The sequence below is a fragment of the Neodiprion lecontei genome, chromosome 3, assembly GCF_021901455.1.
Source record: "Neodiprion lecontei isolate iyNeoLeco1 chromosome 3, iyNeoLeco1.1, whole genome shotgun sequence".
Lineage (NCBI taxonomy): Eukaryota > Metazoa > Arthropoda > Insecta > Hymenoptera > Diprionidae > Neodiprion > Neodiprion lecontei.
Window position 1 is genome coordinate 3,960,868 of NC_060262.1, and position 126,156 is coordinate 4,087,023.

At 38.2% G+C, this 126,156-nt stretch overlaps 1 protein-coding gene and 1 long non-coding RNA gene across 10 annotated transcripts; one reads left to right on the forward strand and one right to left on the reverse strand.

Moving 5' to 3' along the window:
- The first annotated feature begins 3,548 nt into the window (after positions 1-3,548).
- On the forward strand, positions 3,549-103,100 carry LOC107227249 (mushroom body large-type Kenyon cell-specific protein 1). 9 transcript variants are annotated; one of them, XM_046733379.1, is made up of 10 exons: positions 3,549-3,852; positions 13,420-13,570; positions 56,751-57,696; positions 82,563-83,020; positions 84,405-84,731; positions 86,118-86,426; positions 88,687-88,766; positions 93,911-94,295; positions 98,759-98,999; positions 100,303-103,100. In XM_046733379.1, the coding sequence occupies exons 3-10, from the start codon at positions 57,603-57,605 to the stop codon at positions 102,519-102,521; spliced, it is 4,113 nt and encodes a 1,370-aa protein (XP_046589335.1). In that variant the 5' UTR covers positions 3,549-3,852; positions 13,420-13,570; positions 56,751-57,602; the 3' UTR covers positions 102,522-103,100. The 9 variants fall into 9 exon arrangements, with proteins under 9 accessions (XP_046589335.1, XP_046589333.1, XP_046589334.1 ...); XM_046733377.1 differs by lacking the exons at positions 3,549-3,852; positions 13,420-13,570 and adding exons at positions 29,103-29,177; positions 29,602-30,780; XM_046733378.1 differs by lacking the exons at positions 3,549-3,852; positions 13,420-13,570 and adding exons at positions 29,279-29,609; positions 30,627-30,780.
- LOC124293245 lies at positions 26,870-28,743 on the reverse strand. Its single transcript, XR_006903158.1, has 2 exons — positions 28,471-28,743; positions 26,870-27,028 (listed from the first exon to the last, which is right to left on the reverse strand). It is a non-coding gene; the product is annotated as an uncharacterized LOC124293245 (long non-coding RNA).
- Positions 103,101-126,156: the final 23,056 nt, after the last annotated feature.

The window sequence follows — 126,156 nt, forward strand, 5'->3', positions numbered from 1 at the left end:
GGCTGACGAGTCAATGGAAGCACCGTGTTTTTATCTCTGATTTCACTCGGTGCAAGCTGCGAGTTCCGAAGGATTCTGAGTTTTCTAACCAACTACCGAACGCCTTGGCGCAGAAGTGCGAGTTCTGCTGAAATGAAACTCGCTGAGCGCATTTTAACCGCGGAACATATTCATTGGTTCGTTATGGGAAATTAGGTTTGTGATTCTGAGCGTGCGATGAAAGCTCAATTAGAGAGAATATCCTGCTTTACTTTGAGAACTTTGCGCCTTTGATTCGAGACCAAGAAAAGCTCCATGTCTCTCGTATTGGTCCTTTAGATAAATTGACCAATTCGTCCGAAGCGTTTCCATGTTTTAAGAGCATCGTAAAACTGTCCGCGATATTTTGGTTTCCAATTTTGAGTATTTGGTTTTCGAAACTGAGAGCATGGATTCGACGGAGTTCAGCTTGAATACGTTTGAAATTCAACGAATTAAAATCAATTTTCAAACGTCGAGCTTCGCTATAAAATTCAGTCACTTCCTTGCAGAATTGAATTTCTCAGCTTCTGTTTGTCTGCAGTTAATAACTGTGGAAAAAGACTGGCAAAAACTTAAAACGAGTTTCAGAAAGCCCGAGGCTCGTTTGGCGCCACTGATTATTTACATTGCACCGGAGTTGATGATCAATTGAGTTTCTTAGGAAATATCATTTAAAATTGTACGTGACGCTTGCGAATCTTTATTTTCCGTATTCGTTGAAGTAAACTTAGAACCTGGTCAAGAGCACGTACGCAATTTATCAATTAGATTACGTGAATTTTGAAATAATCGCGGTGAGATTTTCTCTCTTTCCTCGTTGCGATGAGTGCTCCATAACTTTTTCCGCGTCAGTATTTGCTGTATCATTCACTCGTTCTGTTGAAACTATCACCGTATGTTATCACAAAAAGGTCAAGGAGAACGAACAACGATGCCCTGTTTAATTGGACGTGAGAAAATTCGTTTGGATCACGTGAAAAACGTCGGTCAAATTTTCAACTTCGAATCAAATGGTCGATCGATTATTAACGATTCAATCGATGTCTGCGAAAGGGATAAAAAAAAAAGTTTCTTCGATTTTCTACGAATTTTTATGAAAATCGGAATATTTCACAAAACTTTGCGCAAATAATAATAATCTTACGTTCAAAATTGTAATACGAAAATTTGTATTTTTTTTTTTTATATTCAGAAAAATATCCACAAGCTGCAACAATTTTTAACGAGAATTAACAATCCGTTACAAAAAACTAGGCACGTATTTACAATTTTGTAAAAAAAAAAAAAAAAACAAGTAATACGAAACGTTTCAATTTCCGTACAAATTTATAGTAGTAAAAATTTTCATCAGTCAATTATGTTTGCAGATGTTAAATCGAAGCTGAGTTAGATGATTGCTACTGTTTTAAATGATTTTTTTTTCCTCTATTAAAATTGAATGAAAAACTCTGCAGCCGATTGGAATGCATTTTTGGGCACCGCGAGATCAGGTGACGAGGTTAGGCGTTAGATATTTTTTTATCGCCTCAATTTGCGCGCACATTTTTCGGTACTGTGATAATTTTCGTTGTCCGCAAGGTCACCTCTTGTTTCATACGACGAAATTACACGCCCGGAAGTTCGCTGCTCTAACCTCCGTCATTAAAAATGACCACATACTACAATGATATGATAACTGAAGTTTAGCTCTTGGACACCGCGGTCAGACATTTGTACAAACGAGCGGAGGCAACCGCTTTTCCATCATCGCGACAGTGTTTTAGTGCTGAGCGCGTTACTTGGAAGAATACCAAACTGCGCGCAATTCATTTCGGGTAATTTGCGTTTTGTACACAGTAATTTTCATTCCAGATATTACCGAAACTGAAAATTTGTAATTTTTAATTTTTTTTTTTTTTCTTCATCACTCAGTAATGTATTAAAAAATTGTTGAGTCAACCCAAAAATCTCGAGTCAACCTGCCGATTGAGGGACATGTTTTTTCTAACCGTGAGAAGATCGCGTTGTTGATTGAAGAAAGATGCATTGAATGTAAAAATGATTGATCACTGGAACAGGTTGTTTTATTTTTTATTTATTTATTTTTTTTTTTTTGTAAAGGAAAGATCAGTGCTGTACATTTGTCGATGACGAAAGGTGAAAAAAGATGACAGAATTGTTTACGCATTTCGCACATTCGTCGCAAAAGATTCTGTGAATTGCGTGTAAATTTTGAACTTCGATTAAACGAATCGAAGCCGGAATCGCGATTATTTTCAATTCTACGGATAAAATCGTATCGAACGAAGAATAAATGGTAATTTTGTAGGTAATAATAAAATGACCGTTTCTGTTTTCATTTCGACCAGACGATTATTACCAACGCGAGACAATTGTTTTATCGAATGGATCGAACGGAATGCAATAATGTCTTTTACCGAGTCCCAGAAATTGAAAATACTTTATTATCAACACGACGTACACTCTCGACTTTTCACTCTAAAAGCATTGAAATCAACATGTTTTTCATCGATTACCAATTCACGAGTCTGTACAAAGCGTTGCTCGTGTGTAGGATTATCGATAAGACGTAGGGTAAATGCGACGTTAAAAATTTTCGTGTCATTTGTTTATTTTCACGTTATACGTGTTGTGTTGTTGTTGTTTTTCTATTTTTTCTTCTTCATCTTTTTTCGGCAAGTTTATTGCACACACCGCGCGTATCGAGGCTGCTATCGCACAAGAAATGTCTAGACGCGTCGTAGCCGGTATATTTCTGTTTGCACCGAGTGCACAACCTGCACCGGCAGAAGCGGCAGAGTAGCGGAATAACGAATTGAAAACTTATCTCTTTATTTTGTTTGTACTCGAGGTGAAATCGGCGATAAGAACCCGACGCGTTAGCCAGCCTTCGACGAGTTTAACGACGCGCCTCGCTTTTTGGCGGGAAAATGAAAATTAAACCGAGGCGGGAGATTTGAAATTTCTATTAATACTTTCACCATTCGCCCCCCCCCCCCCCCCCCTGCGTTACTGAACGAATATCTGCTTCCCGGATACGAATGAAACGAGCGCCTGGGAAGGTGGTTTCAACTGTTACCGGTTATGGTCAGTTGGTTTCCGGCAGAATTTCCCACTCCGTATCAGGTTCAAAATTCACGTACACAATTTCGAGAGATGGAGGGAGGCTCTTATCGGCGCCGAGGCTCGACGCCCGGCATCGTTTAAACTCCATTCATTCATCCGTTCATTCATTCGATGTTCGAAATCTCGACGGCCTCGACGCGCGTTTGGCTAATCCAAAAAACTTACTCACCGATAGACCGAGTCAATCCACGGCCAAGGAAAGAACGCGCGTTACAAGTTCGTGTTTTTGCAGCCAGACAACAGCCAGCCAGCCAGCCAGAGGAGACGCGGCCTTCGCATTGACCGATAGCAGCAGCCGTTTCGGTGCCTCTAACGCAACTCTTCGCAACGCGAATTATGATAATAAAAGCAACACATAGTGTGTAACGTGAGGCAGGTTAGGGGAGCATTCTTCTTGATCAGTCCGGAACAACATGTTGACCCAGACGGTTTAGAGCAGAGCTCCGACGATATTCTCTCTCGCTATTTGTATTTCGCGTGTACGTTTCCACCAATTCACGGCCGAGCTTTCTTCGATAAACCTTTTCGGTGTAGTTCTATCATCGCTCGGTTGGATTCGGTTCGATCTCGTGACTTTGTGTACTTTGGTTTGTGATCGACCTTCGACGCGTCGTTATATTTTATCGTCGTCGTTTGAAGGACTTTGTGAAGTGGTGTAGAAGAAGAAGGAAAACAAGACAATCAAAGAAAGACTCTGGAATTTTGGTAAGTGCTACGTGTATGTACCTGATCTAAGACCTCGAAGATTGTCGATTCACCAATTTGGGAATGCGGAACGAGTTGTTTGAGGATCGGAATTATAGCGCGGAGGGAGAAGCTTGATGTTTTTCTTGTTTGACTTTTCGTTGGTCATCCGCGAATTAATTTTGCGGAAAACAATGAGCGATGAAAAACATTAATCCTTGATTAATCCTTTTTTTAAGTTTCAATATCCTTGATTACAGTTTTCGGGCTAATGACGTTTGACGAAAAATAACCTTTAACTCTTGATTATCTTTACTACAGTTTTCAAGCTGTGATGTTACAATTTTTTATTAAATATGGAAAATTATTTGTGTAGTCAAATATTATTGACAATTTTCATTTCGAAAGAAATGGAATACTGTTTTAATTACGAAACTATGCTTTATTCTTTCATCTTCGACGTTTCGAATGATTTTTTCCAGTTTACAATTTTGCAACATGTAAGCGAGTTTTACTTGCTATTTATAAAATTGTGCAAGATGTTCAATTTTAATAATATCGGTTTAACATCGTGAAAAATCATAGATGATATTACGGAAAAAGTTATTACACAAAAATTTCATGGTTTTGAAAGAGATTTAAATTTTATAATTGAATCTTACTATAGACAGAAATAAACCAGAAATTTGGCATCAATTAAATTCGTTCGTATCGTCAAGATAAATTAATAATACGTAGTTAAATTTGACGCAAGTGACAGATCGTTTCCAAAAATTTGGAAAAACAAATCTGCCACATTCTATTCATAAAAATTTTTCACACATATGCGTGTGAAAATTTTCATTTATCCTGCTGTTTTTGCTTTTCTGCAAAAAGTTTGATTTTCGTTAGAAATATCCTGTGTCCTTGTATTGTTTCCGAATTCGCATTTGATATTTTCACCGATATCTGAATCCTGAATTTCATGTAATTCATACACAGCACTTTTCGATTCGCGGTAATTTGAAGAAAAAAAAATTTTTTTTTTTTTTCCTATTCTTCATCGTCTCAAGTAATGTTCAAAAATATTTTCGTAAAGACGATAATAAACCTGTCGGCGTACAGGCTGAAAATATTATTGCGCTTTATCGTTTTATTTTCACATCCGATCGTGTGAGACGAGTTAACAAATATCTGTGGCACCTCAATTATTTTAATTCGATTCTCCGTAATTAAAACTCGTGGATGTAAAAAAATTTTACAGATAAAGCACAGAGCCTGACAATAAAGTACACTGCGTCTGGAAATTGCGTCTCTGACATTATCCGGAGTCCGGTCAGCGGTCTCTGGCAGACCAATAAAATTATTAAACGCAATATCTCGTTAGTGCGCCTTTGAATTAAAATATGGGTAATGAGAGCGGAAAATAACAGTTTTCTGGCAGAATTGTTTATAAAAGTTGGCAGATATGATTGAAAAAAAAAAGATTTCAGCGAGAAAAACCACAATTATTTGCGCTAAATCGACTGTCTCTCTACTTTTCCGATAAAACTTACAAATATATAAAATTATTCCATCGCATAATTCGCAGTAGCTTTGCTTATTCCATTTGTTTTTAATTTTTCTTGTTCTTTAAACTTTCATCGCTTTTTCTAATTTTATACCGCTAAAATCTAGGATTTTTTTTTTTTTTTTTTTTTTGTTCTTCAACAATTCATAATCATTCCGAGACAATTTGTCTTACGTGGAAATTACAACACATATAAACACTCCTCTTGGTTTTCATGAGTAAAAAAAAAAAAAAAATTTGTTAAAATAAAAATCGATAAGTTATAAACAGAGATGAGGTTGGCTGATCGTCTTTTTTTTTTTATTTAATTTTATTTTTTTTACTCCACTTCGTTCATCAAATTCCTGAACGTCAGATGAAAATAATCTTGACGAGAAACCGAACAACTCGTATCCCCGTGTTAAGAAATCCTTTTAAATGTAAAAAAAAAAAAATTCCAATCTTTTATACTCGACCTATAAAATTTCTATCGCATGGGAGAAGAAGAACGCAAGTCACAGCTATCCACTATTATTTATTTATTTTTTTTGTTGAATCAAAAGGGATTCAATGTTTGAAATGTCGACGAGTTCTGATAAATTTTTCGATCGCAATCGGAGATGGTGGTTTTTATAAATTTGAAATAGTTGTCGCAACGAATATCATGTTTTTTCCTCACTAAAATTCCGATTTCACGGCATAGATATTATTGCGGGTAGATTTTCTTCACACTTGGTGGATAGATCCAGAATAAATAACAAAGAATATCGTCAACCGCAAATTGATGAAAATAATCAGAACGGGTTGTTTCCGCGGTTTGATATCGTAACGCAAACCGTTGCTGTGAGGCGTATCAATATTTGTTGCTTAACCCATAAACATTGTAAAAAGCAATTAGAGACAAAGCTTTAAGTGTTATTGTTATAATTTGTAACACCAGACGCCTGCGTTCATTTTACAAGATGCCTCTTTTAGGAATGTACATTTCGAAAGCGAGACGCTTATCGCGTTCACATCATTTAAACACGCAATAAGCGGAATCTGCGGAGCCGCAAAACTGTGGTTTCTAGCAACCTAATTGCCGAACATATAAAATAGCGTCGCAGCGTTAATTTTCTTTAGAACTTGTCGGGGTATTAATTTGAAACTGAAAAATATAATATTACCAAAATATTTGACTAAAAATCAGAGAAAACAAGCGGAAAGAGGGAGAAACTTTAGAAATTATCTAATTACCGAGGAAAAATAATTGTTAACGTAAAAAGTGGGAGAGAATTCGGATCAGTAAAATAAGGATCAAAGTGATGCGCAATTGTAAAAATTCGAAATTTCTTTTTCGGGAAAATTGAACCTTTTTATTTATCTAATGTTCAGAGTTTCGCGCCTGCTTAAACTCAAAACCGTAAATAATATTCCCTCGAATATAAATGACTTCATCATTTTTATACCTCTCGGCAAAATCGTAGCCTACACTGGTCTCAGTTTACTGCTGTAAGTTTGCCTCTCCGGAGAACGAAATACAACGAATAAAAAAATATTCAAATCTAAAAAAATATTTATTCCAATTTCCCTCATATGATAATTAATCGATGATTTAAACGAATAAAAGTGAAGAAAAATACTTTTCTCTTACAATGGAAGTTATTTTCTTATTCTATACCACAACGAGCAGAAGATATTTCAGTATCTTGTAAAAAGGAGGACAATGTTTATGATAAATTCTTTGACATTTGAACGTAATTTTCATTGAATTCGATTGTTTTATTATTATCATTATTATTTCTTTTTTTTCTCTTTATTTTAATTTTACTAGATTATTTCAAACGTACCTCTTACTGAATAAAGAGGAATTCTTGCTCATTATTCACACGATTCAGACTTTTTTTTCTCTGAGGAATCTAAACCATCAACAATTGAAATTAGTCAAACCATTTACTTTTAATCTGAAAGCAGACGATTAGTAGTTAGGAAATTGAAATGATAATCCTCTCGCATTGTTACAGTGAAGAGAAAAACAAAAAAAAAAAACAAAAAGAAAACAATAAAATACTAACATTTGATCAAATAGAATTGTACTGTTGAAAATTAAAAAAAAAAAACAAAAAAATTACCGCCTTTTAGCGTCAAGGAATAAGAATTGTATTGTGAACGAATTTTTGAATGTCACGTTAAATAGCAAGAGCGATAACAGATGATTTAGATTGAGATAATAAAAATTGAAATCAGACAACCCGTTGCTTGGGCCTTCAACTCGACGGCGAACGATTAGTGGTTATAAAATTGTGATAAGAGTGAATTCCTAACTACCGCACGTTGCGTCCTCTTTTAAAATTTGACGCGCATGCGTTAAAATTACAAAAGAGTGACTTTTTGCCAGGGCTGCCAACCGTAACGAACGTAATCTTAAAAATGTTGACAATTGTCGTTGGCAGTTGTATTCGAAACCGATAGTCGTTGAAATATTAGAGGTAACATAAATCGCGGCGAACTGTCGTGTGTAAATTTATGACGGTTGGTCACCCTGGCAGACAACCGCTCTCGGATTATGGCGCAAGCGCGTTAAATCTTAGCAGACGACGAATCGTCCGGTATTCAGTAAAGAGGGTACATTTATTAATTACATTAATCAAACTCGGCAAATCTTTCGCCTGAAAGACTAATTCGAAGAAATGCCGAATCGAATAAAATAATTCATCGCAACACGTTGTTAACTCATTATACCAGCCTCTGAACACCTCACATATTAACATACATTTACGCATATCGAGGAGTGACAACGAGTCTTGTGTTTTCGGCGGATAAATTTCGCTGACTCTACGCACTTCCTCCGAGAGAGGGAGAGAGAGAGAGAGAGGGAGAAAGAGGGAGAGCGAATTGAGCCTCGCTCGGTCATCGTTGCATGCAACTGCATTTCTGTACAGCTGGAACGGCCTCGTTCGGCGGCCATGTGACCCGGTGCATCGAGTCAGGCCTGACCTGGGCCAACCGTGGCGTGCAGTGCCGAATAACGAAACCGCAACCGGTTCCGCCGCCGCCGCCACCGTTTCTCCCTACCCCGCCATGACCGTGGCCCGGTGAAAAATGCACCGAGTGGCCCAGAGACCCAAACACAAAGGAGGGCCACGGCCAGCCAAAAATAATCCACGCCGCTTCGCCCCCTCCGACTCTCCCTCTCGATATTGCATCGCTCCGTCCTCCGAAGTCGGCGACGTTTCGCGGATTTTCATTTCTCTATTCTTTTCTTCCTTTCTTTCTGTTTTTTTTTTTTTTTCTTATTGCTCCCATTTTGTCAAAAATTTTGCACATAACATCTCGTCATACTTGTCGCTATTTTTTCCATTATATTTTATACCGGTGTTCCGATAAATCGATGTTAAATGACTGAAGACTTGTTGAGTAAAACGAGGAAATGGATTTGGCGTTTGATTGATAAAAAAAATATCGTATTGAAAATTATACGATTATATTGAATAGTTACTCGTGCCACATTATCTTAACACTTGAACCATGCTTCGATTATTATTTTAATGATACCCATTTTACTCACAAACAGAGTTTATATCAGCTCGGTTTCGTTGGCGGTATTTTTGATGAGAAATCTTTTTTTTTTTTTTTATACTCTATTGTGCTCCTTCTTATACTATATGTATGCGTGAAAAGTAAACGAATTGGAACAATGATTATGATCGTGAAATACAGGCTCGAGACGTGCGATTGAACTTTGTTCGGAAAAATATTCCCTCGAAATGAAGAAAATTAAAAATCTTTAGATTTGAATTGAAAAGGGTCAGTTGGTTTATACCGTGTTGAAATGATCGAGTTCTTTCGTCATTGTGGCAAACGCCATAACTTTGTTTTTCGTTCAACTTCGACGAATTATCTGCATCGTAGATTTTTTTCTATAGGCTTAGATGCACGAAAAATCTTCTGCAAATCGTTTTAGGAAAAGATTTTAAATAAGCCTGATATTTAATGATTGTTCTCAGGTCAGATGAGGTTTATTATACATCGAGTATAATTATTTACGACACTAACTCTGTGAAGAAAATTAAATTTATTGTCAAAAGAAAGAGCAATAACGATATGTTTCTGGCATTAGAAAAAATGTCCGAATGATTGAGCCATCGTTAAAAAACAAAATTTTCCGATTCTTGTGAATCGCAATTTTCACCAATTTTCAAATTCATCAAGCAGTATCGAAATGTTTTCAGGAGTTCAAAAAATTTTCGGACAATCAGGATTGGAGTATAGAAGGAAACAAATTTTTCACAAACGGCCTTTTTTTTGTGATCGGAATCATTCGGTACGAAGAGCAATCAATTTCTTCAGTCATCCGTGTGACATAAAATTTTTCAGACAAATTGAAAATAGCCTCTATCGAAAAATTCCGGTTTAAATCGTTCAGTAAATCTGTTTGAATATTACCTAACCTAAATCTGTTTGAATATTATTTCAAATATGATATTTTTTAATACCGTTTTTTGAGTTAATTATTTAATTAATGTAACAAATTCGCATGCTGCAAATATCCCAGCTATACCTACGTTATTGGGTTTAGTCTCAGGCCCATTGAATTGCGAACAGGCGTGCAACGTTTCTTTCTAAAATAAGTTTGCTTGTTAAATTCAATAAAAGAAGTCAAAAATAAACTTCCACTTCCTCTCTTCTTGCTCGCAGCCACTTTTCCGATACTTGCCGTTCAAGAAACTTGAAATTTTTCACCCTTGGCGACCTGCCCAAATAGGTCACGCATTTTAAACTTCGAATCAGCACTCACACTGATACTATTTCAGTTTCCGTGAATAATCGATTAAATTATCGTAATCACTTGTAGCTTGATCTTCGATTAGCTGTTGAAAATAAGTTTTCACTATGCAAAGGCTGGAATTGAAAGAAAATGTGACACATGTAACTATTTAGTGTAATTACAGTCGTCAATACTAAATTTTCTCATCACTGCCACATTCGATATGTTTGTTTAACAAGGTTTGAACATCCATTTATTGTTGTACCGACGTAAAATCATTCCAGTAGTTCGATGAAAATATGAGACGAGTGGCGATGGTTAATAAGAACAGTGAAACACGTAAAACAAGATTTCGGGTTACAGCTGCCAGACTCATGTTCATTTTTTACACAGAATTAATAGATTTGTTGGTTATGGTGAAAAATTAAAATATTTAAGAACCATTAAGTAACTTCAATTCGAGGTTTTCGGCGCAAGCACAAACTAGATATGAGTATTAGATTTCATTAAGTCATCATCATCATCATCATCATCATCATCATCATCATTATCATCATCATTATTATTTTTTCCTCATAATGATAAATTTCACGTCGTCATTGCGTGCAGACCGTCAGTGCCCCTCCCGGTTGGGGTGTCTGCAGTGTATTCGTATGCTCATTGGAAGATGGGCGAGGTAGCTGCAGCCCCAGCTTTCCGGTTAAGGTTTTTTCCCCTCCTGTGACCACAATTTGCCATATGCTCGGAGAGGAACACGGCGGCGCGCACGCCCTGCGGAGGGAGAGAAGAGAACGAAGGAGAGAGAAAGAGGAAGAGTGAGGGGGAGAGAGAAACAGAGAAAGAGAGAAAGAGAGAGAGAGAGAGAAGGACGAAGCTGGGCGATGGGGCCTCGCCACGTCAGCCCCAAATTTAACCACAATGGAATACATTGAACGATATTTGGCGAGTCCACAGGCATGGCTATGGACGCCCTACAGACGTGACGCCATGTGCAGACAAAGTGCACCGCAACGTCAGAGGCCAGAGCACTCGAATTATTCACCGGAAGCTCACTTTTTACCTTGTGCAATTTTCCTACTCGCGACTATTGACATTCAGGCACAATTGTGGAATTAATTGGGCAAGGTTCATAGCAAAAAAGATTCAATTCGGGTAGATTTCTTTCCAGTACTCACTAAAATCTTATGCGAGACTGCACAAGGTGCACAATGATCGCACGATTGAGTTTTGGACTCAACTGGAAGACCGATCAACAAGTTCTACGGAGCTTGAAGATGTTTGAGGAAACTTGGGCACGATACGTCAAGGACGGGGGAACTCGAATTATTCACCGGAAGTTCACAATCAGTTTTTTTATTGTGCAATTTTTCAACTCACGATTAATTCCGTTCAGCGTACAACCGTCGAATTAATCAGGCAACGTTTAGAGAGAAAAGACTCATTTTTTTATGCATTTCTTCACAGTGCTCACAGAAATATTGTGCGAGTTTGCACAAGGCGTACAATATTCACAAGTTTATGGAAATTCGGGCTGGATTCGACGCGACGACTGATCATAAAATGTTTGTAAGGACTTTGAGGAGTTCGAGGATACGGCTGACGTGTGATTTTTGTGATTCAAAATTTCGTTCAGTTCTCTTTGCAAAGATTGCACAATCAGGGTTGTTCGGTCCGTTCGATTTCTGGCCACACGCGAAATATGCATTAGCGTCCCTGCACAGCGGTGCACAGCGAGTCGATAGAGGTAATTATTATTAACCTCAACTAAGGAGCGTTCACACCAGACGAACGGATCGCTGGCCGAGAAGGTTCACCTTGCACAATTCGTTTGAATGAATTGCACAATGGCGATTCGCCGGCGAAGATTGGTCCGAGAAGGGAGGTAACGGAGATCGAATAAAGGTGAGATTCAAGACGTTGATTTTTCGGCTCGAGTTATTCAAAAGACTGTACTTGCAGAGTACGCGGGACTGCATGTCGGGTAACGCGGCGCTGCGTAAGGTACACCACAATTTTGTTCCCCCGTCGAGGGTTGGGCGCAGGGTAAGCGCTCGTTGCACGAAAGAGAAAATCAATAAACAACCCTTTTTAGGATACATTTGACTGGGCGAAAAGAGAAAAACGCGTGTCGAGAGCGTGCACGTTGAAACAGGCTGAACAGTTACGGATTTTTCTCCTCCTTCGTCGTCCTTGCCTTGATAGTTTTAGCCGCAATCACCGCTATCGCTGCATTTCCGGAGGAACTTGACATTGTCGCAGAATAAATGAAAAACATGGTAAAATGGGACCGCGTTTGATTCCCACAATGGTGAAATCTTGCCATTCATTTACGACGATGGACTGGTTCGGCTAACCGCTCCTATCAAAGTCTTAATTAGACGCACTCCACGGCAAGGACTCATCCGCTCGCAGGAGGCTTCAACCGACGTACGTGGTTACGTGTAACCCACACTGTTCCTTGTCTGCATACGCGCCCATCGACCCACACGCCAAACTTTTCCGCACATTCATCGCACGCACACTATTCACTCACGTAATGCAGCAGTACCCAGCAATCGGCCAAGTCCCGCTAACGTCCGCTCAGCCTTGCTGAATTCAGACCTCGGACAGATATCGCATACTGGGTGATCCAACTCTACCATTGCGCTAAGGGGCCGTTTTTACCCCTTGTTTAAGCCACCTTCGTTTTCGATTCCATTTTCTCATGTTTGCCGATCGATCAGTCCTGCTATGCTTGTCAGAAAAATCTGACACCTGGCGTGATTATGGTTGACGATACCAAAGAAGCATTCTTGAACCGCAACATCTATCCTCTCGAAGTCGTTGAGCTTGCAGTACTAGTTTCTCCGTCGAGTGTACTCGCAGAATTGTTACAAAGGTTAACTCGATGAGTCTTTAAAACGCAAAACTGTCGACTTATAAGGCGATAATACGGATTGGTTTGACTTTGCGCATTTCATTATTTTAAAAGTTAAAAACCGGACCGTATAACTGCGGCTACCGAGTTCAACCACATCATTCGTCATTTGGGTAAAACAGCTTTCTACAATGTCATTTCCGCTGTTACATACGTCCGTGAGATTAATTTTCTTTTCATTCGTTAATCACGATTCGTCATGATCTGACTTTACACCATAACTCGGCATTCCTTTAACCAGCAGAAATAAACTTCAGACGTGTAAAACGAACCGCGTCAATTTCATTGCATGAAAAGCGTTCGTTCGTTACAGGCAATGAATTACACGGAAGAGTCTCTGCTCGTTTTGGAAAAAGTAGCAGTCTTCTGTTTAACACACGTTGTTCATGATTTCAGGAATCGGTTAAAGATCTTGACAACCAATCGGAACATTACCAACGATCAAGTCACACTTTGGCTGGCATACCCGTCGACCGAAGTCTACGTACCGACATCTTTGGGAAGCTTGGAAATCACATCATCGCAGGACCATAATTATTCATCCTAGGTAAGTGGTGAAAACAGAATGTCCAAACGATAAGACGCCACCGCGTTAAGATGCCTCTTGGTGTTGCGCAACGTTGAAAAACGACCTGCCCTACATTCGAACGTCGGTCTCAAGTATCCGTAAAGCGAATTGGGGGGGGTTTACGGTTAGCCTGGACCACCCGGTACACATTCGCATCACGTACACACACCTCGCTTCGAAGTGTTGAAGAGGGGCACCAAGGGAGACCAAGGGGGGCAAGTCGTACATACGCTACCGGACTCTGTGGCTACCGGGTCCCCCGGTCTTCGTGTACACTGTGTACTTACACACGGGTCGATCAGGGTGTGCACGCGGCGTATGCACACGGCATCGCACATTGCGCTGGGTTTGTGCTCGCAAACTGCAGCGTCTGCGCCGCGCCGCCTCGCCCCAGTGCATTATGCATGTGCTGCACCTTCGTACGTGTGGCGAACATTGAGCACACGGATTCTGCGATGCATGTGCCAGTGGTACACACTCTCGTTTTCCGTCCTGGGCCACTTTCGCTCTCTGTCTATCTCGCGCGTGTTCGAGAGGGAAATTTGGCAGCAGCTGTTTTAAATTGAACCCAACTCGAGTAGTCGAGACCAGCACTGCGCCCGCTGCTCAAGCCGCGTTTTATAATTCTCTTCGTAATCCCGAATTCGATACCAATTTTCCCACTAGTTTACTGCAATCACTTTTTCATGACACCTGTACCGTAACTATGATTATCGACATAGTTTTTCTCGCTTTTACTCAATCGTGTTGTGACGTTTTACGATTGTGCAGTATTTTCGATCGAGCTTTGTAAAGGCTTTTCAATTTTCAGCATTGCGTCTTCAAGACTGACCAACTCGCTCTTTTTTCTTTCACATGTATACCCAGTAGAATTTCGTCGCAATTTTTTTCGCACCGTATATCTTGGAGTTAGAAAGCATTTACAATTGACACAGAGTATCTACCGCAAGAAACCTCGTGAATCCGTTCTACGAAAATCGGTCATCTTGATACGGCTATACAGAAAACGAACTTTTTAAAAACACGTTGACAATGATTATGTAATTGTGAGAGCCACTAGTTCGAGATAAGTTCTACGAAGTCTAGCTGTGCGATGATCTAAGAGAAACCACTTCCGTTGGTTAATACTACGCAACTGCTGTGCAAGGAATTACAAGAAAAGTACATAAATAAGTAGAAAAATCGAATCACGTGAAACCCTTCGGTTTCATCAAAATTTCTCTCATACCGTATCAATACCGCTACACTTTTGCTCAAGGATATAAAATGCGGTCTGCTTTGACCACAACTCCTCAATTGGCGCTCCCTTATCGTATATTTCCGGTAAATTCATTGCTTACTCATAAACGTACAATAAAAGAAACATAAAACAAAACAAGCTCGGAGAAATTGTAATTTCAAGTAATGAGAGGTTTCGAAAAGAATACCTTATACGGTATACATTTTTGATATTATGATAAAAATTGTTCTTACAAAGATCATATATATATATGAGCGAATCCGAGCTTTTCTTCGACCGCAAATCCTGACCGACAGTCGCGCCTTCCGCTTATTAAACAGGACTCACAACTTTACATAGAAATCTTAAATAGCCGAGAACTTTGATTCACAAGCTTTTGGGAATACAAGTCAGCCTTTGGAACAACTGTGAAAAATTTGTAAAACCCTCTTTAACCGTACGTCATCATTACATCCCGTTTGCTTGGACTTTGCCGGTTCATCGCGTGGTTTTTCTTTTCGTCTGTTTATTATTATTATTATTATTATTATTATTATTGTTGTTATTGTTATTATTATTATTATTATTTTGAACACGACGTTTGATCGCGTAATCGCATTGCAGAGGTAGTCTAACTATCCAAGTTCACGTTGACAGCGTTGCGTTAAATTTTCCAAAATAACACCAGAATTGCAAAGTTCAGTTTCGGTGGAAATGACGAAAGCTTACCTGGCACGGTTATTCGTTTACCTTTTACAAGTGCCTCATTTAACCGTGAGATGATTCTGAAACCAAGAAGGTCACAGTATTAAAAATCGGACGCGTCGTTCCGACACTGTGTGATAAAAACCCACGTCGAATTGCCTTTTCGTCATTGAGTCATGAGAGACCTTCAAATATATCAAGGCGAGTGCGATTACCGCCAAAATGCGTAATGGACGCATTTCGCGGTCCCTGATATGGCCTTTTGATTTGTGGAAGGCAATTCCCTCGGACGAAACGGAGTTTTCCGGTTTAATTTCGCGAAAAAATCGCATGCGGTGGTTTTTGCCGCCGTTTTTGGCTCTCCCAGTCTCCTTGCAATTTCGCGCGATTCCATTCCAGAACACAACAAGCCATGCAGATGCGCGAATTCGAATCTTGACGGACGTGCAATTCGTTTTGATTAACATTCTGGTGCAACGAACTAATTACGCTAATTACTGATTAGCCGTATCTTTCGCTTTCGCTTTGGCTTTTGCTTTCGCGTATAATGCATATATTATATATGCATTTATCCGCAACGTTCATTTGCCGCGAGTCCTTGGCTTCGCCGCAGCTTCCTTTCAAATGACATTCATCAACGCTCTCCGACTGCAGCCTGTTGATGAAAATCCCATTAGAAGGGAATTCGCGATATTTACTTGGAAACACATTCGGTGATCCCATTGGAATAGAACTCAACCAAACTATTAGGCAATTTTTAATCAAGCTCAACTTCTCACAGTCGTACCAAAAAATATGACTCGGTCTAAACCGATGACTACCAACGATCGTTTTTCATCAAACCCTGACATTTGTAACTGACCGATGATTCGCTCGCGATTTTCAGACCGCATTCAATGCCTCGTTCCACGATGACTGCTGAACGATTATTCCTGCACGGTGATGAGAAATTGCATGCATATATCGCGAAAATCTCTTGACACTTGAAAATGAACCGCGCACGCGCGAGTTTTATCGGCCGTTCTCGCAGGCTGGCCAACCCGAGTTTTCAGCCGTCAAACTGTTTCTGCCGGCGATGTGGTTGATACGATTTTTCGAGGTTAGAATCTCAGATAATCGAGTCAGTGACTCGGAAAGGTTTGGGAAGCATTTGTTATCGGGTCGGAAAGTTGATTCTTCAAAGAACGGTCGGAATTCAACGCTTGTGCTCTTTGAAAATTCAAACGTAGACATTTTGCGTAGGTTGGCCGGCCTGCATCGCGGACAAGAATATCGCTGCGGGAAGATTTCGCCGACCAATGAGATTTAACTATTTGGCGCATGCGCGGTTCATTTTTAATTCTCAAGATATCGTCCCGGTATATACCAGCGGAAAAAATTCGAAAAATCTTGCCCATTCTGGATCTCCGAATCAACGACAATCCACCCGCCTTGAGATGAGATATAAAAAATGGCGCGTGTCCAATTAGCAAAACTGCAGATTAACTCGTGAAACTTTGGCTCACCGACGAGGTTCCAACACAAACGCGTATCGCGCAACGTGTCGAGCTAGTTTACAGCAGGCGCGGTAGCCTGTTGAAAACGAGCTGTACATATATAAAATACATACTTACATATGTACCTAGCGTAGTTGGTTACACACAGACGCCTATGTACACCTGAATTAGGTATACAACGCTCTATGTTATACGTATAATATGTGTAGGTGTACATACGTATGTATGTACAACTGGTGCACAGGCGTGCGGCTGGTTTCGCACCTAGTTCAGTGTTTGCCAAACGCTCACGACGGCAAATATAATTCATTCCCATGTCACTGTTTATCATTCATAATATTTTGTTGCCTGTAATCAGCACGCCTGAAACTTTGCAACAGTCATCATTCACGATCGGTTGACGGATATTCGTTGTGCACGGGTGTCAACGATCTTTTCAATCGATTATACATATCGGATCCAATGAATTTGAATATCCGTTGTCAGAGATGCGATGCGTTGTTGGGTTGATTATTGTATTGATGTGTTACTGTAACCTCAAACGGGATTGAAAAAATTGTTTGAGAACGAACGTGGATATATTTTTTACGATCATCGATGATATTTTTTAAACTTTTGAGTCGCCGGAAATTTATAGGCTCGGTTTGACAATGACCGAGGTTTGGCTACCAATGGAATTCGGAACTGCGACACTTTGTCACCGAATGAGAACCACTGCACTGTCCGTATATCGGCCATCCTATGCGCAACAAGTAGAGGCTCGGATATTCCGTGTCCAAAATGCTGCTCCAGCATCCCGAATCGAGGTGTAGCTTCGGATTAGAGCAAAGCTGGATTAAACGGCTGATTTTACCTCCGGATAATTCGCAAAGCGTTTACCCTCGAACTCGTGTTACGGGAATCGCCGAAAATTATACTCCAAACCCCGAATAATCCCACCTTCTTGTTGTACGACACGTTCGTACAATGTTTATAAATAATTGCCATTTCATTAGCAAAAAAATTATAATTTATTATTTCTGCTTTAATAATTGTCGGATGAAAGAATTTTGCCTGGAATCTGAGTTGTTTCTTTTTTTAAATTATCGTTGTGTCGATGAAAGAAATTTTTTCGGTCGATTCTTGTGCCACAATTATCGTAATTTCAAAATTTAACGACAATATTTTTATTCTTACAATTTAAATTTTTATATTTCCCACGTCATTCTGACTATGCGAAAAATTTTTCCTCTGTAAATTCTTGTGCGATAATTATTGTGAATTTTTAGATTTGGATAATTCTTGAAACGATGTGAACAAAAATGTTTTCCGCAATTGAAATCATTTTGAGCATAATTTATCTTCTCACATTTCCTACATTCACAATTGAAAATAATTTCACATACCAGCACAGATATTTGTGCAAAGATAATTTCCCCAATGTCGTTAGAATACAATTACAATCATTTTTAACCCCTATAATTGAGAAATTTTCTTTTTCCGAATAAAACTAACCGATAATAATGATTAGTAAAATTTTCTATGCAACAATGAGCGCGAATTATCTCGCTCATAATATTGTGCTCGCTCTACACTTGTGCGTGTAGAAATTCATTTTCAAGCCGATAATAATCGGCCGGTGTAAAAACACGACGAGACTTGCCGAATCCTCGGAAAATAAATTATCCGCGCCTGCTGCGAATTCAGCATTGCGTTGTGTTAATTTTCACCATCGGCATACGCTTAAGTGACGTCACCTGGATACCACGGTAGAAGATAACGAGATACGGTCAAGGCCTGCGGCGAATCGTACGGATGCAACGAGGCCGGAGAACCATGCCGATGCACAAGGCAGAGATTCGCGGCTGTTGAATCTGCCCTTGCGAATTTTATCAGGTTCCTCCGAGCCTCGCGTCGGGTCGCGTTGTTCGGTTATTTCTTCTCTTCGCGAAGTCGACTTTGCAGCCCTAACCGAGATTTGAATTCTTCCGAAGCTACGTCGAAAGAGGAAAAAAAAAGAAAGAAAAAATAAAAAGAGAGAAGAAAACGTATTCAGACTCGATGCAGATATTATCTTGGGTCGTTTTTCTTTGATCAAGGCCATCCTTAGGACGTTTCACGGTCTCACGAATTGCATTCAAATTCGCTCAAGCTCATCGGAACCGATTCCGTTTTTTCCTTTTTGTCTTCCATTCTCTGTTCTTCTCGCATACGAGAAATTGAAAGCGAAGCGAGGAGATGGTAAAGATTTCGAAGTTCGAGTATTTTTTTGATTGTAACGTTTCGAGAAATACATCGATCGTGTAACGGAAATTCTTCAGATCGAATTATTCAAGCTCACTTTGACTTTGAAATTTTACTTTATTTCACAACAATCGATCTTTATCCACATAAACGATATCCATTGGCTACACTGAGAGAAATTTTCAGTTCCGGTTACCGCTCAGTCCTTAAATATTTTAATTTTTTTACCACAATCGAAAAAATATAGTTCTAGGTAGAAAATGAAAATTAGTTTTCTAGCCGTTACCGGAAAGTCTGGTATCCGTTACTGTTCTTTCTCATCACGATCACTTTTACTATATTAGTCAGATTTTAAGCCTTGACTGAAACGAAGAAAGAAAAATTCGCTAAAAAAATAAATAAAAAAACAAAACAATCAATTACAATCGGAAATCATGCAATCACTCTTTTGCCTCCGCTGACAAAAATCGTTTCCCTCAATATTAGTCCGAGGGATGGTTGAATAACCCAATTTACAAGTCTAGAGATGGAGCGAAGGCGCCTTGTGCACACAGAGAGGGAGAGAGAAAAAAAGAGAGACGGAAAGAGAGGGAGAGTGAGCAAGCGAGGCGCGGAGAGGAGAGTTTCAGTTGAATCTAACGCCTGGGAAGATTTCGTAAGCAGGCCCCGCCTCCTACTCCATCCGACCCATTCTAAACAAATGAATCACGCGCCAAAATGGCCGACTGACTGAATTTAGACGTCACGTGGTGCGAGTAACGAGACCCGTCCTACCACATGTACATTTCGTATATATTTATATACACGTATGCATGTAAGAACGTAACCAATCATGCCCGCGTGCACTCATCCGCATTGCATACGTTCCTTATCAATATTATCTACACATGTATACGTATGGATCGCTTATGCGCGCCTCTCTACAACGGGCATAACACGTATAGGTATACCGTGCACGTATACACATATGCGGAATTTGTATAAAAGAAACTGAAAAGGAGAGAAAAAAAGGCTACATTGATAACGCTTATAAATATATATATATGGAGCAGCGTGCAATCGATATTATACGGCAATTTCGTGATAAGATTTCCTTTTTGTTTGGTCGGTTGTCTTTCCTCTCATTTTTCTCTCCTCCCATTTTTTTTTTTTTTTTTTTTAATTTTTCTTGTATACGCAACTTCTTTATTATAGTCTCAAATCGCGTCGCCGGTTTTTTTTTTTTTTTCACAAAAACCGGAAATCAGGCATTCTCTTCGGTGTTGGAATCGAAAATTCTCAACGGGCATAAATATTTTTCAAAATTCCAAGTCACAGATGTAGGTGCAAAAATCTGTGCAAAAATTAACAAACTTTCCGATAGTGGAAACCAAACGTTTTTGGGTGACCAAATTTTCATCGGTGCGGTACGGAAAATTATTATTTACCTCAGGTTTGATATGTATATATCAATCGAACCGATTAACTGCATAAATTTTCGTCCCACGTGTCCGTAACGATCTGACATAATCAACAAAATCGAAATTTGCGAAAGGTGAGCAATTCGTAGTCGATTAAATTTCCCGGTCGATGGCGCGAACTTGCCGACGGGATTTGGAAAAAAACTTACGTTCCTTGTTCACATTTTACCTGTGAAGTAAAAAAGAAAAAAATGTGAAAAAATGAAAAAAAAAAAAAAAAAAAAAAATTTCGAAAAAGAATTCGCGGTCGCCAAATCGCGCACGAAAATTCAACATCCGTTAATACGTGTGGGTCGTAGTAGTTACAAGGTGCGCCAGGCAGCGAGAATATTATTCTCCTGCTGCACAATGCGTAAGTGTAAGGTAACTCGCAGTGACTGCGTCGAGTTATGGACAAGACTGCGGTGCAAAGAGCGCGCGAGTTACGTAAAGCGTATAAGAATTGCGCAATCGGCGGTCGCGGATTAGCGAATATTAAATTACAAAGGCGCTAAAATTTTAGCAACTGTTGTAACACATGCACGAGTATGGTATACGCGTATGTATGATAACATATGGATGTATGTTGAATACAACAACGTGTATACGTGTACATGTATATCTTTGTAATATATTGCAAGCTAGTTGCAGACATTCAAAAGTGCAAATTCACCGCTCATACAGTACCGGGCGTTTATTCGCGCCGAGAGAGAGAAAGAGAGAGAGAGAGAGAGAGAGAGATATTATCGATATACGTACATACGTGTATGTACATGTACGTAATGGATAAGCCTCCGAAGCACGGTTCTTTTGCTTCACTGTTCGGTAAGCGCGAAATCGCCATCTGTAGGGTTAATAAATTGCGGTCTGAGATAAAAATTTATATAATACCTACGTTATACTAGCTCAGCTCCGCTCGTTTATATTTTCAAGTGAAAAACTTTCGGCAAAGCTAACAGACATGTCGATGTATTTTTTGTTTTTCTTTTTAGAACTCATGGATAGCCTTAAAAGTCTTGAAAATAATTTTCCTCCATGATCTCCGTAAGAGTTTACGATCGTCAGCGTTCGCATTTAGGTGTAACTGTGCGAAAACGTAAGGACTTGGTGCACAAATATCGTTATATATTCTAAAACTGTTGATCCGATTGCAGCTTAGATATTATAGCCTGAAATTTAGAGCCAGAGGTGGAAGCTGTAAGCACAGAAAAAAATAGAAAATAATCAAAATCGATTCGGTAGTTTTCGAATTATAGACGAATACACGAAATGCGGACAAACACGAGAGACTTTGAGTTTCATACGCGTCAAGATGTTGAGATGTATGAAACTCGTATAACTCGTCACCCATCTCTCTCTCTATCTCTCACTATATATTATTTATATTTCTCTCTCTAGCTGCATTTAGTGATTAGGCCGCACTTATCACCGGCAACTGTAATTCTCGGTGCAAGATATACGTATTATATACATACATACATATACATACATATATACCGGAAGAATCTTTTGAAACTTGAAAATGAACCGCGCACGCGCGATTTTTATCAGCCGTTCGCGCAGGCTGGCCAACCCGAGTTTTCAGCCGTCAAACTGTTTCTGCCGGCGATGTGGTTGATACGAATTTTCGAGGTTAGAATCTCAAATAATCGAGTCAGTGACTCGGAAAGGTTTGGGAAGAATTTGTTATCGGGTCGAAAAGTTGATTCTTCGAAGAACGGTCGGAATTCAACGCTTGTGCTTTTTGAAAATTCAAACGTAGACATTTTGCGTAGGTTGGCCGGCCTGCATCGCGGACAAGAATATCGCTGCGGAAAGATTTCGCCGACCAATGAGATCGAATCGATCGGCGCATGCGCGGTTCATTTTCAAGTTTTAAAATATTGTCCCTGTTTATACGCGTACGTTGCGTGTGTGCAAACTGCACCTCGAATCCGCGGTCGCGTGGTCGTCGCCATATTTCGGTTCCGAGGGACGTCGTCGACGCATTAGAGTAGCTTAAAAGAGAAAGGCTGCGCAGCTCGCCGGTTGGATCTGCCTTCTATATATCCCCGATTCGAGCTAACGCCGAGCGAAGCGACGTCTCGCAGGCTCCACGAAATCCCGGCCGCGGACCGAATGGGATGAAAAATAATAACGGCGTGTAATAATTATTCGCCTATCGTTGAGGAGAAATGGCTGAGCGATCGGATGAAATGAAATCTGCATCGCGATTTTATATTTCAAATTCGATTCTAAATTTTTTGACATTTCTTCTTGCAATTGATTATATTACTCGATGGTGTTCGAAAAAGCTCTTTGCGAGCTGGCGTTTTAATTATAATCAAACTTTTTGAAATTTTTAAAATTCGTAGTCGATACAATTTTCACGTTCTCAAATTTGAGACGTACTGCAATTAAACGAGCTGCACAGTTTTCGTTATTTTAAAAATTTAGACGTCTACGTCTGTGAAGATATCCGTCACCGCACAATCATTTGATAAGACGCTACAAAAGCTGTTGTTTAACAAACCTTGTCGTTCTTTATATATATATATATAATATTTATATATATATAATATATGCAGATATAGGTATATATGTCCAAACTCTAAATTTATGTGAAAATTTTCGGCACAGCTTCGCAGCTGTGTTTGATTTTTCCTTCGAGTAGGATATATCTCACCTCGAACCTAGAGTACGAGATGAACACTCTCAAATAATACGCTTCTGCATCCTTGGAATACCACAAATGAATTTAATTTCAAGTTGGTACAGCACGACGACGTTGCATACGGTAGGTGAATATTGAATTCGCAAGTAGTGCTGCAGAAGTCGCTTCACATATATACCTATGCATATGTATATATATATGTGTGTGTGTGTGTACGCGACACGTATAATTATAGGTATAAAGTATCATCGAAAAGGATTGCGAAGCTAGGAAGTCACCCTGATACTTCTGCATCAGTATCTTGAATGTGCGTCAATATAATTATTTCACCTCCTATAATAATCACACGTATAATGTTGCTATGCGTTGCGTAACTAACGGAGATTGTCACAAAGCGGTTAAATAATTTCAACAGTACGACACAAACTCGCTATATATATACACAGGGAAATTATTATAAATTGTAAAAAAAAAAAAAAACAGACAAAGACATTGGTAAATTTTTCAGTCTTTGTATTTTCACCTAAATTACTCTGTAGAAATATTACGATGTGATTAATGTATTTTTTTTTTTTTTCTGGTCAGGAAATAACCTCGGGCAAAGATAAGTATATAAAAAATAAAAATAAAAAATCAGCCATCAATCCAGACCTTACCTATACATGTATATATTTTTATAAACAAAATGTCTATTCAAATACGAAGAGGCATCGTTTGCTCGAGTTGAAAACAATACAATATCCAAACGATGCGTAAATAAATACTTGTCGGAATTGAAGAGAAAGAGAGAAAGAGATGGAAACAATTTGCAGCGTATATATAAAGTGCATCACGTGGAAGGAATAACGAGGTAAAAAATCGAAGGTCTATGCATGCTCGCTTAAAGCGAAAGACCAGAATTATGCATCATGCTGGTATGTACAAGATTATAGCAGATTGTACATACATGTATACATACATATATATATATATATGCATGCATACATGCATACACGAGGTATGTGTAACGTGTTAAGCCGCGGTGGAATTTTTGTGCAAGCTATTAGCGTTTAAATTTCAAATCCCAGTGCCAACTGCAGCCTGCATTAAATTGTCTTCTATTAAAAGTGTCATGGCCGAACCTTCTCCCCCTTCCTCTCAATCCCCTTCCCGCCTTTCTTCTCCCCTTCCTCGCCGTCTCATCATCCCGTGTCCGATCGACACAGTCACTTACTACTCGGCCCGTTACTCGACACACACGAATGCTGCAGTCAAACGCGCGGCGGACATTCAAGCTCCAACTTTTCTCCGCTGGCTCTTAGCGAAACGACAAAGGCGAAACGCGCCGAAAAAGCTCACACCTCACCCACCACCACTCTAGTTACTTGCCTGTCGGACTCGAGACTTGATTGATATTACCTCGCCATTTGATCTAAATACTTTTAAAAGATCGATGAGAATCAACTGTACGCAGATTGGGGTAGAGCTTACATGGAGTCGAAGTAAAAATTCATTATAGAACGTGTAAGATCGGTTCCAAATGGTGAACAAAGTAATAATTCCTTAAATTTTTCACATTCTTATTTTATTCCCACGGTCTCCGTGTATCAAGCGGGAAGTTTCAAACTATATTTAAAAATAAGCTCGTTCGCTATATTTTATACTGAATTATATTTCAAGGTTATTTGTTGGCAAAAAATCCATATCCTCGAATATTCAGTGAGATTCACTCTTTTTTTCAGTGATAAAAGAAAAAAAATGATCGTTTTACCAATCGGATGTGATCTGAAAAAAAAAAAAAAAAATTGAAACAAAACACTAGCATTCATTAATCAGCACTGTAATGGAATAACCCACACGTCAGCACTACGTAATATCACATTCAGTGACGTATTTTTGTTTTTTTTTCACTTAATCTGATCACTTGTCATATTGAAATAAAAATTAATTAATGCAGCACACGTTTCTCATGGAATATCCCATTTATGATTTTTTATTTTTCACTGAAAAGAAGACGAATCTCACTGAATATTCAAGATTATGGATTTCATTGCCGACGAATCATTTTTTTTCACTATTTGGAACCAATTTATTTAACCGGCTCCATCATGAATTTTTTTTTTTTTGACCCCATATAAGGACCACCCCAATATAATATATATATATTATCGGTAAATTATTCTCGATAAATTGGATAATTCTTTTACACGAAAGAGTTGCAAGATTCATGTTAATCTTATCGGAATTGAGCCTTCAGACGTTGCGAAAATCTGTTAAATAAATAATAACACGCGGTGATACGATTTTGTTCTTATCACTATCTCTTTGATTGGATTTCAACACTTGTTTGCGCAAGTTTCCAAACTGATATGCAATATAGTTTTACAAGTGAAAATATTTCTCTCGGTATCGTAAGTCGAAACATTCCGCAGACGGAAACTGTACGGAATAGAGAAATCATGTCAAGTACGTGTGTAAAACGAGAAGGGAATGAATTATCGAGGAAATCGAAAAGCAAAAATTATGTGTGTCAACTACCCGCAGTCGTTAGACTTGCAACGGATATTTCCACCGCATTTTTCGATCACTTCTTTCTTATCAATTAGCCTAATCCCTGAGCCTCCGTACAAGCAATAAGCTAACAGGTGAAACCACAAATCAGGGATAAGAATCGGCGATCCTTCACCCCGCGGAGTGATGAAAAGCACAAAAAGCACAGCTGCTCGATGCGCGTTTACGAATTCAAAGCGGTTGGACTTAATCAATGCGGTTAAAAAAAAATAGTGAACCTGAATATCGGCCCGCAGGTTCAGGATCAACCGAGCAAAGAGCAGCTCGGGCGGGGATTTTGCTTGCCACAAACTCTCCTCCTCCAACAACCACCAGCAGCAGCAGCATCAGCACAGTTTGTATATAGAGCAGAGTCCCAGCTTCCGAAGCCGTCTGACCTTGACCGACAAACTCCACTGCACCGAGCGTTTGCACTCGGCACCGTCGCTCCTCCTGCTGCTGTTGCTGCCGCTGCTGCTTCTACCGCAGATGCAGAAGTGCATTAAACGCGCTGCGCTAACTCAGCGAGTTTGGTTGAGCTAAGCTTATTTTCACTTGCTGAAACGTCGTTCTCGCTTAATTCCACCCTGGTTTCCTGATCATTTCGGTCAATTTCTCGCACGGATTGATGATTTCTTGTTGTTTTTTTTTTTTTCTCTAAAATTCGTATTAGTAAGGTTACAACTAAACGATGATTCGACGAAAATTGTGCAAGTTGCAGCATTCCATTCAGCTCAGGTTCCCTGCTGAATGTGATGTAGTTTTCCGACCGTCGAGTGGTCAAGACAATTTCACGGTCTTTGCAGATGCGGTACGAATGGTAAAAAAAAAAAAAAAAAAAAAACAAATTCTCGGAAGAGAGGAAAGAAACGGGGATCAATGAAAACTGTTCAAGCAAAGAACGAAATGGCTTTATTTCTTCACTCAAGACTTTATTTTATCATCAGAATAATATTCGTTGCAAATACAGTCGAAAATGTGTCTCATGCAGTTCTTTTCCAAAATCTTCGGAACGAGATTCTGGAATCGATTAGATCGTGTGAAAAGCAATCAATCTTTTTTTTTTTTTTTGTCTACACTTATGACGTGAGTGCGTGGTTTTTTCGATGTTGATCACAGTTCGCGATGACGATTGAAAACGTTGAAATCGAAGTGACATCAAGCCTGCATCACCTATAACGAAGGTCGGCTTCAAGTCACTGTAAGATCAAGTCAGACTTTGCTGTGTTCTGAAATTTCATTCCGACGAAATCGCGGTTATGTTTATTGCGAGGACTCGAATTTGTCCACGGGAAAAGTAACAGAACTTCAATGTTGTTCGTAAGTTTGACTCTAAATCACGGAAGGAGAAATTTATTTCCGCAGGTTAAAAATGCACCTGGAATCAAGTATCCGATCCGTTTAGAGAGTCCGTTTAAATGGTTTTATAGTAAGTTGCGGAACGCTTTGCAGCTTTCAGAGAGGTATTATTACTCTCTTCGCTTCGCGGCAAAACCATAAAATACCGACAAAATTCACACCTACATAGTACAAAGCGTCGTGCTGCATTTTAGACAGCTAGAACGACTCGAGTGTGTGGGTATAATAAAGTACAGAGTGACGCGACTCTACGTCCTTCGACTTTTTGACACCGTCGTGTAGATCTCGTTGCACGCACGCATGCGGGGCTATAGAATTTCATGCAACTCTACGTTATGCATATACGAATACCTCACGTTTCAAATAAGTAAAATTATTCGCATCGTCAACGTGTACGAACCGTTCGTTTCCAATAAAATATAAAATAATTACTTCAATCTTTTTATGAAGTTTCGAGACTCCAAGAATCTGGGATTCAACAAGGCGACGTTACATTAAAAAAGAAGTCTAAAATCATGTACGTATAACGCATATTTATTTCGAATGTTCATTTCTAGTTCGTAATGTATAAAAACTCATCGTTAATTGTGGTGTGGTGATTGAATTGTTCACATCCCGGATCATTGGAAATAATTTTCCTTTATCATCATCCGCGTCGTAAGTACATTAAATATCGTTACGAACGATCAATTCGAGAAATTGACAACATCAAAATTTCATTGCTTCGAAAAAAAAAGAAAAAAATTACTCAAACAATACCCAATTGAGTGATTTAATAATAATAACAACAACAACAACAACAACAACAAAAATAATAATCGTGGGAAATTTGCGTTCCGGCAAAAATGCAGGCGGGTACAGTGAGAGGTGGTAAGGTATAGGAAAAAAAAAACAAAAAAAAACGTAGCGGAGTTAGAGGGAAGGGGAAATAAAGATATGTACACACACTGCGAAGAAAAACGAGGCAAAATTTCAAGGCAGAAGGTAGGTAGGTAGGTAGGTAGGTAGTCAGAGGTGTTCGTCGTTGTTCGAAAAGGCGGGGGAGTGGGGTTGGCGGTAGGGGGACGGGCAAGGGGTGGGGGCGGGGGGGGGGGGGGGGGGAGGGAAGAGAGCGGGTACATTGCACTTATCGGTCGCGTCTCCTCATCTGGCTCTCCGCTGGTATACCTACCTACACACACACGCACACACACACACACAATAGGTAAGATGTACCGTCGCGCGAGGCGCCTACTTTTGCGATGTTCTCTACCTACCGTACGTTCCGCGGTTTGAAAATTTCTGCAATTGCACCAAGTGCATATGTATGTAGAAGAGAAGGCAGGCAAGTAGTAAGAGAGGCGGCCGGCTAGCTGAAACGGGAGGGGGGTGGAGAGGGACAGAAGGATCAGAAGGAGAGAAAGAGAGAGAGAGAGAGAGAGAGCCTCTTGACGCACACACCGCCAGTGGACGCCGCCACTCTTCCATCGGCGTTAGTCCGTCCACGAACGGCTTACACTACTACTTTGCGCAGCGCTGAGGCTCTTGGCTTGCCTCGTTGAGCCGCAGCGCTGCGCTGCGCTGCGCTGCGCTGCGCTGTGCTGGCTGCTGGAGCTGCGCACGCACACACACACGTGCCCACCCGGTGAAAACGTACACGTGCAGCGCGGAGGGGAGGAAGCGCAGCGCGGCGGGGAGGGAAATAAGGGGCGTCTAGGGTGGGGCGAGGGGAAGGGGGGGGGGGGAGAGGAAGGTCTGTCGCAGCGATCATGCCTGCCCGGTTGCATCGCCGGGTGGCGCGGTGGTGGCGCGGTGCAACGACGATAGTGGGGTTGCAGGTTTGCGAGTGTGCCGCGCCGGTGGCGCGCTATCCAACTCGTGGTGAGAGATGCAGTTACGCTAGCGCAACGCGGCCGGTCGCAACTGACAACACTCGCCAGCTCTTGTCGCGGTGCACGCCGCCGCCCGCGCCTCTTCGGCAACCGTGAATTTATTACACGCGCACACATATATATGTATATATATACATATATATATATATATATATATATATATATATACACGCTGGTATATACCGTCTATATATATCTGTACATACATATACCTATGTATGTATACATGTATATATGTACACCGACCTACGCGAGTAAATATATTATGTGCGTGTGTATACGTATATAAATATTTTTACGCGACGCAAACAAATACGCAGACATATACATATATATATATATATATATAGTGCATATAGTGCATATATATATATATATATATGTTTATATGTATGTATATGTATATATGTATGCGTAAAGTTTAATAAACGAGTATATTAACAATAATAATTATTAAACATACAAGAACATACGATAATATCAACGTGTATGTGTATATGCATGTTAACTTGGCAGATGAGAAGGTAGAGAAGAAAAATAAAAAATTACCGTACACGGATTGCAATTTTCAATGTTGATAAAAATAAAAATGAACAACGAACAAGGAAGCGGATAAAAACAAAAATTAATGCAAGAAACAAGCTTTTCTTTTCTCACTTTCGTTCTGTAATACTTCAAGCACGGTAGTTGTACTGCGGGGAAAAGTATACGAATATGTAAAACGACTTGATAAAAGGAAGGAAAGAAAGAGATAATAAAATAAAAACTCCCGAGGGAGAGATTGAATCGACGCTGATAAAAAAAAAACCAAAAAAAAAAAAATACAAACAATCGTATTCGTTGCACAAGTTTTATAAGTGACGTTGTTAAAACACACGTACATCATATATACAACAGAGTAATCGGGGAAGAACGAGGGAGAGAAAGAGAGAGAGAGAGAGAGAGTGATCAGTCGTCGATGTAGGCAGTTCATACCTGGAAAAAGTTGTAACAAGTAAAAAAAGAGAAACGACAAAACAAAAATTTGAAAACAAAAAAAAGAACCAAAAAAAACACGAAACCAAATGAAATTGTTAAGAAAAGACCCGAAGAAATTCCGTTGAAAAGAAGATGTAACATATTTAAAACGACGTTGAAATGAAAGTTTGCGTAAAATAAAGAAAGAAAAAAAAAGGAAAAAATTGAGGTGTCGGTAGTTTTGTTTGTTTGTTTGTTTGTTTTATTTATTTATTTTTTTTTTGCCATCCCGTGGGGCGGAAACCGGAATCATTTCTTATATACTCTGGTAGGGGGTGCAAGGCGTTATATACTTCGGGGGTTGCGTGCGCGTCGGGGGTTTTGAAGTACTCTATCAGTTCTTACCGTTCGTTCGGGTTCTGTTAGATACGGGACAGTGTTTTTTACTTCCTGAGTATTAAAGTGAATTGCATAGGAATACATACGTCTGACGAATATGTTTATACGTACATGCATATACGTATATAAAACGTAAGCGATTAGTTTGTTACATCGAAATTTAGTGAGTTGAAATATTTGCGTAGATTCTGTGACGAGCGGAAAAATCATCCGGACAAGTGTAATTCGTAAATAATAAAACATGTTCGTGATCAGTTTCTTCAAGATGATTGATTAAAAGTTCCTCCTACAAGCAGCGCTGGAATCTCGAGATCGATCTACATTTTTGGCGGACAAACAGTGAGTAGTGAAAAAATATCTTATCGCGCATCGTCGATTAGCCGTAAAAATTGCCGTTCCGCACGTTTTCAGTATAAGTAATATGAAAAAAAAATAGAATTAAAAAAAAAAAAAAAAAAACCCACGCGACGACCTCAAGTTCTTTCCGATCCGTGGATAATTTTTTACCAAAATCTGAGATCCGATGTACGTATGTTTAGTAAAAATCCACTCGACGCGTCGAATTTTCAGCGGATCTGCAAGCTCGCGCGTCGGCTGGATCAAGCGTCGAAAATTCACTTTTGCGTTGGCACCTCGAGAGCATATAAAGTGACATTACAGAGCTGTAGTGCGATGCATCAGCATCGCGAGCACCAAAATGGCCGAAATAGCCGACACGCGCGGCGTGTTTTTCACGAAATGGTAGCCGAGGGATAGCAGATACGAATAATTGTTAATGTCGTTAAGTACGGTTTCTCAGCTGCTCCATTCTCGTACTCGTTGTCTCTTCACCGATCCCTTATCAATGTTTTGTCTACGTTGCAGCTCGTTGTGCCACCTCCCTCACTTTAAAATCTTGTTGTCAGTGAATTCTGTACAATTCTATTCGCGCAAAGTCAGGATCATTGCGGTTCGCCAAAACGACGACGCTCATCCGTCTTCAAAGACCTCTGAAAACGCGAAAAATTTCAACCTGTCTTAATCGGCTGATTCACTTGCGCTTTTTTGAAAATCCAATTTTACCGCCAATTGTGTAAGGGACGAACTTCGCGGGGTTTTTACCCAAGTTTTGAATGCCACGTGGGGGTCGCGCGTTACTGTGACGTCACGACCCTGCGCTCTGCGGAAACAGGTCGCCATCGTCGCGTCGTGCCTGTAAACATCATCGAATTCCAAAAATTTAAGCGAAGGGCTTTCGAATTCTGTGCTCGCTTTTAGTGCCCGTTCAACATCGCGAAAACCTTCTCAAAATTTTCGATACTCGTACAAATATTCACGCTTCACAAGTTCAAGGATGTTTCGTTTGCAGCTCTGCAGTTTGTACCGTGAAGTTCACTGAGATTTTAGTAACCGGGAAATAAGTTTCCCTTTTTTTCTTCTCATTTGAAAGCTGAATAACCGATCGGATAAACTGACTTCTATCGATGAACCGAGCCGAGATTTCGTCACAAAGAGTACTTCCGAATTTTTCTCATACTTTCTTTGTTCTCTTTTGGTTTGAGGAAACTTTGTGCGAGAGTCACGTATCAAGTTTTCTGTTCTCGTTCGCTTCTCCATCGTCATTTCAGTAAAAATTCTCAAATAAAAATAGCCAAGATGACAGTTGAAAGAACACAAAATTTTCTACGGTAAAGAGAGCAACTTGAAGTCGTGTCTGAAAATAGGTTTCAACTTATTTTTCAACTGCTTCGAAACTTTCGGTGACAAAAATACCTCAAATTAACCCCAGAACGATAATGTTATTTTTTTTTACCTGTTCCGGAAGGGGGGGGGGGGGGGGGAGGGGAGGAAGAAAACGCCCCAATCTTGTGAATTCCATATCTCGGGTACATCGTATCGTTGAGAGTTCTATAGGGTCTCGTTCTCTTCTTTTTTTAACAGAGAATCACGTGGGCTAAAAAATATTTTCCACGAGTTCCAAAAAAAGTGGACTACGATCAGTAGGCGAAATATAAAAACGTGAGATGTTCTCTTGCGGCGGGAAATTTACATTCGCCTGGTGTGTTTTAGGGTTAATTTTTTTTTTTTTTTTTTTATTTGCAAATTACGAATTAACAACGCGGTGATAACGAGAATAGCGAATTCGCGAATGATGGTGATGGTCGTCGGTTACTTTCACGGTGCATGGAGTTGATTCTACACTAGGGTTAAAAGAATTTGAATAGATCGCGGAACCACTGTGCAACAGCGAAGGAAGGCTGTGAACGAAGAGAGGAAAGAAGAGAGTTCGAGGTGCAGCCACCGCATGCATTATACGTGGACATGTCAGGCGCGTGTATCGAGATGGTTGCGTTACATGGGAAGAGTCGGCGAAGAGTCGTCTAGTGCTGATCTGAATCGGGGTCAAACCGAATTTTCTACTTTAACCTACTGGATATACGGCGTGAATTTAGCTTTCTAAAACCTCCATCCATATTAGAATTTAAACAGCGCTAACCGGCGCTCCGCACGGAAACAGACGCCTGATTCGAGCGTCTTGTCATTTACCGAAGAAGTCAGTCTTAGTCCTCGCCGAATGCTGTAGTTCCAACATGGGGAAGCAAAAGTATCGAAGATAATAACGAGGATCAGTTTTTGCGTCAACTTTCGGATCATGACAGACCGTCCAAAGCCACCGAACGTTTTTTGATTATCCGACAATCGGTTCGTGACAAAGTTCCGAATCATCAAAGCTCAGACGAACCATTAAATCGAATGTCGAAATTCCAAACGGCCAAGACTTGGAACTTTAACAACCTTCCTGTATACCCCGATGTGTTTACTGCACGTGTGAAGCTTATGGCAACATTCATGAAGTATCGACCATTCGGAATTTGGACGTGCGATGTGACGGTCTGAGACTGAGCTTCAATATTCGGAACTTTGACCTGCACCGAAGCCAAGAATCACCCAAAAGTGTCATTTTCTCGATGACCATGATAAGAACGGCTGTCTTTCCGAGCATTCTGCTCGACCCGACTCGCGTACACACCGAAGTCTTCATCCGCACGCGTGCATCGAGACCCCCATAGTCCGAGGCACCAAAGAGAAGTCTGTGCCAGCCACAGTCCGTGATTAATCCGTTGTGCGGTATGGCATTGTGTGGCATTACGTGCTTTCCAGCGTCTGTATAGCTCTTGACCTCCGATCTACCAGCATGTGCAACGCGTAACGGCAACGGCACCAGGCTCACATGAGCTTTCAGGGATGGACCGAGTCCACGTTATTCCAACCACGTACGGAAACAACGACTTGTTGCCGAAAATCTGCCGGGCTAGTTTGCTCTCGACATTGTTTCCACCGTTGGTCCCGATTCTTGTGCTCTTGTTGAACGTTTTAAAGCAATCCATGACCATCGGGCGATATTTCACATTTGCTTTATTGGGTTTTCAAAACCGTTTTGTTACGGGAACAGAAACGACGTCGGTGGCAACGAATTTTTGTTGATCAGTCGCTAATGGCAGTTGGTTAGTTTGTTCGTAGCATTGGGATATTTTAAAAATGTGGCAAACCACTTTGCTTCAAAATTTGATAGTTAATTATCTCGAAACTACACCCAGCTCAATTCATCGCGTTCATATATTTTCTAAGAAAAATATAATTTGCTTTGAAAAATACAGAGGGGGGGGGGGGGGAGTGAACCTTTCCACGCAGAGTTGTTTTCTTGTTATTTATCTGTGGTTAGAAGTGCTGACATTCGATCCTACATGATGTCAGTTATTAGAACACCGCGTACCGATTCGTTAGAAAAATTCTTTCCATTTTAAAATCCCCGTTGGAAGAACAACGCTGTTTGCACGTAGTGTTGTTTTCCCGATAACGAAATTATTTGAGGAGGAATTTTTTTATCTTTTTATTTTTATTTTTTTTTACGCCATAGCCGATGAGACGAGGAAGAATAATAAACACAATTTCTGCACGAAGTGTCGATCCTCTCTATCAACTCACGACTTTCAATCCAACACTACCGAACATGGTTGAGAAATTAATTTTTCCCCTTACATTCTGCAGTATCGAAAGTGCACAAAAAATTGCCTAGCGCATAATTTACGAGCCTGGATAAGACAAGCACTGCTAATAGCAACGCGGGAAAAGTAAGGAGGCAAGTAGCGAGCATGGAGTCTCGAACCACATCCAACCAAGGGAGTAAAGGTCAGTTTCACTGGAACCTCTAGTGTCGTACATTGGTTTGTAGGTGTATCTCACAACCAACCACACGCATACACAACGACTTATCGATCGTCATACCGAATTGGCAATCGTTCTTTTCCAACGTAGGTGCGGTTAACGTTCCCATTTACCATTCTTGCATAAAAATTCTCCTCTTCAGTCGTCACACCGAGCGTGTCGTTCGTTCTGATCGTTATCTCCCGGTTCACAGATTTTCAGACAAGTTGGTGTCGGATGATTTCACGAAAATCGTCGCGCGTGGTTCCCTAAGAAAATCGCATCCACCTAGCACAAAATTCAGCTTGCATATGGAGCAAATAACTGCAGCGTTGCGAGTAATACCGGGAGTATTTAACATCGGTGACATTCAAGATTCGTATGGACAAACGTCCCGGCGAGACCGTGTAAAGATAGAAAAGAGAAACGATAGAGAGAGAGAGAGTGAGAGAGGGAGAGAGAGAAGGGGGGGCGGGGGGCGGCTCATCCGGCACTGGGGGGCACCGGGGGCACGCTAGACAGTAGCTAACAAAATGGCCGACAGATTTAGAGTTATGTAACTCGTGTGCAGTCTGCAGGCTGGATATGTATATATATATATATATATATACAATTTTTACATATATATGCAGTGCCAAACATGAACGCTCGCTTATAACTCGACGTTGCCATTCGCAGGGTCAACCGAAAGGCGTCAGGCCTCGTAGTTCAATTGCGACGTTAAATTTTCACCACCTAGAAGCTTCGGAAGCTCTTGACTTTGCCGATAATTTGCGAGACCTGGACTAACTTGAGCTTTCGTCAGAGCTTCACCGTCTCGCACGGAGTTGTAAGAAAAATTTTTCACCTCGACTTTACGACGTCCAACGTCATTCGTTTTCTAAACCTCCAAATTGTTGAGGTTAATTGTAAAGCTACATTACTGACACCGTGATATATATATATACACACACATTATTCTGTGAGATATTTTACAACGAAATTTTTCTCATTGTATTTATTACAGTAGCGATCAAAGTTGAGATGATCGGCAGTGTGAAAAGGAGCCAGTAAATCGGGGGAAACAATCATTAAATACTCGTGTGTATATATATATATATATATATGAACATTGACGAAAGTGTAACGTTGCGATGTGTTAACGCAGTGTTTGTATGAACAAGGTGCAAAGTTCATGGGCAAGCGGGGAGCTTGCGAGCTTGCGACTTTGCATAAGTATAGACTCCGACTTGTACCGTATATCTGCTTAATAAGACCAGCATGTAGAGAGGTACCGCTAGATCTGGACTGGTAATCTGGCATAATGTGTGTGTGTGTGTGTGTGTGTAAATAAACATACACACAATAGTATAATATATCATAACTTACATCACGGTATTGGTATTATACATGGAAATATGCACGTACAATAATGCGCTTGTAGGTATAAAACTCAAAGCAATCAGGCTACGCACAATATGCCTGTGTAATAATGTTGTGTGATATGCGATTGTGAGAAACGTGTATTTTTTATATTTGTATATATATATATATATATATAAGAGAGTATTGCGAACTTTTAACGGATCAACAACTGCCGCAGGGCAATGCAATGCTCCCCGTTGTGCAGGTTCATCATTCCCTGTCAGATATCTGGGTTACCACCCATCGTTGTCTTCAATTTTCTTCAATATTACACGAGCGATTTTTTTCTTACGAAAGAATTCCAAGATTGAGAATAAAATTTGAATCGGTCACCGTTCGCTGGTCTCTGAAATATATTGAGCCGCTTTTTTTTTTTTTTTTTTTTTTTTTTTCTCAACTAGATTCATCCAAAATCTTGTAATTCAAAAATTGGTTTATCGTAAAATTGACCAAAGGCGGTGAAGTCACTCGTTTGTAATTGATGCAGAAAAAACGTGTTCAACGAATGTTGTTCAAACGCTAATATATAGTTCGTAACAATCGTGAGCTTTAATGGAACATTCGAAATCGCAACGATTGTTTCAAAGCTAAGTTTTCGTACTCTTGGTGAGAGGAAAAATAAAAAAAAAAAATAAAAAAATTCAAGTACAAGCAGCGGCAGCTGTCATATTTTGTATACTCAGACTCGCATTAAATGCTAGTCTATCTTCAGATTATTTTATCTATTCATTTGGTATTTTCATCTTTCACGTGAAAAACTTTTACACCTTTCGTGAATCGGATGTGAAAATAGAAAAATGGATTCTAAAAAAAACTGTACGTAGAAATCGTCGCGGATGTAAGTTTTCAATTGTTTATTTCGGTCCTTCTTTAAACAAATTTTATCCAGAACGTGATGAAATCTTGAACGGTATTTTTATTTTTCTATTTTTATTTTTGCAGTGATATTTTTTCATCCGCGTTTTTATTATTTCTTTTTCTCACAAAATATTCCTGTATCTTAAAATTGGAATTGAGATGTTACGCGGAACGAATGTGTAGAAAACAGTGACTGAAATTCATTTCAGTATCGTGATAAGCCAATTTCTCACAATCGAAAATCTATATTTAAATTCCCGTCGCTGTTTTTTGTTTTCCTTTTGCGCGTGAACGAAGAATGAGACATCATTGTCCGAAATTTTTTACGTATTGCATAATAATAACCGATACATTATGTAACATTTTGCATATTTGTATTATCTAAACAGCTGTGCAAATTTAAACTCTGTGTTACGTTAACGAGAAAGCTTGCGATTCGCAGAGTGGTTTTTTTTCGAGAAGGCGAACCCTCAAATAAATGAACCTCCAATTGTGTTTCGATATTTGCGAGGCGAGTACACGCGACACATTTTTTTTTTTTCCATGCAATTCACTGATTCGATTTTTTCTAGAATACCGAGCTTGAAGAAAACAAACCAAAAAAAAAAAAAAATTAGTGAAATTTCAGCGTCTAGAAAAAAATAAAAGCAAAAATTAACAAATACAATACAGGTATAAACGAGCTCATAGATCTCATGTTGCGACATTATTTTTTGAGGAGAGGAAGGAGAAAGGAGAAAGAAAAAACAAATACAAAGAGCAATGTTATTCCGACTTTTGGAAGAATGTTTTTGAATAATACGGTAGGAACACTCGTCAGTTTGTTGCATTCTTGTGTGTTTTTACAGCTTTCGATAATGTTCAAATAAAATCTTCGAAATTATATACACGGTGTTAAAGGTTACGTATACCTGTATAATAGACGACAGATTGTACTCGGTAAGTCGTAATAATATGAAAATTTTTTTGTAACCAAAATTAATAATTTAAACATTTGTATTTATAAAATGAATTTAGATGTCGCCTAAGATCAATTTTAATCGGATTAATTTAATTATTTATTTACTAACCGTAATAAATAAATTTCTATCGATTCGAGTATCTTTCCGTATAAAATAGAACTGGCAGTAACGCATCTAACAGCTGTATTTTGCTTGTTGTCAGTGTTTGGTTGAATTTCATTTATAAATTTACAAAATGGGTAATGAAACAATTCAATTTCGACGCAACGGACGATTTGCAAAAAAAGAATAATATACATTAAATCGAAAAACAGTTTCTTTATCCAACGTTGCCACACTTTCTTGAATCAGATATGTCATTAATTTTTTCACAATTTTCAATCACTTGGATTAAAATATCTACAAAATTACACGTAACAAAATATTTTTTATAATCCATGGGTAATGTACGAGAATTGGTTAATACAAATGACACTTTTTTTTTGTATTTTGATCGTCAAAAGTTGCGATTGAAAATTGCATAAAAATATCCAATCTTTGTCAAAAACACTGAGTTTTACGTTGACATTACTCTAATGTCCGAACAGCCTTAACGGGCCGAATGAATTGACGTTATGCCGTGTAATATACAGACGTGCAATTCAACCCGTCGCGCGGTTGAAAATTTAGCCTAGTTTCACCGCTGGAGATTCTCTTCAACTTTCCGCAACGATCAATCGACCCTCGGTGGATAGCAACGGCTATAAATATAAACAATAATGAAAATTGGGTTAACAAGACGAAGTTCACGTCTCGTTGTATTTCTTTGCGTAAACGTAGAACTCTACGATTGGCAAAATATCTCTCATTTCACTGAAACAAGATCTGCGAGAATTGAAACATATTTTACTCAACTATACTACGACCCATTTAATAATCCGCTTCAATTCTCAAGATAATAAAGAACGTTAGCCCGAGAAAAAATTGAGCGGCGGGGGGGGGGGGGGGGGGGAAGCGACGAGAGATAAATTAAACAAAATGAAGAAGAATCTGTACAGAAATGAAAATAAAATCCATACTTCTTATCGTGAGAACGTGAGAAAACAATAGGGGAAGAAACAAACTCGGCGAAAAACAACTCGAATATAATTTCTCAATAATCGTTGGGTCTTATCTTGTTAGGAATATTTTAATTGCCAATTAGGAATTAACGCACATTGCGTTATACGAAAATATATGCTTAACGAACGATTGTCATTAATGGTTATAAAAATCTTTGATAAATCTCGCGCAGGGATCGGTTTCTTTGGGAAAATAGATTCGGTGAAAAATTTTAACGGAATATTTATAAAATACTACAGATTTTCTTCCTTTGTCACGTGCTCCGAGAATAAATCTATGCAATGATTATGAGAATATTAGGGAGTCGATAGCTGCGTTACGTAAAATCAACAATTTGGCCGCTAATTGTGAACGATATAAACGAATGTAAAGGAGCGTCGAATCGACTTGCCGCTCATTGATACGGCACTGGAAAATGTAGAATCTAGGATCTAGAATATAGGAATATGTAATCGGACGGGTCTTGAGTGTGCAAAGCGCGAAGCACAGATGACGGCCAAACTGGGAATGAGGACATTTACTGGCGTAAAGTACCCACTGTGCGTCCACTGCACTGGTGGTGCAGCTGGGAGCTTAGAACGCGTGTGCATTTCCACATATTTAACACACACACACACACACACACACACACATGATATGCAACGTGACTCATACTAACGGGCTTAAAAACATTTTCTCGCAATTTCGTTGCGCGATGGAAAGCAAAGATCGCTCGAAATCTGCAGATGTGTCTCAAGCAAATTGTGATTTCGAACTCGAACGTGAATTTGGTTTCAATCGAGGAACGAAAGTTTTTCTAACGAATCATTTAGAGCTGATTAATTTTATTCAAAAATTGTAGCTACGAATTATCAAAAATAATAAAAAGAAACGAAAAATAATAAAAAAAAAAAAACACAACAAAATGGAAGTTTCGATGCGGTTTTAAACATCGAACAAAGAATTTCGTACGCCCGCGATTTTATTTTACATGCTCAAAACGACCATTTTTTTTTTTTTTTTTTGTCAATTATTAATGAGCAGGAAGCGTGAAGCCGTTTCACAGGATCAACCTCGTTAATGTATTTTTCGCTTCTTGTGTTTTTTGTTTCATTTATTTTTTTTCAACAGAATGTAAAACATTTTTTTGAAAGTACGTTTCTGTTGCGTAAAATTGTAGTCTTGTTTCAATTAACCATGATAGATTATTTCGTCGTCGTTAAATATACTGCAACAGTTGGATGAAGAAGGAAAAATGACTAGTAAATATGAAAGACCGCTAATTGTATAATTCGCCGCAAACCGCATATGATAAAGTACTATAGCCATAAATGTCTTGAAAACGGGAAAATCTTTGGCTATCAAATAAGCCTCGTTAGTTTCCTCAGCTGCAATCGTAAACGAAATTGATATTTTTATAACAATTTGTATGCTTTTTTTATCGGGAAAAAAATTTTACACCGCTTTTACGGTGAATAACGATGAATCTTTTAACTCGCGTTACGCAAACATATCACAAGTGAATTGTAAAACAAAAAAAAAAAAACAAAAAGTACAATCGTTACAAAAAATGTAACTCGTGTATTTTTACCCAGTGTGAAACGTTAATTCCTACTTTAGACTTTATACTCCGATCTGTCTACAGTTTCCCCCTCCCATAAAAAAAAAAGAAGTCGACTTGAAAGGCTTCGGTCAAAAAGTAAAATGTGAGGGAGAAGAATCAGAAGGAGGGTTCGTAAGGGTTGAAAAATAGATTAAACTAATCGGTGTTTCTTTTATTCCGACTGTAATTTCTCGAGGACGATGATTGATGAAAAAAATAGGGGATAACAATAAATAAATAAAAAAAAAAACACAACAATTTACCGGGACAATCGTTGATACGAATTTTGGAGGTTGAAATCTCAAATAATCGAGGAAATGACTCGGAAAGGTTTGGGAATCATTTGTTATCGGGTCGGAAAGTTGATTCTTCAAAGAACGGTCGGAATTCAACGCTTGTGCTTTTTGAAAATTCAAACGTAGACATTTTGCGTAGGTTGGCCGGCCTGCATCGCGGACAAGAATATCGCTGCGGGAAGATTTCGCCGACCAATGAGATTCAATCATTTGACGCATGCGCGGTTCATTTCCAAGTCTCAAGAGATTGTCCCGGTATTTTCGTAATTTGAGGTTAAGCCTGAATTTCATCGACGCCACTTCTCACTGTGTAATATACAAGCTGATAGCAGTAATATCGCAAACCGCGAATTAAAAATTACTAAGGGACACCGTGTCGGCTAATAACTCATGTATAAAGCCGACGCGGTGCAACGATTGCGTGTGTTAGTCTACCACAGCACAATGTGCATTCTTCCCCCTTCGCGTAAGGCTTGTAGCAGAAGGTACGTTACATCCACCTGCATTTATACCAAGTCTGTGTGTAAGTTTGCACGCGTACCTTTATAAGTAGGTGCAATATATGAGCGTTGCCGTGTGCTCGATGAAAATCGATCGGGTAAAACTCACGACCTAGTTTCAAATTTGTCTCAAAGTATCCTGTCATTATGCACAACTGTACGAACCCACCGTCTTCGATAACTGTGTACCTACTAATGTGCATTATGCAAACAGCCGCTTGGAATACCTTTTTTCTAAACAATTTTTTTTTTTTTTTTTTTACCACTTTTCATAAACTCCGGTTATACGAGAAAAGCTTGGGTTTCGGTCGGAAATCATTGTTTGCAATTTCGACGGATCTTTGCGTTTTCGAACCTCTGGAAACCAAAGAACAGACTTTTATAAAAATGTCCGTACGTCGGTCTGTTCAGAAAAATTTGAAACTTACAGGATTTTACAATCAAATAACGGACATGAATAATTGGCGTGTTCCGTTTAATTTTATCTTACGGTTCTACCGGCAATAAATCGATTTTCAATGTTTTACCGATAAACATGTATTTACTCCCAAAAAACTTTTATGTTTTTCCCCGTTTACATATATATATATATATATATACTTTTTTTTTTTAAGAAAAAATTGTATAAATTTTTTTTGTTTTTCAGAAACTTTTTTCTTCCTCATTTTTCTTTCACAATTTTTTCATACGGCTGCCAAGTCCTGTGAGTTTCAGATTTTTCACCCGGCCAATTTCAAGATCATAGCGGAAGTTTGTATTCCCTTATGGTGGTGATGAAAATTATCGCAAAAAAACTTTTTTTCGCCGTGTTTTTTGTTTTGTTTTGTTTTACCTTTTTTAAAATTTATCCAAGGATATAATGCGAATAAATCGTCGTGGTCATTATTTTTGTGGTTTTTAACATGAATCGATACTGTTTCAAAAGTTTTATATTTATAAATTACCATGGTTTTCTTCAAAATTAATAAAAGGAAAGACTAGAAGAATTTTGAAATTAGATACAACAGCTTGGAGCTCAAGTTTTTATTTAAAAATGCTTCAAAGTGGTGGAAAAAAAAATCTGCTAGATTTGTTCAATTTAATTTGAGATTGCTAGTCTTTGTTATTATTTATTTTTTTTTTATCAAGGAATTCAACTAACAGATTAACAATCCAATTAATTACAAGATACTTGAATGTTTAATTTTTAAGACGGTACTGATATTAATTTTAATTAAAGGTTTTACGACAAAATAATTAACCAGTGTTGAATGATATCAACGAAATATTTCGAGCGATTTGTAACGAGAATCCCAAACTCTTGTTCACATTTCGAGTATATTTTTATCTTGCAATTCAAGGAGGATAATGCATGATAGCCTACAAATGTGTCAATTTAAAAAATCCTCAATTTACGATTGTCCCGTAAACAAATCAATAGAAAATTTTGATTCTCGAAACAAAAGTTCACGTATTCACCCGGTGTACAAAAGTATGAAAGTAAATTAAATTGTGACGAGAAAATGTTGCGTGTAATTGCATAATTATTCATACCAAGATGGGAGTATTAAAAATTGATAGGAAATGGCTGCAGACTAGATGTAAAGTTAAATTAAGAACTGCAAGACTGCAGCGAATTTTAATAATATGCGGAATAATTATTATTCAGTCAGTCGGTAGTAGTAGTAGTAGTAGTAGTAGTTAGTATTTGAATATTTAACGTAAAAATGGGGTACAAGGTATACATATAATATAATGAAACAGCGTAAAACTTCATCTGAAATGGAAAATTTCCTCGACGCGAGTTCTAATATTTTGTATTTTCTTTTAGTTTTCATTTTACCTTTCTACTCTCATTATTCATACATACCTCTAATTAATTCACCCATGTAAATAACGAGCCTTGATACTCGCCGCGGCGAGTTTGTCGTTTGATATTTTTCGAAAGGTGAAAACGGGAAGTTTTGTTGCCGAGTCTGCAGGGGATGCGATAGGGGTGACGGATATCGGGGTGAGGAAAGAAAGTAAATGAAAAAAAATTCACCTCACCTGCCCAGAGAAAAGTCTCGTCGCTTCTGTAAAGCCAGACGAGACTCGGAACGTTTACGCTCTCTGATTTTGCTTTCGTCCCTAGACGAATTCTTTTTTTTTTTTTTTATTTCTGTTGTTTTTTTCCCCCATTTCCGTCGCTTCGCCCTTACCTCGAATTCTGTTCTTATTTCAAAGTAAAATACACCGATACGTGCAAAATGACAATATTTTTACGAAGAAAATAAAAATACCTGTCAATCTTCGAAATTGTCCAATTACAACGAACTATTGATGTACAGAATATGTTGACTTTGAAAATGATTAATTTTACACTAAAATTACTTGTTCAGATCAATGCTAAAGATTCAACTATCGGATACCTATAAATTCAAGTTTTTTACGCCAGTTGAAAATCATCGTTAAAGAGTTTTTTTTTTTTTATAACGGCGACAAATTGTCGCCGGTAATTTATGTTCGAATTAATTTTTTCTCGTAAATATTTCGTCACTTAGTAATTAATTAATTCGGTCAGTTTTTTTTTTTTTTTTTTATTTACAGTGCAACGATTGCCTCAATAACAGGAAATCCGTTCTGGTCTTTGTAAGAATTCTAAAAACTTAAATTTTCAGACATTCCAACCGCATGAAATACCGACTTTGGCGGTTAGCTGCGCTTGCGGTTCGATAATCGTTAACTTGTGCATCAGGTTCAGGCTTTGTTCATTTTTCAAAACGGACAGTTGTCCGTTCTTAATTTTCAAATAAGCATTACGTTTCTTCGAGAGAAAGAGGAAGAAAGAAGCAAACGATTCCCGCATCCCGCGTTATTCTTACTATACGGCAAGAGGATTAACACCGTCTGAGACAAAAAGTTGTTCATTTATTGTGTACAATATGAAATTTGCAATTTTGCAATCGAGTCCGTCGTGTCGGTTGAAAAAATTCTGAATAAAATCGACTCGCCAAATAACGGTGGGATTAAAAATACGAATAAGAAGCGGGAAGCTGGCCGAAAATATACCGTGTTGAAGAAAAGCTGCAAGCTGTAAAGAAGACATCGAATGGACAAAAATTTGCGGTAAATCGTAACGACGATTGAAAAAAATAAGAAAAAAAAAAAAAGAAAAAAGAAAGAAAAATAGAGAATGGACGGTTAACTGATCGTTCAACTTCCAGATGGCTCAAGTCAGGCGAAGGAAAAGGAGACTATGTACATACGTCGTATGCTCGAGAGTAGAAGTGCTAAGGGAAGAAAGTGTTTGCCCCTTGAAGTTGGCCGTTGGATATACATGCAGAGGCTCGCAATAGCAAACAGAGTTCTAGGTGGCGTTTAGCACTTTGTAGAAGCAATTGGCGAGCTGGTCGTATTATATCTACGAGTACGTACGTGCATCGACTTTTTTAAACCTAGGCTGGAACCGCGAGCTTTTTACAATCGCAATTAATCAAGCCGGCAAGGTCGGAGTCAAGACTCAACTGACAATGAGTCGTTAAATCGTGCAGTGTCTACCTCCTTATTTTCTCCGCTTCGTACGCGTGGTCAACGCTGCGTAGACACGTATGAAGTTACCGAGTGCGCATGATACGGGAGATCGTACGAGAGGAATTATCAAAATACACTGAGAGAAATTTTTAGTTCCGGTTAACGCCCGGTCCTTGACTATTTTCATTTTTTACCACAATCGACAAAATATTGTTCTAGGTAGAAAATGAAAATTAAGTTTTCTAGCCGTTACCGGAAAGTCTGGTATCCGTTACTATTCTTTCTCATTACGATCGCTGTTGCTATATTTTCTTGCAACTGTTGCGAAAATTTAACGCTTGTGCAACGATAAATTGACGTTAAAGCCTTGTTTAACTAAAAGAGTAGAGTAAACCTCAGAAACTGATTTTGCGTTGCAATTACCAAAAAAGGATCGACGATACCTGTTTTACTCAATATTTCTAGTTACTACATATAACTGATGGAATTGTTCTCAGTGTACAAGCGCGAACCGTCATTGATTGCTTTATTCTGCAAAATAATTAGGTTTTCGAATCGGATCAAGTTTATTGTACCGATTAAGCGAAAATCTATTTCTTCGAGCTTTTGTGTGATGATTGGGAAGAAATTTTTTACGGGTTTGTTGTCCCGGAAATAGCGAAATATAAACTAATAAAAATGGGGGGGGGGGTCAAAATTACGAAAGAAAGAAAAGTCGACTGGTTGAAAAGCCGACATTTTTTAGATACGAATTTTAATGCAACGAATGATCAGCGTGTCGAAATTGGGATTTTCGATAAATTGTTCGGTAGAATAACTGCTATTTCGAAAGTTTATTTAACCGAACGCTCTTTTATACGAAAATATATTTTCAAAAAACACACGTGTCTGAGATTTAAAAGTCGATTTTATGACTGTTCGGTATTTGCGCAATTCGATATTTTGCCTTTCGTAATCTTACCCGATCTCAAAAAAAGAAATTTTAGTATAAATTTATTTACACATTTCTATGTTCTCAATGTTTAATTTTCTACAAGATAGCTTTTCGTATTTATGGTGTTACTACGATTTTAACTGTCGGTAATTTGACCCTCGAAATTTCGACCCGTCGACTTTTTTGGTCTTTCGCATATTGTATCCCAATCGATGAAAATCGATTTGATTTTCATAATAATTCATTGACGGTAAGAAATTTCGTTGCAACTATGACTAGAATATTGTTGCAACTTTAGATGGCGTGCATTTGGAACTAAACAAACTAAATTTTCTGTTCCTTATCGTCTTATAGTTTAACAGATAATCCAAGCTGCTTATTAATGGATCGATTTTTTACTCGTTATAGTTCGATCTGTGAATTGTTTCAGAAGAAAATGGGCGACAGTTTCTTGATCTTAGTAAAAATGATAAGGATTCAAATAACAATTTAAAAACGAATTACATACATTTTACTTAAAAGTTAGTCCTAAAAATTCGTAATCTATTGACTTTCTTTTTTTCACGATACCGGTTGAAACCGATTAATTACACGAGGTAACTCAAGCGTGAATAACAATCGGTTAAAGTTGAATTCAAATCAAAGGAACAACTAAAAATCAGTTTGCAGGAAGCGTTGAAGTTGTAAAAAAAAAAAAAACATGTTACATAATTCAAAAATATATTACACACGCGAATAAACAATCCTTGTCTCGTCTCGTCTGTGTAAATCTAATTTTCTAATTTTAATAAAATACGGTACAAAACGATGATGAAACAAAGTACCAGGAAAGGGGTGGGCGTCGAGGGACGGAGATTTTTTACGTGGGTGCGGAAAACGTGGAGGAGGTTGGAAGCGAAGAAAGAGAGGATCAGAGGAAGAGGACAGAGACAGAGAGAGAGAGAGAGAGAGAGAAAGAGCGCAGCGGCAAGGGGGTTCCGAAGGTAATATCGTACTCATATTTTAGGTTGTGAAAAGGAGGAGGGGGGGGGGGGGGGGGGGGGGAGGAGGATTTGAGGGGCGGACGAGACGACGAAACAAAAAAGAATCGGCGAAAATAAAAATCCAACTCTGTAACCACCCCTTGCTCCCTTCGCCCCCCTCCCCCCCCTCCTCCTCCTCCTCGCGTCTTCCGCAGGGTTGGTCGGAGGGTGGATGGGGGAATAGTTACCCCCGCTATTTCGCGGAGAGAAGCCCCTGATGCAGCCCGATGCAGGCTGGCGGCTTTTCTCCGCACCCTCTCTCCTCACCCACCCTACCGCCCTCCGATTCCCTGAATCCCTGCTGAATTCCCCTGGCGTAACCCTCCCCCATCCCCCCCCCCCCCCTTCCTTCACCCTTCCGCCTTCTGATACCCCGACGTGCCCTCCACCCCCCCCCCCCCCCCCCCCCTCCCCGCCCCCTGCCCCGCCATCCTACCGTACCGAACTGCACCCTCTGCACCATCCGCCTTCGCGAGCTCGATGCTATTTCAGAAATTTTTTGAATATCCGATCAATATACAACAAGGGGGTGATGCTTGGCCGCGGCGCGCGCTGTGCGCGGTAAGCGAAAACGAGAAAAAAAAAAATAAATAAATAAAAAAATAAAAAAAAAAATAGAGACGAAAACGGGGAGGAGGGAAGGGGGAGGAGAGAAGAAGGTTCGTTATGTACCTAATACTCGGAATGTTGAATGAAAGGGGAAGAAATCGGGAGATAAAATATTAACCCTGGAACAGCGATGGTATTTTTGATGTTTTGTTTTTTTTTTCTTTTTTTTTTTTTTTTCTTCTTCTTCTTTTTCAATTGTTCCGCCAACGGATGGTGAAAAAACGAGCCAATACTGCAAATCCCATCTCTCGGTTACGTCGCATCGTCGAGGGTTCTACAGGATCTCATTCTCTTCGAATTGTCTGACAAACAATCACGTGGGTAAGAAAAAAAAAAAAACCTTCTCGCGTAAATCCCGAAAAGTGGTAAGCTCTCGCGGCGGAAAAGTTTGAATTTTTCGAAGTACGTTTCTTCAACCACTCACCTTGCCGTTCTAGGATTGGGAAAGGGGCGAGAACTAAAATTAAAAAACAAACACACACGCGACACGGAATTGCAAAGAAAATGGAAAAAAGTACGAGCTGCAGAAAAGAAGGAGTAGGAGGAGGAACTGTTTCGACGTTTCGCTGCAGATGTATGTACGTATACATCTCATCACACCTACGTAATACATGTGCAAATACGTACAGAGAGACACCCCTGGAGACACGAGCTGCAGGAATTAATGCTCCCAGTTCCGTCAGCCCCACTCTCGAACCTTCGAACTGCACCCGCCGACGAACCTGTTAATTTATCATCGCTAAAACTTCTTCACCTCTTTCCACCACCAGGCCTCTTCACTGCATTTTCAAACTCGGCTGATTGATCCGCCTGCACTCTTCGTACGATTCCCTATTGGTACGAGTCTCTGCAGAGAAGGGGTTGGAAATTTCAATTATAAATCTTCACGCCGTGCATTATTATATACCCAGTTGAAAAAATTGACATAAATTCATCGAATCGGCGGTTATTAATTTCCAGAAATAACAAGATTCCCAATTTTTCGTACAATTTTCTTCTTGTTATTGCTTTTTGTTCGTCCCTTTTTTTTTCTTTTCATTTGTATACCGAGCACCGATTTTTTACCCATAGATTTGAGAATTAGAATTAGTTTAGAAAGTTGACTTGACTTGATAATTAACCATACGGATGTGAGGATGATAAATTAATGAAAATAAAAAAAGAATTCGACAACATGAGATTATTATATGAAATCGGGCATTTTTTTTTCAGCTTTTACTGAGCTATCAGTTATATCTACTAATTTTGATTGAATCAAGGTTTCGCCGGCGGGAACAAAAGATTATATTACCTGTGTATTATTGGTAATTCGAAGCTGCAGTGGCACAATTTAATTTCGTGTAAAAATTTTAGGCTTCGTTATTGTAATTACCATTTTTACTATTTTATTTTTTATTCACATTTCGTTGGTTGAACAAGTTTTTAATGAAAAAATTCATCGCTACATTCTGTCGAAATTGGTTAATTAATTAATGTATACCTATATCCCATAGACTTTTACATGCAGACCCGAGTTTATTAGTCGGCTATAAAATTTCCCGCTGTATGCATACGTGCGGTGGCTAGAAATTCATCATTTCCATCAATTCTACGCGTGAATTAATCCACGACATATGATCACCTGAAATAAAAGACAAACTACGCGGTATTTTAACCATAAAAAAAATAATCTAGCATCCCGAATAACCGATTGTTTTTAATTTAACGTTGCTCGTCACGTCTTGTTTCTTTTATTTATTTTTTTACCGTCTTCCAACTTCGAACAATTGCGATTATAAAAGTTTCAAAAATTTTTGGTCTATGCGGTACGTTTCCCTATATGTATAGATATAAATAACTGCGCGGTTCGATGACTCGATAACATAATTTGGCAATCCGGAAAGACGAGAAAGTGATTAAAATTCTTTCGGTAGAAGTATAGAATTTTTATAATGAATTCGTTAATTAAAATATGAGAAACTTCTATTCGGCGTTAGATTGCGATGGAACTAAAATCGGATTTCGGCCTCGATGCCAGACGGAAACAGCTGCACAAGCAAGGGTCGTAAGTTCTGAAGTATTTCATAATTGAGACCAGAAGAAGGATCGATAAAATTTTTTTGGCCAGACACAAGAGGCGGAGACCCGGCGAGAAAGAGCGAGAGAAACGTTAAGGAGAAACCGAGACTAGAGAAAGACGGCGAGATCGAAATAGGCGGAGGGCTGAGGGTTCGAGGAGGCGTCGCGCTGCACCCGACACTCGGGGAGAACTGAAATCTGCACCCTGGCCGTGCAGCACACGCGTGCAATGTCACACGTTACACGCGTGCACGCGGCTAACGCGAGAAAGTGAGAGAACAAGAGCCAGCTTCCGAGGGACGACGAAGGGTAGAATTCAGGGACGGAAAAGGAAAGGGAGGAGGCGACATGTAAGGGTTGAAAAAAAAAAAACGGGCACCCACCCTCACCTCTGCACACTTTTTGACAAAGAGAACGAGCGCTTTTTTATAATTGCGTTTTTAATTTGATGGATTCTTTGAAGCGATTTCTCTCGCACCCTTCGCTGATGTTGCGGGGTTTCGTTATTTCATTTCAATTTTTAGTTTCTCACCAGCTGGCTCGGTTCTGTTAGTCTTAATTTTTTTTTTTTGTTCCTCTCTTTCAGCTCTTTCTCGGTTGAGAAAGTTTTGACTTTAACACACTAGTAAGGGAGAGAAAGAGAGAGAGAGAGAGAGAGAGAGAGAGTAACAACCGAGGATGGAGTGGGAGGGTGGTTTCAGTATAAGGGTGGGAAAAACGGGGTGTTATTAATATTTCGTTGCAGTGTCTCCGTTAATTAAGAATTTAATTAGGAATTCACACTACGTTGAATGTACGCACGTGTTTCCTTTTTTACGCTACTCTTTTTTCTTTATTTGTATCTTTCTTTACTTTCTTCTTTCTCTCTTTCGCTAACTCTCGCACATGGGAAGAGTGTTCAGCCCGAATAATGCTGCGAGCGATTACCAGACATGATTATTATCTCCGTCCGTATCGCCGACACAAAGTTTACACCACTTTACATTTTTTTTTTTTTTTTCGTTGCAGTGATATACTTTCGATTTTTGTATAATTCACGAATTCAGTTATCCTGAATTTGAGCTATCAAACATCTCTTTTCAACGTCTGCGTCAAAGATTTTTCATCATCCGGTTGTCCGCTGCCGGTTCAATTAACAGATTGATGGCGGAATTTTAAGGGTGAAAATGAAAGCCAACTACTGAATAACACCATATAAGCTATTCGCGTTTCAAAATGAAGGTCCAACTACACCCCTTCGTAGGAGTGGTCAGAAAACTCTCCCCCTAAACATCAGCAGCAGCCCTCGATTCTCCCCCAGTCAAAATCATCCGCTACCATGATCACCCTTATACCTACTCGCCATGCTGCATGTACGTAAAAAATTCACAGGGGTCTCCAACTCGCTGTACAGCTTATATGCCGATGAAACGATGGACCGGGGTGAAAATAATCCCAGCCTCCATATTCTTGATAAAATAGCATTTTTATTTATGTAAAAACTGGCAGTACTTTTATGCCTACAATTTTCTTGACACACTTTTACCAAACGATTCGACAAAAGCGCGATGTCGGTGTTTCATTTCGTATCGTTGAAAAGGCTTCAGGTTGAAACAACCGGAATTCATGGTCTTCGACGTGTGCGAGCGATTCCAAGACCTCGAGGTCTTCAAGAGTAATTTGCATCCTCGCATGAAAATTTCGTCCAAACGGTTTCTGGATAACCGATGCATGTAATACAAAACTGAAGACAATCTGAGGATTTCATTGTTCGTTGGTCAGTTTCCATGGTCAAGACGGCATTGGGTCAGCTTTGGACGTGACGATCGATTGGTGTAAAGCCGTTTCTGAAACGTTGTATTAAACGTCGTTTGAACTGACCACGAATGTCGGATGCGAGAATCCCTGATAAATTGATGGGCAGATATTCCGATACCCAGAACATCAATATCCTGGAAGTCATAAAGATATTCCGGAGATTACCGTGAACCGCATAATAAGGCGGTGTATTTAAACCAGCCTTGGAACATATCGGAGTCCATCCCCTTTACGGTGGCGTATAAGCGTCGAGGCGTTTTATGGGTAGATATAAGTACAGGAGGCGCGAAAGCGGCAAATGAACAATAGAGCGTTATGGAATAGGAAAAATATATCTGGCTGGAGTGCCGAGTGGAAGATGAAAAAGTAAAAAAAAAAAACAAAAAAAAAAAGAAAAATATAAAAAACTCGAGTGACAGCGGAGGCGGATAAACAGGCATCTGAATTCGGGAGGGTAAAAACAACCGGAATAAAGTGTATCTCTGGGAAACGTTCCGCGGGTTCGCCACTATCGGTGCTGCAGGATGGACCGCTTCGCTTTGGCAGAGGTGGTGGCGCTTTCAGGACCGGTCGGCGGAAACGCAAGAGGGTGAGGGAGGCGGAGGGTGAAAACGGGGGGTTGGAGGAGGAGGAGGAGGAGGATAGGAAAACGGGAGAAGGATGAGGAGGGTGGGAGGAGTGGGAGGGAAAGCGAACTGTTGCTTCTATCCCGGCTCGACGCCTCGTCGTCATTGCGGGAAGCGCGGGAATTTCGAGCGTTTATCCCGGATTTCAACGATTAGCATCCTCCCCTGGCAACCCTCGAAATTCAAAGGCCTGCATGCGCGGAAATAATTCCACCTTCAATGCACCGCTGCTCATTTATAGCTCTCGTGAGTTTTGGCTAATTCTCTGAGATTCATCGTTCTTTGATCAAGCCCGTAGGTCGCAGAGTCTGACTCGAAGAGTCCAGGAGCTTAAACGGTTTCCTGAATCCAAATCAATTCCGTGTTGCTAAACGAATCCTTGCCGTGATTTCGAATTACTTTTCTACAACTTTGAATGAACAAACGGGCATCACTCGAAATCACATCTTAATGCTATTTTCTCTTCGAGGTTTCACCTTCAGTGACTGTTGCAATGGGTTCCACGACGTCGGAAGATCTACCGTAACTTTCCAACATTCGAAACTATTACACACATGCTTACGCAGACACGATAAAGTTACAGAAACCGGTACTAAAATCCATTCGATATCGATGGATCATTCGAAACCGTCGAAATCTACGAACGATGTAACGACCTCGTCCGGGTTTTCGTCATTGCTCATTTTCTCGTCGTCCAAGTTTCTCCGATTCGCATCCTATTCCCTCATCTTTTCCACCGTAAGAAACACCGTCGGTAATATTCGAGTACCAAACTGACGTGCTAACTTTTGTCAATCACTATCACCACCATTTTCCACAAGGCATCGGGGTTTTCTAGTACCCGCCACTGAACCGTGACGGAGAGAGGTGAAACGCCGCTTTTCCCCCTCCTCCGATCGCGCATATCTCAGACTGCGATCAGCCTATGTACCCTGAGCCTGCCCACCTCTCCGCTGAGCTTTGCCAAGACTAGTCTAGCCTAGCGTAGCCTAGCCGTGGCGGTTGACCCACCGCCGGTTGATGTCAGTGTTACGCCAACTCTCCTAGCGACGCCGCCGCCGCGACGCCCCCGCAGCCCGCACCCGCGTCTGCAGAGCTACTTGTAGCTTATGCTCTCAGAGAGTCGTGAGGTCGGCTTGAACCTGTTGGCACTATTCCATGTCGGTGAAGCGCCCCGATATAGGTAGAGACGCGGTTGTACGCTCTCTGTAAACGGAGGCACGAGCCGTATGCGCGACTCCTTTCATCACTGCACAGCTGTTCGCAATTTTCACCTCTGATTCCAAGATCAAATTCCGTTTCGGTTGGCCATGCACCGGGACCTTCTGACTGCCACGTTACAATGTGTACATCCTGTTTTTATAAACCAATTCTTCTCTCTCTCTCTCTCTCTCTCTCTAATTTACGGTCGATTGGACCCACGTTATGGCAAAAGCGGATCAATGCCACTTTGACATTTTTTTTTTTTTTTCTTAACCATTCATTGACACGTTAAAATTCACCGGAAAATCATAGATCAGCATGTAGAAAACCTATACGTAACTATAAAACTTGCATCGTCAGTCATGTCACAATATTTGGCAAGCTTGTTGATACACGGTAGCGTTGTGTATGCGTGACCTTCGCAACACGTCACGCATATCGTATATATTTGCGTTATGGAAATTTTGGCATGTCCGCACTGTTGTATGTTCAACTATTAAAAATTTATTTCCGTGTCAAGTTCAATTGTAAGTGTGTTATGATCGACCGTCTGAATCATTGCAAAAAAGTATTTCTCGACGATGGTGATAATTCTACAGATTTTTCTCAATTTGATCGATTTTTCTGAAGAAAGGGCGTTTCGGGCTGGGCTGCAGGTCGAATGGGTGCAGCGAAAGAGGTGGAAGTATACGGTACCCTTGGTGCACACCTATAGAGTGGCGAAACAACGACGGAAGGGTAGAGAGAAAAGCTCGCGTCGCGGAGCTGCCCGTAAAACAAAGTAACGACAAAACCAGCCCTTCCCCCTCCCTCGACGAGCGTGAGCTTTTTTCCCCCCTTCGCCGCGGCCCTTGGAGCCACCGGGTGAGCGGAAACGTCGAACGAAACATTAAAAACTGGCGGAAGGGAAGGAGGAAAGGGAAGGTTGGGAGGGGGCGAAAAAAGCTCCAGGGGCGCGCAGCGGGGTATAGATATACGCGGAGGGTGGCGCGCGTACCAACCTAGCTGGAATAGTAGGAGCGTTGCACTTGGAGGGGAGAAGGTTATGACAGGCGAGGTATTGAGCGGATCCTTCGTTAAAAAAGGAAAGGAGGGAAAAAATATATAAGGAGTTAAAAGACGGGGGTGGATGGTGGGGCGAAGGAAATAGAAAAAAATAACAGCGGACAAAAAGAGTTTCGCGAAAAAACGAGAAAAAAAAAAAGAACAGAGAATTAAAAAAGAAAAGACGCCCCGAGCATCCAGCCTGCATCGCCGGGGGAGGAGAGGCTAAGTAACCGAATCTGACGCACCCTTACTACTCTACTCTACCTCTAGCGTTGCTTGCAAGCTTACCGAGGGAAAAAGCGCCGCGCGGAAACGCGGGGCGCGCTTTTCCAACCCCCGACTTCCCCCTCCCTTCCTTTGCTCTTACCGCCCCCTCCCAACACCCGCACCTTCGATTCACGATGTACCTTGGCACCTACCGCTGGCACCACCCCATCGACGCCATCGTCCCGATGCACCCATGGTTACTACGGTCGGGTTCCTCGCTCAAAGAGCTCATACCAATTCGTACTCTCTTTTCCAAATTCTCCACCCCCGTGCACTCCGGATTTCCGGATTGCGTTATCTCCGCTCGCACCTGGGTTCATCTCCAATTTGCATATCCATGCCCGGTCTGGGTATGAGGGACGTAGGTTTTCGGATTGACCATTGCCGAGAGCCGAACTGTTGAAATTCATTCAATGATTCTTGATCTAGATTTTTTACATTCCATCTTAGACTGCTTGTTTTTGGTGCAAAAATATATGGATTATTGTATAATTGGCTGACCGGATTTGATCCTGGTGTAATTTAGTCCACGGGGAAGTTTTTTGGTGAAGCGAAGTACCAGAGAGCAAAGCAATATCAACGAAGGCTGGGGATTTATAAAATTCTTTTGCCAATTCATTGCAGATCATGATCACGAATCAATAAATGATCGGAATTCAATGCACGATGACAAGTAGTGACTTGTTCACTTTCGAGTACCCGACCCTCGACATCAATCGGTGACGACTGATGGCTGCGAATGATTGTCCTCGTGACTATCAGGTCCAAGAAACCGTCTTCGTTAATGCCAATTGCGAATCGGTCGAGTCCATACTTTTCCCATTTGTTAGAAATAACCAGGAAACTAGTCCGCTTAAATTTATAGCCATCCACCTATAAGGTTTGCGTGTCTAGGTCCCGTCTTTTCACGCATGATACTCGTCCAGGTGGTGTGGTGTACACTCGCCGTCTATGTTATGAGAAAATACGGTGCCTGCGTGTATACGTATATAGTATAAAAATTCTTCGCGTGTTATCCACTGCTGCTGCTGAGGCAAAAAAAGGTGAAAAATATATACAACGGGTCACACGATATCCCACGCAAAATGCATGCATCGCGAGTGACGACGGAACGCAGGACAATAGTTTTCTCCATCGTCCAAATTACGTGCATTTGCACGCGGTCCCCTCACGTTGTACATATATATATACATAATATATATATTCCCATCCATCCATCGAAACCTGTTCAATCTAGTCGAAATCAAACCCTCAAAAACCCAGCAGGACAGGTGCATCTTTGACGCACCGAAGCTGACGCACCCTGACAGCGTCGAGCGATAAACGGGGGTTCGATGGGGGGAAAGGTAGGGTGGAGGGGCGGTGTTATCCTGGAGGCTAAGGATAGCCGCTAGGTGGATAGATAAAGAAGGAAATTGGGATGAGCCGTGGGGGTTGCAGGGGGTGGGGGGTGGCAGGAGATTCGAAGACTGAGGAGCGAAACAGAACGTGAGAGAGAGAGAGAGAGAGTGGCGGATGCAGCGAGAGAAGGAGTGGGGGAGGAGGTAGAGGAGCGTGGCAACCTAGGATGAAAGGATGGTTACCAGCTACTACTCTATTGATCGGTAATTCTTTTTCTCTTGTTGCATATTAGGCGCTCTCTGCCCGCGAGACTCGGTCCCCCCCCCCCACCCTCCCCCTTCCACCCTTCCACCGGTCCTACCACCTCCGCCCCTGCAGAACGAACCTCACCATGCACCGTCACCACGACGACTCCGCGCCCTAGACGAGGCTGCACGAGGAGCGCGTTGCGTCGCGTCGCCTCCGCCACCAGTTTTCAACCCCTACCCCACAGTCGGACCTCTTCCCTCTCTCCGTCTTCCGTCGTCGGTTACCCCGCCACCACGGCACTAGCTTCCTCGTTGCCCGTTTCCTCCTTCCCCCCTCCCCGCCACCCCACCACCCCCGCACATCCTCCTTCCGCCTTCTTACAGCAATGTTTCATTTTAAGAAAAACCAAGCCCCTAGTCGAACTTTTGGACAGGGTGGGGCGGTGGTGGTTACATTCTTCGACGGTGGGCGAGGGATGGACCTGCATCCCTTCCTCGATTCACGTCTCCCGCGTCTCGTCGCCTCCCACTTGCTGCATTTGCACTCAGAGCTAGACTTACAAAGTTGCCATTATCTGAAATATTGTGTTGAACGTTGTCGGGACGGTACGCGTTTCTAAATTGTCCCGATGTCACCTTGCGATTGGATGCAAGATTGGCTCGTTTATAAAAGCGTGGAATACACGCGTCCGTGATTAACATTTTTGCATATCTTACAGAGAGTGGAGATCAACATGCTTTGTTCTAAACGTGTGTTTTTTTTTTGTTTGATTTCAGGTATGTGCTACGTTGGAAATTATTATCAAGCCAGTCTAGAGTCGAGGTTGGAAGAAGATAATATAAAGTACAGGAAGGATAATACGAAAGGGGGATATTAGAGAGGAGAAACATAGTACTAGCACGTTGAGAGAATCGAGGAAAATTCTCTATCCATCCATCCATCTATCCATCTATCCATATATCTCTCGGTATTCATGGAGCCGATGCTAGATGAACCAGTACGCGAGAAGATAGGACATTAAACGTGTGCAGGAAGACGGAGGGAAAGAAGCACAGCGAACGTTATTCTTAGAGCGTCGTTTTACCATCATCCCCACCGGAAGCCCGAAAAATCTCCTCAAAAACTCCCACTACCACATTTCCGTCGGGTAGTGTCTCTCTCTCCTTCGCGGACGCTTTCCCCACCTTGTCAGATTCCCTCTCGCACCAGTCTCAGTTTTCCCCCTCCTTACTTCCTATATTCCCCCAGACGTTCGACGACGCCGTTGCACCGAGTTCCATCCCCACCGCTTTACGGAGGACAAGGTATACGTCACGCGTGACGTCACGAGAGCATACACACCGGGACACCACCAAGCTCTCATCCCCACCACGGGAGGCAGCCGTGCGGCAGTAGCGGGAGAAGAACACCCCCAGGAGCAGCGGTTATATACCCGGTGCATTTCCCCTCACCCAACGCATACACATCCGAGGGGATATCACACGTTCCCGACGAAGGTCTTCGCGCGCTCTATCCAACGTTCGTCGTCTTGATTGTGGTGGTGGTGTCGCGGCGGTCGTAGGTTCGCTGTTCGGAGGTACAAAACGCGAACGGGAAACACACACACATCCTAAGATGTGATTTCAAAAATGGCGGATTGCTCCTATGCCCGTTGCATACAGGAACGGCGACACATTCGACGTGAGCTACTGCGATGGACGAAGAATATGGTTTACGTAGTTGGTGAGTAGTCGCATTATTTTAACAACGAATTACGAGAGTTTCGAGGATAAATAAAAAAATTGAAAAAATAAAAAAAACAAAAACAAACAAACAACGATCAACAAAGAACAACGGTGTCTGCTACTATAAAAAAAAAGAAACCAAAAAAAAAAACTCAAAAAGACAAGATAACTCGTTCGACACATCTGACTCTTTACGTACCGTTTCTCATTGTCATTGCATGTGTGCGCGCAGCTCCGGGAGCAAGAGAGAATGCATCTTGTGCGCACCTCGCTAACGTCTGCTCTCCCCTCCCCTCCCCCCCCCACCACCCACCCACTTCCTCCTCACCCCCTTTCCCGTACCCTTTTCCCATCCGTGGTTCTCCCCGTTTTCCCCGAACTTCTGGCACTAAGAGGTTCGCGGAACCGTTCTCGGTTACGGTGTTTCTCCCCCCCAGATTTTGTCGAACGTCTTTGGTAGCCGTGGTTGAGCTTTAGATTCGCGCAATGGACTTCGGGAGAAACGTCGGCTTACGTCGCGCGGAGAGAACGAGCTTTTAACCGCGCACGCTGCACGCGGAATGCCCTCCCCGATCACGGTGCGCGCGTGAGTTGTGCGCCCCCCTTCGTCACCCCTTCTCAGTGTCTCTCTTTCTCTCTTTCTCTCTGTCTCTCTGTCTCTCTCTCTCTCTCTCTCTCGCTCTCTCTCTTTCTCTCTCTCACTCTCTCTCTCTCTCTCTCGCGACCTGTTGCGATTCAAAACGCGGCAGCGGAATCTTGGCCGAGGATAGAATGACAGTGTCGGTATCCCGGCCGTATCGCGCTCCCAGGATTCCCCTTCATTATCAACTGGATCGCTGGTCACATCCGCGTCGCAGCGACGGCGACGCGTATCTAGGAACCGTTGCGCGATAGCGTTGCCCAGCTGTGTCGCCTTGTTTGCGATTTTATATTTTTGGCGGTCCAAGCCATAGATAAACCTGGGCTTTCCTTTTATCTGGGTCGATGCGGTTTCCTGCTTACTTTGTTCCTATCCCACGTTCTGTCGCTCTATCTTTCTCTCTCTCTCTCTCTCTCTCTCTTTTTCCCAACTTCCTTGGAAAAACAAAATTTATAATTACTAGCCACACACAATTAGTTCAAACTTAACCGGTGACGGTTATGGTTGTATCGTGTTTCCGTGTGAGTTCAATTTTTTGTTTTTTTAGCGATCAGTTTCTCTCAGTTACGAATATATATATATATCTACATGTACTAAAATTAACACGAGATTTATTATCATTCGCCATGAAGTTAATTGAGCAGTATCAATTAAGCGGTGAGGATTATGATTATCACGTTCAAATATTATACCTTACAACCATAGTACTTACAATGAATTTTGATTTATACCTATACGCGATTACAAAGAATACTGAGCGCATCATCTCGTGAATGTATACATAATGTCGATCTAAGAAATTCGAATATTCAGAAATATTCTGTAACGCCAATTTTTTTTCTCAATCGTGCCGAAACCGAGTGAAAAAAAAAAAAAAAAAAAACAGAAAAAGAAAAGGAACAACAAAAAGCTCGTGGTAAAAAAAAAAAAAAAAAAATTGGGGAGCTTTGAAATTTCGCGTCGGGGAACAAAGTAAACATTATAATAATGTGCGCGCGGTGCAGCGAGAGGAGTGCAAACTACGGAGAAGGAGGAGGACGAGGATGAGGAGGAGGAGGAGGAGGAGGAGGAGGAGAACAAAGACGAGGGGGGCGGGAGGGGGAGGTAGGCGGCTCTCGGAGGGGAAAATGCAATGCCCTCCCCTCCCCTCCCGCCCCCCTCGCCGTATTCCTTCGCCGCCCGTCGTCCTCCTCTCGGAGCGCGTCGTTGCGACGCCGGCGTCGCGACGGGCGTCAGGAGAGCGCGGAGTACTGCACGGGCTGCGCGCCTTGACCACAGACAACCAGCCGTCCCAGCCGCCGCCCGAAAGGTTCTCACCTCTCTTATATTCTGTTACACTCTCTACCGGGTTCCCTTTCGATCCATACATGCTTGCAACGCGCGTACCCTTTCCGCGTGCCTGTGATTGTACGTCGTCTGCCCTGCGTGTCTTTGCGTCACACGTGTACGTGCGTGCGTGCGCGTGTGTGTGTGTGTGTGTGTTTTTGTATTTTGTTTATTTTTTTTTTTTTTTTTTTCTTATCACAAGTTGAACGCAGCCATGTGCGTGTGTGTCCGTGTGTGCCGGACGCGTGCCATGTCTCCATTTCGTTTTGTTCGACAATTTTTGCATCGTCGTTATTCTCACGCATCGTCGTTCCTTCATTTCAATATTTCTGAAAGCTCTGGTTCGAGTGAGTGAGTGAGTGAGTGAGTGAGTGAAGGCCATCCGTGCCTTTAAATATCTGTGATTCACGGACCCCGGTGCATCGGCCACAAAATCCAAAATCCAAAATCCACGATTCATGATCTGCTGGTCTGACACAAATTTTTCACTACGATGACGCGACGTAACAACCTTGTTCAGTTGTTCCGCAAACGTAATTTTTAACGAGCGTATCCCTGGTCGGTAGGTAACTGAGAGGAATATATTGATAAACTTTTATATTGTAGATGTTTCATCCAACAGTGGGGATCTATTTTGTCTTTTCGTTTTTTTCTCTTTTTTTTCGAACACTCAAATCAACGATTAGATTGTTTTATCCACAACTTGATTTCTCTCATCGTTTCACTTTTCATTTTTACAATAAACATATAGCTGGTTCATCATTGATAAGAATATTCAACACCGATTCGAGTCATGAAATTGTTGAAATTAATAAATTTGCTAAACAAGCGTACTCGTTAATGTTAAATGAAATGAATAAAATACACATCCGCGAGTTCGAAAAAACGTCGTTGTAAGTTGAAAGAGGAAAGACAAAAAAAAAAAAAAAAAAGAAAAACTTCCGCCGATACGAATCTCCGAAGGATGGCGAACGTTACAAGTGCAACAATAAAAATTCGTAAAACTTCGCGTTTCTTCGTCGAACAGCGGGGATGTCGGGAGGGATTTAAGGATGGAGTGGTGGAACAGGGGTGGGGGGGTTAAAATGCGTAATGAAACAATACCGTGATAGCGTCGGAGAGTGGGGGACAAGGGGTGGCGACGCCGAGTGCAAAGTGGCCGAGGAGAGGGGACGTCTTTGGCGTCCCTGCCGCCCCCTTATCAGCTTTGTCGATTGACCTCGCTTCGGCTCGAGGGGCGAAAGGAGAAGACGAAGAAGGGCGGGGGTGTCGACGGTGGGGAGGAACGCTACGCGGGGGGTAAATTGACGAAAATGACGGCTCCTCTTCCTCTTTCTTTCCCCTTTTAACGCAGCTTTTTCCCTCTTCCTCTCACTCTTCCTCTGAACTATTATTATTATTATTATTGTTATTGTTATTATTATTATTGGGGGGTTGAGGTTTTTTTCTTTCTTTCTTTCTTTTCTTACTTCCCGATGCAACGGCTCGAAAATCGTTTCCTAAAAACCCCTGCAGCTGGTGCATCTCGGTGCAGTAGACAGACTCGACGCATCGGTGAACAACATTCACGAAGAGAGCTGCTGCTACCGCTACGTCGGAACGACGAGAATAATTCCACTTGTATAATTTATATTCTCTTTAATCACAGTGCGTGCGTTGAAAATCGTAACAAGTGAAGTTCGAGCGGCTACTTCGCGTTTGTGAACATTTTTCTTTGTTTTTTTTCTTCACAAAATACGAATCGACAGATTCGAACGTGTCTGAATCCATATCGTACGGCAATCGATCTTCTTCCGTAAAACGTTACTTCTAATCGAAATCAGCGAGAAATATTTCATATTTTCGATAATCCTGAATGCCTTAGGGGGTGAAATTAGCGCAGGTTGTGATCGGTGCTGTGATTCGACGCCTGGACTATTCTCGATTCGCGTTTAAAGTAAGAAAGTTACTTTTTTTCTACGAAAAATTCGAGTCCGCCTTTAACGCGTTCACTATATCGCATGTCAAGTACGGAAAGCGGAAGTGATTTCTTGGCTGTGGTTTTCAGCCGCGTACCTTATCTTGGAAAATACCATTCCGAATTTGATAAGTTTTAAGGAAAGAAAATAAAAATAAAATAAAAGGCCTGTGTCCGTGTACAAAGATGTTTTAGTGAAATCCTTCGGTATATATTTGTGAGTGAAGGAGAGAGAGAGAAAGAGAGAGAGAGAGAGAGAGTAAGGATAATATCAACAAGTTGTACGGAACCGGTGGCGGCCATGGCTATGTGGTGGGTTCTTCATCTCTATACATATGCATGAGGGATACACACACACACACGTACATACAACGTATAACATGTAACGGACTTTGGGTTTGGATGTGTGTTACACGCAAAGATCCAACACGTTACTTACTGGGTGACTTTAGACTATATGCTTAACCTCAAACCTCAGTATGTGTTATACATACACACATGTTGTTCGTTTTTGTCCTCCATTTATTCCTCCAGGCTTGAGATTAAGCACAAATCGTCCAAAGTCCATATAATCAAGCACGCCGTCTAAACTAAAGATATATGTCATATTTAACGGGTTGCACCATCAAGTATCCGAGAGGCGTAAAAATATATAATATAAATAGAGGCGTTCATCGCCACCCTTTGTTGTAATGTCTCATCAGGAACGGACGCGTTGGTTTACCATCGTATCCGTCGTCGGTAGAGGATGTTATTTTCTGATTGTTTGTTTAATTTGTTTTTTTTTTTTTTTTTTTCATTGATTGTTCTTCAACGTTTTTTTCATTTCGCGTACGTATTATTGTCGGTATTCAAACCGCGTGAATAAATTATAATCGTTATATTCATTGCTTGTGATGTGATTCGATAAGATTTCCTGCGTTTTATAAACGTAATGTATCGTTAATTTATTTTCAAATCATTTACCAAGGCAAAAGATTGAAATTCTTTTTTTATTAAACAAGAGATTCGATTCTCAACAAGATGTTGTTCGTGTGTAGCGATCATTTTGTTCGGTTATTTGTCGAAAGCTTGCGGGAAATACGGTTCATTGATTAATCGAGTCGTCATCAGTGTCGAGTGTTATTTCTATTCTAGATCAAATTACGATACGCATGTTCAATCATTCCGGTCAGAACTGTGATGATACATTATTTTTTTTTTTGTTTTTTTTTGTTTTTTTTTAATCGCAGTGACGATCGTTGAAAATTTGTTCGAAATACGGTTTCGTTTCACATCATCATCATCATCGTCGTCATCATTTTCATTTGGCATCACTGTCATAGCTACTGCTGCTGCACGTGTGATAAATCATGAGGCAAACAAACCGAGTAATTGACACGGTTATGCAAACGACGCCTAAATATAGTATCGCGAGTTATTGCCAATCAGTACCTCACACATGTATATATATACATATATATATATATATATGTATATATGTATAAAAGTACCTGTGTGTCCGACAATACGTGTTTTTATCCGACATGCGCTTATGTGATGCTGAAAAACATTGAAATCATCGTCACCTAATTCATTCGACCATCAGATGACGCAGAGAAATTTTTAACGGGAATACGTGCGAATAAGTTCGAATAAAATTAAAGTTGGATTTTGATCCTGCGAAAGTATTGAAATGAAGATTCAGCTAAAATTTCAGTCAAATCCAATCGTCGTGATAATCGTTAAAAGATAAACCATCCGAAAGAAACTTAACCAACGAGTGAACACATTCGGTTACAGCGGGATGCTCACCTCAAAATTTTTCTCAATGCAGAAACTCCGTTCAGGCAGTAAATAAGCTCTCCTTGTGTGCCTATAAGTGTATTCACTTCCGGAATAGTCGGATCCGATAATCGTATCCCTCAAACGGTGCGAATCCCCATTGAAGTTTGCAGCATCCATCTCTCTCGAAACTATTCGACCCAAGGCTACTATGTGCACTGTGTAGAATCGGAGAGTGTGCTACACGTTCCTCTCTCTCTCTCTTTCTCTCTGACTTGGATATATATGTATATACATACGACATACACACAACGTAGCATGGAAAAGTTGTGCGTTGTCTCAACGAAACCAAACGAAACATTTCGCTTCCACCACTTCTGACTGCAGTACTATCTCAGTTTTGGTTTTAGCCCCGATTCGTGACATCGTCTCTTGTCTCTTTCCTCACGAACGTCACGAATTTTGAACTAAAGCGTTTTGCACGCTGTACAGCCTGCATTCGAGGTCTTTGCGGCGTCGTGTCGTCGTCACCCTTGGTATCGATTAAAGCGCATCTAGGCACCGGGCACCGTTTGAAAGCCACTTTGTTCCACCAGCGTTCACCGTCCTGCACGCTTTCGTTTACCGTCAAATAAAATACCTATCATCCATTTGTGAAAATGGTCTCGAACCGTTCCCGGTTCACCATTGTAAATGATCGTTAATTTTGACAGCGCAACAACGAGCTCGACATCTTACCGACACTTTCGGAATTATTGTTCGTTTTTCATTCTACTTATATCCGGTACAGAACAGTGATTGTTTGCACTGTATTCCCGGTTTTGGTACAAACCAAGTACTCGAGTAAAAGAAATTTTTGTACCAGCTTGACCGGATCTTAGGGATAGTTTTTTTTTTTTTTTTATTTCTTCCTCTGACGAGGAAGTCACGCGATGATGAAAATATCGTGAAATATTAGCAGTCGTTTCGTTGTTGCGCAGTATTTTGTGAAATGGATTTATACCGTTCGTGATGCGAACATCACACGATTGGACAATTTTCGGTGTATATCCGTCGCCGTAATGGAAATTGAATTTTCATACGAGTCAATGCCGGTTTGATGATTCGATGCTCGATTGTTTGCCGCACGTACTGTGCACACATCCATACAGGTGGAAAAAAATCCTACGGTGGAAGGGGAGTCAATTTTATCCGTAAAATCCGTTCACGCATTCTGTTATCCTGAAAATTGATTCCCTGCAGCCCGTTAAAATTATTTTCAACGCTCTTTAAACTCCGATTGTTGTTAATTTAGTGAATACGATAAACGAGCCGGGGATTGATCGAACAAATCTCTCACCCTGCCCAACTCCATGCACTTGTTTCAATTTTATCCCACTCTCCTACAGCGTGACAGTACCATCAGATTTTCGTAATTTCGCACAGCTTTGGTTTCAAATATTCAGGTTTATTTTTCACCTTCTAATAAATTTTTTAACCGAACTTTTGTATCGAATTATTAAATCAAATGGGAATCGTTGTACGGATTGATCGATCGAAATTTCGCTGAAGTGAAAATTTTGGAATCTCAACTTTTTGCAATTGCACACGAAGTACGGAATTCTTACTTGTGTCATACTCTGAGATGATTCGAGTACTTGATACGCGTTTCTTATCGAAATACTGGCAAAAGGAAGAAGGGAGAAGATAAACACATCACAATACTTTTGTGCAATGCGTTATCTCTCGCTGAGCAACTCGGCGTCTGGTCGTCACGTTTTTTTAGCAAGGCTGAAATTGACGATTTTTCTTTCCAACAAACACCATGTAACAGAAAGAGTACTTGCCTTTCGATCATAAAAAAACCTATCCAAACTTGTTTTTCCAATACCACAAATAAACCTCTTCCTCTCCCAATTCCAATCAGCAAAAGACCGAATTTGTCTCTTCAAAAAACATTTTTTATTCACTTCAGGAGCAAAGTCTACCAATCATTCAATCGAATTTCATTCTCTGTTTCCCAATTACTGAAAACTCGAACGAAAGTCGTCAAGATGTTGAAGCTCGGGTGGATGAAATAAAAAAAAAAAAAAAAATTAAAAAAGAAGAAAAATGGACGAAAAGGCGAAAACGTCGGTTCGAAAAATGTTTGCTGATCCGGCACTAGGTCCTTATGCACGAAGTGACGTCGGCCGTCTCGTTTCTGGTGTTGAGGTAGGCCTGATATGCGCGGCGTCGCGACGCGCATCCGTGCAACCACCTGTACACCCTACAGGGTGAGAGGTGGCTCTTTGTGTTCCTTCCCGTCTTCTTCATCGGCTGCGAGAGGGACACGCTGATCATTACCCACGTCTCGCCGGTGTCCTGAAGGAGCAGACGTGGCCACCCTGCAGGGCGTTCGAAGTACCGGGAGGGTTGGCTTTGAATTCAAAGCAGGGTTGAGCCGAAATTCCGATCATTCCTTTTTTTCTTCTTTTTTTTTATTCAGTTTTTGATAACAACAGATTTTGTCAATTTTTTTTTAACCGGAATAATTTTATTTTTAGTTTCTTTTTTTTCACGTGAAAATAAAATTGCTGGTTCGGAAACAAAACGTCAACCTAATGAATTGGCTTGTCAAAATTGTTTTTTCGAGTTCAACTTGTTCGCATTCAAATTAGAGAAATGTCAATTTCGGTTCGTTAGCAAAGTTGTACGGAATTATACGATCTTGATAGCAAAAGTTTTGTCTGTGAACGAAATTTTAAACGCGATCGCAAAAGGGAGAATGAAGCTTCTGCGATTTGCTGGATAAGAAATTTTTAAAAATAACTTTACCTCCTCGTATCCAGAAATTGAAAAACAATTTCTATATCGATGATCTCGAATCTCTGAAAAATTTTGCGTAAAAAAGCATGAAGTAATTCGAAAGAGCTTTACCAACGATTTTCACTGGTGTTTTATGATTCTTCTAACTCTTTATTTGTTCAGTACTTTAATTTATGGTGCTGTTGGAAAATGGACGATTTCAAATTTCTGCATTACTAGAAACAAAAAAAAAAAAAAAAACAAATCCTGACGCCTAGTTAGAATCAAATCTATTATCGGTCCAAAAGACCGATATTTTACAACAGAATGCAAAGTTTGCTTAATACAGGTTTGGATTCAGTTTATTATTAAATATTTATCGTATAAATAGACCACGCAGTCGCGGTAATACGAGCGAGCTAATTACAGGACTGTAGATAATTAATTAACAATTGTACAGTCTCCTTTCGAATCAGCCGATTCGATTGATTCAATTAAACAACCGCGTCGAGTAATTACGTAACAATGTATCAGCCGCTGGTACAGCCCGAGGCAACCAAAGTGGCACAAAATCAAGGTCAACCAAGTAGTTTTTCGTTCAGGACGTGCGAAAATCGGTAGCAAATATTTCTAACGTCACCTTAATGAAATTTGTTAAATTCGTCAAAGTCACGAATCCGTTTGAAGTCTTGTGGAACTGTAAATTCGGTTTTCCAAATCGTTAAACAGTGCTTAACGCTTCAAAAAAAAAAAAATCAAAGAAAAATAAATTTGATTTCGTATCAATCGTCGTGCAAATTTTATTCCGGCGGTTTTCTCTAAACATCTTCAAACCGACTTTGTTCCTCTGCAGCAGTTCGTTTTAACATTAATAATTACCGTTACGCGGAAAGTTACGCCGCGTGTAGTTTCACCGAAAGTTACGTAACGAGGGTATTTTAAACATCGTCTTTGTTCACCGATGTCGCTGGAACGGTATTACAAGCGATACTTTTTGGAAAAATTTCCAGTGATCGTAAAGTCGGTACGACGGATTCTCGGTAGTTTGAAACGCGGTGCCTGTTCCATAAACTCCGTAATACACAATCCAGCTTCGTATTCGTTAGATTTTGCAGAGGACGTGGTTAAGCTGGTTCATTTTTATAAGCAGAAGTTCGACCGGAATTGTGCGGCTTTTGGAATAATAAGCGGGATTCCCTGTGGATGGATATCACTGAAAAAAAAATCATCAACCACACTGCACCGACAAATGTGCAGCGGCGCATAATTTTCTTCTATCACTCATCCTCTCTCTCTCTCTCTCTCTCTTTTTCTCCCTTTCTCCCTTTCTCTGTTTCTCCCATTGAAACCATACGGTGACTCAATAGAGTGTGACAATTATCAAATGAAACTAGGTGCATGCTTATCGCCTTGCGGTTGTACCGAGTTTATTATTACCAACTGCAGCACTAGCGTTGCAAGCTCTACTAGTCAGATCTTTCACAAAGAGACATTATCGTACGTTTAGTGAAATTTTCTTTCTATTTATAAATACCGCCATTTATAGCGATAGCCGAAAAACATGTTATATATTCATTCGTTAATCCATTCGGTCATTCACTCGCAAAGTGTATAAATTATCGACCAACAGGTGAAACGGATTAAAATTATGAATATAAAACGTCTTTCTTTCATTAAAATTGGTTCTCGAATTTTTCTTTATTCCTTTTCAAACAGTCTCTCATTTTAATTTATACTTGTTTCGTTGAAACTTTGTCGTTTTAGTGTCTTGAATTGTTTTGCTGACAATAATTGACTCATATTTTATTACCAGCAGAGCAGATCAATGGATGTTGGTTGAAGCGTATATATCCATGTTATTATATCGTTAAAGATACCTCACGTAGTCGATGTTTTATACACCTCTGATTTGATTACGTGAAACGGAATCTTCAGATTGGTAAATTATTTCATTCGTTGTCGAAGTTGAGTTCTTCGGGAAGAAAAAGATAATAAAAGACACCTTATATTTATATTTATATTAGGAAATGACGATGATTTCGCAGTGAGATATCGTTTGCGAGAGGAAAGGTGTACATTTACTAAAATCGGACACCACGTAATGTACAAGCAGGGTCAATTTCAACTCGGTACGAAAATTAAATCGTTACAACATCGATGAAAATTTTGAATATTTAGCAAGTGGCGAGATAACTTGGTCGAATCAGTCAACATTCCGCTTCTCGCCGTTGGAGTACGGATGCAGGATATGATTCGGCGTTGTTGTCAGGACGCACAGGCTGCGAATCCACCCACAAACATGATATCAGACATATTCGTTGATCGGGTAATTGGCCAGCTGAGACTTCTCAAGCCAGCTGCTCAATTACTTTCTCTTTCTCTGTTCCTCTTCGTCGTTGAACTGATACAACATTCGTGGCAAAAAGAGAGAGATAAACACCGTTTGAACAAAGATGGGATGCAAAGGAAGGTCGTCGCTGCGATATAGTATCGGAGACAGACAAATCGCGAAGAGAGTTTCAATCGAGTTTTCCTTATCGGGAGTTCTTTTGGAGCTCATATAACTCGACCGCAACTCGACTTCGGTACTGAAAGTACAAAGACTTCGGAACCGCGTGCATTATGCATATTATATACCGGGGCAATCACTTGAAACTTGAAAATGAACCGCGCACGCGCGAGTTTTATCGTCCGTTCTCGCAGGCTGGCCAACCCGAGTTTTCAGCCGTCAAACTGTTTCTGCCGGCGATGTGGTTGACACGAATTTTCGAGGTTAGAATCTCGAATAATCGAGGCAGCGACTCGGAAAGGTTTGGGAAGCATTTGTTATCGGATCGGAAAGTTGATTCTTCAAAGAACGGTCGGAATTCATCGCTTGTGCTCTTTGAAAATTCAAACGTATAAATTTTGCGTAGGTTGGCCGGCCTGCATCGCGGAGAAGAATATCGCCGCGGGAAGATTTCGCCGACCAATGAGATTTAATTATTTTGCGCATGCGCGGTTCATTTTCAAGATTCAACAAATCGTCCCGCTATAACATGGACCGTGTATTTGCACCGCTCGCTTTCCAAAGGACGATCCATAGCCTGAACAAACCCGAGTCCGACAAGGATATCTGCACCGTTTGCAATACAAATTTACAGCCGATTCCCAATTGTCAAACGTACGATCGTCAACCTCTCGATTCTCCATCGCCGAATGACCTCGCCTGCGGATCCAGACTCTCCAGACGCTCCTGAACCATCGACTAAGCACTCACCAACAGCTGAATTTAATCAGAGCAAGAGGCTTATCGAATTTCTACGTCGCGGATAATCGCGCGTATATACATCTACACGCAACGTATTTGTGCAAAAATATTCGCTCGGTGCATGATCGCGATACAAAGTCGTTTTTATTCAAGGATCATCGCATGGGTCGTTCTTTCGAATACGGTTTACCAACCGACGTTTTAAGATCGTAAAGTTGCCACGCTCGTTAAGTTGCTTAGGGTACGCTTACGGGTTGGACTGATACACGGGTTGTAAGAATCTTTATTAAATTAAATTTATTTGATTAATTTACGAATAAACTTCACGCCTAGTTTATAAGTTACGACGAAAATAGCACGATTTCTTTCATTCTTGTCTTCATATATATGTATATATATATGTATACAAAACACGAGCCGTTCTTAGGTTTAAGATTCGTTCGTTCATCCATTCCATCATTCGTTCATTCCACGTGTCAATTCTTCAAAATTATGTATATTGTTAAAATTGTAAATAATTGTCTTTTCATCGGTGCACTTGACTCTTGGATTTGACTTTATTTATTTTGTTTCTTCCTTTTAAACAGTCTCTATTTAATTTTTATATCGTTTTTGGAGTTTTCACTTTTTGGGTTTGAAATGTCTGTCTCAATGGTAACTTTGCTTTTTATAACACGTTAGTTGATCTTCGGTATCTGACGTTCTTATTACCGAGACTGGAACCTCCGTGCCTTCTTCCTCCAAGAAAGTCGTTGGCCAAGAGACCCGCTTCTTGTGAAGATTGTTGAAACTGGTGAAGAAACACACCACGTGTCCCACTCTCCATGGGTCAAACTCTCATCAGCTCTCGCTGTGACCATTTAGCGGGTATATTCGAATCGTTATTGGGTATATAACCAATCGATCTGAAAGGTCAAACCTCTGAGTATAAATTCGAGCTTTGGAATCGTTGGAATCGATTTAATGATTGTAATTTCCAAATATACGGACTAAATATCGCGTCGATTTACCTTGGAAATTTTTGCCGATTGGTATTTTTCGGAATTATTGACTCATCTGTAATTTCAACAATTTAGGAGCGTTCAGAATTTTCATCTTTCGACAATTTGAAAATACATTCAGTGTTTGCCATTTGGATCTTCAAGCATTAGTTCCGAAAAATGTTTAATGTTCGAAAACTTGACGATTCAGAGTTGTTGTTTTTTTCTTGTAACTTTTTTTGGCAATTTGAACCTGCATTCGGTCTTTGGCATTTAGAGCTTTGATAATTTGTCACGATAAATTTTGAATGTTCAAAATGTCGATTCAAACATTTTCCCTCTTTGAAATTTTAACCACTCGACAGCCACTTCGATTCGACCACTCGATTCATTTAACTCGGAATTTTGACCCATACTAAAATCGACTTTATCGACGGTTGATTTCAGTAATAAAACAGGTAGCAAGAGAACGCTTCGAGTGGTGACGAATGGATTTAAATTTAAACGTCGAGCGATCGACGTCGAAATAATTCATTCAAACTGGGCGCAAAATATTGTTTTTTGCAATTTATTCGACTTTTCCCAAAGTTCGCGGTTCGTCTTCACGCCATTTTCGACGTCTCGACGTCGTCTGTGATTACGCTGCAGGGAATATCGTCGTTTCGACATATCTCGCATCCGTATTACGGAAACCTAAATACCACCGAGTCGGACACGGCATCGAGTATCGACCAGGCGTCATAAAATGACAACGAAGTAGGTACTCTGACAATCGGATTTAGGTTGGTTCCTCAACTACTATTCGTTTCGCCTTAACGCTTCGATCCAACGGACTTATCGATGTCGGTCAGTATTCCGTTCAAGGAACGCGCGCAGTATTTTAACGAGGTTAAAGTTATTAACGTTATCGTGACCGACCATTGGAAAAAAAGTCGAACATCTTCTTATATTTACAACGATTTCTAATGAACTAAGATCGCGAAATATCACTAGTTTTGTTCTATTACTGTTTGCTGAATTTTAAACGGTTGAAAAATCGACAAACGAGACCATTTTTCTTAGACGTTAAACGCTGATAATTTAAACATTATGTATTTTACGCTATTTAGAATTATTCGCGCTCCGTATCTTTCAGAATTGAACTGAATGGCAAAACACTTGTTGCAAAAAATATGGATATTATACGTACCTAATAATTAATTTATTAAAACGAGACTAATTATACACTTGTTTGGAATTTCAATCCGTTGCTGCGAAAAATTGAAAATAATCAGTTGAATAAATTAGCGAAATACCTTTACTCGGATTCAACTTTGACAAATCGGGGAAAAAACACGGGCGAATTTTATAGTAGAATTCGACACATCGATTATGGTTTCGAGGCAACATTATGTGGCAATTATTCACATGATTTGTATCATACACTGGATGGATTTGACTGCTGCTGCAGTGACCAACGAACATGTTTTTGTCAATTAATGATATAGCAATTCAATTACGTCCATCATTGACTGTGATGAAGAGAGGAAATCTGGAATAACTTGGATTCATTACCCATCGATACGAAATACTGTTAAAAACGGTGGTCGATATTCTGTGCAACTGTGATTAACAAAATAAAAAAAAAATAAATAAAAAATGTTAAAACAGTTAGAAGCGAAAGTCATTTTACTACGGATGGTTGCTGAAACATTTTACGATTTGCAATTTTTTTATTATTACCAAAATGAAGAAGAGAAAATATCTCTTGCGAAAGACGTAAATTTTTTTTTTTTTTAATCCGGTGTGACTCACGAAAATGTTTCAGCAACCATTCGTAGTAAAATGACTCTCGCTTCTGATTTTTTTCACGTGTTTTTGTAGGTAAAAGTTTGTAAACAGTAAGAAGGGAAAATCGGCTCACTCCGGATCCAAGCTTGAAAATTTTTATATCTGACGCAGAATTTTTCAGAATTTTTTCAAATTTTTAATCTCGTTCGGTCGATAAAATCGTTTCCAAAAATTGTAGAAAATTCAAATTGGGTCGAGAAAGTACAAAAAAAAAAAAAAAAACACCTAGTACCTTTCAAAGTGAGAACGAACAATCATAGAAAAAATCGCGCCCCAAATCTAAGAGGTCAAGGGTAAAACCCTGGTCGAATTGGCGTGGAATGCCCCATATGTAATTAATCAAATCTGAAGACCCGACTTCACGCCGTATTTTCGCCTAGAATTTTCCCCTTATTTCTTAAGTACGATAATGACTGAGAACGAAGAGAACGACGGCGATGAAGGCTGCGGTTTAATCGCTTCTCCCCACCGCTTAAAAACACGGCGTAGAAATAATATCATCGTGAGCGCGTTCCTAACGCGGCACACACCACACCATTTTCTAATCCGCAGCCAAATGGCCTCGAAACGAGCCAATCCTAGGCCCGGAATTTTCGACCCATTCATTACACGTGACGCCCGGGCTCTACGACGGCCTCTGGAAGCGAAGGATTCTAATCTCGTTTCAGCCAATCGCTGTGGCGAAGGTTTGAATACCGGTAGAGTGGAATGTCTTCAAGGCGGGGAAAACCGCTCTGTACTCGATCGGTACCGTAATTATACTAATTTCTAGTCAGAAGGCTGTTCTTTGTTCCCAAACCAGGCTTGTCTTCCAAACATATCGCTTAACCTCTGTAACGATTCTTGGACACGAGTATTAGACACCCACGCGTGTTTACCTCGTCTACGACACGTTGCTCTACAATCTATATCGAATTTACAGGCAGAGTTACATACCGGGACGATATCTTGAGAATTGAAAATGAACCGCGCATGCGCCAAATAATTAAATCTCATTGGTCGGCGAAATCTTCCCGCAGCGATATTCTTGTCTGCGATGCAGGCCGGCCAACCTACGCAAAATTTATACGTTTGAATTTTCAAAGAGCACAAGCGTTGAATTCCGACCGTTCTTCGAAGAATCAACTTTCCGATCCGATAACGAATGATTCCCAAACCTTTCCGAGTCGCTGCCTCGATTATTTGAGATTCTAACCTCGAAAATTCGTGTCAACCACATCGCCGGCAGAAACAGTTTGACGGCTGAAAACTCGGGTTGGCCAGCCTGCGAGAACAGCCGATAAAACTCGCGCGTGCGCTGTTGATTTTCAAGTTTCAAGAGATTGTCCCGGTGCATAGAAGAATTGATTGGTGGTAAATTTAAGTCCAATCGTAAAACTCGCCAAGTATATATCTATAGCCGATTTTCCGTACGAGTTTATCTAGGCTAAAGCAATCAATATCCGTGCACGCAGAGAAGGGATTCGATGAAGTTGTATCAAACATGGCAAAGAAAATCTGTTTCTTTTCATGTTTTGTTTTTTTTTTTCTGCCAATTTGTAACAAATTTTGTTTTCTACCTTTTTTGTTTAGCACACCGGGATCCCAATTTTTTAACTGTTCATCACGCGAATCGAACTTCGCGCGCTCGTTTTTGGACTTATCGTAATTTATGCGAGAGGCTGGGATCTCCGGGCTTTGATGCCGATGAATTATTCCTCGAAGGAAGTCGGAAAACTTATAATTATACGCTATAATCGCTTCTCGCTAAAGTAGCTTGGATGGCTTTTCTACATCGACGAAAACTCGATGTCACTCAACGCTGTTGTTTTGGAACAAGTCAATTTTCTTGTTTTCCTCTCGATGAAACTTCGCGTCTTATGATCGTAAATTAATAATCGATATACGTATATTATACATGACGACGAAAAATGATCGTCCATAATCAAAGCAATGCCAATTTTTTTTTTTTTTCTTTCGGTAATTCTTTCGTTTTAACTTGATCGTTGGTCGCTTTCAACGTTTATGGATCCATAAAAATGCACGATTAAAAAATAAAAAAAAGGAAAAATTCCAAGTCTAAATAACAAGATTATATTAACACTTTCCGATATTTAATTCTGTTGAATAATTTTCTCTGTTCGTTGGACGGAGTAACCTGTTTTTTTCTCGTGGTTAAAATGGTTACGCGTACCTCGTTTTTCCTAATTCCAACAATATTCAAACAGTTTTACTGAATTTTTCGAGTTACTGTAAGAAATGAAATTTTTTCCAGTGTACTGCTCAAGAATCTTGGCAAATAATTGTTCACCGATGCGTGAATTACAAAGACACGATCCTTACATGCACACGGCTGATAAAATCCGATGATGTATCGACACACGAGGTACAAACGATCATGCACGTGCTCATGGCATGCTGCTCCGAACAAACTAGAAAAAGTGCAAAGCAATTTACATTCGCCACTCGCTCGGCATTCGCGTTCTCCGCGTGCTGCAACGTCACGTTCCGGAATTCTGTTTGTATTCTAATTAATACTCCATGTCTAATCTAAGCCGCCTCAACTTTGATAGGAAATCGATAGGACGTATATTAATCGAGTAGTACACCGGTGCAGTTGTATGTATTAACAGTTTTTTAGTTAATCCAAAAAAAAAAAAAAAAAATAAATAAACACAGTAACGTGAAAGAAGCTTCAGAATTTCATTGATCGTCGTTAATTTTTTATCATTATACATACAGTTGTGTAGAATTTGCACAGGCATTGATCTGGATCGAGTTGTTCGGGACTTTGTCTATTTTTTAATACAGGGATTGCAATTTTGGTTGGCAAGTTTGAAAAAATTCTTCTCTAAAATCGTCTTCTGTTAGCGTGAATTAATAGATCGGAGTTTTTATTAAATGCTCGCTTTGTTTTCGGGGAAGATTCGAAGACTAGAACGGGTGGAATGATTTTCTTGAAAAATTGTGGCAACTCGGATATTTCTATATATCAATCGCTGTATGATCGATAACGAATCAAGCCGAGTTGCAGAACGTGTGAAACTTCATATAAATCACTGATTTTCAACTTACTTCTGAAAAATCATTCACATTATGTTGAAGGATAATCAGTTTCACCATTGTTGATAATTCTGTTTCTATTCTTTTCTTTTCTTTTTTTTTTTTATTATTTATTACGCAATATTGTTTGATTTCGAATATATTATCATCGCAAATTTCAAGTCGGTCATTAGAAACATAAATTCATTATGTTTACTACAATAATTCGAAACGCGTAATATAATCAGCTCGCAGAAGTTGTTGAAAATTGATTCTAGAAGATTAACATTGTTTGAAAAAAATTTCGATTATAATATCGCAATAAAACGTATCAACGATGATTTTCTATACTTGCAGTGACCGATTATTTACCAACGTCATTCACACTTGAATAATAAAAAATGAGCCGATCAATTCTGAAAATCATTCAACGTAAAAATAGATCAATATCAGGATTCAGGAGATAAATATATATTTATTTATATAATACATAATATATATGTATATATATATTAATCGATTATTATTTAATCGCAAATAAAATATACGATACATAAAATATTTCGACGATTTCCCGATACGGATAACTTAATCTATTACCGATGAAAAATTCCTATCACGATTTAACGAATCGGTTTATCGTTATGCGAGGTCGTCGCGATCGCGATTCCGATGCGGCAAAATGAATAAAAAAAAAAAGAAAAGAAAAAAAGAAACGAATAAAACTTATTCAATCGATAAATATTCTTCGGCACGACGCGATTATCGTAATCTTCCGATGCACCGTAACTATAATTGTAAGTAATATTTGTCCTTTTGATTTTTTTTTTTTTTTAACGCTAACACTCGCGGGTTCACTTATCGCGTAACTCGGCAGCTTGAAACCGCGACCGCGTCATTAAATCAGGGCTCCAATTGAAACCGTCGAACCCTCTCTCCGTCGGCCAATTAGCACATTCGTATTTTTTTCCGAATGTATGCGCTTTTCTTTTAATTCCTGCTTTCTAAACATTTTTATCCATTTTTTGTCTTACGTTTTTTCTCTTTTTTTTGTTTTTTTTTCATATTCATTTCTTATTTCCTTCCATCAATGATTTTGACAGAAATATTTTCAAGCTCTTGATTTTACTATCCAAAGACGATTCATCGTATTTATTTGCACGATTCTCCGTTTGCTGATAAGGATTTCGATCCTTAATGGCGCGCAAAGTTTTCGATTTTTTTTTTTTTTTTTATACTTGGAGAACTTTTCAACATACTACTTTTCGATTATTTAGACGGAAAAAAATTTCAAATTCGATCGAACCTGGAAAAACAAACCTGTCCAGGGGTTTTTGGGGTCGCTGATTAAGATTTTGAAATCAGATTTTCAAAAATTCAATACGGCAAACCCAATCGGGACCCTCGAAAACCACCGTGTACAGTTTTTTTACGGGATTCAATCAAGTTTTGATCTTTTGTCCGCCACATTTGATCCACCATCTTGAATTTTTGAAATCTGATTTCAGATACGTAGTCAGTCATTCCAAAAACCATACAATACTGTATTGTTATAAAAGTTGACTCAAGACATAAATGTGTAACTCAAGGGGTTAAAAGCATTTTTCCAGCTAATCGAATTCCGCAAAATGGCGGCTCGCAATTTTACCGACTGTAGTTCAGAGTTGTGTCAAAATAAATTCATTATTCGATAAGGTTGCACATGTGTATATATGTATACATACAACAGATAGACTATCGTAAAGATACGAGTGAGAAATATCAATTGAAAATTTCTAGAAATCATTCGATCCACAAAATGACGAGTAAAAAAAAAAAAAATGTGTACCTTTTTCGCCCCGGTTTCAATTATCGAGCCAATCAAAAACGACGAAGTTGGCACGGCGATTATCGCCTCGGGTCGAAAGTTTGAGTCTTATCGTTATGAACATTTTATTGGCTCCTGAAGCGCAGCGTGAAAAGCGAGTCACGGGCACGTATATAACAACCGCATAGCTCGTAGGTCACTATCGCCTATTAATTTTCTCTCCCCCGTATTTACAGCTGCATATATATGTATATATATATATGTATATATATAACGTGCGGCTTTCCCGATATAACATAGAAAACGTGCGGTGTACCTACAACGGTTTGATTCATGGCCAATGTAGACGTGCCACGTGTAGTATACGATTACTTTTAGAAGTCTCGACGATGCTGCGCAGGTATAATCAACTGCCTTCGACTTCCATTGCCCATGGATACTTAATGAAAGGTTGCAGATATCGGCTTTTCGCTTCTCCGTCGTTATGACACGATACGCGTGATAATTAGACCAAATCAAATATCTTCCTTCAATCGCCTTCTTTGGCGAAGAGAGATGCGGACTTGTTACACACTGAACGGAAATTCGATGAAACTTAACGCTTTGAATATTGTCGATGAAAAAATACGACGACATCACTGATTATAATTAAACGTTTATAAAATATCCGAGAAACCGCGGAGGGTATTTAAATTTCAACAATTTCTACTTTGTTTCGATTTACTTTTATTCTCATCTTTTTTTTTTTTTTTGATTCGTCACGAAGGGTCCAGTTGTTGAAAAATTTATCTCACGATGCGTCGAGATAATTTTCTGAATTGAGGTGCGTTGGGTGAAAAAGAATAAAAATTTGGATATTTTTAACACTGACTTTTGAACTGTGGTGAGTTTATTTTTTTCACTACACTTGAAAATTGTCCCAAGTTTTATAGTATATATATACATTTATTGTATTCAAATGAATTGACACGTAAAACAATCGGTACAACAATTTTCTCGAATTCACAGAAATCTTGACAAACTGGTCGATGGCAAAATTTTTTTCAAATTTCTCATCCGTAAAAAAGTGCTTTAATTTTCACGATTAAAATTTCTCTTCAATCTTCGTTTTCCCATCGTGAACGTAGTATCAAAAATCGAAACCCGTGTTGAGTTTGTCGTAAAATCAGCGTATCGATCTTTATTTCTTCTTTACGCAAAAACACAAGGATTTTATGAAAAATTATCATACGGATACACTGACAATCCTTAAATTGAGTTAAACGTGATTAGGCACATGTTTTTTATTTTTTTTTTCCTCTCTTTTTTTTTCGCTCTCATGTGCTTATTATTTCTGCAACTACGGGCGAAAACAAGTAGGGAGATAAGTGTGTGGAAGAGTGAATAAAATGAGAAAAAAACGAAACCGCCAACTGCACAATATCCTATTATAATCAGAAAATGCACCTCCGCATCCATCGGTCGTTTTGCACAGTTCGGTGCATATACGTACATATATATATATATATATATACGTATGTATAGTAGCAGATACACGGCATCGAACGACATCTGTAAAAACATGATGCAAAGGTGTGCAATTAGTGTTTAATGGAATTTATGTATACGTATTTTTTTTTATACATACATGTATATAATACGTATAACTACGACGTGGAGAAATGTAATATAATGGCGATTCTTTCAGGCCAACTGCAGTATATTACAACGATATGTATATAGATAAATTATACTTATTTATATACACCTGTACATATGTATATCATATTTCCATTAGTTGAAACATTTGACAAACATCAATAATTTGTTCAGATGTTTTTCGCACGTAAAAACTGTTTCGTTCGTTTTTATTTTATTTTTATTTTTGTTTTTATTTATTTTTTTCCTTTTTTTTTTTTTTTTCTTTTTGCCCCTCCACTTCTTCTCTTCTTACAACGTATTATTTCTTATTATTAGATCCAGGTTCATAACGCACAGACACACTCCAGAGTCCGCGAGCAAATAATGCTGTTCGGTTTGCACATGCTTATTTAGACATAACGCAATACGCGGCAAAATTGTTAATTATATTCCGACTATGCGTATGTAACGTGAATTGACGATGTGTTATTATAGCCATCGCATGGCCGCGGAGACGTAATTTTTCATCACGTTTTCAAACAAATTAATTTTATCGTCGAGGCTATCTCGCTCTTATTGACAAATAAACCATCGATCTATTCGTCTATCTATTTATCTATCTATATCTATACAGAGACTTTTTTGTATTTTACAACTTCGCTGTGGGAAAACGCTGTGCAACTTCGAGTTAATCTGATGAAATTGACGTGCAATAATTTTCAGGAACAAAAATTAACAACATCGCGAAAAATAGTTGCAGATTCAAGGTGAAGTTGTGTTTTTTTTTTTTCACGGCCTTTTATTTATCTTCTAATATTTTATTTCCTTCAATCCTTTTACGACATTTTTATTTTGATTATTCCTGCGCGTTTAATCGTTATTGTCTTTGAAGAATTTACGAAGCATTAGAAATGATAATTTGACCTATATTTATGTACTTGCCATTTTATAAAAAAAAACGTAACGATGCTCACACGGAATTTCAAGCAATTTATAAAAAAGTACGAACGGGACTTTTCATGTTAATTATATTCGGATCAAATACATTTACGTACATAGGAAGGTATTAAGTGTATTTTTACCGATGATCGCTTCACCGTCATCATATTTCTCATTCGATTCCATTCGCAATTTTATTCAAGGTTTATTGATAATTTATGGATAATTTTTGCCGTCGAATATACGGACGAAGAGTCGTTTTGATTAGAAAAACAAAAATGTATGTACGATCGTAAATTGAAACGCGTTTTTACCAGAATTTGTAAAAATTTAGTGATTCATTCGGAATTATCGTTTATGAGTTGCCACATTATAATTGAAAAACTTACGAAATCCTTATTGAAATAATGAGAACCGCCTAATTGGTTTGTCCCGAGACTGATCGAGGGAAACTTTTTGAAAATAGGTACCGCGATTTTTCAACTTGACATAACGGATCCTAAAAATTCTGTCGTGACAAGTAGCGATAAGTTTTATTCGCACAAGTTCAACAAAAAGTAGAATAAAAAAAAAGTATATAAAAATGTCAGATATCGAGTGAAAAATGCACCGGGAAAAAATATAAGTATATATAATATTGCGTGAAAAACAGGATTCTTGTTCAGCACGATATTCGCGAATTCGCATGCTGTTTATTTATATTCTTCCGCTATGTGCATTGCATATATTATTATGCACCATCAGACACGAGCTGAATCGGAAAGTTAATGTATCGATCAATTTTATTATCTATAGCGCACATCGATGCGCGAGTGAAAAATAATAATAAATTGTAAACAACGGCGGCGAGAAAGAGTCGCGGTTTATTTTAGCAACTGCAATACTACGGCCGTGCAACGGAGTCGGAAATGAAGAGGGGGAGGGGGGCTTTCAAACTTGCATTGTACTCTTTTAGTCCAACGTTGCGTCGTTCCGTTTTTATCTACCACTCGTTATTTATTTATCATAAACGATCCCACTCCGTTTCGTGCAACTTTCCAACCGCGATGCTACGAGACGATGAGCTTTCGTTACAACAACGCTCATCCATCACCTCATCCCTCCAATTTTACCGATCAAACTTTTGCCTTGGATTGTTTTTTTTTTTTTTTTTCCACCCCTACGGATTGTAACAAAGTTTCATCTGCGTGGATAATAATTTAAACTACGATTTAGCAAGTTATTAAATCTGTTAATTTAGACGTTTCGGAAACTTGAGAAAAGCAATTGTGTCATGTCTAGGTTAAACATTGAGTCACAAGTAAAATGAAAGAAGAAATAAATAGAATATATACGATCTATAGTCGTTGATCTTGTGTAATTCGCTCAACCGATCGCAAAAGCTGAGGCCGAAGATTCGGATGAATTTTATCAGACTTACATACACGTATATTTATACACACGAAGTCGTTAATCCAATTCGAAGGAAACAAGGTGGTATTTTATGACAGACATTACGTTGATGAGAATTTTCTAGATTCTTTCGATCGTTCGAAAAATGTGTATATGTTGAAATGTATAAAAGGAGACAAAAAAAAAATCTAACGGTCTGAAACAAAATGGGAACATTACCACAGTTGCTGTTGTGAATGTGCGAGATAAGATTGCCTGACTGAAAATTGTGCATGGCATGTGAAGCACACGGCATTCGCAGTAAGTGCACAGCGGCTAATTACGGCGATTGACGATTTATCTTCGCGACGAAATCAGGGGTGAAAAAATGAAAATAGCGGTGGAATGAAGCGTGAGCATCGAGGTGAAAAGGAGAGAGAGTAAAAAAAAAAAGTTGAATGGAATGGGGTGGAATGAAAAATAACAGCAGATCGACACTGATAACGAAGCTCGTCAAACGAATCGTTTCGAGGTCGGTCGCTCAATAATCTGCATAGATTCACGAATTAGCGATAGTCTCGATCAAATTTTGTCTAAATCGCAAAATATCGCCATTCTTCCAAACCTCCGAACTTAGCCCCGAAGTCACGCGTATGGACTGCATACTGATAGTGAATATTTCTTGGCACTGCACGATTATCCGAAAGGCGAATAGTTTCCGCTTATCAAGAACCCAACGGATATTGCGTTTTCCGTTTACGCTATACGGTACATTTACATACATATATATATATGTGTGTGTGTGTGTGTGTATCCCGGTTGAGATTGTCCCGGTATATCTATGTAAGCGTATTTCCCCTATTAAACGACTACAGACAATAATTCACAGTAGCGAAAAAAGAAGCTATAGATTTGTGCATAGGTACGTAAACGATGTTGAATTAATTAACATCGAAATTATTATTCGTTCGGTGAAAAAACTCCCCTTATCTAACTCGATGATAAAAATCTTTCAAACACGTTTACAATTGGTAAAAAAAATATGAGATAAAGATTCGGTCACGTTGCAATTGTTGATCGAAATATTTTAATGAAAGTTCGATAGAAATGAAGTCTCATCCATTTTTTTAATACAATGGTGTCGAACTAATTATTCAGCAGACTCTAACCACTGTTAGAGTCTGTCATCTAAACATGTCACTGATATTCTTTGTTCGTTCAAGTCTGATCAAGAAAATTGTTAAAACAATAACTGCAACGTAGGATTGCTCTTGCAATTTTTTCATTTGGCGCAGTAAACCGACGATATTAAACATCCGGGTTCTGGATCTTTCGTCAAAATGGAACCGACATTTTTATATTCCACAACGAATTGGTCGAAGCATCGAAGCATCCGAAGATCTCGATCACGAATCGTCTCTAACCCAACCGTGAAAGTCGCACACTGCAATGAATGTTGTCATGTTGATTGTGAGAGCGAAATGAGGTCCGTTAAGAATGATGATAAAACATGAAATAACACACAGGCATAGAACGTTTGCAGTGCAAGTTGATCGCTCATCGTTGTTTGATGTAGTTGTGGTGGTGTCGCAGGTCTAGAAAGGGTAGCGGAAGAATTGATGGGCCGTAGGAGATGGAAGCTTTACCAAGATACAATATACAGCAGCAGTCGCAGTGCATCGATAACGCAACCGCATCACATTTACCCGCCATCCCTCTGCCAGGATCCCCCAGGAAGTCAAAACCACCACCAACCAGTGTCGGCGGCTGCGACGGTACAGCTGAGGGTGAAACAAGAGCCGAATACACAAAACCGCGATCATTCAGCCGACGAGGAACAGGAACTGGACAAAAGGGTCGTAGAAGACGCGCGGCTCAGCTCCGAAGGCATAAAGCTCGAAACAGCGGATCGGGACCAGGACCTGGAGGAGGACGAAGACGACAAGATTGGCGAGGGCGCGACAAGAGAGGCGAGCCCTCTTCGCACTCTCAACTCAAATCTCCCTCGGGAACCGAACCAATCCAACATTATCGACACGGAAGGGGCCAAGGTCAGTATCGGCATATTTTTCTCCGAATTTCAGGTAGTTGTGCCATCTTTGGTCGTTGTATCACTTTTGCAGACACTCTTTGCAAAAAAAAAAAAAAACCAAAATCACTCAGCATTCGAATCTATTGAATCATGCTCCGTTCATTCGTGACCAGAATCCAACTCTTACCAGATCCTAGATAACAAGTTTTTAATTCTAGATGTCACGTGGTTCAGGGAACCTTTTCACCATTTATGGAATCAAATTTTGTTGACCCGTTGTAAGTGTGGCCACAACTGTATCAAATTGTAGCCAAGAGTAGTACTTGCAGATGACCAAAACTGGTACATCAACTCTATGAATCATTCAGAGAAGCTTTTTTGATAGTTATCAACCCTGAAACATAAGACTTTTATGGATACGGTTTTCGATACCATGATATTTTAACTGTAGGCAAAGAACTTGAAAAACCCTGTTAGGTCTGGTGAAATTCGTTGAGAGCTCACAAATGTGTTTTGAAGGTTCCGCTGGTTCCCAACTTCAACACGTGTTCAGTTCGACCGGTATTACTCCCATCCCGATGATGCAAAATTACTTGGTGATCGAAGTGTATTAAAGCATAGAATTAGTTCGAATCATCCGTTCGAAGTGGGTTTTCACCGCAACCGGAAGTGCGTACAGCATGGGAAGATAATTTTTCTTATTAAGAAAGTTGTTCGGTTTTGTGCGGGTAATAAGTTACATGTTGTAAGTTAGTTCAATGACCCTTTTATGCTCGCAGGAAAATCGCACGGTTATCACGCTTCGTTATTTAAAACTGCGAGAAGATGAAGAAATCAGCCTCTAAAGTTTCATTTCGAAAGATCCTACTCGTCGTATCTCTTGAACGAGATGTGTATTTTTTCTCAGTAGTTTTGTTTTTACTTTCGTGTTGCGTGGAGAAATCTTTCTCTCGGTGAAATCGAAGGCCGGGTCCTTGTGGTAAAAGACGGAAAGCTTTAAAAAAAACAAAAAAAAAAAAAAAAATCACAATATAAATGAATAAATCGAAGTAACGAAGAAGAGAAAATTTTGTCAAAGAAAGAACAGTTGAAGTAGCATGTACTTGTGTAACATAAGTACATGTGAAGTAATGGCTGCGTTCGCAAGTGAAATAATCATGGCATTGTTTAAAGTGGCAGAGAGGTAGTAGAGGTAGAGGTAGAGAGGGGAGTAGAATTGTGAAGAAGGATAAAACGAAAGAAAGCAGAGAGTTTAGTGAGTTATACCGCGGTTGATTGTGGCTAACCACGCGCCAGTTAGTTACTCTTGTTTCGTAAAAGGATCGTGCGCGATAAAAGTTACCAACAGTAATAAATACGTCATACATGTACGCACATCACGCGTTATAACCGGATTATTTTAGGAACAAGAGGCAGATCTCGCGTTGGAGCGGGTTCAGGGGATTCAAGGACTGCTGAGGGTGAAGAAGGAGGAAGAGCTCCAGGAACCGCCGAGTTCCGTTGGGCTCGTATCCTGCCTCGAGGAGGGGGTCCGGCCAGTGGCTCCTCTCGGCAAAGAAACGGAGGAACGGCCCAGATTCTCCGTAGAGAACACACCAACCTCGCTGCCTTATCTCGGCATCGGCGTAACGAACAGACGTTCGAGTCCTCAACCTGTGGATTGGAAGCCATTGGACAAGTGCTACCTCTGCCTCGATGGCAAGCTGCCGCACGACGAACAACCGCCCCTCGTAAGTCGAAAGTTACATACATTATCCACCATCGGCATTAACCCTAAGTTTTTCTCACCTTCGACCGGAGCTTTTTTCGTAAGGATAGAAGCACTCTGCTTTTACAGACGACTTGAATTTGGAGACCAGTGATGAGCGATATTCGATGCGGAGAACGGCTCACTTTGAGCATTCTTACGAGTGTATCGGTACTCGAATGAGCTTGCAATGAAACTACATACTCGTGAGATTATCAAAAGCACATGTCAGTGGAGCTGCAACATTTATTCATTGACATCGAATCTAGATGTGTATAATAATGTTTCAGGATTCAGTGTTCAGTAAGTGCTGGGATATCGTTCGTATTACTGTTCTTGTAAAATGCTTCTTTTGTCACACTTTTTTTTTTCCCCGTCATAAACTGGTGACGGAGAGAACAATCGTTACCATCCAATTCCGGATCTGATGATCAATCGACGTTTCTATGGACAGTAGTGCAGAGTAGTTTTTTGAGTTGAAAAAGTATCTGGTGAACTAGAAGAATTGAATTTCAGAAATAATTTTAAGGTTAAATTTTCACACGTTTAATATGTTTTCGTTTATTTGACATATGATTTTGCAAATAAGTGGTATAATTTGACGGATAGGATGATCGCTTAGTGAATACCAACTTTCGTTTTATACGATTCTACAAGGGTAGTTAAGGATGGCGAAAACTCGGTTATTTCGCTACTTCAGGATTGCTTGAAATTCAGCAAACCCAAAATTGCAGAAAAACACATCTTCACAATTCTAAAACTAAACTCCTCGAAAAACGAATCGAAAATTTAAAAATATAGATTCCTGTATCAATGTTCCGTCACGTTAACGTTACTATAACGTAATCATCAAATACTTGAGAGACAAAGTGTGTCAGAACCGTGTACAATTTTTCGTAGAACACTAATTTCCGAGATTTTTCGAACGATATCAGAGTTTGACAATGGAAGTGGCGTAAGTCGGTTTTCCCTAATTTTTTAAGCCAACGAAATTTGCATTTAAGATTCACCAAAGTCCAAGTCCATTTGCTCTAAGAAGATCAGGCCAACACCATTTACGAGTATGAAGTCAGTAACGTTACTTCAACGACGCATGTTCAGGAAAAATCGTTGCCTCGGACCTTTAGCAATGTCCGAAATTCAATGAACGACGATAAACGAAACATACTCTCATTACGAACATCCAACTCGTTGAAAGTCATTCTAATATTGATCAATAATGCATCGTTACGTTAACGTTACCAACTTCAGCCTCGTCACCGTTCGCATTTAACTGTCGACCTCTCGCGTTGGGGATGCCAGTGAATTGCAGTCATTTGAAAAGTTCATTGAAACCCTCGAGACAAATTTGACCAATCTTTCTTTTCAGCAGATTAACTCGCCTGACATAAATTCGCGAAACTTTGTAACGCAGAGTCCGCAAAGTGAGACCAGCAGCAGTTCCCGGTCAGCAGAATCCCCGATGTCGGTCCAGGTCGACCCGGCGATGGCTGCGACTTTGGCGAGGGTTGCGGCCCTCGGTGGTGCGGCTGGTGGTGCTGCCGGGTATCCGACTCTCCTTCCTCACTGGTGTTTGCCCCCGAGGGAGGCGCCCCGGGTCGGGGTACCAGCTCACCAGGAGAGCGCCTCCGTCGTCGACCAGCCACTCGACCTCTCAGCAAAACCCAGAAACTCTCAGGTAGGTAGGCCAGCGGTGTCTCTCGTTTCGCGAATTCCCGTTTACCTTGGTCACTGACAAGTGCGTTATCCACTTAAGCCGCACTCGCGGCGAAGATGCCCGAAATAAAAATAATTTGCTTGCCAAGTGCTGGTGCCGTTCCTCTGTCATGGGACATTTACATTTATGCCACTGTACTTCGTCGCTCTTACGGTGGTATTTTTTGGAGTTTACAACTCGTATCGTGAATTTATCGACACCTTTTACGAAAAGTATCACGATTCAGATTTCATACGAAAACTAGGATGCTGTGGTTTTCACAGCGAAAAATAACACGTTTTAACATACAGATTGGTACGAGTGCAGTGTTGCTGGGTATGAAAGTCTGAAAAGATTGACTTAATCATATCCGACAAGATACAATGGTTGTTGCACTCTTGGGTAAGGACTACTTGATGTAAATGTAATAAGACCAATTCATATTTATATTGATAAAACATATGGAAGAAATTTAAAACATCTTTAGGGAACCTGTAAAAAAAGCATTCATTTTTTTAACATCTGGATCGACAATGCAATTTCGAGGATATTCGTATGTTTACTTTTATGCGAAAAATGCAATTCTCCATCCGCAAATTGACATTCATTTCGATCACCGCGTACCGTACAAATCTTTAGAAAATTCTTATTCCGCTAATCGAGACATGATAGTTATTGCGGGGATAACCGAAACGTGCTAGTTTTCACAATGAAAGCCGAAGCATGCTAGTTTTTGGAAACACCCGAAACGTGCTAGTCTTCGTAATAAATCTGAAATATGCTATTTTTCATAAAGAGACGTCGATTTACGGACAGCACTTTTTTGGAGATAAATCTACAGCAATTGTGACAAGATTACAAATCAAATAATGAGAGTTGCAAGACCAATTGTAAGACTTACCACAATTGATGTAGATTTGACTCCAAAAAAATGGTGTCCATATATTTCCCACAACAGATGTAAAATCATCACATTTTTTTCCGGGCAGTTTTAACCCTTACGTGACACACTGGGGTCAATCTAACTCATTTTAATTAATCGTTGCATAGTAAAGAAAATATTCAACCGAATGGTACGTGAGAAAATTCTACATTACCCTATATTTGCTGGTAGAATAGTTTCTTCCAACAAAAATTCATTGTTTACGTGTAAAAAAAAAATTTGTGAATTAAAAATTTACTGAAAAGTCGTTGGAACAGAGCGCGCTTGAAAAAAATGTATCAATTTTGAAGATTGAAAACGCAGTTTGCAATTTCCACTACATTTTATTCTTTGTCTTGTGGTATATAGCATTGTACATTACTATGTAGTCTGTGTGTCTACATTATTATGTAGACTAATGAAGTGGGTATGAGGTCGATTTGACCCCAGTGTAACAAGTAAGGTTTAATTCCGAGGATATTGATCATGTTTCGAAGATTTCCCACCTTTTTTCTTGTCTCTAAAAATTTCTGTCACCTTCGATTCACGTTTCGTCATTCGAAATTCACCATGAAGAGATTAGTCGATACTTGCGAATGAATTAATGTTTCTTTCAATTTTAATCAGCTCAATTTTTTTTGTCTTTCGTCAACTTCAATTAGAAATCAAAGACTTGGATTTGATATCGACAAATGTTTAGTTGCATAACATCATTCTGGAAAATTAACTGAATGGTCTTTGAATGTTTTTTATCGTGCTTTTGGGGTTGTCTTTTCTCTCGATTTGTTTCTTTTGTCGTTCGTCGTTTACAAATTTCTTAAATTCAGTGAAAACGAGAGGCTCGAAATTTAAAAAATTTCGCATCCGAATCTCACGGAATTAAAAGATGCAAATAAAATTTCAACGAGGCTGTTTGCTGTAGCTTGAAAATCGTTGAAGAGTACATCGAAACGATCGCGTAACTCGTCATCAGGTTCAACTTCCGGTGAAATTACAAGTGGAAATTACCACGCAGTAGAATAATAAAAAAAAAATCTGCGGTGTGGGGAAAGACTTTGAAAATGGCAAGATTTAATGACGTTTACGTGCGTAATAAACGTCGCATTAGATCGTTCTGGTCCTGGAAATTTTTTATCAATCGAGGTAACCGATGAATGAATAAGAGTTACGGTTCATGAGGTGGTGGTTATTCTCAGACTCATCCATTACAACGTACCGGCTTGCGTGAATCGTGGTTTTTTAAAATCCCTCATTCCCAGTAATACATCGGGACAAGAATGTGACGTCCGTAATAAACTTGATCCTTCCGTTCTGTTCTAGGATAACAACATATCTCTGTTGGAGCAACAAAAAATACCTCTCAGAATGCCGACGGGAATCGACCCAAAGAGCATTTTCAAGTGAGTATCAACGCCATGCTTTATTTTCCCCGATTATTATTAATTATCTTTTCGTCGTTTCCGAATTTCGATTACAAGTTCGCAGCAGCTGCGTATTCAGTAAAAACCGAGCCAGCGATTGTCTGCGGTTTAAAGTATACGAGCCAGTCTTGCAAATTAAGTGCGCAGACTGAAAGAAATTTTTCTGAGTCACACCCTGGTAAATTATGATTCATATGCAATATGACAGAGCTTTTTATGTACTTCGTATAAGTTATAAATATAGCTATGCTTATTATCGCTAGAATGAGACCACGTTTCGAATCTTATCTTCATTTGGTGGTGCGAAGTTTTGTTTGTTCATTCTATCAATCGTTTTATCTCTCACGATATATATTTTTTTTTAATACGTCGTCAGCTTTTTCCTCCATCGATAATACCTTCGCTATTACTCACAGATTTTCACGTTTTGTTTCGTAATTTTAATATCTTGTAATTTGACAGAAATCGATCTCACGATATGTGTATGATTGTCCCTAACTTTCTTTATTACCGTTCTAATTATTTTTTTGGGGAGGATTTTCGGTTTTATGCAATTCAGTTCAGAATGCGATAGAGCGTGAAATCGAGTTGAAATCTGCAAACGCATGAATTGATGAAAATTCAAATTTCACATTTTTAGAGATACGCCTGTATTTCATTTTGGCTAATTTTGGCATTTGAAGCTATTTTCACAAAAATTTGAGCGTCAATCGTGAAACATTTCACTTTTTCTCCATTATCGGTCGTCGTAGGCTGATAATTTATTCAAGCAAACAAACTTCAGTCGCCTTTTTAAACAAACTCTTCGCATTCGTCATCGGGATTCGTTATCTCGAGTAAATTCTTGATGAAATTTCTCACTGTTGCACAAACCGCGGTACATGATGAAAACGAAACGAATTATCGGATCGACAGCCCTCTTTCAGATCTACAATATCCGTATCGAAATATTGCGCGAGAAAACGCAACCGGTTGGTATATAAATATTACATGCTGAAATAGGAATCGTAGAAAGAGATTGAGGCAAAGCTTTCATTCCGATAATTTTATCTCTCCGGTATTTGTCTGAGGCAACATATGCGACCACTTCCATCTCCTCTAATTGCGAAACGTGACGCATTCTTCAGCTTTCTTATTTTCATTACTTTTTTCTCATTTTCTTTACGCTACCTCCGCTAATTTTTTCAATTCATTCGACAATTCCAGTCGAGTCGGAATTTCTAAAAAATTTTAAGTAGTAATTGCGCGCATAAGTGGTCAAAACCAATAACGACGGTACAAATTTCCGATTATTCGATACGTCCACTGTTTTACAATTTCTAAAGGATAAGATTGCAAGAATTTTCCGAGGACCTAACTGCAGGAGGAATTTTTTCAGGCATTCTTATTTGATCGCAACGGCAGAAAAAGAAAATTCAAAATTATATCTACGAACCATTCGCAGAATTTTGATTATTCATACAGACGAGATTCGGCAATTTGAATCAAGATTTCATTCCGTGATATACAGTGTGGATTGCTAACGACACGATGGTCCGTCGTCTGCTACAGTTCAATGCGCATGCGCTACGATCCGAGAGCATTTGTTTTTCAGGGCGACCAACCGTCGCGAAAGTAGCATCAAAAATTTTTACAGTTGTCGCTTGCAGTTGTTTTCAATACCGAAAACTGTTGAAATTTTTGAGGTTACATATATCGCGGGGAACCGTCGTCTGAATTTATGACGGTTGGTCATCCTGCTCAGCAACGTCCCTCGAATTGTAGCGCATGCGCAATAACCTTTTCAGTCACACGTTATTCAACTCAATATTTTAAAATGAATTTTCTTTCTCGTGGGTTTTCGGGGTCGCTGATCACGAATCTGCAGTCAGAATTTGATAGTTTTTAAATCCAAGATGGCGAGTCCAATACGGCGGATTTAAAATCGAAAAAACTATCAGAATTCTATGATTCTTGCCAAAACATTAATCGGGGGACTTTTGAGTCCGGGTTGAACAGCACACGGTTTTTTTTTTTAATCTATAAAATCGTTGAAATGATAAATCAGCCGTTAATTGTCGGAGGATTAATATAGCGAGTAAAATCAGCGTAGGGAATATCGAACTTGCAAATATCACGCACGGTTAGCTGCAAGTGCGTAGATGCTTGGAGAAATTCACGCAGACTTACGCACGCATGCGAAATGCACTTTTATCTTGGATTCTGTCTGAGTATGGGGAGGAGGTCGTTGACCCCGTCGAGAGAGGCGCGGTGGGGATCGGATTGGGTTGGGTTAAGCTAGGTCATGCAAGTCGAGGTAAGGCGAGGAAGGGCCGAGGGTGAAATTGGGGTTCGAGGGGTATTTTCGCGCCGTCTGAACCGTTCCAGCATCTCCTTGTGCTCGCGATTATCATTCGCATTATGCTAATCTTATCGGCGAGAGACAAATTGAGAACTGCAACACTGCAGAGCGGAGCAAAGATCGAGAAAAAGGGTCGTATTACTTTCGCTCACCAACACGCGCGCATTACGCTACGCAATTTTGTCCGCTGCATGTGCAACGTCAACTTGCGAATCGATTCGGTGCTGAAGTCGTGTGCGATTCTCCGTAAATTCATACACACGTGACGCGAACGCAACGAAACTAAGGTGCAAGGTGCCTCACACTCGGGGTTATTCCGTTGGGAAAAATTTTGATGTTTGAATGAAAGCTGCGATTTTAAAATTTTTACTAAAATAGGACCCGAGAACCATTGACCCACATTTTTATGCCTGAAATCCTGTTTCGATTTTTTTCATTCACACTTTTGCTGCGTTGTTTATTTTCCTCATTTTTCCAATATCAACGCCGTGAAAAATACACCCTGGAAATTATTTTGGACGTTTCGGATTGGAGTTACTTGAGAGAATTTTTGAATTCCTTTTTGTGGCACATATATTCATGTGGTTCAATATTATCCTGTTTTTTTTGTTTTTCTATACCGTTGCTATAATTTTAACACTTCAACGTTCCGATTCAGCTGTGAAATAATTTAACCGGGTTCAACAGCTGAATACAGATTCGTGTATCGGAACGGTTGAACTTATATGCAACGAGTAGCGTTGTTGTTGATATTAATTTTTTATCCTTCTATGTTTAGATATCAGTGAATAATAATATGGTAGTTCTATAATAAGTTACTTTGAACATGACGATATATATTCAGCAATGAAAAACACACTAGCTATCTTTTGATAGATTAATATTATATTTGAATTCTCATAAAGTGAAATAATTAGCCTCGTTACTTTATCATATCTTGGAGCTAGAAATTCAAAATCTAAACAGCGCGTGCACGGTGCTCAGAAAAATAAGCCGATTGCAGGTAATGCTTATATTATCTGTTATTCGCACTTCAATTGCGAAATTTCATTTCACATTAAAAATATTCTTCCATAAAACTCGTATGAAACCGCATGATAACGGTTTATAATATCATCGGTGTATTTGTACAAGTTATCAATTCCACTTGACGCGTATAGCCTTCATAATGCAGCCAGTGTTTGCCCTCGATGCACTTATTCGTTCCAAATAGTTTTTCAGGTCATCGCGCACTCCCGATCTTCGATGTTTTTCTTCGTTTTTCTTTTTTTCCCTTCTTCTTTTTATAACCGACACTGATTCAGTATACTTCAGAAATCGGTGTGCGATCAGGTTTAAGTGAATAAAGTAAATGTTATTAAATTCATTGGTAATACCGTTCATTACCTGAAATGACTAAGTTTTTCTCTTTCACGTCTTATTTAACAAAAATTTACAAAAATCCATACAATTTTTTCTAAAGCACAGCTTTCATCTAAAACTATTTGGTACATAATCGTTCTGGCATTAAATTATTAATAGATAAATTATCTGTACAATATTTATTCAGTACTAGCTTACTGGAATACATTTTTTGACAATTGCACAATTGCGATTTGAAGTTTTAGGAAATAATTATCACGATTTGGTAAGTAACTCTAATTCGATCAATCACGTGAAATCATTTGAAAAATACTTTCAGAAGGTTGTACAGTTAAAAATGAATACTTTTTTGGTATTTTATTACAAAATGTTTGCACGTCGATCAATTATCATTCGGTTCCTGATTGACCTACCTATCCTTGGTTATGTTACGTTAGGTTAGGTTAGAAATCTCGTCGAAGCTTTCATCTTAACACGTTACCGAAAGACCCAGATAAGCGAACAGTAGGGTGGTCCTTATTCACGGTGTCGACGAATTTTTGCCAGACCATCCCCTAAATCGACTACAAATAATTCGAAAACAATCGCCTAATTTTTTCAGATTTTTACGTCCAATCTAAGATAGTCCGCATTGTGATCGAAGTTTCTTATGGAAATTAACACGGGTAAAACTTTTTTTCTCAGTATATATTTTATTGCAAGAGTAATAATGTTCGAAATAGTCTGTAACCGCGAGGTTTTGGTGAGAATTAATGCTACTATCTGGGAAAAAATACACATCATCGTACCAGGCGATCTAGACGAATTGCACAACCTCGAAACCTGACTTTTTCTTTCACGTAGAGGAAGTGCAATTCGTCTAGATTGTCTCGTAAGACGATGTGTATTTTTTTTCATACAGCATCACTAATTCCGACCAAAACCTCGCAGTTACAGATTTTTTGGAACATTATTACTTTCACGATAAAATATATATAGTGCGAAGAAAAGTTTTTCTCATGTCATTTCCATAAGAAACTTGGATCACAATGCGGGCTATCTCAGACCTGCTGTAAGAATCTGAAGAAAATTTGGCGACTCTTTTTAAATGATTTGAAATTGATTTCAGTGACGGGGCGGTAAAAATTCGTCAACACCCTAAACAAGAACCACCCTAGACTGAACAGTTGGGATTCTTTTGCCCCGTCAACGACCTCACTCTTCTCTCTTCTTTGGACATGGTTGACTTTCTAAGGCTGCGTTTCGACTCGCTTATTTTTAATAATTACCTCACGTGTGCCTAATTTCTGAGGAAAACGAAGGGCCGAAACGTAAATGAGACACGAATTCTCGATCGACCTTGCGCGACACGGTTCAAACATCACCGCATGTTAAACAAGGCCGAGAAGACTTTCCTACAGTAGCGAATTATCTGTTTCAGCAGCTCGTGTTACCGGGCAAAGCCACGTATGACGGGACCTGGAGGTGTCGCCGGTGTTCACGGGGTCGTAGGTGCCGGAGGTGGTCGCAGGACTTACACCGAGGAGGAACTCCAGGCGGCGCTGCGTGACATCCAAAGCGGAAAGCTCGGGACGCGGAGGGCCGCGGTAATATACGGGATACCCCGTAGCACCCTAAGAAACAAGGTCTACAAGCTAGCGATGGAGAGGGAGCGGGAATCGTCCCTGATATCGCTATCCCACCCCCATCATCACAACGAGACCAGTGTTGTGCCTTCTACACCCAATGCGTCTCCCGCCATCGTCTCCGCATCCGTCTCCACGTCCGTCTGCCTGACTGCCACTCCGTCACCACAAGCGGACGAGGTAGGTTTTGGGGACGACTAGTCGATTTTGAAAAGCGATTTTTATCACGAGGATACCGATTACGACGCGTTTGTTTGAAAACAAAAAACGCGGGAAGAAAGTATGCAGTCTCGCGAGACCTCACGGGTAGATCTGTAACTGTCGTTTTTCGACAAGAACGTAGTTCAGCGGTCGGTTTCTACTCTCCTGTCATTCGAATTCAGGCGCGATATTATCGAGTCTTAAGTACCGGTGCATACGTCATACGAGTTTTTTGTACATCGTATTTAAGTGTGGTTTTGGCTAGGAAGAACGAAAGATGCTTCCCCAAAACATACCTCTACCACGGCAATTTTCAAAAAAAAAAAACTTTTGTAGATGTTATTCTAGTGCCTTGTTGTAATCTCTGTCGTAGATATTATACGTAGGGCAAAGTGGAACAAGTTGATGACTCTGAGATTTGAAATTTTTCTATTTTATTTCTCTCTTCGTTCTTTCCCGATCTGATATCGAAAAAAATTTAACAGATACTTTTTATAAATTTTTTTTTTTTTGCAACAAAAAACCAATTCAGCACTTTTCGATTCGTCCCGATATTTTTGAAATAATGTTGACTCTGTAGAGTTAAACAAGCCTGAAATTTAGCACGAATTTGAGCCAGTATTTCGAATTTTTTTCGATGCGTTTGACTCGTTTCGTTACCGAGTTACGATTTTTCAAAAAATGCTGAACCACGTCTATGATAAATCGCGTTCAGCATTTTTTGACAAGCTATAACTCTGGCACGAAACGTGCTAGATCCTTCGCAAAAATTTCAAAATGTTTTTTGAAGTTCATTATAGATTTTATACTTGGAATCGGTTCTATAAACATTCCATTCTAGACTCATACTTCTCGAAAAAAATTGTAAGAATATATTTTTATCGATTCCAAGTAGTTACTTTACCAAAAACAAAACTTTTCAACTTGATAACTAAATTTACGAATTAATTGTAATAAGAATGAAAGGAAAAAAATCGGTCAACTTGCTCGACTTTTCTCCTACTGCTGCCTAGAATCTGTTTGATTGTTTTCTATACTCTTTTCCCTTTAGTAAACGCATCTTTTTTGTCTATCGCACTATCTATTTCCGTTCTTCACAGACGTTCTTATGTTACACAGAGTTTTAGCGGAGCGTTTTCCGAGCACTTTTGGTTCCCCTCGATAATTAGTTTTATCATCTGTTTGTTTGTTTGTTTATTTGTTAATTTTTTACTGAAAAATTTTGCATCAACTTTGAAACGTTGCTGTGAAATTGTCGCACGTCCCAAAGCTGCATCAATATTGTGGGATTATTACTCTTGTGTACTCTTTTCTAGTTCCAGGGTCATCGGTATTAATTTCATTTGTATCATACGATCCGATTCGCCCGATTGATCGAGAGTGACACGTGCTGCAGGTTGGGAAACAAAAGTGCAATGAGAAAAAAAGACAAAGGTTTCACCCTATATAATTATATGTTTCACTGTTTTATTGTTGAGTTTAATGTCTTCTTTTGTTCTTTCCTTTCGATTAATCAAATGCCGTCCGGTTACAGTGCTCTTGATAATTTAATTTTCTAATCAGCTCTGCAGTTTCACAACTTATTGACTCATTGTCTTTCTTTCGATCATCATCGCAATTGATCCGCGATTTTTTTGCTTCAAATACATTAGTCCGGGTATATAACTGAGCTTATTCGCCATCTCCCGATATTCAACGACTACGTTGCGCAATGGTTTTAATTTCTTATTAAAACCCGTGAGAATTGGCCTGTCATTCATACACAGACGCAAATACGCACTAACTATTTCTCATACCCAATTTCAATTATCTTCGATTGTATCAACGAACTCAAAAGCTCGTAGCTCGGAAATTTATTCTCTGAACTTTGTTTTTGGATTTCTCAGTTTTCTCAGAATTTCATTTTTAACACAATAGTAAAAATCGACAATTATTCAACAACGTTCTTCGAGTGATCAGAAAAATCTTCGGGACTACGAATTCGCGTTTAATTTCCAAAATTGTTACGCGAAAAAAGGTCCGCAAGTTTGAATATGATTTCTAAATATCTGTAGAGATGGAAAAGATCGTTCGTCGTTTTCTTTTCTTTTCACTGTATTTATTTCCGTTCCGTTCTTCTACGTTTTTCTACGGTAAAAAATTTTTAAAAAAAAGCCAATCGTCAAACGCATGAGCTTGGACTTGTCCAATAAATTTCCACCCCGTAACTTTGATCGCCATTGCCGTGAGCTATACAATTGCATAGTTAATTGTCCTGCATCTTTTGCATGGGCTGAGTGTTTATAAATTTTATTGTACATGAACGCCTTGTTTTTTGTTTGCTTCGAATAACCATTATCTACGAAGACGAAGAGGTAAGTTTTAGAAAAGATAACAACATCGATGAAAAGACTTTTTTTCATATTCTCAGACCTTTTCTTGTCCATTCACAGAGTATGATCATATTTCGTTTCGTCAAACTCAAAAAATTCTTTCGTTCAGGATGCATCAAAGCCAACTCAACGTTTATCGGTATTTTGATAATCATTGAATTTGGATTTGACCGTTGTAAATTTTTACCCGACGTTTAAAAAGTCTCGGAAATTAAGCAACCCTTGATCGATGATCAAAAGTGGTTATGATTCGAATTCAAAGTTGACCAGTTTCTTTTTGTATCCGTATTACGGATGTCGGCTCAAGTGGAAACTACATACATGGCTTGGTTTCAGTTGGACGGTAACATTGGTCGGCTTTTTAGTAATGGTTGAAGAAAACCCTCCAATTATCCCAATTACCAATGCATGACGCTTGTCCCGACTAAGTGAGTAAGAACCAATCGGCATCGGACGTTTCCTTGCAGTCTCTAATCTGACCTTACCGAACCCAATCCGCTCTTCATATCCACGCGAAGTTTATGTCCTCGCAAAACTTTATACCGATAATTGAAAGTCTAATGAAACGGAGTCTCTGTGTGATGATAATAAGAGTGTTTAACTGTGTAGGATACTTGCCCTAGTTACAATAATAACTGGTTAGCAGATTGTGACGACATTCGTCGCTGACTGTGAGAAAAAATTTCGACCTTTTAATCTCCGCACGGTTTTAGGTCAGACTACATTTTTATAAGACATTCGGAAGCCGTCCACGGACCAATCCAATTTTGCCTAACGTTGCCAGACGCGTTGCACTGCGCTGCATTTACGTAACATATGCCAATCCGTATGTGTGGATACAAGCTCAAACTAAATTCCACAAACTTTTGCCCTCGCCAATCAGCGGACGAATCCTCGAACTGGAGAGGTCAGATATTGTTGTGCAATTGTATTGAAAGATTCCGATGAATCGGTTGGAAAAATTTTCGCTATCTCTACTTCAACTTTGGATCAATTGGGACGCTTCATATTATACATGTGCAATACATCTAGCAATGCAGCGTTGTTTTAATCGGGTATTTGCTTGTTTTCATCTTTCGAACTCTTTTTTCGTTGGTCAAATTTTTTCGCAAGCGAAAATTCTTACGCAGCATCTTATCGGCGATCTTTTGAAACGCGGATGTCGTAAAATGTAAATTGCCTTCACAGCCATTATCCTATTTCGCAACGTATATCATCATCCCGGATGATAAAAATCAAACACGCGTTCAACTGGCCAAATTGCATAACTTGAAAATGTTCGCAATAAAACATCGAGGCTTTTCCCCCTTCACTATTTATCGCTCGTATCTTCTTACCGATCCAGAAAGAAGTTGAGAACTTTTGCAAAAATCAAAACAAATCATCGGCACGATTTATTTGGAAAATTTAATTGGCGCGGAAGTAAAAGTGACGTGAATCGATGTGGATAAGCGGCTTGCGCTGCAATTTTTCTTCAAATGTGTAAAACAAAAAGTTTAGAGGAATCATAATGTTCTTGTATCGCATTTTTATTAACGCCAGAAATGTTTTGATGGCTCAACTGTTTTACTCGTACTCGACCTACAAACGAATTTTTTTACATCGTGAGATCACGAAATAGCAATAGATTAGCGCTGATTAATAAACTTATGCCTCCTTGAAACACAGGTCAAAGATGCTGTAAACAAATTTCAGGCTGTCTATACTTACGTTCCATTTGAAAACGGATTGGTCGGTGAATCATTAATTTAAAGATAATTAAAATAATTAATTAAAGATAATCGAATGGTTTAAAGCTAAATTGATAGAAATCGATGGAAAACTGAGAAAAAAAAAAAATGGAAATCGACACTGACCTTTAAAATCACGTTGCTAGATCCGTCCTTCCGAAATATGGAACTGCTCAAAAAATGGCAACTCTGAGGAATGAAAAATCGAAAGACGACAAAAAAAAAAGAAAAAAAAAAACACGAATTGACACGTGACTCTGGCCAACCTCGGAGCTCATTCCTGACCTTGACACCACGAAAATGGTTCCTATTTCTCACAGTTTGATTTTTTTGTTTTTAGGGCGATGAGAAAGAGCTTTCGGGAGCGGAGGAGGAAAAGGAAGTCGAAAAGGCTCTTCTGAAGCCGCTACTATCCTTGGAGGATCTCGTGAGGTTTTCGGGCCTCGAAGGCGGTGGCGGGCATTCTCTTAGGGCGTTGCTTCAACAAGGACCTGAAACGGGAGCCGAATGGCCGGGTTTCGACCAGCAGACTTTCGCTCCGTACATCCAGAGGATGCTGGCGGCCGCAAGACCGTTCAAAGGTATACACCGCGATAATCAGTTTTGTTTTTATAACCTCCAGTAGCGCCTTCTCCACGTCAAGATTCAGGCAAGCACAAAGTGCCGAAGTCCTCGTTCAAGCGAGCTAATCCGATGAAAGGAGGTGGAAATTTCAGTAGCGCGCTTTTTTTCCCCCTATTTTTGGCTCCCTCTTGTCGTTCGGTTTCCTTTCACTTATATTCTTCTCTGGCATTTTTCTTTCATATTTTTACTTGTTTATTTATTTTTTCTTTCTCTCTTGCTTTCTGTTTTTTTCTTTACTCTCTCGCAAATCGCGTTACGGTGACCGGGGGAGTGTGAACACGTCCCATTTCTGAATAGGGGTAAAGGCGTAACTGGTTCGCAAAGCGGATAGGTCGGGCTTCTATCGATTACCGAAGTCTTACCAGAGCCGCTAGTGCAGTTTACTTCAAAACTTTGGAATTCTGCAGCTTACCTGTACCCCCGTACCCCTTGCTTTCCGGCTTTAGACTCGATCACTGGTTGTCCTTCCATATACTTCTACCAACGCGTATTGTTTGTATTTCATTTTCAGTTGATATCGCTGTACGATTTCTTGGATGATCTGAACTACTCAAGGTTTCCAACGGGCACAATTTAATTTCAGATTTTGACAAAAAGATTTGGTCATACAGTACTGTCACCTCTTTGATAAAAGTCTCTTTTTCTGTACCATATTGTTAGAATTTGGTCTTGATTTATCAAGGAATTATTTTGAACTCTAACGATGTGTTTAGGGAGTCCATTAATCACGTCATCCATTTTTAGCGCATTTTCAACCGCCATCTCCTGTCTCATGAGCAGTTGTGATGTTTTGGAAGACCCTATCTCCCCCTGCTCGTTATCACATAGATTTTTTCTTACCAATACGGAAAATTCGTGGGTCGGTTCGGTACATCATGGAGCGTAATCATGTATACTCTGTCCATAATTTACCTACCGAAATTAATAAGCAAATCCACTCGGTATTTATTGGGAAGAGATGCATAGAAAGTACACGTGATATTGGTCGAGACCCTCCCTTCCCTGCTCCTGTGTGATCGATCATGATTTTTCCAAGTACCTTTCACCTTCCATTTTAAGCCTGACGTGAATAATGGACACCTCCTTTACAAGAGTTCATAATCCTCAACGAACTTCCGTCCTGTCTTTGAACATTCTATGGTATCCAGCCAAATCAAGACCAATTTCCATTGGACCCGATCGGATCGTTTAGGTCTGACCACTGAATAATTTTGCCGAAAGAGGGACCTGAGGAGCTTACTAAACTGATCGATGTTTCAGGTATGGAAACACCCGACTACCGTATCCCAGAGGTGATGAGGCGGTTGATGAGCGAGGACAAGCGATTGAGCAAGGACATGAACGGTGAACAGCAGCAGCACCATCACCATCATCATCAGCAACAGCATCACCACCACCAGCAGCAGCAACAGCAGCAGCAACAACAGCACCATCACCAGCATCAGCAGCACATGCGAGAGCCGATAACGAACGACGACTTTAATCCGAGCATAGAGGAGGAGGCAAGCGACAGTGCTCAGGGTAGAGCGATCCTGAAAATTCCGTCCTACAAGCCGGCGAACACGCCGGGGTCAAGTAAAAACGGTGAACCGTCGACGGTCGGTTTTCCTCAGAGTTTTGCCGGCGGTTCGGCGATGAGTGCGGCGGGTAGTCCGAACCTCTTGGAGCGTTTGAGCCCGGCGTTCTCCGGGACGAGCAGCCCGACGAACTCGCTGGCCGGGAAAGGGGTCGGGGTCAACTTCCGGGACGTGATAGCCAAGAGCATAAGCGTCAAGTTCCAGGAGGGCATGCCGCCCGGCGGTGGGGCCCCGCAATCCCAACTCTCCGAGTCGAACCCCTACAAACGGGGTAGGTACACCCCGCCACAACCGCCCCAGCAGTCCCAGGTACCCACGAAACCGGGGGGCCCGGACGGCAAGCCGAAGCCAGGAACGGGGGGCAAGGGAACACGTCCGAAGAGGGGGAAGTACCGGAACTACGACCGGGACAGCCTCGTCGAGGCGGTGAGGGCTGTCCAACGAGGCGAGATGAGCGTACACCGGGCGGGAAGCTATTACGGTGTGCCGCACTCTACCCTCGAGTACAAGGTCAAGGAGCGCCATCTGATGCGACCACGTAAACGGGACCAGAAACCGCAGGACGAAAAGGCTAAGGAGGCGGCCGTAGCGGCGGCCGCCATGCGGCAGGTCGGTGGTCAGGACAAGAAATCGCAGCCGGCGAAACCCCTGAAGACCTTCACTCCACCCGGTCCGATACCAGGGCCCAACGGATTGAAAATGCCGCCGTTCATGGAGGGCATGCCCCACCTGCCGTTCGCCCACCCGTTCAACTTTTGGGGCCCCGCGCCGTTCATTGCGCCCCCCTTTATATCCGGGGCCAATGTCTCCGCCATGATACCCGAGCAGTATTTCGCCACCCAGAGAATGCGGGGGCTCCAGGAACAGCAGAGAAACATCGCGCATCACCAGCAGCAGCAACAGCAGCAGCAGAGGGAGAGGGAGGGCCTTGGGGGCCCGCCGGAAGCGGCTGGGGCCTCGAATTCCCGGGCGGTTGGCCCGGCACTGGGTAAAAGCACGCGGGAGATGGCCGAGAGTCTTTACGACGGAACGGGGACGAACGGTAGCTTCCTCGACAACCTGATCAGGTCCAGCCTCGAAACGGGAATGCCCCGGGATCAGCGGGCCCTCGCAGAGGCCCGGAACCAACAACAGCAACAGCAACAACAACAGGCCCCCCACCACGGCCCCGAGACAATGAGCAACAAGGCGCTGATCGACCAGCTCTGCAGGAACTCGAGGCGCACACCGCTCACGAGGATCCCGCAGGAGGGGGAGGAAGAGGCGGCCTACCGGGGATTGGGACGCACGCTTCCCGAAAGACCCGAGCGCGTCCCGACCGTCGATTTGAGTCCCTCGCCGTCGGAACGGGGCCGCACGGATGACGGAAGTGACCGACTGACGTCACCGCCGACACCATCGTCCGTTTCGCGGGCCGGAAGTTGCAGAGACGAGGAGACCAGGGACTCGCGAAACGACGGTAGCAGCAGGGAGAGGGAGGGGTACAACGGGCAGGACGATAGCAGGTCGGAGAGGGGCGATGGGGAGAGGGAGAGGGACAGATCGAAGACAATGACGCTGCAGCAGCAACTTAACCACTACCCGGACTTACACAAGATGTACGCCGCGTCAACTGACAAAAGTGCCTGTGATAGTAAACTTATAGTAGATCAGTCGAGCCAGAAACCATCTCAGCAACAGCAGCAACAACAACAGCAGCAAAACAGCGAGTACAGCAGGTCCGCGGTTATGGGTGGCCTTGTAGCACAGCTTCAACGAGGCTACAACCCGACGACGAGGCCCTCTGTCGAGTCGCAGCCGCAACAGCAGCAACAGCAGCAACAGCAGCAACAACAGCAGAGCAATCACGTCGCGGTAGAGCGCGCCACTGTCCTCAAAATGGAAGACTCGGTAGAGCAGTAGACAAAGTCAGTACAGTAATTATCATACTCGATTATAGTAATGTTTTATGTACAGTGATGATGCTAAGTCGTTTACGCGTTAAACGACGTCAACGCCCTCTCGGTCATATCGAGGGAAACCTGAACCACGGTTGAAAACTGTAAACAGAGAGGGGGGTGAGTAGCGATAGGTTACGAAGATCGGCAACGTCTTTCGGACTTTGTTGATCTGTGTAAAAAAAAAAAAAAAAAGACAAGCCGCGGAGTTGCATGATATATGTATACGTACTAGGCGCGTACACTTTTATATCATTATCGTATTCTCTGTGTCGATGTGATTCTATCTACTGTGTGTACTTCAAAGGTGAACAGTTAGGTTTTATAGGTTTTAGACTGATTTAATGGTTTTCTTCCGTGGCCGAAGGGTTGGCGGGCAAATCGTTCCAAAAAAAAAAAAAAAAAACACAAAATGAAACAATAGCGACTCGGCTCGCTCCTACCCTAAGTGAAAGAAACAAAAACTGATGCAGGAACAGAATATAAAATATGAATGAATGAATAAATAAATGATACACAATTACCTGTAACCATATACGTCATGAAAAATCCATTCCGTTATCACAGTACCGTAGTTAACGGGTCAGATTCAAAATCTGATCGGTTCGCACTTTTTGACCACGGCGAGATACATATTTATAACAAGTGAGAATAAAGAGAGGAAAAACAAAACTATATTATTATAATATATGGATATAATAAAATATTGTGAGGATGAAGCAAAAATACAAAACAAATTCGCATACAAATACACAAGGAAAGACACATCATTCATTTACATGAAGAAAATAATTAGTTTATCAATAAATAAATAAATAAATAAACTATAAGAGAAACGAAGACACGCAGACATTATATAGACACACGAAACACAGTACACAAAAAACACTCAACGTATACCTTATTATACCTAATTACTATTATTATTATTTTTATTATTATTATTAATAATATTATTATTAATATTATTATTAATGTTATCAATATTATTATTATTATTATTGCTATTATTATTATCATTATTACTACTAATATTATGATTACGATTATTATTACATATATATGAAGGTAAAAGAAAAAAAAAAAAATTACCACAACGTATTTTTTTTCTCTCCTCTAGCGATGTAAAGCCACCTAAATATACCTATACACTTATACATACATACATATATATGTATATATATATATATGTATATATAAATCGTGTATATATATATATATATGAATATAAATATGAATACAAATATATTTAAATATATATTATTAAATATATATTTAATCACAATACATAAGGAGCAACATATTATCACATAAAGAATAATATATATTTTTGGTCATAAAAGTAAATGAAAAGTTGAAAAAAAAAAAAAAAAAATAGAAATGAAAAATGAATGACGACGACGAAGAAACCAAAATATTATGTTCTTGGCACGGAAACCGTAAATATTATTGCTGTTACATGATCGCAATGCATTCTCCAAATCCACCGTTCAGGTCAACATTGACGTCCCCGTCGCCTCATTTGCGGCAATTTACCGAGGTGATTTTAAATCTTGAAGACAGTTTTGAACAGTCTTCGATTACTGCACAGAAAAAGACAATATTCGCAAAAGCCCCTTTTCCAATGTTTACGACCCTTATGTACACCTGACATTGGTTCAAATTGATTTGAATAATCAAGTACGTGCTGAAATTCTACGGTTACCAATTTGGCGTCACGAGTCGAGAGTTGAAAACCTCGCCGCTGGACGCGCGGCGATCGCGTGAGTAACGCGAGGCCCAATCGAGGCCCCGATTCCGAGATTTCTTGACTCGAACCCCTCTCCGATCTACACGTACCCTGACACGTAAGAAGATGATTACAAACTATACGTCAAATAACCATGTGTAAAGAGAATAAAAGAATTTTTATACGATCGTAATTTTCTACCGTTATACAGCACGCAGGTGTGTGTAGAATTTAGCCTGTAATACATGTATAAAGAAATAATTTCACGTAGATTTTTCACCGTTCCAAACTCTTTGATGAAGGTAATCGGGGCTGGGGTTCGAGGGTTGAATATCGGGACCGCAACTGAAACGTTACGAAATCGTCTGCTGTAGATTTTTAGAGGTAGAGAAGAAAGTTAACCTTTCGGGGTCCGAAGTATCGAAATATGCCTTCTGGTGGCAAATATATGCGACTAGAACCGGGTCGTATATAATTTTTGAAGTCGTTTTTCCTAGTGGATTTAATTCTGTATCGATTCGATATTCTAAAATGAAACTTCAACAGCTTGCACGAATTCTTCTGCGCTTTGATATTCGCATAATTACGGTTGAACGGTCAGCTGATGACCAGGTTCGCCGCCATATTGCCATCAGACGACGCGTAAGAATCTGTGGCGGTTTTGGATTGCAATATTCGACGTAATGTGGTGTGAAATAGAGAAGAATTTTTATTGAAAATAGGCTCAAATGTTAACATTGGTAAATCAGATTCCACCTAAAACGAAACATTTGTGAATTTTGACAAGCATTTTTTAATCCTTCATTCTCTGTCATTTTTTTGTCGACACTCTGGGCCTTCCGTACGTTTTAGAAATTGTATTGAAAATTGTCGTCATAACTATTTCAAATTCTGAATAAGTAATCCAGTGTATTTGATATTTGAAAATTTTATTCATCATTTTTCCAAACATCGTAAACAAAGAATTTCTATTCACTGCGAAGCATTTCCGAGGGTGTCGAAACGATCTTATGTACCATGTAAAAGTTCACTTCGGAAACTGAAGTAAAAAAACAAAGATCAAAATTCAATGTGGTTTCGTTTTCGTAAGATTCGTCAATCGCCCGAGATACTTTTAATATACATAATAGGTGCACGAGTTACTCGGGCGTAATTTCCACTTGGTGAGAATTCATTTCCGTTGGACCAAAAAATAAAAATTATTAACAAATAAACAAATAAATGAATGAATAAAATTAAACATAAATTATTAAGACAAAATAAATTAATTAAATAAAATAATTAACCGTTGACCATGTATGAACGAGACAAAAACATTAAAATAAAAACAATTATTTAGTAAACATAAAAACACGTCTATACCTACGTATATATTTACCCTATAAACAAATAAATATATACGTATACGCGCCGTGTGAATGAGTGAATATAAATAAATATACCAAGCGAACGTTAGTCTACGAATGACCATAAAATAATACGACGAGGTGATGAAAAAAAAAAAAAAAAGAAACTGTTGATGAAAGTGTTCTTGTTTGAAAAAATTTCTCTTCGTTACATTTACGCTATTCAATTTTTCGTATTTATGATCAATACTATTAATATTATTATTATTGTTATTGTTACTATTATCATTATTATTATGTTTTTGCTGTTATCGTAATTTCTGTTTTTTACTCCTTATATGGCCCAGACTGCATGCAAACATGACTTGATCTATCATACGACTGACTCCCAGGCTGTACATCTACGTAATGCATGTATGTTCGGTGTTTGAAGTTAAGAGAGAAAAAAAAAAAAAAAAGAACCCCCCAGCAAGTAATTAGAAAAATTCTCCCCCCTCCCGCCTTTTTTCGCCCCCGAAGCAAACTGCATTAACTGAATTACCATAAATTGAAGATAAATAATAATAATGATAATTCATCAAAAATTATAATACAAAAATTATCGCATTATACGCATCACGTATGTAACGTTATATAAAAATGATATATATATATACGTATATATATATATATATATATGTATACTCACGTATATGCTCTCGGTGTTTTTTGGAACTGTAAATACGAAAAAAAAAAAACAAAAACAATAACAAAAATAAAAACTTTATGTCATAAATTCAATCGAACGTGTGTGTGTGTAAGAAGATATAATAAAAAAAAGCAAAACAAAAAAGACAAAAAAATTAAAAATCTATAAGGACAAAAACATGTTTTTTGAATACACATATATACATATATATACATATATATATATATAAAAAAAAAAAAAAAAAAAAAATTACAAAAAATTAAAAATATTTGATACTGCTTAAGGTTCTAACGACCATGATATAATTGTGTGTAACGCTAACCGTGTTGAAGTCATTCGGTGTATCTCAAATTCTCTATTTGTACCTTTAACAAAATTTCACTTATGCATACATACACGCGCACACATACATGGATGAATAGACACTTATATGTACTACATATACTATGTACATTAGGGTGGTTCAGAAACAGGTTCAAAAGATTCATTTAGGTATGCAAAGACACTAGTTAAAATCTTAGATTTCAATATTAATATTTAGGGGTGGCTCATCGTACTTTTCGATTTTCCATAAGAATATCATAGGAAAAATGTTGTTTGCTTCTTATAATTTTTATAACTAGCTAACGAAGCGTCGTACAACAAATCTAAAGACATATTTTTGTAGGAAATTGTATGCACTACAAAAAAGGTGTCTTGTCAAAAATTTCGTAAAACTAACTGTGTCAAAGTTACATCCAGTCAAAAGTTGAGTTACCTATAATTTGACCTTTTTTGAATATTATAGCGTAACTACCGGTCTTATAAAAAAGTGTACGTGAGTTTTTTTTGTAAAGCATACACTCGACTTTAAATAGATGATAACTGATAATTGATTTTTGCAACAATGAAAAAAAACTATCTTTTACCATTGAAAAAAAAAAAAATAATAATAAAACGAGAAAAACAATTTCAGAGCAGATTTCTGCTAAAGATCTTTTTAAAGTGTACAATTTTTTCATTGTTGCAAAAATGAATTATCGGTTATCATCTATTTAAAGTAAAATGTACGCTTGACAAAAAAAATCTTGCGCACTTTTTTTATGGGACCGGTAGCTGCGCTATAAAATTCAGAAAAGGTCAAATTATAGGTAACTCAACCTTTGACAGGCTTCAACTTTGACACAGTTAGTTTTACGAAATTTTGACAAGAGACCTTTTTTGTAGTGCATTCAATTTCCTACAAAAATATGTATTTAGATTTTTTGTACGACGCTTCGTTAGCTAGTTATAACAACTATAAGAAGCAAACAACATTTTTCCTATGATATTCTTATGGAAAATCGAAAAGTACGATGAGCCACCCCTAAATATTAATATTAAAATCTAAAATTTTAACTGGTTTCTTTGTATACCTAATTAAAACTTTTGAACTTGTCTGGAAGAAAAAAAAAAAAATATTATTTTTCTGAATCACCCTAATATATATACATATATAGTGAAAGGCGGTAAGAATAAAAACACAACTATCGCGGTTCCCACTTGACACTTACCTTCATCACTCTTCGAAATTAATTGTTAGATGTGAACAATGCTGAATATATATATATATATATATATATATATATACATATACATATATACCTGCACACACACAGAATTTTTGATGAGAATAAAATTAGTAATTACAAAATTGTAAATCTGTATTTTGGCAAAGGAGCGGGAAGAAAAAAAAAAGAAAAAAGAAAAAAAAAACAAATTTAAATCGTTGTTTGAAATAAAGTAGGAATTAATCGAAAACGTTTCAATTGAAAGAAAAATAATCAAATCTGATAAAAATAAACATTTCGAACGTAAAATTCGTCCGATTATTGTATATTATAAATTTTATAACACTATCATTATTAAATTATAACGAAAACAACTCACGTTAATACTCGAGTAATGATGCACACATACGTTATACATACACGGTCTATGACATCTAAAACCGACAATTAACCTCGTACGATAATGCAGGCCTGTATTTTTTTTTTTTTTTTATCTTGATTTTATCCACGTAATAATATACCCGTAACAAACCACCTTTAATGTGTGAAGATTAATAGCAAACGATATATATTTTAAGGATCGAACGACGATCGCGAAATCCTCTTTGATTACGTAGTGATTTTTTTTTCACGACAACGTTAAACATTGTTTGACAAAAAAAAAAAAAAAAAAAATAAATCAAGAAACAGCGAAATCAAATCGCAGTTTCCATAATTGTTATTTTATAAAATTTTTCGTTTCACTTTTCCTATATACTGCGAATTTTAAGTACCTATTCTGTTTGTTGAAGAAATTTGTTGAAAAAAAAAAAAAATCGTACTTGTAATATTCCGACTTTCAGAAATCGAAATATCTAGTTGTAGATCAACGAGAGATTGTTGTTTACAAAAAAAAAATTATATTAAAAACGTCACGATTAGTTAGTCAAAGCTTGCTCGCGGTTGTCGGTCGTTGATTTTGTTTTACCGCTGATCAAACGGAGATATTCGAGAACATGATGCTGAGCGAAAGCTGAAGCATTCGAGACATGATTCACAGTTCATTCATACATTGTACAACAGTCATTGAAGCAGACAGAGTTCGCGAATGTGTTCGATAAGTATAATTATTATATGAGATACGGAGTCGTTTCGAAATTTTAGCAATTCGCGATCGCTTCAAAATACTTCGTTTCTCGTGTTGTGTGACAGCAGCGAATTGGGGATGATATAAGACGATTTTTTTGGTTTTTTATTTCATTTTTCAACTTGCGAAATAAAAATTTTTCATCCATGTATATACGTAAATTCAATCGCTTCTAAAAAGGTTTATCGCTATACTGAAATCAGATTATAGGTAATGATTATGGATTGTAAAATTGCTAAGATTTCTATTGTTATCAATTAATTTTAACCGATGAACAAAAGGTTATGATTTTCAGAATCTTGCAAATCGATTTATCACAATCAAAATGTTTGTTTCAAGTAGCTACGTGTTGAATCAATGCTTGCGAATAAATGAAAAATCCCAATTCAAATACTTTATTTTTCGGTAAATAATATATTTTTCAGGATTCAATCCGATGAATTTCATTGGAAAGTAAAACAAGAAAAAAACAATAAAAAAAAACAAAAGCAATATCAATCCCCAATTCGTGTCAAGTTCGAAGATAATTGAAGCGACGAAGCGAATTGAGAGTTAGATGAACAATTTTGAAGAAGAGATAAAAAAAAAACGAGAAAAACAAACAAATCGCGTGAATTTTTTTAAGATTGTATAAAAGAAATAAAAAATTAAATTATATTTAAAATATCTGTGATGTAAAAAGAAGAAAAAGGAAAAGAAGTGAAATAAAAAAAAAAAAAATTAAAAAAAAAAGGCAAGACGAGAAAAATAATGAAAAATGAAAATTAACCAAATTTTGATGTATATTTTTCACAACAAAGGAGTAAAGAGAAGAAAGAAAAAAAAAAAAACATAGAAAAAGAAAAATTTAAGGATAAATGAAAAATATAATTACTACATTGTAACCAGCTAGTGTATATTATATGTATGAGATTATATATATATATATATATATATATATATATATAAATGATAATAATATCGGATAATTATTACGATGATTATTATTGATTTATAATACTAGATAAAATTATACAAGACGGGGTCCACGCTGGTGGTGATGGGACGAAACCAAGATGGCAGGATTCGCGTTTTTTTTTTGTTTCTTTTTTTTTTTTTACGTTTCCGCAATTCCCAGTTTTTCAAACAATTAATCGTATCTATTTCCTGTTCAATCCAATTATCTGTATTCAACGACAATTATACATGTAATGCGCGGTTTGAGAGGTATCGAAATACGTGTCGACAAAAAAAAAAAAAAAAAAATGAATACGCGTTGAAATCTTAACGTTTAATCTTTCTTCTTTCTTCTTTCATTATCCATTTCCTGACACTAAGTTTTCCTTACACACGTACTTGCGAATTTTCATTAGTTCATTTCTTTGTTTCACCATTTACTTGATCGTGAAATAATAACTAGATAGATGTGTATATGATTCACCGAAATTTACGCCTCGTTTTAGTTAATCAATAATCATCATCATCATCATCGTCATTATAATTATTATCATTATTATTATTATTATTATTATTATTATTATTATTATTATTATTATTACCGTTATAATTATTATTGTTATCGTTAACGATGAACTGAAATAGGTACAAATAATAACGGTGAAATAAATACGCGCATAGTTGGCCTGTTTGGTCCTGAAACTGCTCAAAAATCAGCTACCTTACAATATCGTCGTGTTTGGTACGGTTTAATTATGACGGCTCTATATTAGGCCAGATCCGATGGTCCGATGTTTTTTTTTTTTTTTTAATCCCAACGCGAAAACTTCAATCGTTACGAGGTGATTCTCATTTCCCTGTATTTCCCCGACTCGAATGTATTTCTAGGCGGTTATTCCCAATTCGACGATTAACGACGAAGGTGAACCAAAAAAGTTTCGAAAAAATCAGGAAAAACCAAAAAAAAAAAAAAAAAAAAAAAAAACACAACCGTTTCCGACGTCACGCGGTTAAATAAAAATACGCGGTTGGAAGAATGAAAATAGCAACGAGGCATTGGATCTGTCATAAGAGCAGAGGAAGTAAATGGTCTAAGCAGTTCCAAATTGTGCCCAAGTTTCAAACGTAAGTTAGGAAGGTTTTTCTTTTCTTTTCTTTTTTTTTTCTGTTTTTGTATTTACTTTTCTTTGTTTTTTCAACCAACTTTACTCAAACACACAACAGAAACGAACGATACGAAACAATCACTGGAATCCGAATAGCAAAAAAAGGAACGAAAAACAAAAGTAACGGTCGTTTAGTTGAAACACAAACTAACGGAAAAAAAAATTATACAATTAAATCTATATATCATACATATATATATACATATATATATATATATCATCATCTCATTTTTTTTTATATATACATGTATATATAATATATGCAAGTACGTACCTCTACATTCCAGGGCTATCAGGCTGCGCCATCTTGGATTCAATTTTCGTTTCCGTTTTGTCGAATAAGTGCAATTAGGTATATATATATATATATGTGTGTGTGCGTGTGTGTGTGTGTGCATGTGTATATATTACACATTATATATTACACTATATATAATATAATAATCAAAGAATAACGATAATAACAATAATAACAATAATAATGAATAAACGAATGAAAATGTAAAAAATCTTTTTAACAAAGTTAAAAAAGTCTTATATACATGTATACGTGATATTGTAACACCTAATGAAGATATTGGTTCCAGAGTGAAAACTTGCATTTTATCAAATTCCGTATAATGATTGCAGTCATCGATATTATCAGTTTCATTCCGATCGATGAACGTCGAGATTTTCGAATCGAGACCTAATTCATTACATTCGCAATTAGTGTAAAATTCCGGCGTAAATTTGATGATAAATTTTACAGCAATCGATATTACTACATTTATCGTTATTATTATTATTATTATTATTATTATTATTATTATTATTATTATTATTATTATTATTATTATTATTATTATTATTATTATTATTATTATTGTAAGTATTTTTATTATTACGATTATTATTGTCGTAATTATTATTCCTATTATTATCCTCATTGTGGTATCGGCGTGTTTAAGTTTGTTCGAATTTTTATACGTCTATTATTACACGATAAGGAATAAATTTTCTATATCGTTTGTTAGTCGAAATCTTGGTACCTTCCAATTGGCTTTAAACTTAACTAGGATCTAGTCATTCAATGACTCTAAAAATTAATAAAATTTAAAAATCGGTAGCAAGAACAACAACAACAACAACAACAACCAAAAGTAATTTAAAAAGAAAAAACATCAAGAATGTTGCAAATTAGTTTTATCATTAATTATGTGACGTAATTATTGAGGCATGTTTACGAGACAAATCTACACCCGCACACAATTTATTGTCATTGGAATTGAATTGTGTGCGCAGTGCTTTTTTCACGAAAATTATGATCATTGAATTATTGTCGCGATGAAAACTTTCACGATTAAATTCGTCGTTGCGATTTCCTCTTCGTTCGTGAAATTTCTTTCCAGGATTTTTTGGAAACATTCCATTTTACTACCGCTTGGCTATAATTTCTTGCCTTTCATCGTGTTCGACGAAAATAAATTTAACGTTTTCGAATTTGTAAGCGAAGAAAAAAAAAACAAAAAAACAAAAGAAAACCGACAAATTTATTACCAATCTCAAATTCAAACAATCCTTTGGGTGAAATTAATTTTCTACAACAATAATTCGTGAACCCTGTTGAGAAAATGAAACGACGCAACGATCCTGCCTCATTATTTGTTTCGATCAAAAGTTTTACTCGTGCAAAAGCGCTTTTGTTGTTTGTACCGTGTTTTCTATACATACATAATGTTCAATCTATAGTCTACGTAAAAAATATAATATAATTAATAATTATACGCATAAATACGTATACACTTATGTATGAAAACAAAACCATGGGAAATTTTTCGAATTTTCTATTAAACTTGTAAAATCAAAGTTTTTGAAAATAGTCGGAATCGTTACATTTGCGTTATCACTACGTCGTATTCAAAAACTACACGAGTCACGTAAGAAATTTTTTTTTTTTTTTTGATTTTTCATCTTTTTCTTCCTGTTTTTAGTGTTATATTTGAATGAGTAAATTTTGATTATTTACATAGAATAATAACAAAAATCTTCATTTATTACTCATGAAGATTCTTTTTGTCTCTTTTTGCGTTGACAAAAGCAAAAGCTTATAAATAATAAACGATTATTTTGGTCATCATTCGACGAACGAAACCAAAATTTATTTATTCAAGTATAAACTCCAAAAATGAAATTTCTTTTTCGTTGACCAGTGATCGATTATTATTTTTGTATAAAAATAATTCAAATGCGAAAGTAAAGTTTGTTTAATTTTTATTTACAATATAAATGTTTGACGAAATGGGCAATTTTTTTATTCTTCTTTTTTTTTCAAATCCGTAATGTCGTTCTGGTTTCTACAAAAGCAAAACTTCATCTAATAAAAACTATTTTATCATTCATTTCTTACGCGGAAGAAATGAAAATTTGTAGTTTTTCTTTATTTCTCTTTTCGGTCGTCTGACCTTCCTGACTTCCGTTATATTTAAAGAACATGAATAGTTTTTGTTTTTTTTTTTTTTTTTCTTCAACGGTCCTTTTTCATTCGTTCTAAAATCCTGATTTTTTATATTCTACGTGCACCTGTATATACGTATATATGCATACAATTTACCTCCACGCTAATCAACATGTACGATAAATATATATATACTATGTAGAACGTAAGATGTGAAACAGAATATTTTACAAATACCGGAAGTTAAAAATCATCGCGGCTATGTTTCGTATACCCCTCGTTTCCCCCGTCCCCCTCGCCCCTTAACCAGTATAAGGACAAAAATTACCCTCGCAAAAAAATAATCAACCAAAAAAAAAAAAAAAAAAGAAAATACTCCACAATAACGACCATCACCTGCACCCTTCGTTATAAATAATGTATAATATTCATTACCTACAAAATACAAAATATGATACACACACACACACACACACACAAAATCACACAAACACACAGAATTACACACAGTCTGCTCTCAGCTCTACAGCGATTTACATCATCCATATAAATGAATCGATTCCGTACAGTTTTATCTTAATACCGCCATCGGTTTTTCATCTCAGAATAAGAAAATATTTTTTTGTTTATTTCTTGTTTATTTGTAGATTTTTTTTTTTTCACCCCATCCGCGCAATACATTCTTAATCCAATGGAAAGAAATGAGAACGAGGTATGAAACAATTGTTCATAAATTACTTGGGAAACATATTTCGCCTACAATTATGTATCGTGCATAATTATTTTGTTCCGATTCAAGTGATTGCGTATAAATACATGTTATGTATAGTTTCGGAACGGAACGTGACCAATAAAACAGCATATCATCGTATATATATATATATATATATTTATACAAACATCGACCAGGATAAATTCAATCTAATCGTAATTAGTTTTCTGATAATCGGTGGGGTGAAAAACCGATGGCCGTACGAAACGTCGAGGGTTCGACGACTCGCCCCGACGAATAAAATAAATATTGTAACGATAACAATAATATATAATACCGGCAAAACAACTATACGTTGGGGGGAAAAAAAAAATAGTGGCATTCGTTTATGTAGCGGAATCGTTGATTCGGTGAATCTAATTTCAATGTTTCTGGGCAAAATTTTTTCCGCCTTATTGCGCGAATGTTTTCTTTTCTTTTTTATAAGAAAAGAAAAAGGAGCGTCAATGATTGGACGAATTTTTGTCCGAAATAAACAAAAGACGAATGTTGTTATTTATTTTTATTTTTCCTCAGCGTGTATCATACATGTATTGTAACCGTAATACAACACAGTAACGATAGAAAATTTTTATTAGACCGTTTTTACAACTGTTTAAGTGGATTTTAACGGTTCAAAGATGATAAAATGCGCAGTCTCGCAAAAAGTACGTAATATAATGTATCATACATCGTATCGTACAGCGAATTACAAAAACTGCAAAAAATTCAATATCTCTCTCTATATATGTATGTATATATTAAGTAACAATTGATATAATATAGAAATAAATTTAGTAATCAGGATCGTTGAGTATTAATTGATGATTTCGAAAATTTTCACACACGGTCATGTTTCATACTGGAATAATTTATTTTTACGAATTTTGTTCCCCTCTTACCTTTCGACACTTGTTATTTTACTTTTCGCAATATCAAATTTCCACCATATTTTTGAAAAAGACCTGTGAATTGAAAGAAAATACCGGAGAATATTGTTTTGTTGATTAATTTTGCATTAAAAATCAATACATAATACATACATAGTTCATACATATTATATATATATATATATATATATATATATATATATATATATATATATATATATATATATATATTATGTATATCTATTATGTACAATATTGGATACAGATGTTATTATTGACGTGTGTTGAAAAGGGAAAAAAAAAAGTTTTACCGAAAATAATTAATAACAATATTACTATAACAACAATTGCTAACGATAATAATGATGATGTGTAAAAAAAAAAAACAAAAAAAAAACAAAAAAAAAAACAAAAACAAAGGGGGGATGAAAACAAAATTACTATATTATATACTATACATATATATTATTACTATGAAGAAGTAAAATCAAAATAACATTCCAACCGTCAATGTGCCACACAATTTTTTATATTCTCTTAAACTGATATCGTAATTTTGTCGTGTAAAAACTGCAGTTCAGTATATAATATTATGATGTTACGAGTATTTAGCGAGAGAAGAGTAATAAAATAATGAAATAGTGAAACGAGACGAAGAAAGCTAATTCGTTTAATATGTTTAACTGATCGTACGATTCGCCTCTAGAGAGAGAGAGAGAGAGAGAGAGAGAGAGAAAAAATAAAAATAAAAAAACGAAAAATAAAAAAAAAAAAAAAACCAAACGAGATAATACGAAATTTACGAGATTTTTCTATTTTACTTTCTAATTTGAAACATGTTCTCCGACTTGTTTCTCATTTCCAACCTTATCACATGGAGAATGCAATTTTTCGTGAGAAGAGAAAAAAAAATATATATTTCAACGACTAAAAACCAATAAAATAGAAAAGAAAAATCTCACCTCTCTTCTTCGCCTCAAGTTGTGCAAAGTTTAGTGAAAGAAAACGACAGATAACGTGTAATAAAATCAATTTCAGAAATCGATTGAGATTTGTATGACTATAATTACATGCGGCATTCCATGGCCAATGTTGCGAATCGGGATAGCGAACAAAAAAAAATAAAAAATTTGCATACGATCCGATCCATAAGTAGAATGACGATCTTCAAACATGGATCTAATTGTAAGAATTGATCGCCAATTTGAGAGACGTTTGCGCTAATGCTTGGAATCCGCATTAAAATTTCAACAATATTGATATAAATGATTGAAATAAAAAAACAAAAAAAAAAAATGATAATTGAAAAAAAAATAACAACAATAATCACCATAATAGTACTTAGTGGAATAATTATAACGATAATAATAATAATAATAACAGTAATAATAAAAAATAATAATAACGATAATGATAATGATAATGATAATATCAACAACAACAATAATAATAATAATATTAATGTTAATAGTAATAACAATAGAATTAAATAATTTACCGAAGGGAAGTGAGAAAAAAATTATAATTACTATTCGTGACATTTTGGGCATTATGTACTACGTATATACATATATATATATGCATATATATATATATATGTGAAATTGCCTCATTAAAGCGTGTGTATATATATATGTATAATATTATTATTATTATTACTATTATTATTATATATACATATTATATAATGACAGAGAGTAAATATCAGAAGAGCGGTGATCGAAGCACCATAAATAAGTGATAATTTATGTAACGATATTTGAAAATCTATATACCTATATACATATAAGATGTATATGATATTATATTATTATCTATGATGATATAATTGGTGAATAATAATATCGAATGAGAGTGACAAATTTTGAAAGGGTGCCGCTTTTCTTTTCTTTTCTTTTTTTTTCTTCTATTTGACAACTTCACCGAATTTGCATTATGTACGTATGTATATTGTACACGTATATACACGCATGTGCGAATCGTAACGTTTATCGATGGTATGTGTATAATACAAAACTCATCATAGTATATATATATATATCATCTATGCACTCCGCATACGTAGAATAGAAGAGAGAAAAAACGAAATACGGAAAACAAGCGAAAGAAAAAAAAAAAAAAAACAATCGACATTGTCAGGATCAAAGGATATTTTTCAACGAAAAGGTGACGCGCGAGCGATGAGAACTCTGAATTGAAATTAAAAAAAAAAAAAAAAATTCATGGCAAAACTTTTGTTTCATCTCAAAAACAAAGAAGAAAAGTATGAAGTATAAATATAAAACCGTATATAAGTATAATACATACGTGTATACACACACACGAACACACACACAGTCACACTTGCCTACGTCAAATTATCAATATTGTATCTAACAATAAAAATATATGCGCGCGGTGATGACATAACGAAGTATTTGGTATGATAAACGACGATAATATTCGTTTGTTGATTGATCGAGTAAAAATTGAGTTGAAAAAAAGAAAAAAGAGAAAACCACCAACAAAGATTTTTTTGGTGACGCGTAAATAGATGATTATTTATTCATATACATTCTTCACACATACACACACACACACACACCAAGTATTCACATTTCAAACGTAATAGGAAAGAAAGACGAATCGGAATTAAAGGGGGGAAAACAACCCATCAAGCTATGCATTTTAGTAAAAAATGTGATGACTTTTAATTTTATTTATTTTTATTTTTTTTATCGTTTTCTCTTTTTATAGTTTTGTTCTCCAAGTGTGAAACGACTTTTTACATCATTCAATTGTATCACTAGGACCTGCGACAAGCGCCGTGGTCGCGTCGCGTTCGTCATTGCGGCGTGACGTCACGCACAGCGTAAATCCAAAAATACGGTACTTACACATTTTAGCCATACGCGTGTACAATAGGAAAATGAAATATGTATATATTTGTACATGTATATGTATACACATGTGTGTATGTATGTTTGCTTGTATGTAAATTATACATAAAATTGTAAGACGAACAGGCATGTTGTTAAAGTGTGATTGAAAAAATTTTCTCAACCGATAATCATCGTTGTTAAAATTACTTTCTTCATCACGATTCGTCGTTTTAATTATTATCTCATTGTATTGTATGCGACATAAGGTAAAACATGTACGCACGTATGATTCATACATACATTTGTACGTATACCGGGGCAATCTCTTGAAACTTGAAAATGAACCGCGCACGCGCGAGTTTTATCGGCTATTCTCGCAGGCTGGCCAACCAAAGTTTTCAGCCGTCAAACTGTTTCTGCCGGCGATGTGGTTGATACGATTTTTCGAGGTTAGAATCTCGAATAATCGAGGCAATGACTCGGAAAGGTTTGGGAAGCATTTGTTATCGGGTCGGAAAGTTGATTCTTCAAAGAACGGTCGGAATTCAACGCTTCTGCTCTTTGAAAATTCAAACGTATACATTTTGCGTAGGTTGGCCGGCCTGCATCGCGGACAAGAATATCGCCGCGGGAAGATTTCGCCGACCAATGAGATTTAATTATTTTGCGCATGCGCGGTTCATTTTCAACTCTCAAGATATTGTCCCGGTACATATATATATATATATATATATATATATATAAATACGTAAAACACGTATGGACTTACGTACAAAGGTATGCTTTTATGAATAGATTCATCGATCCGTATTATAAATACACACACATTTACCCGATTGTTTTTTTTTTTCATTTCGTTACTGTCATTTTATAACAAATACTATGAAATTATTCATGCGAATAGAGAGAAGAGAAAAATGAAATTAACCAAACCAATGAAATTGGATTTGTTGAAAATCACGTTATTAATAGTATTGTTGGGGTATACTTGTTACGTGGCTATCAAGCCATTAGGCATTAAACACAACCACACACACACACACACACACACACACACAAAAATACACATCGATGAAGATGATATCATATGTATTATATATACTAAACATAAAACCATGTATGTATATACATGCATTGAACTGTACGACAGAGTATACAAGCTTTATTATTATTTTTATTATTATTATTATCATCATAACCATTATCAATATAATCACTGTCATTTTGTAACATATGGTGTAAGAATTGTTGCGTATACTCATAACACGTATCCCCCCCCCTCACATAACATTTTCGCTTTATTACGAAAGACTAATTCATTATTATTATTATCATCATCATCATCATGATCATCGTCATCATCGTTGCGATTCTTATTAATATTATGATTATTATTATTACTGTTGTTGAAACGTTACGTTGTCATCGTCATTATTTTAGAGTTACGTATGTATGTATGTGTATACATATGCATATATACATGTGTGTGTATATATATATACATATATATATATATATATATGAAATGCATACGATGTACACATACGACTTATTAACGCGCGTGTAAGCACTTTTCAATACACTATTACAACTATCAACTATTTACTATTTCTTACGCATATGCAATATACATTCATATGTATATGTATATGTATATGTATGATAGTGCTACTACATTACAACTGTTATACATAATATTTTCTCATTTTCCTACAATAATAAGAATATTAATTTTTTACGCCCACCACACATTATTATACTTACATGCGCGAGACCGATTGTGCAATTTCTAGAATTATTTAACATTTAAAAAAAAAACAAAACTGAATGACAGCAAGGGAAAAGAAAGAAAATATTTTTATTTTATTTTTTCTCAATCGCTTTGAAAAGTACAACACCAACTCCATGTTCAGTTCGATATTTCATCTATTTCTTTCCTTCTTTATTTACGTATTTTTCTCTTTTTTTTTCTGAATCATTCCTGTCGAATTTTTCTTCTTGTCGAATCTGGGCGCTTTATGACAGAACGCGTCTAAAATACTTGTAACTTGTGAGTTGTAAATTGCGACGGTGGAGACCAATTTCGTAGGTAAAGAGAAGAAAAGATCGCAAAAAAAAAAAAAAGACAAACTTAATTAATGACTAAATGAAAAATTGAATTAAATTAAAGTATAAACATGTACGTATACACATGTTTATACGTTTGTATTATAGACATTGCGTCTTTTAATCGCCCGGATTCAACGCCGTGCTGTTCAGTATCTTTGTCAAAAAAAAAAAATATTTCATACCTCGTAATTCACTTATACGTGAATTTTAGTTTTTTACAATTTTATTCTTTCAAAAAACAGTTTTGATTCCCGTTTCCTACATTATATTGTAACGTGTCTACAAGGAGAAGGAAAATTCCATATTCAGAACATTCCCTAATTTTCGAATATTTCTCAGCAAAACATTGCAATGCGTATGTAATACAATAAATTGGCGAATATCAATGACATTTTATTATTTACATTCTGTTACCGTTGAATATCGATATGTGCATGTACTATACATATATATATATATATATATGTATATATGTATACTATACATATAATATATGTATATATGTATATGTATATATGCACAATATATCTGGCATTTTTCTTGCGTATAATGCAGTAGCTAATAATTATTGTACGATGTGAAAAAACATAGAAATTATGCTTCAAAAAAAAAAAAAAAAGAAAAAGGGAACGAAATTTCAGTTAAATACAAACTACTAATAACATCGGGCAAAAATTAAAAACGTACTAAAGTGAAATTGTAAGAAAAAAAAAAGTAACAATTGTAATTTTGCCGGATAATCATCGGGTGTCGTGGATAAAATAATACAAATTTACATGCACAGTAATTATTATTATCGTTACTATCGCAACATTCGAAATTCATTCCAGAACTTCATTCCAACGTAAAATATATATATTTACACCGTATCCAATTTATATCTCGATATTGTTTACAGTATAATCATTTGAATTATTGCCGTACGATAATTAGCTATGGTTGTTATTATTATTATTAGTATTGTTGTTGTTGTTGTGTTAATTGTTCTTATCATCATCATTTTTGTTTCGTTCATGGGATTCGATTTTTCGCAAGTTGTCCTTTTTTTTTCTTTGTTCTCATGCCATTTTTTTTTTCTTCTCTTTTCTTATCTCACGTTTTCTTCCACCGATTTTATTTTCCAGTAATATTTCTATCTCTAGGCATTACGATAATCTGCAAGATTTTATCAGCCAAGTTTCGTTGAAGCAAATCGTAGATATTACAATAATGATAACGTAAAAAAAAGAATTGTACATAACTTTATTCGTTGCTGTTTTAATCATAGTTTTTCATTTCACAATGTGTAGTCTTAACGTTTAACTCACACACTTTCAAATACAATTCAGATCAGACGTACCTTTTCATACTTTTTTTTTTCCTCTTCCTCTTCTCTCAAGTCTGGTCTTACTTTTGTTTGCATTGTTTTCTCACCTCGATATGCAAAACATTTGTTTTGCAATTTCTAAGATGACGTTAAATGTCTTACGGCGGGGGAAATAAGTATACAAGAATAATACACAATGAATTACGATACGTCGTTAAACAGAATGTATTAACAACGAAACATTTACAGATTCTACTCAGAGCGTATTTCGATTCTCATTTTTTTTACTTTGTGATTTTTTTTTTGTTCCCTTTCCAATGTACATTTCACGTAAGTCAACTTTGCCTAATCCGTAAAGTCTGTAAAATCTTATACTTTCAGTGTCATGAAATGTTTTGTATATTATATAAATTTTACATCTATATTATTATTATTATTATTATTATTATTATTATTATTATTATTATTATTATTATTACCATTATTTCCATGATTATTTTTATTTTTGTTATCCAACGTTATCAGATGTGTACGTAAACTTGTAAAATTATTATAAAAAAAAATAAATAAACACACACACACACACACACACAACATTACATAACAAATACACGTTGAACATTACTTCTACAATCTTGTATGTATGATACATACACCATATATATAACTAGCATCATGGTTAGGTAGGTAGGATTTTTAACAAATATTTTTTATATTATATAAATTTATAAACATTTAATAATCAACAAAGTTAAAAGAATCACACACGCATTCAAGAAAAACATAAAATAAACAAATCACGATTACAGCAAGACCGTGTTCGTTTTTTCTCGCGTTTATTTCTTTCTTAACGGTCCTTGATTCCGGATTGCAAACAATATTATATCGATACTTGCCTGACAGTAATTATTGTTGTGAAAATTGAATGGAAAGAATATTTGTACCTTCACGCAACTGTGAAAAGTATAATAAAACGGATGTATTACGAACAAAGGGAATACCGACAACAATGACAGTTATCAAATAATTACGACGGCTGAACGCAGTTTGATATTAAAAAATCATGCGAAAAAGTATTACGACTTGAATAAACGAAAAAACAAAAAGTAAAACAAAAGAAAGAAAATATCATTTTCTTCCTTGCCATCGCATGGCGAAGAGAGAGAGAGTAAAGAAAAGAAAAGAAAAAAAAATCAAACGTACAGATTTATGAATTTATAATATACACGTAATATCGATATTCATTATTGCGAAATTGTGATAGGTCGTTTCTTGCGGGGTCCAACTTTGAAATATTTCACCTCGTAAGAAAAGAGAGAAGAAAATGGAAAAATGAAATTTTCAAAATTCTCTCTCTATGTAATTAGTATTTAATTACTGCGGCGCTGATAAACTGGGTTAAACCCTGAAGAGCGAGGATAGATTTTTAAGAATTTTTTGACGTAAGACGGTCTGTTGTTGAATACTAGTTGATTGTTGTATAAGATATGATGGTTGTGAAGTTTAATTGATACTTTTGAAGTATCGCGTTATACCTGAGCGAGAGAGAGAGAGAGAGAGAGAGAGAGAATTGATCTATCGGGAAAAAATATGCCGTTCGTTTTATCGATTAGGCAGGTGAATTTTGTCTACCTAAACAATAACAACAACCAATCGAGCGATCAAATCGCAAAATTATCGGGCACTTATAAATTTATGTGAAAAATTTTCACAAATTCAAATCCCGAATTTATCCAGTATGGCATATTTCTTTTTTTTTTTTCACTTCACTCACAATTCATTTCCCACGAAACATGTAAAACTGGCATTAGACCTGCGCGAAGTCTGATCTCAATGGGACGTGCAACGTAAAATTACCTTTTTTTTTTCCTCCTACTTTTCTATTTATTGATTTTGTCTATCGTTTATTTATTTTTTATTTTTATGTTTATTTCTTTTTTCCTCTCGGTTTTCATTTCGTGCGACGGAATAGCAATTTTTCATTGTTCAAGAAGGAAGGTAATCGCGTTGGGTATACGGTGTTTGAGAACAAGGAAACAAAAGCAAAGAATCAAAAATTAAAAAAAAAAAAAAAAAAACAAACAAACAAGTGAGAACAAAAGTTGTCGAATGCACGTCTGAGATGTCGAAACAATCAGACGGAAATGAGACTGAAATGCCAGTATTTGTGATTAAATGGCTGAGAACGATGACGAGGTGGAAGAAGTAAAAGTAGATAAAGGTATAAAATAACAAAAAAAAAAAAGAAAGAAAAAAAAACGGAAAGGAAAAGAAAAGAAAATTTCACCTAGCCTTGTGATTCTAGACAATTATTGTGTTACATAGACAATGTGGAACTGATTTTAATACGACATACACAACTTCCGACAATAAGTTGGAAACAAAATTATGAAATTATCGGACTGTAGTTGATAGGTGTAAGAACTGTACAAGGATGAAGTAAGGTAAAATAAGTAAAGAATTTCTTTTCATATTTTAAGATTAAAAACAAAAGTTATGCCAGTTGTTGACGAAACATGTAAAATTTCGTGACGTTAGGAGAGACGAGGAGAGTGAGAGAGAGAGAGAGAGAGACAGAGAGAGAGAGAGAGAGAGAGAGAGAGAGAGAGTAAGAGAAGAATAAAAAAATAAGTAAATAGAGAAAAACAAATTAAACCAAATCGCGAACATAAATAAGTGTGTATAATATATAATGTGTCCCAGTGATATAAGGTGAAAATTGGATGACGGTCGGATGGAAATTTTCCAATTGTTTATAATTGTAACTAATCAATTTTAGTTTAATTAATTTTATAACGGAGGAAATTTTTTCTTCCTCACTTACACGTATTACCTAAACACACACACACACACACACACACTTCTGCTTTATCGGTATAATTACAGTCAAAATTACCACCACGATTATTATAATATTTATATTACGATATCATGAGAGTATAGCTTAAAAAGCACGCGAGGTATAACGGGAAACGTATGATTATAATGTTTGCAGTTAGGTGGGACCAAAAATTCACTTTCTAACTCTATACGTGCATATCTAAGCAACAATTAGTAATTTAATTAATTAAATAATTCATTAAAACACCCATTACAATATGTACGTATATATATATATATATATATATATATACGTAAACGGTTATAATTTTAAAAGTGAATAATAATTCAAGGATGATTAGTTAATTTTTAATTATATATATATTAAATTCGTTATATACTGTATACGCATTTTTTATGATTCTTTTGTAACATCATCGTTATTATTATTATCATCATTATCATCATCGTCGTCGTCGTCGTCGTCGTTGTTGTCATCATAACATTTTTTATTACAATTATTATTGTATTTAGATTACATTACCTGGAACTTGAATATTATTATTTAAATTCACGTTCAAGACGTACATATTATATTATTGATGAATATTATTACGATTGTTTAGATAGCGTGTAGAACAGTACGTATGCCTATCTATAGTTATTAATTATTATTATTATTATTATTATTATTATTATTATTATTATTATTATTATTATTATTATTATTATCATCATTATTATGAGACATTTTGTTGTATTATTTTCAATAAAATCAATTAAGAAAAATAATTTTTTCACGGTTTTCGTTTATTTTCATCGCAATGCCTTTAGTAGTCAATTATCTTATTGTTAGCTTGGAAGTATAAGAAACGTATCCTTTCGTTTTCCTTTTGTCAGTTCCATTTTTCTTCTCGAACAGTCTCGGATCAAGGCTATAAGAATTGCGGCGACTTATCATGATTCAAATCAAATAAAAAAATCGTTTATCCCGCTGTCTTTACTATCGAACGCTTTGTGATATTAAAATTCAAAAAAAAAAAAAGGAAATCAAAAACACTGACTTGTTGTGAATTTTTTTTTCAAACCAATCCTGAACATGTATTCTATATAATATATCGATGTCTGTAAGAACTTATATTACATGGAACTGCGATCTCTTTATGCGGAACGATCTCGAATGAAGTTTGAAAAAAAGAAAAAAAGAAAAAAAAAACACCAAGACCCGCACAGATTTGAGATCGTAAAATCAGAAAAGAGTTTTTCTCTCATTCTGTTTCGTAATTATCGATCGATCCTTTCGGTTAACAATCGCATCTCTGTGTATTAATATATACATATATATATATTATACAATATACATAGTGCGTGTACAGCTGTACAGTTTTTAAATTCAGAACCATAAATTACACACAATCGAATACATAGATATGATATTAAAAAAATTCAAGGATTAAAATAAAATAACATATAAAATACACACAAACAAACACATATTATATACGCGATATGGGTAAGGTCGTAAGCATATTTTATTGCCTTTTCAAATATTTGGTGTGAAAGATATAAGTAATTGGTCGAAAAGGGGGTAGAGATAGAGAGAGAGAGAGAGAGAGAGAGAGAGAGAGAGAGAGAGAGAGAGAGAGAGAGAGAGAGAGAGAGAGAAAGACGGGGCCAGAAATTATTTCCACCAATTACCAAATTGTGTAAGAAAAATATCTGTTAAATAATTATATATTATATGTTCACAGAGGGAACAATTCAGTCACATAGTTATACTCAAATCTTGACAAATGCACTATATTCATTTCTCTCTGATAAAATTCCTTGTGTAAATAATGCGAACGAAGGAAAAAAATGAGAAAAAAATTAAAAAAAAAAATAAATAAATAAAAATAAAAATAAA

What these genes read in the sequence shown, in the direction of transcription:
- LOC107227249 (XM_046733379.1), top strand. Translation starts at nt 57,603, where the DNA reads ATGGCGGATTGCTCCTATGCCCGTTGCATACAGGAACGGCGACACATT. An exon ending in ACGACGAACAACCGCCCCTC is followed by an intron (nt 84,732 to 86,117) that starts GTAAGTCGAAAG and finishes CTTTCTTTTCAG; the next exon opens with CAGATTAACTCGCCTGACAT. An exon ending in GGCCGCAAGACCGTTCAAAG is followed by an intron (nt 99,000 to 100,302) that starts GTATACACCGCG and finishes TCGATGTTTCAG; the next exon opens with GTATGGAAACACCCGACTAC.